Source organism: Mytilus trossulus, chromosome 1 (assembly GCF_036588685.1).
Source record: "Mytilus trossulus isolate FHL-02 chromosome 1, PNRI_Mtr1.1.1.hap1, whole genome shotgun sequence".
In the NCBI taxonomy this organism is placed as follows: Eukaryota; Metazoa; Mollusca; class Bivalvia; order Mytilida; family Mytilidae; genus Mytilus; species Mytilus trossulus.
This window is the reverse complement of record NC_086373.1, coordinates 112990160-113134338: the sequence shown is the minus strand read 5'-3', so window position 1 is coordinate 113134338 and position 144179 is coordinate 112990160. Positions and strand designations below refer to the sequence as shown.

General features: G+C 32.8%; 5 protein-coding genes across 6 annotated transcripts; 4 read left to right on the top strand and 1 right to left on the bottom strand.

The window, feature by feature from the left end:
* The first annotated feature begins 27944 nt into the window (after window positions 1–27944).
* LOC134698389 (E3 ubiquitin-protein ligase MARCHF1-like) lies at window positions 27945–48426 on the top strand. Its single transcript, XM_063560488.1, has 4 exons — window positions 27945–28066; window positions 40208–40475; window positions 43603–43692; window positions 44369–48426. Exons 2-4 carry the CDS (start codon window positions 40218–40220, stop codon window positions 44738–44740), a joined length of 720 nt encoding a protein of 239 aa, XP_063416558.1. The 5' UTR covers window positions 27945–28066; window positions 40208–40217; the 3' UTR covers window positions 44741–48426.
* Window positions 48427–52228: 3802 nt separating this feature from the next.
* On the top strand, window positions 52229–62311 carry LOC134711821 (uncharacterized). 2 transcript variants are annotated; one of them, XM_063572738.1, is made up of 6 exons: window positions 52229–52393; window positions 55975–56209; window positions 56537–56624; window positions 57240–57372; window positions 59560–59639; window positions 60442–62311. In XM_063572738.1, exons 2-6 carry the CDS (start codon window positions 55986–55988, stop codon window positions 60556–60558), a joined length of 642 nt encoding a protein of 213 aa, XP_063428808.1. In that variant the 5' UTR covers window positions 52229–52393; window positions 55975–55985; the 3' UTR covers window positions 60559–62311. The 2 variants fall into 2 exon arrangements, with proteins under 2 accessions (XP_063428808.1, XP_063428798.1); XM_063572728.1 differs by lacking the exon at window positions 52229–52393 and adding an exon at window positions 52487–52594.
* A 4390-nt stretch (window positions 62312–66701) lies between these two features.
* LOC134706101 (uncharacterized) lies at window positions 66702–67781 on the top strand. Its single transcript, XM_063564813.1, has one exon. The coding sequence runs from the start codon at window positions 66702–66704 to the stop codon at window positions 67779–67781; it is 1080 nt and encodes a 359-aa protein (XP_063420883.1).
* Window positions 67782–74418: 6637 nt separating this feature from the next.
* On the bottom strand, window positions 74419–124154 carry LOC134698356 (ATP-binding cassette sub-family D member 3-like). The gene is made up of 27 exons (XM_063560486.1): window positions 124021–124154; window positions 119301–119337; window positions 118808–118854; window positions 117801–117852; window positions 112766–112854; window positions 112083–112152; window positions 110748–110774; window positions 108532–108602; window positions 106946–107069; window positions 106019–106075; window positions 105427–105479; window positions 104637–104726; window positions 104109–104178; window positions 101429–101498; window positions 100516–100613; window positions 99039–99130; window positions 97164–97252; window positions 95831–95900; window positions 93075–93138; window positions 92500–92577; window positions 79874–79939; window positions 79115–79228; window positions 78867–78917; window positions 78401–78445; window positions 77221–77325; window positions 75772–75828; window positions 74419–75168 (listed from the first exon to the last, which is right to left on the bottom strand). The coding sequence occupies exons 1-27, from the start codon at window positions 124125–124127 to the stop codon at window positions 75091–75093; spliced, it is 1971 nt and encodes a 656-aa protein (XP_063416556.1). The 5' UTR covers window positions 124128–124154; the 3' UTR covers window positions 74419–75090.
* Window positions 82612–87847, top strand: LOC134698373 (uncharacterized). The gene is made up of 2 exons (XM_063560487.1): window positions 82612–82766; window positions 85869–87847. Exon 2 carries the CDS (start codon window positions 85873–85875, stop codon window positions 87547–87549), a length of 1677 nt encoding a protein of 558 aa, XP_063416557.1. The 5' UTR covers window positions 82612–82766; window positions 85869–85872; the 3' UTR covers window positions 87550–87847.
* Window positions 124155–144179: the final 20025 nt, after the last annotated feature.

Below are 144179 nucleotides of genomic sequence, written 5' to 3'. Positions count from 1 at the left end.
GGAAGGCGTCCCACTCCAAACGTTACCTTTTTGGGGGGTCTCGTTTACTCCTTTTTTTCTGAAATCTGAGATCTGCATCTATGCTACTGCATTGTAAAAAGTAAGTTCCAAAAATATATATATATATGCTGATGATATTGTTTTATTATCTACATCAGCTGAAGGACTACAAGAAAAGCTGGGGATGCTTGATAAATTTTGCAAAGATTGGTGTCTCAATGTGAATACTAATAAGACAAAGGTGCTGATTTTCAACAAGGCAGGCAGACATGTAAAACAGATATTCACATTTCAGAATATAAATCTGGAATGTGTTTCAAAATACAAATACCTAGGTTTATATTTAAGCTCATCTGGTTCATTCAGTTATGCTCAAAATGAACTATACAAAAAATCCCTGAAAGCTCATTTCAAATTAAGGAAAGATCTTTTATCACTTAATCCTGATATAAAAACAAGTATTCATGTTTTTGACCACACTGTAAAACCTATTTTATTATATGGTAGCGAAATATGGGGGATGTTTAATTCTTTTTCCTCTAAATGTAAGAAGGAAGATATATCTTTTGAAAAATTATATTCAGGTTTACCCTGTGAGAAACTTCATATAAAATTTTGTAAATTTATACTTGGGGTACACAAGAAAACAACAAATGCTGCAGTGTTATCTGAACTTGGAAGATTTCCAATATATTTTAATATTATAAAAGGAATGTTATTGTACTGGTATAGATTAGAGAATTTAGGTAATAATTTTCCTCTATTAAAAGAGGCATATACACAATCAAAGACACTACATCACATGAATATAACATCATGGTATGGTTCAATAAATGTTGTTTTTAAAATACTTGGTATTGACTATACAAATGCCATAAATGCTCCATTTTGTGAATCCTTATACAAATTTAAGAAATATATACAAACCAAGCTATCAATATTGTTTATTAGCTGTTGGAAAAAACAAATAGATAAATTTTCAGACAGTAAACTGAAAACCTACCTTTTATATAAAACAAATTTTGGTTTTGAAAAATATCTAACATTGATCAAGAATTTTGAACTTAGAAGAAGTTTTACTAAATTACGTGTATCTTCTCATAGATTACAAATAGAATTAGGTAGATATCAGGGTATTCCCCGAATTAACAGAATATGTAATAAATGTTCTTCCAATACTGTCGAAGATGAGGCTCATTTTCTATTTGATTGTAACAAATTTGAGGATGATAGAAATTGTATGTTAGCTAGTATTGCACAATATAATTCTTATTTTAATCATATGAACAGTCAAAGCAAAATTATCTGGTTATTTAGTGTAGAAAATGTTGAGTTACTTAAAATAATATGTAATTTTATATACAAACATCTTGTGTATATACATTTGATTGGACATAGAAAATTATATTCATCTGAATATCACAAACATACTAGCCGATTAAAAAAAAAGAAAAAAATTGTTAAGATATATTATTTATTCAAATGTTCTCTTATATCCTTGAGGCATCGTCCCCTGGTATCAACTGCATTCAAGTTACCTATGATGCTTCCTTGTTTGCTTTTGATACAGGTAGGAAAGAGACATTTACACACATTTTACATGCCTATGGCCCATAAGGTATCGCCCCCTGGTGTCAGCTGCCTTTAGGAAACCATAATGCTTTCCTATTTGCTGCTGACACAGGATGAGTCATGGACATGTTTAATTTCTACTTTCTTTTTGGCTAATTATTATATATTTAATTGATCCAACTTTTTGTGTACTATACATATGTGGATATCTATTTTTCTTTTTTTCTTTTTGGGCTGCTTGTTTGTTATCTATATCAACCACACTTGCAATAAAATGCATTAGTATTAAAAAAAAACTACATACTATAGATTCTTTATCTACGTATTCTTTAAGAACTTAAATAGTTCTCGTTTAATTTTTTTTTTTATCTCATTGGTTGTATTGTGCATGCGCATGTGTGAAATAAAATGTCGACTATTTTTTCGCTCCTCAAATTTTGAATTTCAAAATGGATTATGATGTGTTTATATGTGGTTTTGACAAAAACATTTAATTCATTCTGGTGGAAAATAAATAGACAGTCTTTATGAATCCAAAGAAAAGTGATAAACCAAAAAGGAAAAGGAATAAATCAAACGGACAGAACACAAGTGGTGAGAAACCAAATAAAAGGAAATCGAATAGTACTCACACTGATAGTAATAGTGTAACCAAAAGTGTAAACAAAAGTAAGAATCTTAAATCTACTGACAATCCAATTAAACCTGTGTCAAACATGTCGATACAAAGTACTCCTGTTCACGAATCTCCAATGGTCGAACATAATAGAAATTATCAGCAATTCCATAACATTCAGAATCCAAACTTCTTGCAAACCTCGCCAACACCACCAACCCTAGGTTTTTTTCCTGGTACCCCTCAAAATACTTACATGCAGCCAATGATGCACTCGAATATGAACCCAGCTTTCATAGATAACGGAGGGAAAATTGATCTTTTAACCCAAAAAGTAGACATGATATGTGAGAAAATATCAAACATTGACAAACTTACCGAAAAACTTAACAAATTTGATAAAACGGTAAACAGTATGGTTAAAGGTATCGAGAGTATCAATAAACGAGTCGACGAGGTTGAAAAAGGTTTGAACTTTATCAATGCAGAATTCGAAAATAACAAAAAGGATGTCCGAGAAGTAAAAAAAAAACCTGACAGAGATCCGCTCTGAAAACGAAGAAGCAACCAAAACTATTGATAAACTACGAACAGATTTCGAAGATCTCAACGAAAGACAACTAGATCTCCAAACTAGGTCGATGAGGGATAATTTGATTTTTACGGGTATCCCAATGTATGACGAGTCTGAACAGTCGGAGGAAACAGAGAAAATTATCGAAAATTTTATGACAGTGGAATTAAAAATGGAATCATTACCGAAATTTCATCGAGCTCATCGTTTTGGTAAAAAATTCACCGAAAAAAATCCTGACGGTTCTATTAAATTTGTTACTAAACCAATAGTATGTAGATTTGTAAATTTCAAGCAACGAGAACTCGTACGGAAAGCAGCTAGAGAATTAAAAGACACAAATTACGGCATAAACGAACAGTTTCCGAAGGAGATAAACGACCGTAGGAAGGCACTGTGGCCCCACTTTCAAGAGGCACGTCGTCAAAGGAAAAAAGCTTTCTTCAAGAGGGACCGCGCTTATTTATTGAAGGGAACGAATTTACACCAAAAGACACCACTAAAGAAATGGACACTAACGATAGACAGACACGTTCACGCCACCAATACAACGAACAAGGAGCTCGACCGAGAGAATTCAACCAGTCGAAATTTTCACAAGCCCGTAGAGGACCCCGAAAAGGACAGAACTAGGAATACCGTGGAGGATTGAAAAGTACCGTTAGAAATGACCAGTGTAAACAAACTAGCGACCTTCACTCTTCTTGTTCATTACCTGTAAATAAAGATACATGTATTGATGTTCACAACAAAACTATTGAAATCCTTTCATTAAATGTATGTGGTATAAAAACAAAACTTTTGTATCCTGAATTTAAGTCATTATTAGATAACCATGATATTGTATGTTTAACAGAAACAAAACTAGATGATGTAGACGAAATAGATTGTGATAATTTCATTTTTCATTATAAAAACAGAAAGAAGCTAGCAAATCACAAATCTGGTGGTATTGCTTTGGGTTTTAAAAAATACTTAGACAAGTATATTAAATATATTCAGTCAGACTGCCAATTTGTACTTTGGTTTAGTATAGACAAAAAAGTTTTAGATTTACCAAAAGATGCTATTTTTGGAATTATATATATCCCACCGATAAATACTTCATATACATCAGAAGATGCATTTACTGAAATTGAATTTGAATTACAAAATTTTTGTAGTAAAACAAACTATATTACTATGCTTGGTGATTTTAATAGTCGCACGGGAAATTTGTCTGATTTTTATAATATTGATAAAGATAGTTCTTTTGAAAATAATTTCACAGATTATAATGAATTAAGTGATGTTGATGTTTTAGATGAACTTGGTATACCAAGACTGAGAAATAGTATAGATACTGTAGTAAATGGGTATGGAAGAAAATTTATTGATTTTTTGTAAAAATAACAGAATGTTTATTCTTAACGGTAGACTGGAAGAAAACAAAACAGGTAGTCCAACTAGTAGAAATTCTAGCGTTATTGACTATGCGTTGAGTTCTACTCATTTTTTATACAACATTTGTAAACTTGAAGTGTTAAATTTTTGTAAACTATTTTCAGATGTACACTCTCCTTTGTCTCTTCAATTGTATACAAATAATGACATACAAGACAAATTGTTAACAGAAACACTTTGTTGTGGTGACGAAAGAGTAAATAAATGGAAAAATGAAAAATGTAATGATTATAAGAACAATATAGATAGAAATAAGGTTGATGATATATGTAATAGATTGTCTGCATATGTAAATGATGTAAATAATGTTACTAAATATGATATGAATAACATTGTTACTGATATTTGTGATACTTTAACCGAATCTGCCAAGGCAACATTCGGAACTTCGACATTTAATAAAACTATGTTTAAGTGCTCAAAGAACCAGTTTAGTAAAGACTGGTACAATAAAGATTGTAAAAAAGCGCAACAAGAATTTAGAAAATCTCAGAGGTTATACAAACATTATGGGTCGAACATTTTTAAAGAACGACTTAGACAAAGTGAATTGCATTATAAAAAAGTTATGGATGTTAATATCAAGAATCATAATACTGAAATGAGTAAAAAGATGAAGGGATTGAAAACAAAAAATCCCAAAGAATTTTGGAAATTGTTCAATAGAGGTAGAAAAAGAGAGAAAAGCAATATTTCACTGCAAAATTTATTTGATTTTTTCAAGGACTTAAACAAAAATAAGTTCGAAAATGAGTTTTTGATAGAAAACGATGTAAATTCTGATACAGTAAATGAAAATTTGAATTGTCCAATAACCCGGGAAGAAATTTTGAAAGCTGTAAAAAAAGCTAAAAATAATAAATCACCGGGTGAAGACCAAGTAATTAATGAATATATTGCTTCTTCTCTTGATTGTATGGTTGATATTTATGTATATTTATTTAATATTGTATTTGATACGGGAATCTTGCCTGAGGCTTGGCTTATTGGAAATGTAATACCTATTTTCAAAAACAAGGGGAGTAAATTAGACGCCAAAAATTATAGACCGATTACACTTTTGTCTTGTCTTGGGAAAGTTTTCACTTCAATTCTTAACGACAGACTTGGGGATTTTATTGAAAATTATAACATCTTAAACGAAAACCAAGCAGGTTTCCGGCAAGGTTATTCCACAACAGATCATGTTTTTTCATTACATGCTTTATTTGAATTATTGCGGGTGAAAAAGAAGAAATTATTTTGTGTATTTGTCGACTTCGAAAAAGCTTTTGATTTTATCCATCGAAACTCATTATTTTTTAAACTGATATTAAACCATGTGAACGGAAAATTTCTAAGAATTATTAAAAATATGTATGATGATGTCAAATCTAAAATTGTTCATAATTCAGAAGTTTCTGATATTTTTGCTTGTGAAACAGGAGTTAGACAAGGGGAAAACCTTTCTCCTTTGCTTTTCTCCCTGTATCTAAATGATTTACAAGAATTTTTAGAAAACTCTAATATTGAAGGAATACAGTCTGTAACAAAAGATATTGAAAATGAACTTTTTGTATATTTTAAATTTTTTCTGTTATTGTATGCAGATGATACAATACTACTTTCTGAATCTAGCCATGATTTACAATGTATGTTGGACAAATTTTCAGAGTATTGCAAACAATGGAAATTGAAAATTAATATAAATAAAACGAAAGTTATGATATTCTCAAAAGGTAGAATACCTAGAAACTTATTATTTAATATAGATGGAAATGAAATTGAGATAGTCAGTAGTTATAAATATCTTGGTATTGTATTTTCTAGAAGTGGCTCATTTCTTTCCACCAGAAAATATCTTCGTGACCAGGCGATTAAAGCAATGTATGCTGTGATAAAAAAATCCAGATTAAATAACCTGTCGATCGAGTGCCAACTCGATATGTTTGATAAGGCTATTGTTCCTATACTAACTTATGGGTGTGAGATATGGGGATTCGAAAATTTAGATATTCTTGAGAGAGTTCATTTGCGTTTTTGCAAACATATATTGAGGTTAAAAAATTCGACCCCCAATTTTATGGTCTATGGGGAATTGGGAAGATGTCCCATTTCTGTTACCGTCAAGTCACGTATGATTAATTTCTGGTGTCGTTTACAAGAAGGAAAAGAGAGCAAAATATCAAGTTTATTATATAAGCTGTTATATGTAAATTTTAATAACTATGGTTATGATAGAAAATGGATATTATATATAAAGAAAATTTTTGATGACTGTGGAATGTCAAATATATGGCAAAGTCACAACTTATTTGAGAAACGTTGGGTTGTATTGAGTGTTCAGCAAAGATTAAGAGATCAGTTCATTCAAAAATGGTCAACAGAAATGAACACTTCGCCCAAGGGGCTGTGTTATAGATTGTACAAAAAGGTTTTTAAATTTGAACACTATTTATCAGTTCTACCATTTAATTTATTAATAACCTTATGTAAATTTAGATGTGGGAATAACCGTTTGCCCATTGAGACGGGAAGGTGGCGCAACATACCAAGATCTGAAAGATTGTGTCACCTTTGTGGCTCAGCTGACATTGGTGATGAATACCATTATATCATGTCTTGTAATTATTTCAAAGATGAAAGATGCAAATACTTACCTCATTATTGTATTAAAAATATAAATGTTATCAAATTCAAACAAGTATGTTCAACCCAAAATATTGTTGAACTTGAGAAACTTTGTAGATTTATTAAATCTATTTCTGTGAAAGTCTATCCTCCTGGTTAATACAACTATATGTTTATTTATCATTTGTGTAAATATTTATCATATTAATTTTGTATTTCACACATGCTATATCTTATATATGTTATATATATTATTGTAATATCTTCTCTGTAACTATGTATTTGGTTTATGAGAATAAAGATCATTCCTTGTATTATGAAAAAATTATTGATGTTGTAATGTTTATGCCCTTTGGGGCCCATAATTGGAAAATAAAATATCTTATCTCTTATCTTATCTTATACTACTAGAACGCACCCGTGATATCGCGGGTCCGTGACTGAATTAAAGTATATATTACTATACGTATGCCTTAATTTAGTAAAACGGTTTGTCCTATGTTGATCTATCTTTAAATAGGTTTCTGTGTTTCCACACATTCATTTGATTTTAAGAATTTAATGCTTCTTTTTGTAACTTCATTGGGGTGCAAAAGCGTTCACCGAAGTACATTTAATATGAAGCGCGTCCGCTTTTTTCTAAAAATGTGCGCACGGTCCACAGGCACTTGTCTCAGAAAATAAATAAATTCCTATACCTTAAAAGCACTTGTCTCAGAAAAAAAATCCTATACCTTAGTACAACCCCAACGAAGTTATTTTAAATGAAATAGAATGGAGTGAAAGATTTTTATATCTTGAATGGATTTTTCTCCCTTATTTATAAATCAACTCCTAAATTGATCAACAATTCAAAAACGTATGCAGGATAAAAGAGGGACGAAAGATACCAAAGGACAGTCAATCTCATAAATCTAAAACAAACTGACAACGCCATGGCTAAAAATGAAAAAGACAAACAGAAAAACAATAGTACACATGACACAACATAGAAAACTAAAGAATAAACAACACGAACCCCACCATGTTCCTTAGTTATTAGCTACAAATGGTTGCTCCTTTAGAGAGGTAAATATAAAAAAAGAAGATGTGGTATGATTTCCAATGAGACAACTATCCACAAAAGACCAAAATGACACAAACTTTGACAACTATAGGTCACCGTACGGCCTTCAACAATGAGCAAAGCCCATACCGCATAGTCAGCTATAAAAGGCCCCGATAAGACAATGTAAAACAATTCAAACGAGAAAAGTAACGGCCTTATTTATGTAAAAAAAATGAACGAAAAACAAATATGTAACACATAAACAAACGACAACCACTGCATTACAGGCTCCTGACTTGGGACAACATGTTTCAGAGTTTTAGACTTAATGTATAAATTAGATCTTGGTATTAAATATTGATGTTATATCTTCCGTGCATATGTCACACGTGTGTACCCCTGGCTGGCACATGTGACACTCTACTTTGCATCACGAACATGATGCATATGTGTCATATCTATAATGTTATATCAATAATTTCAGAAAAAAAATAAAAGCTAAACTCCGATTCCCCAAAATAAGAATAAAAACTGCCCACAAAGCTGTCATAAATTTATGAGACTTTAATATACGCCATAACTTAGAAAAGGTGAAACTTGTAGTTCATTAATCATCGATCAAGATTTGTAAGGTTTGGTTTAAACACATTTGATAAGATTAGACACAAGTAAATCATACTTATGGGGTCTTCACTATAATATATTATGGATATATATCCAATAACAATACGTTGAGCATGCATGTAAAGCAAACAGTTTATAGAATGTAATACGATATATTGGTCAAAGATAAAAGTAAATAAAGGAAAGATTGAAAAGTCGTATGATTCTTTTGATAGGATGTTGATGCAAAGTTTTAAGAAGGAACAATAAATCTGTTTGACCTAATTTGACCAAGAAGATGTGATTATTTATGAAACTAGGTAATACTATGCACACACTTGTAGCACCCTTGCTACTTATTTCACACTGCTTTAAAGAAATTATATATAAATAAATCGATTGCACGTATGGACAAACGATGAGATTTTAGAATCAATATGGCGGATGGAATACAGTCACAGATTTTGATATCGATTAGTTTTAGTTGACATCATTAACTGATGCCATTCTGGCAACTTCACGCTAACGAAAACAGAAATCTGGAAATGAATAGTTCAACAGATTGTCATGGAAAATAAGGTAAGAAAATCTTATCAAATATCTGGGTTTTCATTATAGATTATTGTATTTCTACCAATACTACCTTTAATTTACGACCCCGAGTGACAGGTTATAACTGTCACTAGATAGCAATCAGTTGTCAAATTCTATATTTAGAACCTAGCTTTTAGCAGTTTGTTTGACAGAGAAACTAAAACGTTCATCATAGATTCCTTCAGAGTAACGTGTTGCTTTCAGGTTGTTTACAAATTCTCTTTTAAAATCAACTGCAATAATAATTATTGGTCCAGAAATAATTTTTAAAACAGTTTATTATATATAATAATATCATCATACACATTTTTTTTTAAAACTATAGCTGAAAGGATTTTTGTATGGTAAAGTTAGTTAAAATTAGTATTATAGCTCCTAAACGATTAATTTATAAAGGAACTGTTGAATTGATTGGTCACGTGTCATTAAACTAGAGATAATAAGGCTGTGGCTTTTTGTACAAATTAGAACAACTGCTGGTAGGGGCTATTAGAACTATAACACTTTACTAAATGTGACAACTTCCCAGCAGAGACCAAGTAAACATTACACTTTAAAAATGCATTATAGTTAAGAACATAATGAGATCAAATATTATGTTTAATCATCAAATCATAGTATTAGTGTCTTTACATATAATGTTCAGTTGTTCCGATTTACAACATTGATAAATTAAACAAATATTAAAAGCATCTTAAATCAAGGGAAATAACTCTTTATCAAAACTATGTGCTTAACATACTCCATGATAGTTAATTCAACCTTTTAAACTAAATACAATATATATGTTCAAACTCTTATAGGTCATTTTTTAGTAGCAATAATAAAAAAAAACTGTGTCAATTGGACATGCTTTGATACTATATATGCCCTTGGAATTTTTACTAGATAACGCTTTTGTTCGCTTTGAAGATTCCGTATATCGTCAGGTTATTGGAATTCCAGTGGGGACTAACTGTGCACCACTTATTGCGGACCTAAAATACTAAAATTTATGATAAAAGAGATGATTTTTCATTTTCTATCGTTAATTATCCATTTTTAGATAGTGACGTTCCCTTGTCACCATCTTACGGTGTTTATATATCACAACTTGTACGATTCGCTCGTGTATGTAACAATGTTTTAGATTTTAACGAGAGAAATTTATGAATTACTGAAAAATTATTACACCAGGGTTTTCGATATCACAAACTAATAAAAAAAATTTACTAAATCTTATCATCGGTATAAGGACATCATTCGTAATTATAGCTCAACATGCAGACTTCTTATACGTTTAGTTATTTCACATCCAATTTTTTATGGAAATATTCTTTATAAAGCACAAAAATGTCAGTATTCACCGCAGAAACTAACAAAACCTTTAAATATACTGATTTAGAACGGACATAGTTACGATACTGTGGTCAGGTCATTAAAGATTGCATATTTTGGCGTAAATATTGATTCACTTATGGGGTCTTTGCATCGGAACTAAACACATTTATTTACAAAACAGTTGTTGGCATGACACGGGTTATGTTCTTCTCATATATATTATGATGGTATGATACTCAACCCCTAACGGGAAGGATTTTGCCTGATATATTCATACGATGAAATCATAATATTTCAATCAGTTTAATTGAAGTCTGGAGCTGGCATGTCAGTTAACTGCTAGTAGTCTGTTGTTATTTATGTATAATTGTCATTTTGTTTATTTTCTTTGGTTACATCTTCTGACATCAGACTCGGACTTCTCTTGAATTGAATTTTAAATGTACGTATTGTTATGCGTTTACTTTTCTGCATTGGCTAGGGGTATAGGGGAGGGTTGAGATCTTATAAACATGTTTAACCCCGACGCATTTTTGCGCCTTTCCCAAGTCAGGAGCCTCTGGTCTTTGTTAGTCTTGTATTATTTTAATTTAAGTTTCTTGTGTACAATTTGGAAATTAGTATGGCTTTCATTATCACTGAACAAGTATATATTTTTTTAGGGGCCAGCTGAAAAGGACGCCTCCGGGTGCGGAAATTTCTCGTTACATTGAAGACCTGTTGGTGACCTTCTGTTGTTATTTTTTCTATGGTCGGGTTGTTGTCTCTTTGATACATTCCCCATTTCCATTCTCAATTTTATTTAATTCTAATAACATATTACTTATCCTTACCAACTTGTGTAGCAAGGTTGTTATTCTCGTGGCACAAACCAATTCAAACATACATACTGGTATATCACACAGTAAACTAAAATTTAACTACTGAACCATGATGAGGTCAAGGTCAGATGACACCTGCCATCTGACACCTTGAAATCATTCCATAGTACACTAAATAAAGAAGAACTGTTGCTCATAGTATCTTACATGTATATATACACTTGACCACGAAGACTTAACCTTGCTCACTGATCAATGGAATGAGGTCGGGAAAACTGTCTGACGGGAATGCGGCCCTTGCAAGCCCATACTAAATATAGTTATCCTATTCCTCATAACAAGAGAGAAATCAAAATAACGAACAAACAAACAAATTTCAATAAGTTATTGAACCATGAAAATGAGGCTAAAGACGATGGATATATGACAGACAGAACATTCATACCATAAGGCATCTATAAACAAAGTATGAATCATCCAAAAAGTAGTAAACTAACGCCGCTGCCGCCGTCGGATCACAATATATATAATATACCTTTATCAAGTTTTCTGCAACAGAAGTCGCAGGCTCGACTAAAACAAAGCAATAACTTTAATGTAGTTCAAGAGAAAGAATGAACAAAAATTAAAGAATAATAAAAGAAAACAATCGAAAATGTCGAACTCGCGCTTTTTTCATTTTTTTTCTTTCAATATACGACTGATTTGTATTTCCTTTCATGTTCATAGTTGAATACTTTTTTTTGTCTTTTCAGCTTCTCAGTGCCATAAAAGGATGCATGTAGATGAACCCTGAATAAAGATGTCAATTCTACGTCAATGTTAATACAACAGTAAAATGCCTATCGTTAAAATTCTACTTAATACTAGTCGTCCAGAGCTGTTTGGTAATAACACTATTTATGAACTTCATCATAATACTAAATATAAAGACAGTGAACTAAATGAGTTGTTGTACGTTGTCATAGTGATAATGTTTTATGCTACAGCATTGATGGTGATGATCGCTACACAAATAAGGAAACAAAGAAGAGAAGGACAGGATGCAGAATATTACGACGAGTACTTAGAACGTAATAGAAACATAAAAGACAGATTTGGGAAACAGCCGTTATTAACACAGCCGCAGAAAACTGACGGTAGGGGTACCAGTACGAATGGGGCAGGGCTAGAGATCATATCAGATGAAAATGAACAGCACCAAGGTCCGTCGAAATGTTAAAATCGTTGGGTTATCGGGAATTGTTAATTGGGGAAATCGTAGTTGTATTATGTTATATTTTTGTATCTCTTCTATTTTTGTGATATATAATTTTAAGATTAAAGTCAATGTTAAATATTTTAAATCAATAATGAAGATATATTTTTCTTGAAAAAAGTTATGATGGTATTTTACACATTTATTTCGTTCACATCTAGATCTGCATTCAGCACACTCAGGAACGAAACTTATTCCTCACTATAAAATACAGTTAAAACACAACAGTCACATAACGGCCAACAAGTGCAAACGCAATCATCTCAGTCTAACTGAAAGAGTAGAGAACTTTTACATATTGAAAACTAATGAAAATTACAGACTTTATAAATAGGCGATTCTAAGACAGAAAATTAACAGAATCTGGCATGATTCTTTTACTTCACGTTCCGCCATAAAGTTGATTTCATATCGCAAATTAATCGAATGACTTAGACGTAGGCAACTATGGCTGACCGTATGGGCTTCAACAATGAGCAATACCCATACCGTATAGCAAGTTATTGAGGCACCGACATGACAAATGTAAAACAATTCAAACGAGAATCTTGACAGACAGAAAAAACGACAACCATTGAATTACACAGACTTTGGGGAAGGCACACGCGTAATGTGACAGTTTAATAGCTTACTGTGCGGTTTAAGTTTTGCCAATTTTGAAGGCCGCACGGTAATATATTGTTGTCAAGTTGTGTGTCTTTTGGTTTCTTGTTAAGAGTTCTCTCATTGGTTATCATACCACATCTTTTTTTGTATAAACATGATTTAAGGAGCACAACCCTTCACTCATTTAGGATGTTGGTGCTACATAACAACAAGTATGACAACACACAACCAGATCTAAATATGACAACACACAACTAAATCTAAACATGACATCACACCACTAAATCTGAATATGACAACACACAACCAGATCTAAATATGACAACAATCAACTAAATCTGAATATGACAACACACAACCAGATCTAAATATGATGAACACACAACCAAATCAGAATATGACAACACACAACCAAATCAGAATATGACAACATACAACCAAATATCAATATGACAATAATCAACTAATTCTGATAATGACAACTCAGAATATGACAACTCACAGCTAAATATTAATATGGCACACAACCAAATCTGAATATGACAACACACAATCAAAAATCTAATAAAGACAACACATAGCCAAAATTCTAATATGACACCAACAATCAAATATTTATGTGACAACGAACTAACAAATTTGAATATAGAAACACGCAGCCAAATCTTATTGTGACAACAAACAACTTAATCTTAATATTACAGCAATTAAAATGAAATTTTGATACATAACAATGTTACAACTGAATTTTAATATGACAACACACAACCGAATCTTAATAAGAACAATTAACACCCATATCTTATTTAATGTAAATTTACTCGATAAGCAACAATACTGTTAACATTAGGATGTGCTATCCCGTTTGTAATAAATTTTCTACACGTACAGCAAAACTTCAAAACCAAATCTGTATACCCGTGGAAGAAGTTAGTGAAGGTTTTTACGAAATCCTGGATTTTATGATATAAAGCCAGTAATACATAGATTCTTCCACTGAAATTCGAAACTTCATTACAGACATGGATCGTACATACATGCTGTCAAGAGAAAGGGTACAGCTTAATTCATCTCTTCTCACTTTTAACAAGTATATAACCTAGCATATGTAACGTTATCATTAAAGAAGAAAGCATTACATAATTTGCGGCCGATTTTGCATTCATATTTTTCAAACAACCATCTCAGTTCAAAAAAGAAAACTTGAGTATGATAAGATTGTATGGAGTCAAAAATGTTCGCCTTATTAGTTAGAGCAGATGGACCTGATTGAAAAATAGTTTTATTCCGTGTACCATTACACACCATCGGTTGCTATGGCGACCGGTGCGAACACAAACCGCTTTCGAGAATGTGAGAGTGTTTCTTATTCTAGAAATAGTCGAAATATGTACCCTTTTATTTATTTCTAAATTATGTTGTAATCATATTTTATGTTCTACTTTATCACGGTGGGTATGGTTGTCCTGCGAGAGAACGTACCGTGCTGGTGATTCGGTCCTGACGGGTGCTGGTGATCAATGAAAAAATGTAAACAAAGACGAAAATGATGATTTTTGACGTTTTCACTCATAAAAAATGGAAGACAACTATTAAGATTTTTCAATTTTGTTTCTTATGGGTTCATATGTAAACCATTGAAAAGTTGACCCTCTAAACTGTTTCAGTAAGCGTAACACAAAAATGCTCATTTTTAGAATTTCTCGAACTGAAAAAATAAAACAAAAATGCTCATAGAGTCCGCTTTCTATACCGCAATCCACACGACAAAACTTTTTTGTAAAAAAAACATTGCAATTTATTAAAAGGAGTAGGTCCGGTAAGGGCCGATTTTGGCCTCAAATTTCAGGTTCATCTGACGAAAGATTTTGACCATTCTTTAAACACTCAAGTGTCTATTTTTTTTTAATCAATTAGTTTATGTGAAAGATTTTAACTGATTTAGTCATAAAAGACGTACCGATTCAAGCTGAAATATGAAAAAACTACCAAATATGCCGAAAAATGTCACTTTTCGGATGGTTTTGGTCAAAAATGAAAGTGGCCGCATCTGTGTTCATCCTCAACCTTTATATATGTTATATATTATCATAAGATACAACTTACGTTTCAATATTAAGGATGAACACGAATGCGGCCACTTTCGTTTTACACAAAAACTGTCTAAAAATTTACTAAAATGCTAGAATTATGAAGATTTCATTAATTTAGCATGACTTAGTGGTGCTAGTACTAAATATATGTGCATTGCATTGTCAAAAATAGTCCATATTTATGTAGCAGAAGTATTTTACTGTCCAATAAATAACTAAAAGTTTACATTTTAACAATTTTGTAAAACTGCTACTGGACCTACTCCTTTAGCATTTTTTCAATTTACTCATGTCCTGATACTGTGCTGGTGGGTCCTGTCATTGTGCTGGTGGGTCCTGATACGGTGCTGGTGATTTTGGATTACAAGTTGGTCATATTTGAAACAAATGTTACAAAATCAATAAACTTGGGCAGATAATTGTTGTCAATAGGATCTATGACTCATATTTAAGCTCTTGTGCATCCATTTGGCTGTTTAATATGTGTTTTCAAATGATCGTAACTTGTATAACATAATTACATAAAAGGGCAACATCTTTCGTCCAATATCATAGAACAATATATAGTATCTAAAATAAGAATAGTTTTATTAAGATATTAAATGCCCCTTACATTGATGCTTCAACAATGATCAAAGCCCATGCCGCATAGACATATTTGTCAGCGCTTCGCATACCCCTCCCCACTTCCACCCAACCAACCCACCTCATTTCCTCCTTCATTTTCACAGTGGTGTACCAACACAACAATTTATCACATTAAATAATAACACAAAGACACACATTATTGAACAACGAATGCTCGCAGGTACTGAAAGCTAGTTCAAATCCGCATATACAAAAATCCCAATCGTGTCGATTAAAAAAGTCTCAAAACTTAAGTTAACATTTTAATGTTTGATGAAGCAGAACTTTAGAAGTGTGCAGTGAATCTTGTGCTCACAACAGTTATTGTCATAATTATGTTTACATAAGACTTATAAAGGAATTAAGAAGGTACCAAGAAATGTTTTACAGTTGAATTTAATGATCATGAATGGAAGGTGAATGGAAACTGTGAGGGTCAAAATCTTAAATTGATTATAAATGTTGCTGGACCCAGTTTCGTTATCTGATCTGAATGTTCTGAAATGTGCAAGGAAGATAGACATTTTGATTTTTTTTACTCGGAAAGTTTTGCCCTAATTGCTTGAACTTTTGCAATATAAAAGCCAATTTCAATGAGTGTGAAACCAAAGGGAATATCTTTGGTTACATTGCTTGATGAACAGAAAAGTCATTGTTAGGTTATATAAACTACCCTACTTTAAGAGAATACTAGTCCGACAAATGACACATCTTTCTGTCTGTAGGACCAGGCTACTTCGAAAGGAGGGTACGGTTTAGCTAACAAGCAAGCTAACCAAAGATATGTTTCCCTACATACTCAATGGAATCGGCTGTAACTAAAAACTCGAATACATTTTAACAGACAGTGGTCATGTTTGTAAATGAATATTGTTTTCCTAGATTCACTCTTGAAAAATCATTTGGTAACATTTGGTCAAGTAATTTCAGAAAAGATCTGTTTGTAATTGCGGACGCCAAGACAATACATGAACCTCACACGACCCCTCGACACAGGTGAGCTTATATATGATCTTATAGCGATTCAGGTTGATAACCATTTGAAATCAAGCTAGTGTTTGTGTGTATGTAGATTTGTATTGTTTTAAACTGTTATGACCTTTTAAAGTTAAATGTAGGTGTTTAATCTAAGAATTTCTTTATTAAACTGATATACTTGTTTTAAACTCAATCGGTAGTATGAAGCTATTGATTGATTGATTGTTGGTTGCTTAACGTCCGGTGGCAAATATTTCATGCATATTCAGGACAAGAACAAGTTCACAATAAATACAATAGGTAGGTCTTGTCATAAAAGAGCCCAATGGTCGTGGAATTTTGGACTGCCACTGGAAAATGAGGATGTATTGAATAGGAACAGAAATTTTGCCTTGCAGCAGGCCACTTACGGACCCCTCAAAGAGTTGCTGCAAGGGTTCTTAACGTGCAAAGAGCGTGGCCCTCTCTTTACACGAGACATCGGATTTAACGTCCCCATTCTGACCGGACGCGACTGCGAACTTGATACATCCCGCACAGCCAAACGGACGCCCCACTTCGGCAAGCGTTTTACTGCCGGTCGGGAGAAGACCAAGTGACTATAGTTCTATTTCCCAGTAATCCTAGGGGAATCTTGAAATGCACAATTAACAAAGCAAACGTTAGTTTCAAATACTTTCAAATAGATTTTTAAGGATAATGAACCCTTGCGTTGATCCCATGCTAAACACAAATCTCTATACAAAGGTCTGTGAATTTTCTACATAAATAGTGATTTTATTTTCCCCAAATTCTCTTTTTCTACTAAATACAATAATGAACTATAAATAATAATGCTTTGCAAGAAGTTTCCCCTTGATATATGTACAAAATTATGTCTCTATTATTCATTGTCTGTGCTGTTTTGATACTTTTGCAGTTTGCACATTTCGTAATTGACAGGCCACAGAAGGGGTCATAAACCATACACGAAAAGATAAAATATTGATCTGAGTACTTAATTTGCATCTCTGAACCCCCACCCCGGTTCGTTTTTTAGGAGGGTGTCTAAAAATGGTCGATTACAGACAGCCGAGTACGCATTTTTCTTTCCTGGCGTGTTTACGTTGATTGTTACTGTCCTGAAAACGGAGAGATTGAAACAAAAATGTTTGATATATCTGGCTTTAGATTCAGTTTTTTTATATATAAATTAAGGCTGCATTTTAATATAATAATACTAAGAATTCACAATATAAAAAAATGCAGAAAAAAAGGATGAAGTGAAATATCTTAGTAAGGAGTCATTACTACAGAGATGGTGTGTTTGACACACAAAACTTAAAAGCTTAGTGATATTACCAATATTAAAATAAAAGTGTATTTTAGTTTGGTATTTTTTCCATTTACTCATTTTCAATTATAATTAAGGCACATTTGATTTTTATTCCTAAAAATATTTAAATATAGTAAAGTAGGACACATTGTTCACTTCCTCCCCCGTAATTCTTTATCAAAAATATTTATTTATTTTGGAATTTTGAAATGAAATAGCTAAGAAATCTTAATTTTGTTAGTGTTCTCTATGTTATCTCGTCTTAATTCTCTGACATATTCTAGTCTGCCCTTTCATAAACTAGTGATTTTTTTAGTGTTCTATCGAACTTTCGAAAAAAAACACCTGATAACCGTTCAGACAAAAAAGTTATGTTGAAAAAATCTTACAGATACAGCAAGTGATTCTTAATCACATACAAACACGTACATTCAGATACATTTTTCTTTTAAAATACAACTTTTTAATCTTACGGGAAACTATTCCAAGCTTAAAACTTTCACTGTAACCTCGCTCTTATTTATCCCCATACCTCCCAAAATTTAAAAAAAAAAACAAACAAACAAACCCGCAATACTATTGTCATTCTTATAGTCAGCACTCAATTGTTTACAAAAAAAATGTGTTTTAATCTGCTAAAGACATATGATTCAAACGCTCAGAAAGTCCTTTGTTCTATATTTTTGCTCTCCATTTTTATGAAAAACCTTTTACATTTTTATTTAATGGGTTATTGTTGAAGGTATTACGATGACGTATGGTAATAAACACATACTTCCTTTGGTTTCTTATGGAAATTTGTCCATTGACAACAAACATACCACATCATCTACTTTATATAAGTATTGTATAAATTACAACGTATTTTGGTGATCTTGCAAAATGATCGTAATCCCGAAAATCGTAAACATATTTTCTTATCTTAAAAGGGGACAAGAAGGGTTCCATTAACATGCCAATAAATAAGATTACAGTTGATTTCAATTTTTTGTTTTTAAATAGGGGTATTTTTCTTGCATAATAACAGTAAACGGATTCACAACAATGTCAATTTCAAGAAAGCAGGCAACAGTTAATTAGTCAATAAGAGTACAGCATCAATGATCTTGAATATATGCCACTTTTAACTAAAATATAAAGGCACAGAACCAGGACAGAGGAGCACAGAACCATGACCGTTTTTCTTATCACCAGCACCGCGTCAGGACAATTCCGTTTAACGAACTTGTACGACTTTTGCAATATAATATTATTGTTGTAATATACTTTGCATGGTACTTACATGTATGACGCATCAGAGAAAAATTAAGCAACAAAACAGTCGTTTTATTGCCGTTCTGATACAATGTAAACAAACCCACCAGCACAGAATCAGGACCCACCAGCACCTGACAGGACCAAATCACCAGCACAGTACGTTCTCTCACAGGACAACCATACCCACCGTGTTTATACATTGTATTGATAAACGGAATGACCATGTGCAATCATCAGAACGTGACGGATCTGTCTGAGACTGTATTATTGATTCATATGTAATGCGGAAATGTTGTGTAGGCCATTGGTATTTGTAGATCTAATCTCGAATGATTTCTACTAAAGTAAGGCATTGGTGACATCAGGTAAGACAATAATATAGTTCAGCGAAAACAACGGATAAGGCGATAGTCACTTGGATGATCGTTAGTTTTCTATAGATTATGTTGTTAGCTCATCTAAAGTACGCATCCATGCTAAATTTTACAAATGATAAATGTGGAGTATCAAAATATATCGAAATGTGTAATTTGTAAACTCAGCAACACTTCAATCATCGAAGGCGTGGCTAAATGGCGATATGTTTAATACCCCAAATCAATTTATCTATTCTTGTAGCTAATCATCCGGCGTATGAAAGATTATCTTATAACTTCAACCAAGGTCCAAATACCCGTATTAACCAAAGAGTTTTGTCCAATTATTTAGCCACCGACTATCATATGAACTAAGTGTCTCTGGTGGAGATGGTATTTTTTCTTCAAAACAATCATTGTTTTTTCACCTCTATCAATCCAAGGCCTAGATGTGTTTGAATCTATATATCTTATATTTTGTTTGATATATTTCAATTAGCAACCAACGTTTGAACAATTCCAATCTTCTACAATTATAAAGCCAATGGCATTGATGCTACATATAAAGTGTCTCATAATAATATATTTATTTTGTCATTTCAGCTTCTAAATGCCAAACAGATAAGTGAATATTAACCAAGCCACTGCACTATCTAGTTTATAGGTGTTAGTCAATATTACGACAGCAGTGCGATGCCTCTAATATCAATCTTTTTTAACACAAGTAGTCCAGAGTTCTATAATAACACTTTTTTCTTACACCGGCCGCGGATTAAAGACAGTGAGACGGATGGTCTCGTGTTGTATAATGGGGAAGAAGAAGAAGCGGATGGTCTCATGTTGTATAATGGGGATAGTTTTATAAAAATCACCGTCTTATTGCTCTTGTTTTATATTACAGCCTTGATAGTGGCGATTGCCTCACAAATATGGATACATAGGAGAGAAAGACAGAATATCGAAAATACGGACGAAAACTTAAAACTAGATAAGGGTATTTTGTAAACAGCGTTCAAAGGGATTACTGATTTATATATGAACGAAAAAAGAAATTGATACCGTTAAAGGAAAATTGAAAATGCGTCATTTGTCGACACGATATACTTGTATTTCTAGTGTAAAATAAGGGCAGCATGTTGTAGTTATTTTTTGTAGCATTCTTTCAAAACTGAGTCTAAAGAATCAAAAATCAGTCAACTTCGATGAAAAAGGAAGAAAAAAAACAACATTGCAAAAGTAAACTAAAGGCTCTAAAGAGCCTTTGTCGCTCACCTTGGTCTATGTGAATATTAATCAAAGGAAGCCGATGGATTCATGACAAAATTGTGTTTTGGTGATGGTGATGGTGATGTGTTTGTTCATCTTACTTTACTGAACATGCTTGCTGCTTACACTTATCTCTATCTATAATGAACTTGTCCCAGTAGTTTCAGTGGAAAATGTTAGTAGAAATTTACAAATTTTATGAAAATTGTTAAAAATTGACTATAAAAGACAATTACTCATTGAGGGGTCAATTGACCATTTTGGTCATATTGACTTATTTTTAGGTCTTACTTTGCTGTACATTATCGCTGTTTACAGTTTATCTCTTTCTATAATAATATTCAAGATAATTACAAAACATAACAAAAATCCATAAAATTACCAATTCAGTGGCAGCAACCCAACAACCGATTGTCCCATCCGTTTGAAAATTTCAGAGCAGATAGATCTTGATCTGATTAACAATTTATTAACATGTCAGATTTGCTGTAAATGCTTTGGTTTTTGAGTTATAAAGCCAAAAACTGCATTTTACCCCTATGTTCTATTTTTAGCCGTGGCGGCCATCTTGGTTGAATGGCCGGCTCACCGGACACATTTTTTAAAATTAAATACCCCAAAGATGATTGTGGCCAAGTTTGGAATATTTTGGCCCAGTAGTTTCAGAGGAGAAGATTTTTGTAAAAGATTTACGAAAAATGGTTAAAATTTGACTATAAAGGGCAATAACTCCTAAAGGGGTCAACTGAACATTTCGGTCATGTTGACTTATTTGTAAATCTTACTTTGTTGAACATTATTGTTGTTAACAGTTTATCTCTATCTATAATAATAATATTCAAGATAATAACCAAAAACAGCAAAATTTCCTAAACATTACCAATGCAGGGGCAGCAACCCAACCACGGATTGTCTGATTGATCTGAAAATTTCAGGGCAGATAGATCTTGACCTAACAATCAATTTCACCCCATGTCAAATTTGCTCTAAATGCTTTGGTTTTTGAGTTATAAGCCAAAAACTGCATTTTATCCCTATGTTCTATTTTAAGCCATAGCGGCCATCTTGGTTAGTTGGCCTGGTCACCGGACACAGTTTTCAAACTAGATACCCCAATGATGATTGTGGCCAAGATTGGTTAAATTTGGACCAGTAGTTTCAGAAGAGAAGAGTTTTGTAAAAGTTAACGCCGACGACGGACGACGGATGAGAAAAGTTCACCCGACCAACAGTCAACAACAAGGCAAAAGAAAAAAAAAGGTAAAAAATCAGTCAACACAATGTCAAAAGTGCAAAATAGAAGAAAAAAAACATCAACACCATGACGAAAGAGAAAAAAACCTGTTAACACCATGACAAAAGAGAAAAAAGGCAATCATCACCATGGCAAAAAAGAAAAAAAAACAGTTAACAACAAGGCAAAAGAAAAATACAGTCAACAACAAGGCAAAAGAGAAGGCTCGAATCAGTCAACACCGATGAAAGAGAAAAAAGTCAACACCATTGCAAAAGTGAAAAAAAAAGCAGACAACGCCGTAGCAAAGGAGAACAAAAGTCAAAATCATTACAAAAGAGAGAGAGAAAAACCTGACAACCAACAGTGGTACCTACTATCTGACTCCTGTCGAGTCAGTAGTTTCTTCGCAACTAGTGGTACCTACTATCTGACTCCTGTCGAGTCAGAAGTTTCTTCGCAACTAGTGGAACCTACTATCTGACTCTTGTCGAGTCAGTAGTTTCTTCGCAACTAGCGGTACCTACTATCTGACTCCTGTCGAGTCAGTAGTTTCTTCGCAACTAGTGGTACCTACTATCTGACTCCTGTCGAGTCAGTAGTTTCTTCGCAACTAGTGGAACCTACTATCTGACTCCTGTCGAGTCAGTAGTTTCTTCGCAACTAGTGGAACCTACTATCTGACTCCTGTCGAGTCAGCAGTTTCTTCGCAACTAGTTGAACCTACTATCTGACTCCTGTCGAGTCAGTAGTTTCTTCACAACTAGTGGTACCTACTATCTGACTCCTGTCGAGTCAGTAGTTTCTTCGCAACTAGTGGAACCTACCTTGTTTCTCTTGGTGCTTCATCAGTTTCTGCCAAACTTGTGGCACACACCAAGCTACTATTGCTGAGTCAGCAGTTTCTGCCAAACTTGTGGCACACACCAAGCTACTATTGCTGAGTCAGCAGTTTCTGCCAAACTTGTGGCACACACCAAGCTACTATTGCTGAGTCAGCAGTTTCTGCCAAACTTGTGGCACACACCAAGGTACTTTTGCTGAATCAGCAGTTTCTGCCAAACTTGTGGCACACACCAAGCTACTATTGCTGAGTCAGCAGTTTCTGCCAAACTTGTGGCACACACCAAGCTACTATTGCTGAGTCAGCAGTTTCTGCCAAACTTGTGGCACACACCAAGCTACTATTGCTGAGTCAGCAGTTTCTGCCAAACTTGTGGCACACACCAAGCTTCTATTGTTGAGTCAGCAGTTTCTGCCAAACTTGTGGCACACACCAAGCTACTATTGCTGAGTCAGCAGTTTCTGCCAAACTTGTGGCACACACCAAGCTACTATTGTTGAGTCAGCAGTTTTTGCTCTGCTAGTTAAGAACCTATACAGATATGAGAGTGGTTTGTTGAATATAAGGTCCAAATGATCGATTGAGATTAGACACAAAAGACAATGTGACGGTTACAGTGTACAAACACAATCAGTCATATATAACGCACGAAATTTCAAAAGTCATGGGGCATCAGGCTACTCTATACCAGGGAACACAAAAGACAATGTAACCGTGAACAAACAAAATCAGTCATACATCACGCACGAAAATCATGGGACATCGAAAAGATGAACTGCTCTATTTTTCTAAACGTTAAAACAGAAATGTTGATTGGTTTTAAACCTTTTCCAGTTTCCAGTCTTTTAGTCTGTTGCTTTTGTTTTATTTCTACCCAGTAACAAATTTAGTTAACCGATGGCTTTAATTAAAAAAATTCGCATACGAATAAATCATAAACTATTTGAATACTTACATATAGCTGGCATACGACTTTATCATAAATCATTTGAATGTTTAAGAACTGATCGAGTTGCCTTGTCGTCAGGTAACGTCTTTTCCTGCAATACAATTGAGAATGGAAATGGGGAATGTGTCGAAGAGACAACAATCCGACCACAGAGCAGAAAACAGCCGAAGGTCACCAACATGTTTTCAATGCAGTGATAAACTCCCGCACCTGACGGAATCCTTCAGCTGGCCCCTAAACAAATTTGTATTCTAGTTCAGTGATAATGGACGTCATACTAAACTCCGAATTATACATAAGAAACTAAAATAAAAAATTCGGACAAGACTAACAAATGCGTCGGGGTTAAACATGTTTTTAGATATCTCCCCCCTCCCCCCTTTTCTACCTCTAGCCAACTTGTAGAAGAAAAAAAACACAACAATACGCATTGTAAAACTCAGCTTAAGAGAAGTTCGCGTCCGATGTCAGAATAGGTAACAAAAGAAACTTAACAAAATTAACATATAATACAAAAATTAACTCCATAGATATAGGAAGATGTGGTGTGAGTGCCAATGAGACAACTCTCCATCCAAATAACAATTTAAAAAGTAAACCATTATAGGTTAAAGTACGGCCTTCAATTCGGAGCCTTGGCTCACACCGAACAACAAGCTATAAAGGGCCCCAAAATTACTAGTGTAAAACCATTCAAACGGGAAAACCAACGGTCTAATCTATATAAACAAAACGAGAAACGAGAAACACGTATATATTACATAAACAAACGACAACTACTGTACATCAGATTCCTGACTTAGGACAGGTGCAAACATTTGCAGCGGGATTAAACGTTTTAATGGATCCAAACCTTCTCCCTTTTTCTGAAACAATAGCATAACATCACAACATAGAAAAACATGCGATAAAATATCAATTGGCAGACTTAACTCAATCAAAAAACATATATGTTATACATGTATTGCCCGTGCCTTGTAGAGATATGAAGATTTGTTCATCTAAGAAACTCTCAAGGAAGATATTTCTTTTTTGAGGTTGAAAATATCTTCATATATATTTCCCAAAGCCTTCAGAAATCATATATACTTATATAAAAAGGGGAGGTTTATTCCTCACTATAAAAAAAGACGTGGTATGATTGCCAATAAGACAATTCTCCACAAGATACAGAACTTGAATTAAGCAGCTATTGGGTACATGCGGCCTTCAACAATAAGAAAAAACCCATACCGCATAGCCAGCCATAAAAGGCCCTTAAGCACATTTAATAGTCAATAGTATCAACGCAGCGTAACTGTGTTTTGTACCATCCAAATTGTTATTAACATATGCTTCGCTGAGAGCAGCTTGATACGCCTGCAGTTGTCGAACCCTGAACAGTTGGGAAAATTTGGACACGATACTCAAGCTTGATACTATCTAAATTTGGATTGTAATCAAATTTTCTACATAAGAAAAATATCTGTCACAAAATATATGTGGTCAAATATCTATTGCGCAATACTGATCAATTGAAGATTTCTTCTTGAAACTTATAAAAAAATTAAACACTTTTAAAAAAGATGGGGGGAAAATGCCCACTCCCCGAATTTTGTTTTACCCGCCCCTCCCCTTTTTTTTGGAGCTATCACCCTAAATCTTAACCTTTCTTTGTAGTATAGAGCCTCGTAGTTCAATTTTTCACGAAAGTTTCTTGCAAATTTGTGAAATTGCTAATTTGAAAGAGTTATTGTCTGAAAACTGGAAATCCCCCGTTTTTGGATGAATAAACCCCAAAAACTCGGAAACGGAAATCTGAGATTTATATAAAAAAAAAACGAAAGGAAGCTCACATAAGACATAGACATAAAGCTTTATTATGAATTGCTATAAGCATAGCAATTACAAACATAAGCTATGAAGATCTTTTAAAACCAACATAACAACAAGTAAATAAAACATACATATTGAGTCATGCACACAATATAAAACATATAAAGTAAGAGTTTATATCAGTATATAAACATGCAGCACAAAAGTTTTGTAAGCACTTTACAAGTTAAACACATATTGATACATGCAGTTATGAAATAAATACACAAAAGCACAAATAAAATGGTTTGCACATAAAAGGCATATTAAAAGCACATAAAGTTCCTAAAATTAGCAGAAAATGTAGCAGAAGTACTATAGTAAAGATAACAAAAAAAATTTGCCATTCTGAAAATAAAGCAACAAACCAAAAAATAATGAACAGAAATTAACTGGTTTTGCATTCAAAGTATTGGCATGAGCTGCCAGACCAAGAATTTATCAAGTTCTTGAAATGATTTAAAGATGATTGCTTACGAAGCTCATCTGGCAGCTCATTCCAAAGCCAAGCACCCGCATAACTGAAAGATTGTAGGCCATATGCAGTTGTTCTTACATGTGGTAGATCATTCCCTTGAAAGCCTAGCACCCGCATACCTGAAAGATTGTAGGCCATATGCAGTTGTTCTTACATTTGGTAGATCATTCAAAAGCCTAGCACCCGCATACCTGAAAGATTGTAGGCCATATGCAGTTGTTCTTACATGTGGTAGATCATTCAAAAGCCTAGCACCCGCATATCTGAATGATTGTAGGCCATATGCAGTTGTTCTTACATGTGGTAGATCATTCCAAAGCCTAGAACCCGCATACCTGAAAGATTGTAGGCCATATGCAGTTGTTCTTTCGTGTGGTAGATCATTCCAAAGCCTAGCAGCCGCATACCTGAAAAAGTATAGGCCATATGCAGTTGTTCTTACATGTGATAGATCATTCCAAAGCCTAGCACCCGCATACCTGAAAGATTGTAGGCCATATGCAATTGGCTTACATGTGGTATGTCTCAGTCTTCTGTATTCTGGTATCTGAAAGAGTAAGTGTTTTCCTTTAAGTGAATCAAATCATGGAGATATACAGGACAATCTTTATTAATAATTTTGAAAGCTTCAATCGCCTGAGATCGCGTTCTTCTTATTTCTTAAGATGATAATTTTGATTTGCAGAGTAGATCTTCATAACTTGCTGAATGGTCTTCATAAATAAACCTTAGTGCTCTCTCTTGAATTTTCTCTATCTTTTTTTGTATTTACCTCCCTACAAAAGTGCCAAACTAGTGCGCAGTAATTTAAAGTTGGACATTATGAAACTTTGAATAATAAATTGTTAAGTTTTCCGAGTTTAGGGAGCTACCATTTGATTTTTAGGGGGGGGGGGGGGGGGCTAGGATGAAATTTGAAAAAAATAGACAGGACAGGAGTTTTGCCGGAGTAAAAAAAAAGGCAGGATGAGACACTAGCAAAAAAAAAAGTCAGGATGACAATTTATGTAAAAAAAAATCAGGATAAACTAAAAAAAAAGCAGGACCGGATAGAGTGAAAAACAAAAAGGCAGGACAGAGATTACAATTAAAAAAAATGCAGGACAAATTTTTTCATCCTAGTCCCCCTCCCCCCATAAAAATCAAATGGTATAGCTCCCTTAGTCCGGTGTTTACCTGTTCTTTTTAATACATCTAATTGTTTGGATGCGTTTTTACATATTATAGAGAAATGTTCATTGAAATTTAGTTTAAAATCTATTGTTACACCTAGAATTGTAACACAATCTTCACATTCTATTTCAATTTTCATTACCTTCTAACTTAAATTTTATGTTTTTTTCTTTAGTTTTTTTTTCTTCACGTCAATAGATAGTCTCGATCATCAAGGATTTGTATATAGTTAGATGTACCATACAAATCCTTGGTCTCTTTCATATTCTTATTATAATGTCCGACAGGTTGACGAAGGACGTATGGACAGACGGACGGATGGACGGTCAGACGGTCAACGGTATACAATAATACGTCACGTAATCGGGCGTGTACCAATCTTACTACTTCTCCTGTTTTCACTAGCTCATGGTAGAATTTTCTGTTTTAAACCAGTCAGATTTTGATCGCCGGTTTTTGACATGCTCAGGATAGTTGTCGATCACGTGATCAAAATAAAATAGAACTTATTCTGAAATTCCGAGTGTCGAATTCAAAAGTTGACAGCTAAATGTCTTGTTATATTGGAAGTTAGCAGGTAAAGGAAAGCTCTTTTATTACTAAATACATTTTACTAAAGTATTTCAAGATTTCACAAAACACTGTACGTGTAAGACACAGAGAAAAACATTGTACACTGACAAAGGGTTGATCATCGATCAGCTGATTGTAAACAAGTATTTTACGTTAGTAAATTACTGCTACATTGTAGATTTACAGATACAGATTTTCTCATAGAATGTTCTGATTTGTTAAACGAAGAAAGATAATGACCCTGTTCAATCAATAGACCCAAAATGTTCATATTGAAAGTGTCACATAGCAGTGCCTTTTCCTCAAGAGAAGTTTCCAGTTTCAGTAGTTTTCCATAGAAATTACTGCATACCCCCTTTGGAAATAGATAATCTTTATGCCATAAACCTAAGGATGTCACTTGTGTCACTCAGTTTGCAATAAGCTGATAAGATTACCATGCATGTCCCATTTACATTGTACGTTGAACTGTCAAACTTTACCATTTACTCAATGCTTTTGGTGGGCGCAAGAAATAGAGTGATTTCATATGATAAAACCAAATTTCTAATATGACATGCTTCTTTCGCTTTTTAAACAACACTGTGATAAAATTCTCAATATATCTATACTTCGCACAGACTCAAAATACCTCCCACGAAAATCCACATGTATCGGAACCTGTTTGCAAACGCTATATGCTGATTTTATTGTTTAAACCAGTTCTAAAAATTGCAATTAAGAGAAGACACTCCATAAATTTCATTCTTATTCAGATGCTTATAAAAAAGAACAAGCATGACAAGAGCTTAATTGAAGAAATCTACAAAATTAAAATTAAAAAAAAATCAGCTAAAGTCCATTACTGCTTTAATTTTGGCACGCACATTTTAGTCATTTTAAAACATGACGTTATACAAAAAAGAACACTAAAGCTGAGTTTTTTTTTTCATTACCTGACCGGTCAAAAATTACTAATTTCAGTAAGTCAACAAGGCGGCTCGATTCAGTAATTATTACCTTATTAATCCTACATTTTGTCCTACATGTATTACAATCAAAATAATTCATAGAAAAGATAGATTTATGGTAAATATACACATGGCCTGGGCTAACACTCTTGATTATCTGGCCTGAACCAATCTGCCTCCATGACAGTACCTGAGTTTTTATGTGAAATGCAACACAATTTCCCCAAAAATGAATACCCTCACCTGATTTTCTGGCTTGACCTAGTTAGTTTATCCAAATGTTATGAGACTTATAGACAATTGTACAATCGTCATGTTATTAACCATGTTAATACAAAACTTAAATCAAGTACAAAGGAGTAGGTTCAGTAAGACCCCTTTTTGGCTCCAAAATATAGCAGTTTTACAAAATTGTGAAAATGTAATCTTTTAGTTATTTATTGGAAAGTAGACTCCTTCTGCTACACAAATATGGGCTGTTTTTGACAATTTAATGCACATATATATCAGGTACTAGCATCATTAAGTCATGCTAAATTACTGTCAAAATCTTCACAATTTTAGCATTTTAGTTAAATTTTAGATGGTTTCCGTCTTAAATGAAAGTGACCGCATTGGTGTTCCTTCATAATATTTAAATGTCAGTTGTATTTGTTGATATAAATACACAACATACATGACATATATATATCATGTATATAAAGGTTGAGGATGAACATGGATGAAGCCACTTTCATTTTTGAAAAAAAACCCATCTGAAAAGTGACCTTTTTTGCATATTTGATGAATTTTCACATAAACCAATTTAATGAATTGAAATAGAAACTTAAGTGTTTAAAAAGTGTCCAAAATATTTCGTTATCTAAAGATGAACCTGAAATTTGTGGCCAAAATCAGCCCTTATCGGACCTACTCCTTTGAATATCTTCACTTTTACTGTTTTTCAGTTACAAGTATGTCCCTTTGAAACTTTATATGATGTGTAAACATCTGTGACCCATGGACACATTCCCCATTTATTTTACGACTGCCAAATTTTTTGGATCCCATGATAGTATGATGTAAGTCAGAAGACACATTTGCTTTCCAGACAATAACTTTAGTTAGAGTAAATGGATCTCTATGACATATACATTGTAATATGAAGGTTCAATATATATCACAAAAGATTAATTTTCGGGATGATGGTTGGAACCGCTTTGGAACAAGGGGCCATAAAGGGGCCCAAAACAAGCATTTTTCTTCTTTCAGAATAATAACTTGTGTATAACATGCATGACATGTATAAGTATTTCAATTGCTCTGAAATTGTACCACAATGTTAAATACATGCATGTACCACAAGAAGAAGGCTTGGATACATTTTGGGGGTTATAATGCCAACAGTTTAGGAATTAAGGGCCAAACTATGTGAAGAGTTGTATCGTCGTCAATCATACCACATCTTCTTTTATATGTATATGTGCATTAATATCGGTTATACTACTTTCTTATGCTGATAGTATTTTATATTGCATTACATACACATGTACAATGTACACCTGTTCATACATCTATTCCAAGCAGTTTGATGTATTTCTTTCATCTGCTGGTAGATCTAAGTGTTGCCCAAAGACAATGAGGGAAAGCTATTAAATCTGAAGAAATGTGACCCAGAGAAAGAATATATATATATATAATTAAATTTCAATCCAGCGTAATCATAGGTCATGTAGGTTTGAATGTTGTTTTCAATTTAGACTTGTATATATTTATAATAAAATATATTTATGATAAAATATGTTTATAATAAAATATATTTATCATAAATTGTAAGTGAATAAGTGTTACTTAAACATGTTAAACATATGATAAACATTTTGTTACATATTGTATATGTTTATATATATGTACCTGTCACAATAAGAAGATGAGGACTGATTGCCTATGATCAGGGTTTGCAAAAAACGGGTTTTATGAGTATTGCCCAGCCCAGTGGGAAATACTGGGAAAACCCGGGTTTTACTGGGTTTTAGTGGATAATACTGGGCAATACTGGGTAATATAAAATACTGGTCTAAATTTTATAGATGATTCAATGATCAGAGAGCAGTGGTTTAGTGGTTAGTGCATCGGACTACTAGCACAAAGGTTCCTGGTTCGATTCCTGTCTGGGATGAAAATTTCAGGAACTCAATTTTCGGCTCTCCCTTGACACCATTTGCGAGTATGGTCTTGAGGAAACAATGATAGTCCGTCGGAAGGGGACGATAAATGGCTGACCCGTGTAAAGAGAGAGCCATATCTCTTGCACGTTAAAGACACCCTTGTAGATTTCGAAAAAGAGTAGGCTAATGCCGCTACAAGGCAGCACTCTCACCCGCAAAGTGGAAAGGGATTAATATAAGTTGCAAAACTTGTTTCCCAATCCACTATAAATAAATATGTTTTAACCAAAATAATGATCAAACACAAATGTTATACATTAAAGATATCTATAACCATGATAACCTTTTTTGATTGTTTGGATTGGTAAAACTGTAAATATAAAGCAAAACAAATTTTCAAATAAATATGCATCCTATTAAGAATGTAAGAATTAAAAATTACATGTAAGAAAATTACAATTAAACAATATATATGTACTGTCACTTATTAATAAGTAATTATTCAGAATAGAATGCAGATTTGTTTATGTAGCAATAATCAGCCCTTTCAATTCTATACATTGTAGGTGTTTATGATGGCATGACCCCTCAGGGTGTTTATTTAGCAATATGAATGTAAAACATTTAAAATTGACAATTCACTTAATCACCGCAATAAACTGTATATTTTCAAAGTTTGAATTGAAATTGAAAAAAATGTTTAGTAATTAACAAGGTATCCTTATTTTAATGTGCAATCTTGTATACTGTCTACATAGAAGAGAATGAAATTGAGTTTTTCATTCTTCTAGAAATGACTGTCAATGGTTATCTGTATAAAAAGTATATATTTAGATGTAATACTATGGCAAATGTATGGAAATACACCAACTCTTTACTATTTTGTGTGAAAAATAAGCTTAAAAAAGTCATATTGCCCAGTATTACCTATTTCTGGGAGTATTGCCCAGCCCGGGAAAACTATTGCCAACCCTGCCTATGATGTAACTCAGTGCTCATGTATCAGTTTGATTAAATATGTTAATAACCTTTTTATTCTTGTGTTAAGTCCAGTACTCTTCACTGTGACTGCCAGTGCCTGACAGGAGATTGACCTATTGATCATAAAGAATTAGAAAGTCAGTGACCTTATATTGCAACACTGCACTGGATTAAACCTGCTTTTATCTATAAATATAAATTCCTATTCACACAAATATATTTAAAACAGGATTTTAATATCTATGACATGTATGATTTAAAATTTATATTCATATGAGCAAGATCATTATTTAATTCAGTTTGTATTTTAATTCTAACTTAGTGTATCTTTTATAAAGGATCTCTGTGTTAATATAATTTGGCCAAAATTTGGGTCACAAATTAAACTGCAGGCCTATACATCTGCATTTAAATATTATCACTATATTTATATACATGTCATTATCAATAAAATTAGTATCTAATGAACTGATTATGAACATGATGAGTGTACACAATATACATGATATATTATATATAGTAAATATTGAAAATGTCCGATTACGGAAGCGACTGAAAGCGAATATCGTCAAGAACAGGGCGACTTGTTTTTGCTTTTGGGGGTCGGGGAAAGCGACTTCTTCGCCCAAGTCGCCTGGTAGCGTGAGCCCTGACATGTGGAGAGGTATCAAATCAAACATTTGAATAGGTATCAGTTCATACATGTGGAGAGGTATCAAATCAAACATTTGAATAGGTATCAGTTCATACATGTGGAGGGGTATCAAATCAAACATTTGAATAGGTACCAGTTCATACATGTGGAGGGGTATCAAATCAAACATTTGAATAGGTACCAGTTCATACTTGTGGAGGGGTATCAAATCAAACATTTGAATAGGTATCAGTTCATACATGTGGAGGGGTATCAAATCAATTATTTGAATAGGTATCAGTTCGTACATGTGGAGGGGTATCAAATCAATTATTTGAATAGGTATCAGTTCGTACATGTGGAGGGGTATCAAATCAAACATTTGAATAGGTATCAGTTCATACTTGTGGAGGGGTATCAAATCAAACATTTGAATAGGTATCAGTTCATACATGTGGAGGGGTATCAAATCAAACATTTGAATAGGTATCAGTTCATACTTGTGGAGAGGTATCAAATCAAACATTTGAATAGGTATCAGTTCATACATGTGGAGGGGTATCAAATCAAACATTTGAATAGGTATCAGTTCATACATGTGGAGAGGTATCAAATCAAACATTGGAAAAGGTATCAGTTCATACATGTGGAGGGGTATCAAATCAAACATTTGAATAGGTATCAGTTCATACATGTGGAGGGGTATCAAATCAATTATTTGAAAAGGTATCAGTTCATACATGTGGAGGGGTATCAAATCAAACATTTGAAAAGGTATCAGTTCATACATGTGGAGGGGTATCAAATCAAACATTTGAATAGGTATCAGTTCGTACATGTGGAGGGGTATCAAATCAATTATTTGAAAAGGTATCAGTTCATACATGTGGAGGGGTATCAAATCAAACATTTGAAAAGGTATCAGTTCATACATGTGGAGGGGTATCAAATCAAACATTTGAATAGGTATCAGTTCATACATGTGGAGGGGTATCAAATCAAACATTTGAATAGGTATCAGTTCATACATGTGGAGAGGTATCAAATCAAACATTTGAATAGGTACCAGTTCATACATGTGGAGAGGTATCAAATCAAACATTTGAAAAGGTATCAGTTCATACATGTGGAGGGGTATCAAATCAAACATTTGAATAGGTATCAGTTCATACATGTGGAGGGGTATCAAATCAAACATTTGAATAGGTATCAGTTCATACATGTGGAGGGGTATCAAATCAAACATTTGAATAGGTACCAGTTCATACATGTGGAGGGGTATCAAATCAAACATTTGAATAGGTATCAGTTCGTACATGTGGAGGGGTATCAAATCAAACATTTGAATAGGTATCAGTTGATACATGTGGAGAGGTATCAAATCAAACATTTGAAAAGGTATCAGTTCATACATGTGGAGGGGTATCAAATCAAACATTTGAATAGGTATCAGTTCATACATGTGGAGGGGTATCAAATCAAACATTTGAATAGGTATCAGTTCATACTTGTGGAGGGGTATCAAATCAAACATTTGAAAAGGTATCAGTTCATACATGTGGAGGGGTATCAAATCAAACATTTGAATAGGTATCAGTTCGTACATGTGGAGAGGTATCAAATCAAACATTTGAAAAGGTATCAGTTCATACTTGTGGAGGGGTATCAAATCAAACATTTGAAAAGGTATCAGTTCATACATGTGGAGGGGTATCAAATCAAACATTTGAATAGGTATCAGTTCATACATGTGGAGGGGTATCAAATCAAACATTTGAAAAGGTATCAGTTCTTACATGTGGAGGGGTATCAAATCAAACATTTGAATAGGTATCAGTTCATACATGTGGAGGGGTATCAAATCAAACATTTGAAAAGGTATCAGTTCATACTTGTGGAGGGGTATCAAATCAAACATTTGAAAAGGTATCAGTTCATACATGTGGAGGGGTATCAAATCAAACATTTGAATAGGTATCAGTTCATACATGTGGAGGGGTATCAAATCAAACATTTGAAAAGGTATCAGTTCTTACATGTGGAGGGGTATCAAATCAAACATTTGAATAGGTACCAGTTCATACATGTGGAGAGGTATCAAATCAATTATTTGAAAAGGTATCAGTTCATATATGTGGAGGGGTATCAAATCAAACATTTGAATAGGTATCAGTTCATACTTGTGGAGGGGTATCAAATCAAACATTTGAATAGGTACCAGTTCATACATGTGGAGGGGTATCAAATCAATTATTTGAATAGGTATCAGTTCATACATGTGGAGGGGTATCAAATCAATTATTTGAATAGGTATCAGTTCATACATGTGGAGGGGTATCAAATCAAACATTTGAATAGGTACCAGTTCATACATGTGGAGGGGTATCAAATCAAACATTTGAATAGGTACCAGTTCATACATGTGGAGGGGTATCAAATCAAACATTTGAATAGGTATCAGTTCATACATGTGGAGGGGTATCAAATCAATTATTTGAATAGGTATCAGTTCATACATGTGGAGGGGTATCAAATCAAACATTTGAATAGGTATCAGTTCATACTTGTGGAGGGGTATCAAATCAAACATTTGAATAGGTATCAGTTCGTACATGTGGAGGGGTATCAAATCAAACATTTGAATAGGTATCAGTTCATACATGTGGAGGGGTATCAAATCAATTATTTGAATAGGTATCAGTTCATACATGTGGAGGGGTATCAAATCAAACATTTGAATAGGTATCAGTTCATACTTGTGGAGGGGTATCAAATCAAACATTTGAATAGGTATCAGTTCATACATGTGGAGGGGTATCAAATCAAACATTTGAATAGGTATCAGTTCATACATGTGGAGGGGTATCAAATCAATTATTTGAATAGGTATCAGTTCATACATGTGGAGGGGTATCAAATCAAACATTTGAATAGGTATCAGTTCATACATGTGGAGGGGTATCAAATCAATTATTTGAATAGGTATCAGTTCATACATGTGGAGGGGTATCAAATCAAACATTTGAATAGGTATCAGTTCATACTTGTGGAGGGGTATCAAATCAAACATTTGAATAGGTATCAGTTCATACATGTGGAGGGGTATCAAATCAAACATTTGAATAGGTATCAGTTCATACATGTGGAGGGGTATCAAATCAAACATTTGAATAGGTATCAGTTCATACATGTGGAGGGGTATCAAATCAAACATTTGAATAGGTATCAGTTCATACATGTGGAGAGGTATCAAATCAAACATTTGAATAGGTACCAGTTCATACATGTGGAGAGGTATCAAATCAAACATTTGAATAGGTATCAGTTCATACATGTGGAGAGGTATCAAATCAAACATTTGAATAGGTACCAGTTCATACATGTGGAGAGGTATCAAATCAAACATTTGAATAGGTACCAGTTCATACATGTGGAGGGGTATCAAATCAAACATTTGAATAGGTACCAGTTCATACTTGTGGAGGGGTATCAAATCAAACATTTGAATAGGTATCAGTTCATACATGTGGAGGGGTATCAAATCAAACATTTGAATAGGTACCAGTTCATACTTGTGGAGGGGTATCAAATCAAACATTTGAATAGGTATCAGTTCATACATGTGGAGGGGTATCAAATCAAACATTTGAATAGGTATCAGTTCATACATGTGGAGGGGTATCAAATCAAACATTTGAATAGGTACCAGTTCATACATGTGGAGGGGTATCAAATCAATTATTTGAATAGGTATCAGTTCATACATGTGGAGGGGTATCAAATCAATTATTTGAATAGGTATCAGTTCATACATGTGGAGGGGTATCAAATCAAACATTTGAATAGGTACCAGTTCATACATGTGGAGGGGTATCAAATCAAACATTTGAATAGGTACCAGTTCATACATGTGGAGGGGTATCAAATCAAACATTTGAAAAGGTATCAGTTCATACATGTGGAGGGGTATCAAATCAAACATTTGAATAGGTATCAGTTCGTACATGTGGAGAGGTATCAAATCAAACATTTGAAAAGGTATCAGTTCATACATGTGGAGGGGTATCAAATCAAACATTTGAATAGGTATCAGTTCATACATGTGGAGAGGTATCAAATCAAACATTTGAAAAGGTATCAGTTCATACATGTGGAGGGGTATCAAATCAAACATTTGAATAGGTACCAGTTCATACATGTGGAGGGGTATCAAATCAAACATTTGAATAGGTATCAGTTCATACATGTGGAGGGGTATCAAATCAAACATTTGAATAGGTATCAGTTCATACTTCTGAAGGGGTATCAAATCAAACATTTGAATAGGTATCAGTTGATACATGTGGAGGGGTATCAAATCAAACATTTGAATAGGTATCAGTTCATACATGTGGAGAGGTATCAAATCAAACATTTGAAAAGGTATCAGTTGATACATGTGGAGGGGTATCAAATCAAACATTTGAATAGGTATCAGTTCATACATGTGGAGGGGTATCAAATCAAACATTTGAATAGGTATCAGTTCGTACATGTGGAGGGGTATCAAATCAAACATTTGAATAGGTATCAGTTCATACATGTGGAGGGGTATCAAATCAAACATTTGAATAGGTACCAGTTCATACATGTGGAGGGGTATCAAATCAAACATTTGAATAGGTATCAGTTGATACATGTGGAGAGGTATCAAATCAAACATTTGAAAAGGTATCAGTTCATACATGTGGAGGGGTATCAAATCAAACATTTGAATAGGTATCAGTTCATACTTGTGGAGGGGTATCAAATCAAACATTGGAATAGGTATCAGTTCATACATGTGGAGGGGTATCAAATCAAACATTTGAATAGGTATCAGTTCGTACATGTGGAGAGGTATCAAATCAAACATTTGAATAGGTATCAGTTCGTACATGTGGAGGGGTATCAAATCAAACATTTGAATAGGTACCAGTTCATACATGTGGAGGGGTATCAAATCAAACATTTGAATAGGTATCAGTTCATACATGTGGAGGGGTATCAAATCAAACATTTGAATAGGTATCAGTTCATACATGTGGAGAGGTATCAAATCAAACATTTGAATAGGTATCAGTTCATACATGTGGAGAGGTATCAAATCAAACATTTGAATAGGTACCAGTTCATACATGTGGAGGGGTATCAAATCAAACATTTGAATAGGTATCAGTTCATACATGTGGAGGGGTATCAAATCAAACATTTGAATAGGTATCAGTTCATACATGTGGAGGGGTATCAAATCAAACATTGGAATAGGTATCAGTTCATACATGTGGAGAGGTATCAAATCAATTATTTGAATAGGTATCAGTTCATACATGTGGAGGGGTATCAAATCAAACATTTGAATAGGTACCAGTTCATACATGTGGAGGGGTATCAAATCAAACATTTGAATAGGTATCAGTTCATACATGTGGAGGGGTATCAAATCAAACATTTGAATAGGTATCAGTTCATACTTGTGGAGGGGTATCAAATCAAACATTTGAATAGGTATCAGTTCATACATGTGGAGGGGTATCAAATCAAACATTGGAATAGGTATCAGTTCATACATGTGGAGGGGTATCAAATCAAACATTGGAATAGGTATCAGTTCATACATGTGGAGAGGTATCAAATCAAACATTTGAATAGGTATCAGTTCATACTTGTGGAGGGGTATCAAATCAAACATTTGAATAGGTATCAGTTCATACATGTGGAGGGGTATCAAATCAAACATTGGAAAAGGTATCAGTTCATACATGTGGAGGGGTATCAAATCAAACATTTGAATAGGTATCAGTTCGTACATGTGGAGGGGTATCAAATCAAACATTTGAATAGGTATCAGTTCATACATGTGGAGAGGTATTAAATCAAACATTTGAAAAGGTATCAGTTCATACATGTGGAGGGGTATCAAATCAATTATTTGAATAGGTATCAGTTCATACATGTGGAGGGGTATCAAATCAAACATTGGAATAGGTATCAGTTCATACATGTGGAGGGGTATCAAATCAAACATTTGAATAGGTATCAGTTCGTACATGTGGAGGGGTATCAAATCAAACATTTGAATAGGTATCAGTTCATACATGTGGAGAGGTATCAAATCAAACATTTGAATAGGTATCAGTTCATACATGTGGAGGGGTATCAAATCAAACATTTGAATAGGTATCAGTTCATACATGTGGAGGGGTATCAAATCAAACATTTGAATAGGTATCAGTTCATACATGTGGAGGGGTATCAAATCAAACATTTGAATAGGTATCAGTTCGTACATGTGGAGAGGTATCAAATCAAACATTTGAATAGGTATCAGTTCATACATGTGGAGGGGTATCAAATCAAACATTTGAATAGGTACCAGTTCATACATGTGGAGGGGTATCAAATCAAACATTGGAATAGGTATCAGTTCATACATGTGGAGGGGTATCAAATCAAACATTTGAATAGGTATCAGTTCGTACTTGTGGAGGGGTATCAAATCAAACATTTGAATAGGTATCAGTTCATACTTGTGGAGAGGTATCAAATCAAACATTTGAATAGGTATCAGTTCATACATGTGGAGGGGTATCAAATCAAACATTTGAATAGGTACCAGTTCATACATGTGGAGGGGTATCAAATCAAACATTTGAATAGGTACCAGTTCATACATGTGGAGAGGTATCAAATCAAACATTTGAATAGGTATCAGTTCGTACATGTGGAGGGGTATCAAATCAAACATTTGAATAGGTATCAGTTCGTACATGTGGAGGGGTATCAAATTAAACATTTGAATAGGTATCAGTTCGTACATGTGGAGGGGTATCAAATCAAACATTTGAATAGGTATCAGTTCGTACATGTGGAGGGGTATCAAATCAAACATTTGAATAGGTATCAGTTCATACTTGTATGTGGAGAGGTATCAAATCAAACATTTGAATAGGTATCAGTTCATACTTGTATGTGGAGAGGTATCAAATCAAACATTTGAATAGGTATCAGTTCATACTTGTATGTGGAGGGGTATCAGTTTATACCTGTATGGGGAGGGGTATGGAGGGTATTAGTCCATACATGTGGAAAGTATATCCATTTATACAATGTACATGTAAATGGGTTTTAGTTCATACATGTAGAGAGTATCATCTCAAACAGGTACAAATGTAGCAGATTTTACATAAAGATGAGTGTCAGTTTATACATTTGAATAGGTAGCAGTTCATATCTGTGAATGGGTATCAACTTAAACATTTGAATAGGTGTCAGTTGATACATATGAGTAGGTAGCAGATTAAATATGTGGATTGGTAGCAGTTAATACATGTAGATGGGTTTCAGTTAATACATGTAGATGGGTTTCAGTTAATATGTGATGTGTATCAGTGAACAATAATTTGTACTTGCAGCTGATGCAGAATGGCTGAAGGTGTAGACCCAAACTTAGCCCAGGCTGTCAGTTCCACCCTGACTGTTGCCAGTATACATACTATTGGTAGTGCCAACCTGACTCCACGGCTACAGAAGAAGTTTACGTCTAGGGAGAGTTCAATGACAGGGACAGATTTACTGCCAATATGTCGTATTTGTCAGATGCCTGGTGATGCTCAGGACCCTTTATTTTCACCTTGTCGTTGTTCAGGGACTCTAGGATTTATACATTTTTCATGTTTAAAAGTAAGTTGTAATTAGCAGCTGCAGTTTGACAAAAATTTTGAGAATTTGGTAAAATTTGAATTCAGGGAGTGCTTGTGGTTTCTAAAATAGGTCTTTATTCATTTGTGTTCTTCTCCAATATGTTGTTATGACATTGGCATGAATTTGTATTGAGCAAAACCTTTAAGAATTTGGGTCTTCAATGCTTGTACTTCGTACTTTATTTGACCTTTTCAACTTTATTAGATATGAGCAACACTGATGAATTTGTATTTAGATGAAACGCAAGTCTGGCTTTAATACAGAATTTGTTTCTGGTATCTATGATGAGTTAATGACGAGGGAATACATGTATTTGGTTTATTTTAAGAACAGTGTGTTTATTTAGAGGATCACTGGAACCACTTAGTTTATTAAGGCATGTAAGGGGAGACTACTGGGTTTAATTAGGGCCAACTCTGGGTTAAGATACGGGAAATACTTGGTTTAGTAGTTTAATGTAGAATGGGAAGATTATTTATATATCTACATGTACATGTAAAATATTAATTTGAATTCCTAATTTGTTGTACATTGATTCTTAGAATAGGTTAAAAACTGCATGTTATAATGAATTTTTTGGGTTTTTTTTCTACATACATTTGTACATAGAGTATTTTTGTTTAACACTGTGTTAGGGCAGATAATAAATAAGAGCCAAATCGAACACGTCTCAACATAGTCATGATGGTCATTATTTAACAAATTTCACTTGTCTTCAATTGATTATGAAATTATTTTGATGATAATAACAAGACTTAATATTGTACATTTTTGTACCATGATCTTAATATAACCAATATGGTCAGAAGATATAACTTTAGGGCAGGATTTATCTATTATAAAAATTACTAACACAAATACATGTAACAGACTCCATAAAAAATACTATTTATTATAATTTTGATTTTGTTTCTGGCAGTGTACATGTACATGCATGTATACAAGTATTTAAATACCTAGCTGATCATTCTATTTTAAGATACAAGAATTAGGTTTTTGAGGTTATGTACTTCTGTATGATTAAATGCATCAACAGATACCATGCACATTTTAATAGGAAAACAAGTGCAGTAATTAATAATTTAACACTACATAGTCTGACTTACACTATAAAAAGTACATGTAGGTGTCCAATGTGAAATGATCTCCTTTAGCATGTTTAAACCCTCCAAAAAGATTGTTTGTAACATTACTATGTTACTACTAATTGCTGCAAATTTTGTTTAATTGACATCGATTTTATATATATATTGTCAAAAAATATCCCAAATTAAGTTAAGAGGGGGATAAGTGGCTCAGTGTAAAAACTATATGAATTAAGTCCTACATTGAACTTTTGATGTTTTATCCATAATATTGACCATTGGTATTAGGTGTAGAATGGTATAAATGAGGCATCTAATTGTACTAATTAGATATAAGAAAATGTTTTAGGAGTGCCAAAGAGACAACTCTCCACATCCAAATAGCAATTTAAAAAGGTAAACCATTATTAGGTATCAGTATGGTTAACATAAGGGTATTGTTATGCGTTTACTTTTCTACATTGGCTAGAGGTACAATGTATAGGGGGAGAGTAGAGATCTCACAAACATGTTTAACCCAACCACATTTTTTCGCCTGTCCAAAGTCAGGAGCTTCTGGCCATTCTTAGCCTTGTATGATTTTAATTTAGTTTCCTGTGTATAATTTGGAGTTAAGTATGATGTCCATTATCACTGAACTAGTATAGATATTTGTTTAGGGTCCAGCTGAAGGACGCCTCCAGCTGCAAAAGTTTCTTGCTGTATTGAAGACCTATTAGTGACCTTCTGCTGTTGTCTGTCCTATGGTCCATTGGTCAGGTTGTTGAAACATTCCCTATTTCCATTTTCAATTTTATGTATAAATTGAATATTCAGTACACATTGTATGGTTGTGTATTATACAGTATATTAATGTATAACGATATTCCTGTGCTTGCATTTCCTATCATGATTTTCTTGATAGAGGGTTACTGCTCACAAGGATGCTATTAAACCAAGAGTTCCAAATGGTGAAGTTGAAATCATACCTTTATAAATTTACAGACGCCATCACGAGTTGGTTGACCGTTATGGAATAACCGTTTCACAAATGATATCGGATATGTTCCTTACGTGGTAACTGCAATCCCCTTCCCTTTCATGAATGTGACCTACCGAATTAGACTATTTACCGGATTTGTAATCACATAAGCAACACGACGGGTGCCACATGTGGAGCAGGATCTGCTTACCCTTCCGGAGCACCTGAGATCATTCCTAGTTTTTGGTGGGGTTCGTGTTGTTTATTCTTTAGATTTCTATGTTGTGTTACGTGTACTATTGCTTTTCTGTTTGTCTTTCTCATTTTTAGCCATGTCATTGTCAGTTTGTTTTAGATTTATAAGTTTGACTGTCCCTTTGGTATCTTTCGTCCCTCTTTTATATTAGCCAATGAAGCAACTATTTACCAGAGTTCAAATAAGTGGATTGAATCAATAATAGGTCACTGTACAGTGTTCAACAGTGAGAAACCCTCATACCCTAAAGTCTGCTATAGGTGGCTCTGACATGAAAACTTGTTCAGCAATTCAAACCAGAAAACTAACACCCAAAGCAAGTTTATAACAAAACAACTTATGAAAAATAAAAGTGGAAAGACATGAATTAACAATAACTACTGAACTGCAGGCACTAGCTAGACTTGACAGGCATGTAAAGAATGTGGCAAGGTGTAACATGTTTGTGAGTGCTCAACCCTCCCCCTTACATTGAAAGATTGAAAAATGGTCTATGAAGTCATGTCAGTGCTTAAATAACTTGAATATGTTGCTACTGATGACAAAATAGAGGTCAAATGTCAAAATCCAGTTTGCTGTTGCTATGGCAGCTTCTTGTTAATTAACTCAATTTGGGAGAATTTGAATTCATGTATAGGAACTTTATAATATAGTCATTTTCTTACTAATATATAACAGCTATGACAGCCTCTTGTTAATAAACTCTATTTGGGAGAATTTGTATTCATGTATAGAAACTTTATTAATATAGTCATTTTCTTATAAATATATAAAGTATATACATGATCCAATAATTTATTACAGAGATGGATAGAAATCTCAACAAGGAAAAAAAAGAAGCAGCCAAGGTGTGAACTGTGTCATTATCAGTTCCATAGACATAAAACATTTAAGGTCAGTAAAATGTACAGTATGATTATATCATTATTAAGGTGAGCTTGAAAGCAGATTGTAAACTACGTCATCATGTCTACCTCAGTCATCTAACCCTTGACCTAATATTTGTCTTGCCTTGGCTTAGTCAAGAAAACAAAATATAGGTATGCTGTTTATAGATGCGGTAGTGGTGTCAACAATGTATTAGTTTTTGATACTGTCTGTATATATGGCCCCACTTGTCATGGATTGCAGGAACGTAAAGTATTCCTCTGTTGTTTTGCCACTAACTATATGACATCACATATTTGTAGAATATTTTAACAATGTTTATTCAACTGAACAGTAGTATTTTCTTGAGATCAACCTAGTCTTATCACAATGTGAAGTATACAAATCAAAACCTAACATTGGTGCCGTGACCAGGATGTCGAGGATTGCAGGAAAGTCTCATTTTGATAAGGAATTTTTGGCCTTGTACCTGTAATCATAAATTACTGACTGAATATTTGTGTAACTTGTGTCATGTTTGTATTAAAGTGTTGCTATTTTAACATGTTTAATTATAAAATTTGCATTTTACTATCAGAATAACAAAAAGGCGAGACATGTATCTGTGTTTCCAAGGATTAAAACCTAAAATAAATGTCTGCACATCATATTTCTATTTATAGAAGTTTATTTTCTATTGCAGTTTAAGAACTGGAGGTTCCCAAGGGTGAACAATAGAGATAAATGTCTACACATCATATTTTTATTCAATCTGGTTGTTATGATTGGATGTGCTGTGGCTACAATTATGTGCTTTCTATCTGATAAAGGACAGATAACCAAGTTCCCTAAAAACAAGGTAGAGTTAACAACAGAAGAGATCATCACATTAGGGTGTGGAGTGGCATTCTTTGTGGCCTTTTTCATTGCAATGACAGTGGAGATAAAAGCTAAACACACTGTGTATAAATTGTGTATGAGATTTATTATGCATAACACAGAATGGGCTGTGGACTCTTACGATCGCAACAAAGACCTAGATATCAATAAACCTCCCAAAGCACAGTATGTTTAATGTAGCTCTACAGATCATTATATATATTGTGTCAGAGTTATGTCCCCTGACTAGTGTATCCTTGATATTATCAACTATGTACAAAGCAATCATCAAAATTATTTAGCTAGCTGTGTGAACCTATAAGATATGCATAGCTTACAAATGAGTTATTATGTTTTGTGCAATAGGAAGCTTCTATAAGTTTTGTATTTCTGATTGTGGTGAAAGAAATGTATAAACTCAACTATGTATTCATAACTTTTATACCCCAACTTCCCTATCTTCAGAAGAAAAAAAATAAAGACGTATATTAAAGTATAATTTGAACTTGAAATATGATGTGCATGTGTTTCAAAAGTCCATAATATATTTCACTATGTTGTTCATCTAGATAATTATCAAATGTAATTGAATTTTAAATTCTCTGTAGGCCTGTTTCATTTGTAATGCTGATCGTTGATACACAACCACATGAATTAGGTCATTAATTTAATTATACATCAAAAAGTGACCCACATTTACTTTGTCAGTGTGTCTAATCTGACTGTATAAGTTTCTATGCTTCACAAAAAGTGATTCAGGATATATCTACTTCATAATTAGATTACAACACGTCTAATTATTATGATTATAAGAAATAATCTTTTGATTGTGTAATGAATACAGAAATGGGAATAGACTAAATATAGTATGTAACTTATCATTCGTTAAACTCCTAAAAAAAAATAATTTTTAAAGTATTTATTTCTATGTTAGCTATGATTCAGGAGAATAAATGTATAATTAGATTTTTGCTCCTAAGAAGAACATTGACATTTTGTTCTGTGACTGGGTGTATGTAAATTTTGACTGTGACTTTTTGTCCTTCAGTCATGCTGAACATGTTAAAAGTTGGTTATGTTTGTGTATATACTGAAAGTGATTGTTAAATAAGAGAAGATTAAAAATGTGTGCAAGATATATATATATGTGTATACTGTATGTGTATGTTACTGAAGTTATGTTTGTAACATGAATGATTTGGTTGAAGATGGCTATTAGTTTGTGTGTGATATTTCTGTTATTATGTGTTTCTAATATCACACTGTACTGCTTTAGTTTGATTAGTTAGTTACATCCACTTTATGTAAACTTTGGTGGATAGTTGTCTATCGCCAATTATCCCAAAAGCTTCATTTCAACTCTCATTTATATAATTTGAATAATTTAAATAATTTGAAGAAGTTGCCAAAGGCTTGTTTATTATTATATTAAAATTGAATAACTTGATATGATATCAATTGATAACCAATTCTCAATCACTATGGAGCCTATAAATAAACATGATATTTATGTGCAGTAAATATTGAATATTATAATTGGTGCTGTTTTGATGTATTACATCATGGTTTGTATGGTCTATTGTTTTAACTGTTGATTGAAAATGTTAAATGGATAACTGTTAGAAGTGTGTTGTATGTTAATATGGTTGAAAAATTTGTTCACATGAAGTAAAATATTAAGAAAATAGATTTTTTAAACTTATAAAACAATTAAGAGCCACATTTATTAATGTTCACAACCAGTAGTGTAATAAAATATTTGAAGTTGGAGAAAAAGAAAAAAAACATTTATCATTAGAGCCACTATTTGACCCATGAAATTGCAAAAAAGTTATGATTTATTTTCTTTTAAATGTATTTTTATTTTGTTCATAATTGAATTAGAAGATATTTTAAATTTTGTCATATATGTATACCTTGTATTATGCTAAAGCAATGTTGTTGCTAATGCAATAAAGATTTATTCATTCAAAATTAATGTGTAAATTTAAACATTTGACTCCCATCAACATCTTTGTGAATATGGTAAAAGACCAAGCCCAGTTTTCATGGTAAGGCTATTGCTCATATCTTACAATATATGATAAACTGTTGCAGTTTTATACATGCTAAAAAGACTTTAAAAAAAAGGCCTAAACAAAATATGTGGATAACATTCAGAAATTGTCATTGAATCTGACAGATATAACTGATTTGAAAGATCTTAGAAAGTTTATAATAAAAAAGGATAGAACATATGTGGCATCATTATGCCTTTTGTGTTAAATAAGTGCTAATTATATATGATTATAATTGTTAGACCCCTTTAACTTAAGAAATGTATTATAATTAAGGGTATTGTATTATAATCTTACTTATTTTAATGGACTATACATGTATTTTGAATAGGCTATTTTGGTGCACTTTATACTAGAGATTTACCTTTACCTATATTGTGATATCTCTGTTAAAGTACAAACACTGTACATATTTAAAATAGGGTTTGTTTTTAAGGAAAAGGCACACATTATATATATGTAAAGAAAATATAGTTTAATTTCTTAAGTTTTTATTTTCCTTTTGTATTTTTTATTGTTTATTTAAAAAAAAAAATTTGGTATTATCAAGCATGGGCGTTGTTTGACATGAGTTATATTAGTTGAAAATGAAACATTAATTTGGTTAATACAAACTATTTGTATCTCTTGATTTATTTATGATTATTGATATTGTTAAGTTGCTGTTCCAGCATGTATGAATGTCAGCTTTGGTTAAATACATATTTGCTACTGGAAATTAAGCAATCAATCAGTGATTTATACAAAAGATTTTTTTTTCATTGGATCTTAATTTCTAGTTTTTACATAATGTATATATATGAAATAACAAGTTATTGAAAATTCAAATAAAAAATTTCTGAGAACATTTATAGAATAAAATATTTGAAATCATCGGTTTAAAAAGTTTAAGCACATAAGTAACCCAGCTTTATAGTGTATTCCTCATTGTTTATAGTAATATATTTAGATGTGATGAGTACTTGTAGATATGTCATGTAATGAGTACTTGTAGATATGTCATGTAATGAGTACTTGTAGATATTTCATGTAATGAGTACTTGTAGATATGTGTGTGTGTGTTATTTGTTGGGGTAGATCAAACTTTAGGTTCCTTTGAATCATTTAGGTTTTTTTTTTTTTTTATTAAAAAAGAGAAACAGTTCAAAAGGATTGATGAATACTGTAAATAAAATTTAAGATTCTCTCCTCTTGAAAAATAAGTAGCTGTAACAGAAATTATGAAACTCTCAAGGGAAATAATTCATGCTGAATATGCATAATGTAACCAGAAACTATTGGATATTATTTGCCATTTTGCATTAGTTTGAAGTAGAACTACTCAATTCTTTAATTTTTGTAACACTTACAATTTAGTAAACAGCTGTGTTTTACCCTTTGACAACAAGTGTATATTATTTATATATCATACAAGTGCTTGTGGATGCATTTAGTTGTATAATATTAATGTTTTATTTTGTTATATAAACTTTTGTTTAGTGCTATTGTGTGGATAAAACCTCAGCAACCAAGTTGGTGAGGAAATGTATTGTTTTAAACCTGTCTTAAAAGACGAACTTTGTTAAAATGTGTCAGGACATAAATAGTTAATTCAAATAAACTAACTACAGGAGTGTATAATTCACTTGGAACTCTCCAAGATCTACACCAAAAAGGAGTAATGAAGTATATATGAAGTATAATTCACTTTGAACTCTCCAAGATTTACACAGTAAAGAGTAATGAAGTATATATGAAGTATAAAAGACGTATAAATGGCAAATTGTAGATAGAATTTCCTCCTGTTTATCTTATTTGTTTGTTTTTCATTAAATATATACCTTGACATATGCCTTGTGTTATTTCATTCAGGTTTCCTACACATCTATATTACCAAAATATTGAGGTCTAATTGTTTTCCAACATGAGCTAAACTAAAGAATTAAATAATTCAACCTTAAATATAACTACTACAGGACAATGTTGATTAAAAATTACAACATTCCAAGCCTTTCTGTTTTACACATAATTAATTTTACCACTATTTGACAAGTTTTGGGTCGTATCTGATACCAATACCATTAGCATATGTCACATGTAGTTTCCAGTTGTAGTAAGAAAACCAGGATGGGTCCAAAGAGTTTTATTTTTCACATAATTATTGTCTCAAACAGAAAGATTTCGAAAGCAGAGAAAACTCCATATTATAATCAGCATGACTCTATCAGATGACAATTCGTAAACTAACTATTCTCAGAATAATGTTCATAATAGTTATCAAAGGGACCAGGCTTATAATTGAATACGCCCGACGCGCATTTTGTCTACACAGACTCATCAGTTGCGCTCAGATCAAAATAGTTATAAAGCCTAAAAAAAGGTGAAGGTTACCAGGCTTAAAATTTTGTTTTGCCATGTGGTTTAGTCTACAATAGACTAAAGTGGCATTCTAATCAAAACAGTAAGAAGACCAAATAAAATGTGAAAGAGGAGGGAGAACCAAGTTTGCCTCAATGAGAGACAAATTTAATCATGGTAAAACAAAAAAATCGTAAGGGTTCTATGAAACCTAGTATCTCGCCAACTTTTGCTGTTTTTCTTCTAGATACTATCTTTTGGTTTAAAGAAGCTTCTGTCTAAATTTGGTAAAAACCCAGGATAGTTTATGAATCTAATAAATGTTATAAAAACTTAAATTGCAGACTATGTAATGTTGACTGGAAGAAAAAAAAATCCATTTGTAAGTATAATACGGATAAACAGGATTTGGTTTACAACATTTACTTTCTGACATTAGACACGCGAAGCAATAAATGTGTTTTTAATTTGATAGATGCTTTTTTTTATTTTTTTTTGTAAAATTGTTTGTTTTAAGATTGTAAATAGTTATTGTCCCTCTTTTATCAAAGGTACCAGGATTATAATTTAGTACGCCAGACGCGCGTTTCGTCTACATAAGACTTATCAGTGACGCTCATATCAAAATATTTATAAAGCCAAACAAATACGAATTTGAAGAGCATTACGGATCCAAAATTCCAAAACAGGTGTGCCAAATACGGCTAAGGTAATCTATTCCTGGGATAAGAAAACCCTTAGTTTTTCCAAAAATTCAAAGATTTGTAATCGGGAAATTTATAAAAATGACTACATATTTGATATTCCTGTCAACACCGAAGTGCTGACACTGATGACTGGTGTACCCATATCTTGACTATTTTATTTATTGTGTCTGTTTTGTTCACGCATCGTTGTAAATATAACGGAATTTGACGAGACTGTCGCACAAGTGAGAGGTTAAGCGCGATAAAACCAGGTTCAATCCACCATTTTCTACATTTGAAAATGCCTGTTCCAAATAGAATTAGCCATGGTCTTGATTTAACCAGGGTCTGTTGTTACTCAAACCATGGTCATTATATAAAAAAACTATCTTATGATCATATTCAAGCTTCTGTCAAAGTTTTGTAGAATTCAAGGATAGTTTTAGAAAGTTATCAGAGTGAATAATGTTAACTGACAGAAAAAATAAGTCCGTTTATAAAAAGAATACGGATAAAATGAATTTTGTTTTACAAAATTTACTTCTGGATACTATCTAAGGATCATAAACAAGCTTCTGTCCACCTTTGGTACAAAATTCCAAAATCATCAAATTGGGATGAATACATCGACTATATGGGGATGGCATGTAAATCTACATCCCATGACAGCACTGGTATTACACCGTGTAGAATGGTGCTTGGTGATGAAATGAAAATGTCGTTAGATTTGATTTCTGGCTCACCATTAGAAAGTGACGAGGATACTTATTGTTCGACTGAGCACAGCTTTGTAGCTAAAATAATAGAGGAGTTGGAAAATGTTCACGAGATAGCACGTGAAAAAGAAAAAAGGACTGCAATCCGCCAGAAGGATTATAATGACAAAAATGTAAAAAGTCAAATCACAAAAATACTGAACTCCGAGGAAAATTCAAAACGGAAAGTCCCTAATCAAATGGCAAAATCAAATGACAAACACATCAACCAAATGGACAGCAACTGTTATATATATATGGCTAAGTACATGCTTTTTAAATGTAGAAAATGGTGGATGGAACCTGGTTATAGAGCGCTAAATCTCTCACTTGTATGACAGTCGCATTACATTTCATTATATTTACAACAATGCGTGAACAAAAGGACATATCAATTATGCTAGTAGTTTTTCTTTTCTCTCTCCCTTTTACCACGTGAGGTTGCCATCTGCTTATCAAATCAGATAGCAACCTCACGTGGTAAAAGGGGGAAAGAAAAAGTTTATAGAGAAACTAGACTTGGCCATTGATTTAATTCTCAGAGTAATTGTCGAAAAATTAACGGATGTTCCGTATAAAATTAGGCAAACAAAGAATCTCTAATATGGTTGTGCATGCAGTCAATATGAAAAAGTATAACGGCGAGAATAAAATTGAGAATCGAAATGGGGAATGTGTCAAAGAGACAACAACCCGACCAAAGAAAAAAAACAACAGCAGCAGGTCACCAACAGGTCTTCAATGTAGCGAGAAATTCCCGCACCCGGAGGGGGCCTTCAGCTGGCCCCTAAACAAATATATACTAGTTCAGTGATAATGAACGCCATACTAATAGTGGTTTAAACCAGAGAAGATAATCTTACACCTCCAACCACTAGTAATAAGTTATTTTGACAGTGAACATGAAGAAGAGAGAAAGGTTGCATAAAAAATAAGCATTATTGAATACCTTATTCTTTAACCAAAGGTAGCATTTGAACTCTTCATTTTGGAGGATTAACACGGTATCGTCTAGCCCTGGAACAAGAAAATTCTTAGTTTTTCGAAAAATTCAAAGTTTTGTTAACAGAAAAATTATAAAAATGATCACATAATTGATATTAATGTCAACACCGAAGTGCTGACTTATCTAATAGTTATAAAGCCAGACAAGTACAAATTTGAAGAGCATTGAGGATCCAAAATTCCAAAAAGTTGTGCCAAATACGGTTAAGGTAATCTATTCCTGGAACAAGAAAATCCTCACTTTATCAGAAAATTCAAAGTTTTGTAAACAGAAAATTTATAAAAATTATCACATAATTGATATTCATGTGAAAAAAAGTTACAGAAGCAGGATTATGTATAAGTGGTATAGTTGCAGCAAATCCTACTAAAGACATATTAAGGAAATACATTCAGTAAATGATGAAAACAGAATGGATTTGATGTTTCATTTGCCATGAAACGTTTAACAGAAAATGCCATATTAGGAGACACTAAAGAACATTCCATAAGGAAACAGAAACAAGAGACATTATCTAAGTAACAATTCAAAATGAAAGCTGTGGTAATCGTGAACAAGTTCTGATAAAAGAATTAAGAATCACTGTTTGATCACCAACATTTGATGAACCGACATTTAATGAAGTGACAATTTTCTCAAGGATATTTCATCGAATGAATTCATTACAGAACTCGAGGCATCTGAACTTGATGGAAATCTGAATTTTGAAAATAAAAAGAATATTCCAGTATAATCCGATGAAAACAATAACAATACTACTGATGTCATTTATATTGACAGTGCAAAGCAAACAACTATCTAAAAACTTTAAACCACAACAGTTGATTTAATAATGGATGTATAATAGTGAATAGAGACACATCTATCGAATATTCTCAGAATTTAATCCCCGGCATATATTAATATTACTGTAACCATGGTTGTGGGTGCTGTGACAAAGGAAAATAATGAACATTTAAAACAATACAATTATCAACATGAAAAGAAATCTAACTGTATAATGAGTATGTACGTAAACATTGACCGGAGTTGGCCTATATTAAGCGTGTGTAGGGGTCAGTTAAATCTATTATTAAACCAATCAATAACTGTGTATTGTAGGATATATTTGTAACTGTGAGTGAGTAGCCTCATTTTGTTTACTACATTGAAATGGGAATTTACTACTAGATGAGGGGAATGTAGCGATTTTAGTTTAGACACCTTCAGGTTCATATTTAACATGCATTAATGACCTTTCCGGTCAAAACTTGATCACTTGTACGGCTTCTTATATAAACTATATTCTAGAATTTTTCATTTTTCAATTCAGGAGAATCTGTTCTACATGCAGAACTATTTGTTGCTGTATTTCATTTTGTACTATGTATACGCCTCACTGTTTGCTTACGTTTTTCTCTACACTCTATTGTTTCTCCTACAGGTAAATTGCTATCACTAGAAATACTAAAATTATGAATGGAAATAACCTGGTTTACGAGTATATCAATAGTAACTTGTTTATTTAATGTTTAGCTTTCTCGTGAACGTGTTCAATAGGAATATTAAGTGTAAATAGATCCTTAAAGAAAATGATTGTATCAATTGTACGTTCATCGAATTCATCCACGTTACACATCACTGTTTATACATGTTATAGTATCAGTTCAATTCCAACGAAAAAGCTAATAGGCTAATTCATGTAAATCCTCATTAAACTTTTATATTTATATGTAGGAAAAATCCTTGAACTCAAGATCTTTAGCATATAGTCCCACGATTCATTAAGCAGTTAAGCTGCTTTATGCGAGCACCCTAGATTTATGTTCTACCCAATACATGCTGAAATATGTGCCACTTTTACACTCTGGCGTATAAAATTATAATCCTGGTACTTTTGATAACTATTATTATCTGGCTGGCTATCATGTTATTTATAACTAATTTGACACTTTTTGTCGAGCCTTCGACTTTAGTCGAAAAAGCGAGACTAAGCGATCCTACTTTCCGTCGTCGTCGTCGTCGGCGGCGTCCACAAATATTCACTCTGTGGTTAAAGTTTTTGAAATTTTAATAACTTTCTTAAACTGTACTGGATTTCTACCAAACTTGGACAGAAGCTTGTTAATGATCATAAGATAGTATCCAGAAGTAAATTTTGTAAAAATAAAATTCCATTTTTTCCGTATTTTACTTAAAAATGGACTTAGTTTTTTTCTGCGGGGAAACATAACATTCACTCTGTAGTTAAAGTTTTTAGAATTTTAATAACTTTCTTAAACTATCCTTGGTTTGTACCAAACTTGGACAGAAGCTTGTTTATGATCATAAGATAGTATCCAGAAGTAAATTTTGTAAAAATAAAATTCAATTATTTCGTATTTTACTTATAAATGGACTTAGTTTTTCTGCGGGGAAACATTACATTCACTCTGTGGTTAAAGTTTTTAAAATTTTAATAACTTTCTTAAACTATCCTGGGTTTGTACCAAACTTGGACAGAAGCTTAGTTATGATCATAAGATAGTATCCAGAAGTAAATTTTGTAAAAAAATAACTCCATTTTTTCTGTATTTCACTTTTAAATGGACTTAGATTTTCTTCCAGTTAACATACTTAGTGACATACAGTCTGCAGTTTAAGTTTTCAAATCATTTTTTAGATTCATTAACTATCCTAGAGTTTTACCAAACTTGGAAAGAAGGTTCTTACAATCAAAAGATAGTATCAAGAGGAATATTTTTATTGATTTTTTTCCTCAAATTTGTTGAGCCTGCGATTTACAGCAATAGTAGGCGAGACACTGGGTTCCGCGGAACCCTTACAAATTTTTTCATACTTTTTATTCTGGAATATAAAAAAAATTACCATAAAAACGTTAACTGGTCGTCGATTTTCCCAAAGGTTTTGAAGTTGCACAAAGGAAGTAGTGCTCGATAGAAATCCTTCTATAGTTTATTATCCCCTGTGCTGTTGGCTAAGATGTCAAAGATCAATTGTATGAAATATTTGATCGCCGAAAATCTATAAAGATGAGTCGTTTACATTTCCCATATGGCAAAAGTCATAGGAATATTGTTGGTCATCGATACGTATTACATACGTCAGTAGTCTATTAATCAGCTGATATAAGTTGGTGGCAATTTCAAATTACATAGAAGACGAAATTTACGTACCTTTAAAATTGGGTACTTTATTATTAATCATTTTATTCGTTTTTTTGTCTGAAATGATTGAGATTATTTAAATCATCTTTATTCAGTAATCTTAAATGTATGCTCATTTGTTTTCTTGTTAATATTATTCCGATTTCTCGCAAATTACCTTCATGCTTGTCAAATTAAATTGTTGTTATTGTAGTTTTCTGAATGGTCGATGTCAAGGTCATTTTAAGATTGTTTCGCTTTTGTGAACAATGTAACATAATGCTACACGTGCTTTATTTAAGCTCAATGTGCTTCAATAAATATTGTGATTAAAACTTTAACAACTGTTTTCTAAAACCTCTTTTAAAACCTAATAAATTATCTTTCCTTTGCTCAAATATTAATGAAATGCAAGTAGTGTCTTTTAGTGTTGTGTCGTTGTTCTCCTCTTATATTTAATGCGTTTCCCTCGGTTTTAGTTTGTTACCCCGATTTTGCTTTTTGTCCATGGATTTATGAGTTTTGAACAGCGGTATACTACTGTTGCCTTTATTTAGCAGCCCGTATGGTTCTATTTTGTAAAAATAAGGTAAAAAACCCATTAATCATGAGTAATTCGCTTGCAATTGAAAAATTCGACCTCAATGATCTGTATTTATGTGAACTTCAATTTAACCCCTTAGCTTGACATGAATAACGCGTGAAATTGTGGTTTAAAGTTATTTAAAGGAGGAAAACGTCAAAATTGAAAGTGAAACAAAGGTAAAACATTTGATTGACGGATTCGATCCACAAAAAAAAAATCTTATAAGGTAAAAACGACGAGTAACACTAATTGGTCATCTATAATATGAAATCAAATAGAGTTCTAGAAAAATCCAACAGCACGATTTTGCTTAATCTTTTTAAATATATATTTATTTTCACATCGCTTATACGGTAATAGATTGACTTTATATGTTAACTCGATGGTTAATTAGATGGTTTTTAGACTGAAGTACACACGAAATGGGCAAATTATCTTTTCATGGTAATGTTGTGATAAAGTGATAGTAGCGATGTGATACATACGACTCGTATGTCTCCAAGTAGTGCCTGGTCACGGCACCAATGATTTTGAATAGTGGTTGTACTTCGTTTGTTGTGTTTATTATATAATGACGTGTATATATATAGTTTGAATGTTTACTATTTTGATTGAAGACGTAATGCATACAAAGGCATACTCATAATATGACGTTAAAACATGATAAGTGTCTCTGTATTGTGGTTAATTCTTAGCACTCATGGTGATGAATTAAAGAGGATCCATCGACCCTGTTATGTAGGGACACACTAAAATTTCATAGCTCTTGAAAACAGGTGTATAATCTCTATGAGTGCAAAATGCAGAGCAGAAAATATGAGAATAGTAAAGTTGTGCTTTCTCTGATGTGTTCTAACACACTTAATCTTCAATTCCAGACATTAGAGACATGACAGACCTCAAGCAATGTTGGATGACACTTAGTCGTGACCGCCTTGGGGTATCTGAGGAGAAAACATTTAATTGGTGGAAACATATTCAGTCTCACTACAGCGAGTGCCACAGATATTATCACACACTGAATCATTTGATAGAAATGTTTGACCATTTCAACGGATATAAAACCACCCTGTCAGAACCTGACTTAGTGTCATTAGCAATATTCTTTCATGAGTAAGAAAAACACACACTATTTAATTTTTCCAGTAAAATAGAAAAATATCTATCATCGTAATTTTCGTTCTGTAAGACAACCAAAGCATTGTATCTTCTTGTCTTATGTTTCATGTCTAATGCGCTTTATCATTTTCTTAAGAATCGATGCATTTGTTTCCTTTTAGGCAACGAACATAAGGCATTATTTTTCATGCATTTGTCAATATAAAACGAGAAATTAGAAGACAGATATCTTTTAAAATTTGATAAACATGACTGTTTTACATATTATCTCCCCTTTGGCTAGCTGACAGCTATATGTATATCGATATTTATGTTTTGCAGTATTATTTATGATCCTAAGAAGAGTGACAACGAAGAGAGAAGTGCTGATTTCTTTGTTCAATATACAACAGAATGCGAGGTTAATCTGGTAAATATCTGTGTTCATAAAAAAAGGATTCACGGTTAACTGGTATAATATTTGTTTTTTCAGAATTGTTAATTATGACCCATATCATATCACCAGTGACGATCCTTACTATTGGGCTGGTTTAATATACAATCGGAGATGAAACCTCCAAAAGCAGTGCCATTTATGTATCAAATATGTTGTAAATAAACTGTGTTTCGCCTACAAGAAATCGTTAAGAGACGTCGAATAAAAAATTTAAAAAGTCTGAATGGAATACTATAATTTAGTATTCACAATGACACATGATGTTCGTTATTCGGTATTCCATTGAATGCTCGAGTTCTCCCAGCGTACTTCAGTATAATGTTAAATAGTTATTTTACACCTAACCGGTAGATGTCTTCGAAGGCAAATAATAACTACAGAGTCTTAAGTGGAAGTGTTTGGGGTGGTTTCTTATGTAACAATTAATTTATTTAGTATTTAAAAAAATGTATCAAATAAATATAAAGCATCATAGACTAAATAAAAATGGAGCACCATCCGCTAAACCTGATGTATTTTTAATTAGGTTAAAGATTAAAAAAGCATTCACTCAGTTTGGAAATAATTACAAATCGACTAAACTTGTAGAAAGAAGAGGAAATAAGCAAGGTCAAGGACTGGATTCTTTTGACGAAAACCCACCAGGTTAAAGATGAAGGATCAGAAGACTATCATTATTTTCTAGATATTGATATGGCCGTACTGGGAAGACAAGACAAAGGTAGCATTTATCATGTTTATCTAGTTATAGCTGAAGAAAGAAAAATAAACTTATAAAGTTTGTTTAAAGTCACATGAAACGAGTGAGTGGTGAAAAATAATGTTTGTCCAATTCTTGAATCAATGCATGTATACATCATAAACTTAGTCCTCTGTGCACGATTTTATCATTATTTTCGCAAGTATATCATATAATCGTCATTTTTTTCTCTCTGTTTGTTATTATTTAACAAATATAGCTGCTCATTTAATGCCGTGTTTTAAGCAGAGTTTTACCGATTGTCACCTTATAGTAAACAATCACAAAAAGCATGGGTATTGAGCACGTATTTAACATGTATAATCAGAAATTTGTTTATTTCAATGACAGATCCATGCGTACAGTGGTCACCGGATGTTACTCGGGTCACTATGCATACGGAAAATATGTCGTCGAATTGCTTCCTGGAAGCAAACAATTAAAAATAAGTAAACTTCTTCTAAATGTGGACAAATTAAAGAATTCTCCTCAGAAAAAGTATATGTACATAAGTTGTATAATGAAAATTATCCATTAAGTTATAAAAAACATAGGTATATTTTTTTAATTTGAGGTTTCTTATGACTTTAAAGACTTATTTTCAAAAGTGTAAGGTTCAGTTAGCTATTAAATCAGATTGTCATAGGAAAATGCCTGTCACAAGTCAGGATCTTTTAAATTTGTTTAAGCTTTGGAATTTGACTTTCTTAGCAACTTTCTGTTTATAATTTCCTTTGGGAGTTCAGTATTAGCGACTTTCTGTTTATAATTTCCTTTCGGAGTGCAGTATTTTGTTATGTTTTATATAGGTATCAAAAGTACCAGGATTATAATTGTATACGCAAGACGCGCGTTTCGTCTACATAAGACTCATCAGTGACGCTCATATCAAAATAGTTTATAAAAGCCAAATAAATACAAAATTGAAGAGCATTGAGGACCCAAAATTCCAAAATGTTGTGCCAAATACGGCTAAGTGCATCGGACTACTAGTACAAAGGTTCCTGGTTCGATTCCCGTTCGGGATGAAAATTTCAGGAACTCAATGTTCGGCTCTCCCTTGACATCATTTGCGAATATGGTCTCGAGGAAACGATGACAGTCCGTTGGAAGGGGACGATAAATGACTGACCCGTGTTTAGAGAGAGTCATATCTCTTGCACATTAAAGACACCCTTGTAGATTTCGAAAAAGAGTAGACTAATGCCGCTACAAGGCAGCACTCGCACCCGCAAAGTGGAAAGCGATTAATATAAGTTGCAAAACTTGTTTCCCAATCTTCTATTAATAAATATGTTTAAACTAAATACGGATAAGGTAATCTACTCCTGGGGTAAGAAAATCCTTAGTTTTTCGAAAAATTCAAAGTTTTGTAAACAGAAAATTTATAAAAATGACTATATAATTGATATTCAGGTCCACACCGAAGTGCTGACTACTGGGCTGGTGATACCCTCGGGGGCGAAACGTCCACCAGCAGTGGCATTGACCCAGTGGTGTAAATAGTTATCAAAAGTACCAGGATTATAATTTTATACGCCAGACGATCGTTTTGTCTATATCAAAATAGTTGAAAAAAAAAGCCAAATAAATACAAAGTTGAAGAGCATTGAGGACCCAAAATTGCAAAATGTTGTGCCAAATACGGCTAAGGTATATAACTTTTTTTTGCGTTTTATTATCATAATGGTATTTATTGATAATTTACAGCTTACCTAAGACTTATTTAAATAGTAAAAATAGACAATTTTTAACATTCGATAATGTTGTTTTCCCTCGGCACCCAAAATCCGTTAATATTACACTTTATCAAATTATGCTGTAACAGTTAGTGACTACAACACGCCTTTGTGAATTAACCTCCATCTATTATGATCGATAGCAAAAGTTTTACATTAAATGTTAAAGAGAACAAAATGATAATTTCTATTCTTTGTAAATATACTGTTAATACAATGTTGAATTATTAAAAAAAAACTAATGTTTATTAATCGTGAGTAGTTTGCCTTAGTCGTATGTGACATGCCATTTGTGAGAAATTCGGTTTTTAATGTGCATTGACTTGATATTAATCCTTTGAACGTGTTTGCATAGAGCGCAACTGACGTCGTCGAAACGCGCGTTTGGCGTAAAAAAATATAAGTTTGGTATACCTAATTATCTTTACAGGTTACAAAGAATACGCAGATCAGATAAGGGAGGAATATAAACACGTACCTGAGAAGGAATATAAAACAAGAAGATCAAAGGTACTAGTAAAGATAAGAGTGGAAAATTAGATAAATATTCACCAATATACTAATTTTACACGTTTACAAATGCAATCTTCTACGACAATTGTTTTGAAAACAAAAACTTTACGACAAAAAAGGTGATTTTAGCTTTTCAATTTATGACCCTTTTTTTATGTAATATCATCCGAGCAGCGCCTATTTACGGAGTATATATCGCCCAGTGGATACGATATTTCCTATCATGATTTACCGGATAGAGCGTTGATGCTAAAAATGAAGCTAGTAAATCAAGAACTCAAATTGGTGAAGGTAAAATCATTCCTTTTGTCAATTTTACAAATGAACTTATTTGTCCTACATGTAAGTAGTTTGCAATTATTTCAGTTTTGGTAAACGTATCTGTTATACGGATTTATTAGTATGCTCAAAGTACAAGTTTATAATTATTAGAATGATGTGAACTGTACATGTATGTGTTGGTGACCTTCTACTGTTGTTTTTTCTATGGTCGGGTTGTCGTCTCGTTGACACATTCCCCATTTCCATTCTTAATTTTATGTATGTGGTATGTTATATACATAAAAAGGTGGAATCAGTCACAATAAATATTCAACAGACCATCGAGGACATAGATTTCTGTCGTAAATTTCACTTAAGTCGTAACTTTTACTTTAGTAGTCCTAAGAGAAATGTAACATCATGTTAATTGATTAAATATCGTTGCAAAAAATGATCCTTCTTTCTTGTACTCTTTTTAATTGTTGTAAGCAGATGCCTGAAATAAATCTTTCTTATTATTATTATGGTTTTTTTTAAGGTTTTGTCCAATTTCTGCAAAAGAGATAGATTATATTCAACAAAGGAATTCTTTGATAGTTATGATAATCAAGCTAAAGAAAACATGGGAAAGGAAATTGCAATCTTAACAGAATAAAATATTTTTTATCTACCTGAACATATCATTATACAGTGAAATTGTATTAAGTATCATGAATACAAATAATAAAGGTTGCCTAATTAACAATTCCATGCAAACACGATGAAGTACAAGTTAATAGTTATCAAAGGTACCAGGATTATAATTTAGTACGCAATCAAATCTGAATAACAAACTAAAACCAAGGGAAACACATCAACTATCAGAGGAAAACACTTGGCGTATTTACAAAATTTAGTCTATCGAGTTTATTTACAACCACTGGGTCGATGCCACTGCTGGTGGAGATTTATTTCCCTAAGGGCATCACCAGCCCAAGAGTCAGCACTTTTTGTGCTGACATGAACTATCAATGATATGGTTATATTTATAAAAGAGGGACGAAAGATACCAAAAAGACAGTCAAACTCATAAATCTAAAACAAACTGACAACGCCATGGTAAAAAATTAAAAAAAACGCTCAGATCAAAATATTTATATAGCCAAACAAGTGCAAAGTTTCAAAGCACCGAGGATCCAAAATTCCAAAAAATTGTGCCAAATACGGCTAAAATTTTGCCGATTCCTGGGATAAGAAAATCTTTAGTTTTTCGAAAATTCAAAGTTTTGTAAACAGGAAATTTATAAAAATGACCACATTATTGATATTCATGTCAACACCGAAATGCTGACTACCGGGCTGCTTATACCCTCGGGGACGACACTCCACCAACAGTGGCATCGACCCAGTTGTGTAAATAGCTATCAAGGTATACCATGATTATGCTTAAACACGCCAGATGCGCGTTTCGTCTACATAAGATTAATCAGTGACGCTCACATTAAAATAGTTATAAAGCCAAACAAGACTGATATACAAAGTTAAAGAGCACCGATGACCCAAAATTCTAAAAAATGGTGCAGAGTACGACTAAGGTTATATATTCCTGATATATATAGAACTGGATCTTAAAAAAAGACTGGATTGGTACAGGACATTTTAAAAATCAAAGTGAGTGAAATCAATTATTGAAAGATTGGGAGAGTAGTTTGAAAAATGCCAAACTGTATTTAAGTATAATGTGGACAAAACCATCATAAGTATAGCACTAGTGCTAACAATTGTATTTAAGCATGGTGTGAACAAAACGAACATGAGTGAATCACTAGTGCTTATACTAGTAATTAAGTATGGTGTGGACAAAGCGAACATTACATCTACCTATATCTATTATCATAGCACTAGTGCGAACATTAGTATAGCACTATTGCAGACATTCGCATTTACTACAGGTCTTTAGAAGGAAAAGCATTTTTCAGTAGATAAAATGAGCTAAATATAAAACAGTGAGATTAGGTGAACAATTTCGTTTAAATTTCAATTATATCCTAACCATATTATGTTCTCTGTTGTAAGTTTCACATTTTTACATTTTTATCTCCAGAAACAAAAGAAATTACAATAGACAGATTCTTCTTATCCTTGTAAAACATGGCATCAACAAATAATCATTAAAGTAAGATCTTTATTGTCTTTAAAAATTATCTCAAAGTTGTATTGGGTTATCCTATATAAATAAAGAATATTATTGCATAGCAATTAACACAATATTTCCCATAGAAAGTAACCAAAAGTTAGCGTGCAATAAATCTCCGAAACTCATGATGTCAACAACGACAAAATCTTAGTTTAAACCAATTTTTACTTTCAAATATTATTTTGCGATACACTTATAGGGTTATTGCATGAAATACTGGAAATATTGTCCCTCGTAGAATATATTATTATTATTATTATTATTATGCAAATACTACTGAAATCAAATAATAAATATTTTCTATTTGTTTTAGATTTATGAGTTTGACTGTCCCTTTGGTATCTTTCGTCCCTCTTCCATGTTACCAGTGATATTGAAAGTGAACTAAGATGAACATCTAGTTTCTATTCCAAATCACATATATCATTATGCAGATATCTTTGATGACCATACATATAAGAGTTTTACAACAAATGGCTTCAAGAATTCTGATTATATTATACTATCCTCCTTAACATTATAAATGATTCTTACATTTTTCAAGAAAAAAAATAACACAATAATACATATACATTGCATGATTTTCATAACAAAAACAGCTGCTAGCTTTCTATGATACCTTTCTCCTTGTTCTTTTACTACATTAAGACATAGATGGCTGTATAAGGTTTTGAAATATTTTAACTTTTTCCCACTCAAATCATATTTTATTCTAATAGTTATCAAAGGTACCAGAATTATAATTTAGTACGCCAGAAACGCGTTTCGTCTACATATGACTCATCAGTGACGCTTATATCAAAATATTTATAAAGCCAAACAAGTACAAAGTTGAAGAGCATTGAGAATCCAAAAATCCAAAAAAGTTGTGCCAAATACATCTACTAACTTATGTGCTGCAGTGACATCACTAGACATCAGTTTTCTAGTAATATCAAGAGTTTGACAAGTTTGTGTTTTATCTTTTAATATTAGGTGTAGATGGAGTAATGCAACCAATTATAATCAGTAATTATTAGATGTACTCTCTTGGCATATAAAGATGATATGTACAATACAAATCGGCAATTTTAGGGAAATTTTTGCTGTTTTTGGTTATTATCTTGAAAATTATTATAGATAGATATAAACTGTAAACAGCAATAATATTCAGCAAAGTAAGATTTAGAAATAAGTCAACATGACAAAAATGGTCAGTTGACCCCTTTAGGAGATAGTGACCTTTACAGTCATTTTTTAACCATTTTTTGTAAATCTTAGTAATCTTTTACAAAAATCTTCTCCTCTGAAACAACTGTGCCAAATTAATCCAAACTTGGCCACAATCATCATTTGGGTATCTAGTATCTAGTTTAAAAAATGTGTGGCGTGACCCGACCAAAACCAAGTAATGAGAAACACAAGTATTATTGGACTTAAAATCAGCATCGAGAAAACAGAGGTTATGTCTCCTAATATCTTAGATCCTCCTGGTATATATTTAAATGGGAAAAATCTGAAAATCACCTCATCGTTAACTAACCTTTGCAGTTACATCTGAAGGAGGAGTAGACAAAGACAATATAAGTCAGAATAACATGAAATATATGTCTAAAGCTACAGCCAAGTCAGATTAGCAAGAATTATATGTGTAAAGCTACATCAAATCTTGTAGTCTTAGAACAAAAGTAAAAACACTAAGCTTATTATAATAGCTGGTTTTTTTTTTGCAGTGCTGCTATACGGGTCAGATTGCTAGAGAAAAGCTGAAAAGGACATCAAAAGCTTTCCATTTCTCACAATGACTGCCTCAGAAAAATCTTTTAATGTCTTTTACTTGCAAATTTGAATGGATGTTTTGTTCTGCCTCTGAACTGTTCCGAGTTCAAATAATTATGACAGGTTTTTCGATTTCATGCTGTGATGTTGTTGGAAGGCGTCACAGCAATAACTTAAAGTATTCCCTTTCACGATCTTTTCTATGTTGTGATGTTATGCTATTGTTTCAGAAAAAGGGAGAAGGTTTGAATCTTTTAAAACGTTTAATCCCGCTGCAAATGTTTGCACCTGTCCTAAGCCAGGAATCTGATGTACAGTAGTTCTCGTTTTTTTTTTTATTATATACGTGTTTCTCGTTTTTCGTTTTTTTATATAGATTAGACCGTTGGTTTTCCCGTTTTAATGGTTTTACACTAGTAATTGTTGGGCCCTTGATAGCTTGTTGTTCGGTGTGAGCCAAGGCTCCGTGTTGAAGGCCGTACATTGACCTATAATGGTTTACTTTTTTTTAATTTTTATTTGGATGTAGAGTTGTCTCATTGGCACTCACACCACATCTTCCTATATCTATTGATGATTATTTGTATTAAGCTGAATCGCGAGTCTTTGGTCTTTCTTCTACATGTCACCTCTGCCTATTGTAGAAGTGGTATTACCAACTTTCTTTTTAATATTGACGTAGGCAGGGATTGCACCCACACACAATGAAGGCAAATAAGTCTATGAAGATGAATAACATGAACGGAAACTACTTTACTTAGCTGTATTTCTGAATTAATGGTTTATATGAATGACTGCAGTCGATGCTGTATACAAAACAACAGGCAGCAATGATATGAAGTACCTATTATTAACCTACTAATAACTTGATGATATAACCATAATAGAAGTGGAGACATGCAACGTTGACAATTGTACCACATTTAATATTTAAGAAATATCATATACAAAATTGACATAGATTTTTCTAAAGTAAAACCTTTAAATGCCTGCATTATAAGATGTCTGGTAATACGATTATTGATCTATGTCATATTTACTGGGTCAGGTATTTAAATATCTACTGGTTACCTTGATGGTTACCAACATGTTCTAAATGATTTCCTGGTCGGCTGATATTTTATGTGAAACATTTTAATCTTCATACATAATGGAAGGTATATTCAAATGAGATAACTTAATACACAAAACAGATTTTTTTAAGACAGGTATGGCAATCTTATGTTTATATATTTCAAATATACATGGCTTAATACTAAACAATTACTTTAGAGATTTGTATCATATCACTTGCCCTTTTAACTATATTGACATATACAGGATGTCACATGAAATTACAAATCCATTTCCAATTTCAAATGAGGATAATAAAGTCTTTTTTTTATAAAATTAAAATGTCCTTATTTCAATTCGGAGTATAAACAAATTGAGAAACATGAAATCATCCAGTTTTAAAAGATTTTGGCAAAAGCGCCAAGAAAATAGTTGAGATAGAATTAAACAATACTTTCTAGACAAATCAGGAACAATCTTATCTTGTATATGTATTTAAATTAGCTAACAGTATACTGCGATTATTCTACTAAGAAACTATTTTTTCAAATAAAAATTCTGAAAGATTTTAAGTTGACAACTAACAGAAGAAAAATAACATGTAAAATTACACTGAGGGCCATCTGTAGTGCATTTCCAATAGATTAATTTGTATTTAAAAAAAACATAAGTCTTATGAAACTCCATTTTTTGGTCCGCTAGGTGTCTAAAAACATGTTATACTGTTAATAGAAACACAGATATTGAGACTTTTTTCCTAATTTCCAATCTAAAATTTCGAATACAAGTAAAATTGTGACATTGCAAAAGCAGCATCCATAGTTCGTTATGATTATTTAATGAGTTTTTTCAAATCATTTGCAATCAAACACCAATACCTTTATGATACTTTTGCAGAATAATTGACAAGACAAGGGTAACAATTTGACTAGGTGACAATTAAACCTGGATCGTTCCAAATCCAATCTTACATTTGACAACTATGAAAATATGATCAAGTCAAACCAAACATTGATCTGTTTATTAGGCAAAACAACTTATATGTGTTTAGGGTAAGAGCATCCAGTAAACCTATACCATGTGGACCTATTCATAAGACTAAATAGCTTACATCTTATATATGTTTAGGGTCATTGCATCCAAAAAAACATATACCATGTGAACCTGCACATAAGACTAAATAACTTATATCTTATTTATGTTTAGGTCATGGCATCCAGTAAACCTATACTATGTGGACCTTGCGAAGAAGGAGAAGTAAAGACTACAGCTGAGTTCTGGAATTACAACTGTGATGAAGAATTATGTTCAAGATGTTCTGGTAACAGTAAAAGATCCAATGGAACACACGATCATAAAACTATTGATATCAAGATTTATACACCATCCATTGAAGCTATCAAAACAGAATGTGACATACATGGTCAACAGCTTAACTTGTATTGCCCCAATCATTTAATGCCTTGCTGTGATGAATGTATTCCTTCTAGCCATTTAAAGTGTACGGGAATACAATTTTTAGCTGGTATTGTGGAGAAAGCAAAAATTGAAGAAACAAAAGAATATGTAGAGAAAGATATCGACTCCATCTTACATATCCTAGATGAAATCGTATATCAGAAATCAACAAACATCAAAACTGGAGAAGAACAATGTGAAGGTATAAAAGAGTCAATTGTTAAAATAAGGAAGAAAATAAATAAACATTTAGACCACCTGCAGAACAGGTTATGCCAAGAAGAAGACATCATCTGGAATCAGGAAAAGTCAAACGCAACAGATTTATAACTGAAATCAAAGAAACAAAGACAATGCTCAAAAAAGCTCATAACAATTTGACAGTATTCACAACACATAGTTCCAAACTCCAATCATTTATTGGTGTACATCAGATAGAACAACAAGTACATACATTTCAAAGGTTTGTCGAAGATCAGGAAAATGACGAAAGAGCTAACAAAATTGACATCAGAATAAGGCAAAATGGTGCGATAGAAAAGATACTAAGTGATGTAGAATCAACAGAATCCCTGGGAGAAGTAATGGTTGTTAAAACAGAAATAGCCTTGAATAGAGAAACAAGTGTGAGTAGGAAAGCACAAGTCCAGTCAAGACTTCAATCCAACATAAACAATATGGAAATGAATATTGAAACCAAAATAGATATAAACATAAAAGCGTACAGCAGTGACATGATTTGTCTGGTGGATGGCAGAGTTATAGTTGTGGAATGGGCAGGAAAAGTAAACCTACTTACTTCTGATGGCGAACTACAGAAACAATTACCTATAGAAGATGGAGCCTACTGTATTACACAGGTCAATCAGAACACTATAGCCATAACTTATCCTAAGACGGGACACATTCGGATCTTCAAACTGGATAATGAAACGGTTACCAAAGTTATCTCATTAGAACTACCATGTTATGGTTTATCATTCTCCAATGATTCTCTGGCTGTAGGTTTGCGTGTTGATGAAATCCGTATTATAGACTTGGAAGGAAATACAGTGAATTCAATACAAGTTGAGAGTAAATCCGGACTGTTTAACCTTGTATACTGTAATGACAGGCTGGTCTATTGTGACGAGGTAGGTAAAGCAGTATACTGTGTGGATGGGTCAGGTAAACAGATCTGGCAATATGCACAGGATTTAACAGGACCAAGAGGACTTTGTACAGATACTTATGGTAACATTATTGTAACAGACGGTAGAGCAGATAGAATAATAGTAATATCAAAGGATGGACAGAATAGTAAAGTACTGATTAGTGATGAGGATGAACTAAAGTGTCCCTGGTGTATTTGTTTTAAGAAGAACGAGAATTTAGGTTATATTTGTAATATCAATGCCACATGCTTGGTAAAATTCATTTTATCTTCAGTATAAGTTTTCGATGATTTTACATGCTTGGTAATATTCATTTTATCCTCAGTATAAGTTTTCCATGATTTTTTAATATTGTACATAATGATCAATTAGTTTTACATTACTGATTAGGAGTTTTCAAGTAGTCCTTCTCGCTCCTCTTACTCTGATTAAGTTTACTGGTTACAATATTGAGTTCTCGGGCCAAATATTCGATAACATAATAGTGATAATACTTCAGATCTGACTATGAACAGTAAAACAAATGTATGCTCTGAACTGGAACCTTGCTAAGTATTCATAGAAACTATAACTATAACGAGGTCAATTCTCCTATTTATTTGTATTGTAATATTATGTTGTCATTTCAATGTTATATTTAACTTTGCCATTAAAGTGCGAGGTTTGGCATGCCATAAAACCAGGTTCAACCCACCACTTTTATTCTCCTTTAAAAGTGTCCTGTACCAAGTCAGGAAGATGGCCATTGTTATAATATTGCTTGTTTCTGTGTGTGTTACATTTTAACGTTGAGTCGTTTGTGTTTTCTCTTCTTTTTGAGACATTGAGATAAGACGTGGCATGGTACTTGTCTATCCCAAATTCATGTATTTGGTTTTGATGTTATATTTGTTATTCTCGTGGTGTTTTGTCTGTTGCTTGGTCCGTTTCTGTGTTGTGTCGTTGTTCTCCTCTTATATTTAAGGAGTTTCCCTCGGTTTTAGTTTGTTACCCCGATTTTGTTTTTTGTCCATGGATTTATGAGTTTTGAACAGCGGTATACTACTGTTGCCTTTATCTAGACAAAAAATAATTGATTGTTGAAAATGTGCTCTGGAAGGGTGAGCAGATCATGCTTCAAATGTGGCATCCGTCGTGTTGCTTGTGTAAGTGCAAACCCAGTAACAAGTCTAAATCAATAGGACACATTCGTAAAAAAAAGGAAAAAGGATTTTAGTTACGACATAAGAAACATATTCACTTTCATCGCTGACACGGATATTTCATAACGCTCCACAAACTCGTGATGGCGTCCGTAAATTTTATGAAGAGATGATTTCAACTTTTGGTTTAATAGCTTCCTTGTCAGCAGCAACTCTGTATCAAGAAAATCATAAAAGGAACAAGAGAACACATATTGAAATGTCTCGCCTTCTTAAATTATCATTGATGTTATGTTGATAGTCCTAAAGATAAAGCTTTATTACAACTGTCACATAAACTTAACATAAACCAAGAAAACTAAACATTAACTTTTGAACAATTAAAATGAGGTCAAAGTCAGATGAACCATGTCAGGCAGGCATGTACAGCTAACAATTCTTCCATACAACACATATAGTTGACCTATTGATTATAGTTTAAGAGAAAAAGACCAAAACACAAAGTCTATCACTGAGCAATGAACCGTGAAAATGAGGTCAAGGTCAAATAAAATCTGCACGACTGATATATAGATCATGACATAGTTCCATACACCATATATAAACCTATTGCATATATTATAAGAAAAAAAGGCCAAGACTCAAAAACAACTTCAAAAACAACTTTGACCACTGAACCATGAAAATGAGGTCAAGGTCAGATTACAACTGCCAGCTAGACATGTGCACATTACAATCATTCCATACATCAAATATAGTAGACCTATTGAATACATTATACGCAAAACAGACCGAATATACTAGAAATATTGCGTAAAGTATCTCAGATATAGACTTGACCACCTTGTACACTGATCCATGAAAGGAGGTCGAGGTTAAGTGAAAACTGTCTGACGTGCATGCGGGCTTTGCAAGGTACGCACATACTAAATATAGTTATCCTTTTACTTAATAATAAGAGAGAATTTAACATTACAAAAAATCTGAACTTTTTTTTTCAAGTAGTCACTGAACTATGAAAATGAGGTCAAGGACATTGATTATGTGACTGACAGAAACTTCGAAAAATATGAAGCTTTTAAGAAGTAAGCTAACGTCGCCGCATCACTATCCCTGTGTTGAGCTTTCTGCGACAGGCTCGACATAAACAAGCCTTAGAATGTTGTATCATTTGGGAGATATATACTGCGTATGCAGGTGCTGCTGGAATAATGCTGTATAGAAATTTAAAGTCCACAATTGGCAAGCTGAAATCATTTTTTTGTCGTAAAGTTTTGTTTTTATTAAACCGACCATCATTGTCAGTTTCAAGGTGTAAGTAAAGATAGGTAGACCTAAATGTATCTCTTGAATCATATATCTCTTGTTTGATTGGGATAGATACATGCGTTTAACATGGTCACCAAATTTTAAATTATTTAGTAAAAGAACATCATCTAACCCACCAAAAATAAAATTTGCTGAGAGGAGTTTTTGAAAAGGGTGTGTGGATTTTACTTCAAATAAGGAAAATATAACACAAAATAGCAAATTATTTGTTTAGGAAAAAATTGGAATAAAGTTAAAACAACAGTGTACAACTGAAGATCAGCATAAACTGTAATGTGATCGTGCAAGCATCTGTTGAGAAACCAGAATTGATTGATCCAGAAATGGTCCAGAATGTCTTATGGAACATATCATGTCCGCTTTATATCTTGAGAACCGGTTGATTTTGAAGTTTATGCTTGACATGCATATTAAACAATACAAAAGGTTGTGTAATAATGTATGTACAACTTCCTATGTCAAATGTCCGTCCTTCTATCTTTCGATCCGTCTTTCCCTAGCAAATTGTATCCTTTCTATATATTGAGAACCATTATGATTTTTAAATTGTACTGTATATTAATCAACACCAGAGTGTGTGTCATAATGTATGTACACATTTCTCTTATCTTTGATAAGGGACTTTCCTTTTTGAATTTCCCCCATTTGATAAGGGACTTTCCTTTTTGAATTTCCCCCATTTGATAAGGGACTTTCCTTTTTGAATTTTAACCCCGCCACATTATTTATGTATGTACCTGTCCCAAGTCAGGAGCCTGTAATTCAGTGGTTGTCGTTTGTTTATGTGTTAGATATTTGTTTTTCGTTATTTCTTACATTAATAAGGTCGTTAGTTTTCTCGTTTGAATTGTTTTACATTGTCTTATCGGGGCCATTTTTAGCTATATATGCAGTATGGGCTTTGCTAATTGTTGAAGACCGTACGGTGACCTATAGTTGTTAATGTTTGTGTCATTTTGGTCTCTTGTGGATGGTTGTCTCATTGGCAATCATACCACTTCTTTTTTATATACTAGTATGCCAAGTATAAACATTTTCAAGATATAGGGAGGACACATCTTTACCATCTGATAATTGGTTAACTTATATTAGACTTTGACCTTTGAAGTTGTACAAACATTATGTTACACCCTTGTGTGTTGGTTAATATACATGTCAAGTATAGAGTATGGAATTATGACGGTTTCCCACCTTTTTCTACATAATAAAATACCTGTATTAAGTCATGAATATGACAGTCGTCCATTCGTTTGATATGTTTGAGCTTTAGATTTTGCCATTTGATAAGGGACTTTTCTTTTTGAATTTTCCTCGGATTTCAGTATTTTTGTTCTACTGTTTTTTTATGCTACTTCAGATGTACTGTAGGAACATCACTAGAAACCAGTAAAACCACAAGCGTTAGACAAGGTTGTGTAATGTGAGTAAACCCATCAATCATAATCAGTAACAACACAGGCATCAAATAGAATATCTTGCCCTATAGAGATGATCTGTACAGGCGAGTAACAACACAGGTATCAAATAGACTATCTTGACCTATAGAGATGATCTGTACAGGCGAGTAACAACACAGGCATGCATCAAATAGACTATCTTGACCTATAGAGCTGATCTGTACAGGCGAGTAACAACACAGGCATCAAATAGACTCTCTTGACCTATAGAGCTGATCTGTACAGGCGAGTAACAACACAGGCATCAAATAGACTCTCTTGACCTATAGAGCTGATCTGTACAGGCGAATAACAACACAGGCATCAAATAGAATATCTTGCCCTATAGAGATGATCTGAACAGGCGAGTAACAACACAGGCATCAAATAGACTCTCTTGACCTATAGAGATGATCTGTACAGGCGAATGACAACACAGGCATCAAATAGACTCTCTTGCCCTATAGAGATGATCTGTACAGGCGAGTAATAACACAGGCATCAAATAGACTCTCTTGCCCTATAGAGATGATCTGTACAGGCGAGTAATAACACAGGCATCAAATAGACTCTCTTGACCTATAGAGATGATCTGTACAGGTGGAGTTTGGCCTTGTTACATCTAGACTCACTTGCAAGCTAGAACCACCACATTAAAAGAGAACTTAAGTATGATTGGACATCAGCATCAAGTCATTAGAGGTAATGTATCTTTACTCATCAGAGCCTCCTTGTATAGATTTAGATGGAACAAATCTGGAAATCTCTTGATGGTTCACTTACCTGAGAAGGAACATCTGAAGGAGAAGTAGACATTGACATCCAAGTCATGATAGAAAAGGCAAGAACAGTAGTTGTTAAGCTACTTCACATCTGTAAGTCTAACATCAATAAGATCACCAAACTGCTTTATGGGTCAAAATGCTGGAGAATCCCCAAAAAGGACACAAATAAGCTTCCCAGTTTTCACAGTACACAATTCTTAATAAAAGAGGGACGAAAGACACAGGGACAGTCAAACTTATAAAACTAAAACAAACTGACAACGCCATGGCTAAAAATGAAAAAGACAAACAAACAACAATAGTACACATGACACAACATAGAAAACTAAAGAACAAACAACACGAACCCCTCCAAAAAATAGGGGTGATCTCAGGCGCTCCAGAAGTGTAAGCAGATCCTGCTCCAATTGTGGCACCTGTCATGATGCTTAAGTGATAACAAAGTCTAATTCAGTAGTTCACATAATAAATGTTTCTCATCAAACTATTCACTCATAACACATTAGGGTCAAATTAGTCATAAAATCAATTGTTCTTCAACATTTCTCAATTTTTTAGAAGATTTTGAGTGTGTATACTTTAATTAAAGATTACTGTTTTGATCTGAAGTATACCTTTTTTACAAGTGATACAACAATATTATATGCACCTAATTCAGTAATGACAAAATGTATGGTATATTGAATATTGACCTTTTTTGCTAAACATCTGGATAATCCCTGTTTTGACATCACTTAAATAATATCAGAGTCATCAGTGCCACTTAAGTAGTTACATTTTCTGAAAGTTTCCCTTCGAAGTATAATAAAAATGTGAATTGCAAGGTTTTTATACGATTCTTTATTTGAATAGTTGATAGGACCAATGTAAATCAATTAAGACCACAAGCTACACTTGTCCTTTACATTATGTAAAAAGATGTATTAAAACGGATATAAAACTATTTTTATTAAAAATCATAAGCTTATTCAACTTGATACATCATTATCAGATGAGAAACAAACAGAATTGAAAAGATTGTTACTATTTGTTAAAATATAAAATCTAGTCAGAAATTCTGTTTTACATCAATTATCTACAACAATTACTTCTGTATAAACAATCTCTGTATATAACAATGTGTCCAATTATAAAATGTTATGATACAAAATCATCTCAAATATGAAAATATGAGAACTTACACATATTTTTGGTGGGCAGATTGTAAATATGAGAAGTTCACAAATATAAAAGGTGAGCAGATTGTGAATAAAAACATAAAGATCTTCCCAAGTAATTAGTTAATTTGTAAATGAAAATCTTACCCAAAAGTATGAAACTGTTAAATTGATGGTTGAGTATAATCCATTTTAGATGAATAAAAGTGTTCCCAATTATATTTTCTTTTATATAAGATTTTGGCTTATAATTTACTTTAAACTAACGTCAGAAACAGTAAGAAAAATACAAAATTAAAAAAATTAAAAAAATTATCATTATCACAAGTTTTATCTATAAATAAATTATATTATCTATTCTATGTCATCATAATTATCTACAAATTGTTTTTTAATCATATGTACATCCTGATAAAATAAAAACTTATCATTGTACAATAATGCAAGGATGTTTACACTATCTACAAATTACAACTTGTAAAAGCTATTGTACAATGTATACACAATTATATTATGACACTAAATATCACATCACTAATTGTACAAGTAATGAAACCTTGTATACATAATATACATCACATGACGATTTGTACAAGTAATGAAACATTGTATACAGAATATACATCACATCACGATTTGTACAAGTAATGAAACATTGTATACAGAATATACATCACATCACTATTTGTACAAGTAATGAAACATTGTATACAGAATATACATCACATCACTATTTGTACAAGTAATGAAACATTGTATACAGAATATACATCACATCACTATTTGTACAAGTAATGAAACATTGTATACAGAATATACATCACATCACTATTTGTACAAGTAATGAAACATTGTATACAGAATATACATCACATCACTATTTGTACAAGTAATGAAACATTGTATACAGAATATACATCACATCACTATTTGTACAAGTAATGAAACATTGTATACAGAATATACATCACATCACTATTTGTACAAGTAATGAAACATTGTATACAGAATATACATCACATCACTATTTGTACAAGTAATGAAACATTGTATACATGATTTGTACAAGTAATGAAACATTGTATACAGAATATACATCACATCACTATTTGTACAAGTAATGAAACATTGTATACAGAATATACATCACATCACTATTTGTACAAGTAATGAAACATTGTATACAGAATATACATCACATCACTATTTGTACAAGTAATGAAACATTGTATACAGAGTAATAGAACAATTTGTACCCTCACATAGAGTCTCTCCCAATATAAAGGGGGTACAGAGTTAATTTTTTTTACATATATTTCAATGGGTTAATATTTCATCAATGAGATGGGTTATACCTATTCACCTTCTGTTGAGTTGTCTTTAAAAACTGTGTTCTGTGCATACATGATTATATGAATAAGCTATAGAGCCAAACTTCTGTACCAAACTTAGTATGTTGATACCCCCTTCTCCCCAATGTGTACACAAACATCACTGTACAATTTGCACAGTTCATGGAACAATGTGTATACTAAATACATCACATTAAAGTTAATTGAACAATCTGAACAGTTCATTGAATAAGATCTATACAAAATACATCCCATCAAATGTTTTACAAGTTATTGAACAATGTGTACATTATATACATCGCAGTACAATTTGTACAAGTTGTTGTATATACATATTAATAAAATAAAATGTTTTCAGTTTTAAAAGTCCTATCATTAAAGCCTTTATCAAGATCCAAACTCTGTGGTATCAGATGTAATTGGTTTGAACTCATACGCTCCTCTACCATCCATCTGTAGGTAAAACTGAAATGGAAGAAAAACAATAACAATTAGGACACAGAAATCTTACAAATATTAAACCAAATGGTTAATTCTGTATTCGGTATTTTTGTGATTTCACTTTTTTTTTATCCAGAAAACTGAATATTTGTACATGAGGTTCACTATATAATTAAAAGGAATTCCAGTTTATGTGTATTGAACTTCATGAAGAAATTTTTAAATTTAATTTTATTGACCAATATCACATTGAATCATAGTTAAATCAATGACAAGAAAACTAATATGTCTTTTTGCTGAAAATGTGCATATTAGCAGTCTTTTCATGATGTCACAAATATCAAACATTTTTAATCTACCACAAATATCCAATGAAAATTTCCATTTACTTTTTGGACTGCCTACACAATGATCAATCTAGTTATCAAACTCTCACAAAGATGAGCAGAACTTTTAGTTCATTTTATTAAATGATTTTACATCCCATATTATTCTTTAACACTATAAAGTATTTAATAGTTAGGGTTATTGTTCATGGTTAAATAGGAATTAGAATAATATTTAAGAAGTGATAGTTACAGTAAAACCATTATCAACAATGTCACAGTTAAAGAGTAATAAACAAACCTCATGATGTTTCCATAATGATTTTCTGTGTGATACTGTAAACAATGTTATTCCAACCTATAAATAGAATACACATATTATTATGATACTGAAAACAATGTTATTCCAACCTATAAATATAATACACATATTATCATGATACTGTAAACAATGTTATTCAAACCTATAAATATAATACACATATTATTATGATACTGTAAACAATGTTATTCAAACCTATAAATATAATACACATATTATTATTATGATACTGAAAACAATGTTATTCCAACCTATAAATATAATACACATATTATTATGATACTGTAAACAATGTTATTCAAACCTATAAATATAATACACATATTATTATTATGATACTGAAAACAATGTTATTCCAACCTATAAATATAATACACATATTATTATGATACTGTAAACAATGTTATTCAAACCTATAAATATAATACACATATTATTATTATGATACTGAAAACAATGTTATTCCAACCTATAAATATAATACACATATTATTATGATACTGTAAACAATGTTATTCAAACCTATAAATATAATACACATATTATTATTATGATACTGAAAACAATGTTATTCCAACCTATAAATATAATACACATATTATTATGATACTGTAAACAATGTTATTCAAACCTATAAATATAATACACATATTATTATTATGATACTGAAAACAATGTTATTCCAACCTATAAATATAATACACATATTATGATAACAGGAATCCCACATGTTAATGTGTTAAATTTCAATACCAAGTAACATCAGAGTACCATGAATTCATCCTTATTCATTGGATACCTATTTGCAGATTAAGGGGGTAATCATTTTAAATGTTTAGCCAATTACAAATTTTCTATCACCATGATAAACTTGCATGTCTAATGAGTCCTCACTCCATGTTAATACTACTGATTATCTCCCTTTGTACAATGAAGTGTATATATATAACAGTCTTCCTCAAGGTTGATGGTTAAAATGTATCTGTTTATAGAGTCTTATACAAAAAGCTAATTCAACCTAAAGGAATTTTCTAAAAAATTTAGTCCTGGTATTTATGATGAGTCTATTTCTAAGAAATAATAAAAAAAAAATTGTAGGAATTTAATTAGAATATATTACAGTCATATGTCATACTTTTTGTAAATGCTATTTTTAATAAAACAAATGATGTTGAAAGTTAAATTATTCTTCTACTTATTGGTTATAATGTCTCCTTATTATCTCCCCTCTCTTTTAGAACATTGATTGTGTTGTAGACTGTGAACATTTTACTGAGATCTTTGACCACGTTTGTGTATTGACAATTATTAAATTAACTGACTTAATAATACCTATTGTAGGTTCAAACTGAAATCTATCAAATATCAATGTAAATTTCTTGCATCAGGTAGAACTAAAGACCTTAATCTCTAAGATAAATAACTTACCTCTCTACAATACTGATAAATAAAACCTTCTACATCCACACTGACCGCACTCGTGCATTCATCTAGGATAGCGAACTGTGGCTTATGGTAAAGTAATCTGGCCATCTACAAGTAAAGATCCATTAACAATGGTGAACAAATACAATACACTATGATTTATATTCTACAATTAGATAATTTACACAAATTTTCTATAACTCTATCTCATGAAAGCCTTTTAAGAATCAATATTTTATAATAACTATGAGTAGGAATGACATAAATGACACTCCTTGCAAAACAAGCTTTAAACAGTTATAAGTGTTGAAATTTTTAAAGTCCAAAGCCTGATTTTTTTTAAAATAAATGAATGGAGCGGAACCAAACAAATGTACAGTCATAGCCTCCGACTCGTAGGACAAAAGTGAGTTCTCACTCAAATAATTCTCCAATCTTTTCAACTAAAAACAATATTTTTTCAAAAGTTATCACCAAGTAAATATATGAGCGATTTTTGTAAAATAGATACCATAAGATGTAGAAATGTCTGAAGTTTTTTGTTTTTTTGTCCATAATTTTGGTTCGGTTTAATTCATTATCTAATGGGTTAAACACAGATGCAAATTTTTATGATTTTAATTTGGTCAGAATACATAGCAAACTTTTCAAGAAACATTTTTTTTTCGTATTCACCTCATCAGAAATTTAATATAAGTATGAATAATAAAATGGCCAAATAAACAATAAAACTTCAGACATTTCTAAATCTTATGGCATCTGTTTTATAAAAGTAGCTCAAAGATTTATTTGATGATAATTTTTTTTTGATTTTAGTTGAAATAATAAAACAGTTTTTAAGTGGTAACTAACTTTTGTCCAACAACTGTAAAATTGATCTGTAACCCATCATAGTAGACTCACATACTACAAATCAGCTAAATAAATGAAGGCATTTAGAAGGAAAGTCTATATAGCTGTTTGTTGTGGGATAAGGGTACCATTAAATAGCTCCAAACTAAGAAAATGGGATGTAAAAAAAAATCTTATTAGCAAAGTTCTATGTCATTCTTCAGTTAACATTCTGCTACTATGGTCTCAAAAATATCATTAATATTGATTTGTTAAAGATCATCATATCGAAAAATAAACACAATGAATAATAAATCACTTTAAAAATTTAACTGAGTACGTCTGTACTTACTGCAACTCTTTGTTTCTCTCCACCACTCAACACATCCATCCAATCCTGTAAACACAACAACTAGTTTATAACCTAATATTGGAAAATAAACTTATCTAAAACCTTAGATGTGGAATAAGTTCTTATTAAAAACTTTATATGTGGAATACGTTCTTATTAAAACCTTATATGTGGAATAAACTTCATATCAAAAACCTTAGATGTGATAAATTATCAAACTCATTTAAAAAAACCTTTAAACTTGGAATGAGTATTCAAACTAGTTAAAAAAAATTCTAAAACATATAGATAGGAAAGCTGTGTTACAGAAGAATAGTTGCTTAAGAATGTTTTATTGGAAAAGCAAAACATTTCACAACATTGTGCATTTTTTTTATAAGAAATTTATGATAAAAAATCCTTTCATGCCCTTGACTCAAGGAAAAGCAAAAGAAGAAAAGTTATAAATAAATCTGTCAACACTTACCTGAACAGAATCCCAGCCCCCTTCTCTTTCCAGGATGTACTCCAGCTGTACCTATAAAGATTTAATTCAATTACAACAAGGGTAAAACAGAATGCCCCCTCTGCTATTGCTGGGGCATAAAAAGCCAATTGAAGGGGGCATAAAAACCTTTTTCATATAAATATAATGAATATTTTTTAGCAAACTAATCCATTAACCTTTTAAAGAGAAGTCTTCCATGTTTCAAAGTAAGAGAAATTAGTGAATACCTTTTTAAGAATATCTTCTAACTGAACATCTCTTATTCCTTTCTTTAATTGGCTGTCTCTGCTATCAGGGTATATAACTTGATCTCTCAATGTCCCCACAGTCATATACGGCCTCTGTAGGAAGAACAAAATGATCCTATTGATAAGTTTGCAATGGTTTTCATACATATGAACCATACATTAACAAGTTTGATATGCAAAACTTTCCAAGTCAATAAACCATGATGGGATGTGCCAATACTAAAATAACTTATGGTTTCTTGTTTTCCTTAACTGTTTTTATCATTGCTAACATACTACTGTTGTATTTTTCAATATTTCTAATTAAAGTATTACATAAGTTTCTGAATGTTCAGTAACCATGACCAAGAAAGCAAGGATATACATGCAAATGTAAAGTGCAAATACTATTACAACTATATACCAGATATCATGGACTTACCATTGTATAGTAGTTCCACTTTAAATCACAAAATTTAACATGATACACCTATGCAAACGTTTTAAAATCTATAAGGCAGGTCCATATATTGTCATTGAAAATAAGATGTGCTGATAATTTAGGAGCAATAACGCATTAATGATTTTTTTGACAATTTTTTTAAAATGGCCATGTTGATCGGCAGACCAGATCGTAGGAAATTCTTTAGTAAAGTTAACCGATGACAAAACAGGCTGCGGATAGAAGATGGAGATTAAAGATGGACAAAGTTGCCAAAGTTTTACTAGTACAAGAACAAAACCGATTAAATGACTTACCTGAGGAACATAGAATAATTTCCCTTTTTCTGGCTTTGTCATTGTGCCACCAAATAATGGCCATAACTACAATAGAAATATTGTGAGAGAGATGATATTAAATTGGTTATTATGTCAATTAAGAAATAATTCATGGGGGCTTGAATATATCTTGATTTTACCACGGGTTGGACCTTTATGACAAATATTTTACCCTGAGCGAAAGCGAGGGGTAAAATATCGGCATAAAGGGACAACCCGTGGTAAAATCTAGATATATTCAATCCCCCATGAATTATTTCGATTCTAATAGGACAAATACGGCAATTCTTTTGGATCGAATTAGCGCTCTAGGTGGAGGCAAATATTTGCCGTTCCCATAAATAAACGCACTATAAGATTGGCGTAAAAGAACGGAGCAAACAGAATTAGTGACATGCTTAAACTATTAACAATAACGTATTTAGATAGTTTTGGATGAATTTAAACATGATTATTTAATCATATGTTTTATATGTTTTAAAAAATTGCTTATATCCCATTTTAGCATCGTTTGTTTACGTTTCTTTGTTGTGATGATTTTCCGTTTCACAAGCATTTATTTTCCCGTAAATTACTTATATTCTGACGTCATTGTTCTATGACGTTGAGTCGCTCATTCATAAAAAAAACATATGACGTTGGGGTACAATGGGAACAGCCTATGAAATATATTCATATTTTACCACGGGTGTGTACTCAAAGCGTTTGAAGGACGTCATGTTAGAATGGCAAATAAAACATATAAATGAATACTAGAAAAATGTTGATAATATGAATATAACCCCTGCCTTGTAATAGACCAACATACAGATTATTAACATGCTACTTGTAATAGACCAACAAACAGAGACAGATTATTAACATGCTACTTGTAATAGACCAACAAACAGAGACAGATTATTAACATGCTACTTGTAATAGACCAACAAACAGAGACAGATTATTAACATGCTACTTGTAATAGATCAACAAACAGAGACAGATTATTAACATGCTACTTGTAATAGACCAACATACAGATTATTAACATGCTACTTGTAATAGACCAACAAACAGAGACATATTATTAACATGCTACTTGTAATAGACCAACAAACAGAGACAGATTATTAACATGCTACTTGTAATAGACCAACAAACAGAGACAGATTATTAACATGCTACCTGTAATAGATCAACAAACAGAGACAGATTATTAACATGCTTCTTGTAATAGACCAACAAACAGAGACAGATTATTAATATGCTACTTGTAATAGACCAACAAACAGAGACAGATTATTAATATGCTACTTGTAATAGACCAACATACAGAGATAGATTATTAACATGCTACTTGTAATAGACCAACAAACAGAGGCAGATTATTAATATGCTACTTGTAATAGACCAACAAACAGAGATAGATTATTAATATGCTACTTGTAATAGACCAACAAACAGAGACAGATTATTAACATGCTACTTGTAATAGACCAACATACAGATTATTAACATGCTACTTGTAATAGACCAACAAACAGAGACAGATTATTAACATGCTACTTGTTATAGACCAACAAACAGAGACAGATTATTAACATGCTAATTGTAATAGACCAACAAACAGAGACAGATTATTAACATGCTACTTGTAATAGACCAACAAACAGAGACAGATTATTAACATGCTAATTGTAATAGACCAACAAACAGAGACAGATTATTAACATGCTACTTGTAATAGACCAACAAACAGAGACAGATTATTAACATGCTACTTGTAATAGACCAACAAACAGAGACAGATTATTAACATGCTAATTGTAATAGACCAACAAACAGAGACAGATTATTAACATGCTACTTGTAATAGACCAACAAACAGAGACAGATTATTAACATGCTACTTGTAATAGACCAACAAACAGAGACAGATTATTAATATGCTACTTGTAATAGACCAACAAACAGAGACAGATTATTAACATGCTACTTGTAATAGACCAACAAACAGAGACAGATTATTAACATGCTACTTGTAATAGACCAACAAACAGAGACAGATTATTAATATGCTACTTGTAATAGACCAACAAACAGAGACAGATTATTAACATGCTAGTTTACAAGGGAATAGCATTAAAAGACATGTTGTTCCAACCCTCAGCTGACCAAAGTCCATACAATTAGGACAGCATATTTAATTTTGTGATGTGTTGTTGTTGGAAGGTGTCACAGCAAAAACTTCAATAATGACTTTCAAGATGTCATAATTATTTAGACTTATCTAGATAAATTGCCTCTGCCTATTTTAGAAGTGAAAGTACCAATTTTCTAACTAGCTACACTGGGATTGCATAAATCGTCACCCACATTGTAGGCAAACACCTGATCAAAAGACAAGTAAGTCAGTTTTATGTATATAATATGAACGTTATACCAACTATACTGAGGTACATTTCTGAATTAATGTTTTATATGGATGACAAAACAAAACAGAAATGATCTGAAGTACCTTTAATATGTTTTATAAACTTGATGATCAATAATTCTAAAATAATGGTAGACATTCAACTGTGACAATTGTACAACATTAATTGTCATATAAATATTATATACAAAATTGACATAGATTTTCTGAGGTAAACAATTTAAATGCCTGCATTATGATATGTCTGATAACACATTAACATGGTTATTGACCTATGTCATATTATCTGGGTCAGGTATTTAAATATCTATTGGTTACTTTGATCAGGATTCAACATGTTCTAATTAACTTCCTGGTCGGCTGATATTTTGTGTCAAACATTTTAACTGCCATACACACAATGGGAGCTATATTCAAATAAGATGATTTAATATAAAGAACAGATTTGTTTGTAAACAGGTATGATGATCTTTTCACATACACATGGACAAATATTAAACAATGTCTTTAGACCTTTCAACTTCATTAACCTCTAAAGGAAATGAAGGATGTAACATTAAAATTACAAATACATTTCTAATTTACGGATAGGGATGATCAAGTTTTGTTTTATGAAGTTCAAATTAAAACTTGTTCCAAAATTGAGTGTAAAATAATGAGAAACACCAAAATTATCTTGTTTTAAAAGATTTGGGCGAAAAAGTCAAGAAAATATTATGAGTTGAAATTAATCAATTGTTTGCCTATCTATGTCCAAATCATGTACAATCTAATTGCGTATTTGTATTTTTGATGAGGTTACCATATAGCAATTATTCTACAATTAAGAATCCATTTCTAACCTAAAAAATCAGGAAAATTTCAAGTTGACATCGATCATATGGTAGAGGAAAAGTTGTGTGAGGTCCCTCTGTTGTGCATTTTCTCTAGATTGAACCTGTAAGACCACTTGTTTTATGACACCACTTTTTGGTCCCCCTTCAGTGGTATCGTAAAAAAGTTTGTGACTTATATCTTGTATTTGTTGATGGTCATGGCATCCAATAAACTTATACCTTGTGGACCTGCCCATAAGGTTAAATAACTTATATTTTATATAAATTTAGGGTCATGGCATCCAATAAACTTATACCTTGTGGACCTGCCCATAAGGTTAAATAACTTATATTTTGTATAAATTTAGGGTCATGGCATCCAATAGACCTATACCTTGTGGACCTGCCCATAAGGTTAAATAACTTATATTTTATATAAATTTAGGGTCATGGCATCCAATAAACTTATACCTTGTGGACCTGCCCATAAGGTTAAATAACTTATATTTTATATAAATTTAGGGTCATGGCATCCAATAGACCTATACCTTGTGGACCTGCCCATAAGGTTAAATAACTTATATTTCATATAAATTTAGGGTCATGGCATCCAATAGACCTATACCTTGTGGACCTGCCCATAAGGTTAAATAACTTATATTTTATATAAATTTAGGGTCATGGCATCCAATAAACTTATACCTTGTGGACCTGCCCATAAGGTTAAATAACTTATATTTTATATAAATTTAGGGTCATGGCATCCAATAAACTTATACCTTGTGGACCTGCCCATAAGGTTAAATAACTTATATTTTGTATAAATTTAGGGTCATGGCATCCAATAGACCTATACCTTGTGGACCTGCCCATAAGGTTAAATAACTTATATTTTATATAAATTTAGGGTCATGGCATCCAATAAACTTATACCTTGTGGACCTGCCCATAAGGTTAAATAACTTATATTTCATATAAATTTAGGGTCATGGCATCCAATAGACCTATACCTTGTGGACCTGCCCATAAGGTTAAATAACTTATATTTTATATAAATTTAGGGTCATGGCATCCAATAGACCTATACCTTGTGGACCTGCCCATAAGGTTAAATAACTTATATTTCATATAAATTTAGGGTCATGGCATCCAATAGACCTATATCTTGTGGACCTGCCCATAAGGTTAAATAACATATATTTTATATAAATTTAGGGTCATGGCATCCAATAAACCTATACCTTGTGAACCTGCCCATAAGGTTAAATAACTTATATTTTGTACAAGTTGAGGGTCATGGCATCCAATAGACCTATACCTTGTGGACCTGCCCATAAGGTTAAATAACTTATATTTTGTACAAGTTGAGGGTCATGGCATCCAATAGACCTATACCTTGTGGACCTGCCCATAAGGTTAAATAACTTATATTTCATAAAAATTTAGGGTCATGGCATCCAATAGACCTATATCTTGTGGACCTGCCCATAAGGTTAAATAACATATATTTTGTACAAGTTGAGGGTCATGGCATCCAATAGACCTATACCTTGTGGACCTGCCCATAAGGTTAAATAACTTATATTTTGTACAAGTTGAGGATCATGGCATCCAATAGACCTATACCTTGTGGACCTGCCCATAAGGTTAAATAACTTATATTTTGTACAAGTTGAGGATCATGGCATCCAATAGACCTATACCTTGTGGACCTGCCCATAAGGTTAAATAACTTATATTTTGTATAAATTTAGGGTCATGGCATCCAATAGACCTATACCTTGTGGACCTGCCCATAAGGTTAAATAACTTATATTTTGTATAAATTTAGGGTCATGGCATCCAATAGACCTATACCTTGTGGACCTGCCCATAAGGTTAAATAACTTATATTTCATATAAATTTAGGGTCATGGCATCCAATAGACCTATACCTTGTGGACCTGCCCATAAGGTTAAATAACTTATATTTTGTATAAATTTAGGGTCATGGCATCCAATAAACTTATACCTTGTGGACCTGCCCATAAGGTTAAATAACTTATATTTTGTACAAGTTGAGGGTCATGGCATCCAATAGACCTATACCTTGTGGACCTGCCCATAAGGTTAAATAACTTATATTTTGTACAAGTTGAGGGTCATGGCATCCAATAAACTTATACCTTGTGGACCTGCCCATAAGGTTAAATAACTTATATTTTGTATAAATTTAGGGTAATGGCATCCAATAAACCATATGTGAGGGTACCCAAATTGCAACTATTTTGACAGTTTTAAACTAGTACATTTATTTATATTAAATATTACATTAAATATTTTGGACAATTGGATATAAGTCCATGCTTAATCATCATTTTCTAAGAAATGGATGCTTGTAACATATTGTATTTGCTAATTTTAAAAAGATGATGTTTTGATGACATTGCATGGTGACATTTCCGTACGTTTTGCTTTTTCTGTTAACACTTCATCTATTGATAAATACTGTGAACATTTTGTGTATATTTAAACTATGCTTACCTATGTTGAAAGATGTCTATAGTATAAATTATAAACATACAAATTGTGTAGTCTCAAGGAAATTTTGTAAGGTTTTAGCTTCTATTTATGCTAAATAGTTGCAATTTGGGTACTCTGTGCAATTTGGATATATCGTTAAGTTGTACTATGTGGACCTGCCCATTAAATTATCCTATACCATGTGTCCACCAGGCTAAATAACTTTTATCTTGTATATTTTAAGGGTCATGGCATCGAATAAGCCTATACCATGTGGACCTTGTCAAGAAGGAAACGTAAACACTAAAGCTGATATCTGGTGTTATAACTGTGATGAAGGATTATGCTCAACATGTTCTAGTCATCATAAAAAATCAAAAGGAACACGTGATCATAAAACTATTGATGTCAAAAGCTATAAACCCTCCATTGGAGCCATCAAAACAGAATGTGACAAACATGGTCAACAGCTTAACTTGTACTGTCCTAGTCATTTAATGCCTTGCTGTGATGAATGTATTTCCACCAATCATTCAAAATGCACAGGAATAAAAAGTTTAGCAGGTGTCGTGGAAAAAACAAGGATTGAAGGAACAAAAGACTCTGTAGAGAAAGACATCAAGTCCATCTTACATCTCTTGGATAAAATGGTAAATAATAAATCAACAAACATTCAAACAGCAGAACAACAATGTGAAGGCATTAAGGAATCAATTGTGAAAATAAGGAATCAAATGAATAAACATTTAGACCACCTAGAAAAGAGGTTATGCCAAGAAGTAGACATCATCTGGAATCAGGAAAAGTCAAACGCAACAGATTTAATAACTGAAATCAAAGAAAAAAAGAAAACGCTAAAAAAAGTTCATAAAAATTTACCAACAGTCACAACACATAGTTCAAAACTCCAATCATTTCTTGGTTTACATCAGATGGAACAACAAGTACATCAATGTCAACGATATGTTGATAATCTGGAAGATGATGAGAGGGCAAAAGAATTTAGCATCAAAATGAGGCAAAATGATGAGATAGAAAACATACTAAGCAAGTTAAAATCACTAAAATCTCTGGGAGAAGTAATGGTTGAAAGGACAGAAACAGGCTTTAGCAGAGAAACAAGTGTGAGGAGGAAAGCACAAGTAGAATCACAATCCAACATAAACAACATGACAATGAATATAGAGACAAAGATAAAGATCAACATGGGGAAGATGATTAGTGACATGATTTGTCTGATGGATGGAAGAGTTTTAGTAGTGAAACAGTGGGGTAAAGTTAACCTATTTACTTCTGATGGCAAACTACAGAAACAGTTACCTATACCTGGTGAACCCTACAGTGTTACACAGATCAATCAGAACACTATAGCCACAACTTATCCTAGTGAGAGAGCCATTAAAATCTTCAATATGGAGAATGAAACAGTGACCAAGGTTATCACATTAGACAAAGAATGCAGAGGTTTATCATTCTCCAATAATTCTCTGGCTGTAGGTTTGAGTGATGATGAAATCCGTATTATAGACTTGGAAGGAAATGCACTAAAGTCAATACAAGTAGAGAGTAAATCATACTTGAAGAACCTTGTTTACTGTAATGACAGAGTAATCTATAGTGACTGTAATGGTGGAGCAGTATACTGTGTAGATGAATCAGGTAAACAGATCTGGCAATATACACAGGATTTATCAGGACCAGAAGGACTTTGTATAGATACTTATGGTAACATTATTGTAACAGACTATTACTCTAAAAGAATAATAGTAATATCAAAAGATGGACAGAATAGTAAAGTACTGATTGGTAAAGAGGGTGGACTGGAGGATCCTCAGTGTATTTGTTTTAAACATAATGAGTCTTCAGGTTTTATTTGTGATTACAGTGGCACATACTTGACAACATTCAATTTATCTTCTGAATAAGGTTTCCATTGCAGAAAACTTTACTGTCTTATTATTCTAAATATTAATTAATCAATGTTATGTGACCTGCAATTTTTGGAAAATTTATTCTTATAGTTAATGCATAAAATAGTAAGAAGGGGATGAAATAACATGTTAAACAAATTTGGGGAATGAATTTTTAAGGAAAGTAGTGATTTGGTCCAGTTTAAAAAATGTCAAATATAAGTACATGAAGTATGACTGAAGCTTTCAAATGAACTACAGACCCCTTGACATTAAATTATCTATTTTTAGAGTTAGAGCCTAGATTTTTTTTTATAAAAACAAATAAATTCTGTGCAAATAATTGCTTTAAACTAAAAAACAAAAAAAAATATTCTAAACTTTTGATGTTTTTTAAGCAAGCCAAAATACTACTTTCACATAGAACATTGCAGAAATAGTTGTGATATTCTATTTATACAATTATAAATTCATTTTGGGACATCTGGTTCAAAATGGCAAAGTTATAATCCCTTATCATTATTTGTGTTATTAAGTCAGTTTTGGTAATTAGTTATCAATGGTACCAGGATTATAATTTAATACCCCAGAGGCTCATTTTGTGTACATAAGACTCATCAGTGACGCTCAGATTAAAATAGTTATAAAGCCAAACAAGTAAGAAGTTGAACATTGAGGACTTAAAATTATTCCATGATTCTTAAATGTGTTAAGTTAGGGGAGGGTTGGGATCCCGCTAACATTTTAACCCGCCACATTATTTATGTATGTGCCTGTCCCAAGTCAGGAGCCTGTAATTCAGTGGTTGTCGTTTGTTTATGTGTTACATATTTGTTTTTCGTTGATTTTTTTACATAAATAAGGCCGTTAGTTTTCTCGTTTGAATTGTTTTACATTGTCTTATCGGGCCTTTTATAGCTGGCTATGCGGTATTGGCTTTGCTCATTGTTGAAGGCCGTACAGTGACCTATAGTTGTTAATGTCTGTGTCATTTTGGTCTTTTGTTGATAGTTGTCTCATTGGCAATCATACCATATCTTCTTTTTTATATAAGCATAATTTATTTTCACAACCACCCCTGATCTATAAAGGTTTTTGCATCTAGGTATTTAAATCATCACTGACAACTTTTGGTAACTGAACATTCTGGATCATAGGTTGAGGTTAAGGGTTTCTCAAGGTTGTTAGGTATGAAAATGTTTTGATAATGCATCTAAAATATGCTGTTTTTGACACATTCCCCATTTTTATTCTCAATTTAAGCTTTGAAGCATAGATTGTACTGCTATAAAGGGATTTGTCTAACCTTTTAGTAAGTGAACCTTGTCCTTTAACCAGCCACTGGAAAAAGAGGGCATGTTGGAAAGAGGAAGAATTTTGCAGACCTATCCATCAAGTGTTTGAAGCGGCACTAGTTGTAAAATTCATGTTCAATTATATTAAAATTCTCATACTAAAAAGTATATCCAAACAAAGTCTAATGTAAAAATTTACGATGCATAAACTTGAAATATTGTATCAGCCTTTCCAGTGTATTTAAGTCTAGACCCCATCTAATTAACCATTGATGTTACCTTCCAAAGACTGCCAATGGTTATATAACCAGATCTAAACATAAACAAATATATAAATAGATAGAGAACTCATGCAACTGTATTTTTCTAGGTCTGTTTGATTTCATATAATAGATTAAAACAATATGTTAATAAAAAAAAATTCCTGTATAAGAACAAGTTTTTGTAGATCAAATCAGCCGACTAAATGGTTTACCCTTGTTTCACTTTCATTGTTGACATTCTTTTACTTACTGAACACAGACCGTTCATGCTAAGAGGTTCAATAGAGTTTCACATGAATATGGATTTAATAATAAGATCAAAATAATTAACTTTACAAGTGAATATTTCATTTAACAGTGTTCCAGCTAGGCCGTTTTCAGAGGGCGCGGCGCCCGCCCTTTCCCGAGTGGCGCCCTGTGCCCTTTTTACAGTTTCCAGGGCGCCCTGCCTTTTTTGAAGATCGATTGTATATTAATTTGTTCGTATTGATATGATACGCTAATTACTTTTTACCTGGGAAAAGTTTATGACTTTGTTTACGACCCCAAGCTAATCAACGGTTACAACTGGTGTCATAATCTGTTGTTATAGGTAATCCGTTAAATCGGATGGGTCATTAATGATCATCAACATTAATTCATTCAAATAGAATCGGTCAGTCGGCAATTATCTTTGAAGAAATCGATTCGTATAAGGTAGGGATTTTTAGCATTAAGTTGAAAGGTAGAAAAAGCGTCCCAAGCGGAGACTGTCGTGACCTAAAAAAAAATTTGTTAGCCACCTTCTTCTATTTATATGGATAGTCGACCTTGCATATGAACAACATGGGCACAATTTGCGATGTTTACCGTAGTTTCATGGAGGAAACGTAATGACAGAAAGTTGAAAACCATAATAAACTCGTTGAAGACATTGTTTTACTTGATTTCCATGAAATAAATAGAAAATTCAGACGTATTTGTCATTGACTGCCTTCATTTTTGATACGAAAATAACAAAATCGGCCGCCATATTGTGATCCTATTTACATCATATTTACGTACTGGTTATAATCCTCCAAAGAAGGAGCACACCCAAATAAAGAAGGATAACTCAATCTGATTTTTTTCCTAGCATTGAGTAACCCATTTACATATTCTAAAATATGTCTACATACTTCTTGCTTAAGAATATATATGTTTAGGTATTTATTTTGAGTTATGGGAAAAGTTAAAGAGGGTCTTAGTGGCAGTGTTGGTAGGGTGCCTTGGTCATCTTTTTCTGTATTCTTTATTTTTGATACAATTTTTCACTGTTGCTATATATATCCTAAAATTGTCCATTTACTGAGCACAGCTGTTTTGTGCTGTATTGCCATTAAGCACAGCAGGGGTAGAAAGGTGAAACTTGTAAAATGTGGCAGACTATAGAAACAGAATGAAACAGGTCACCTTTCAAAACATACTGCTACAACTATGCCAAACAATGATAAAAAAAACTTGTGTGACAAGCTGCTTGACAAGTTTTTCAGCCTAAAAAGTAGAAAGATAGAGTTCTATATGGGCTAATGATGTTGTTCTTGTATAACCTGTGATTCAACGAATAAACACAATGTTTTGATTAATATCTTTTATTAAAATATGCCCTTTTCATATTATCATTTCGCGCGTTAAATGCCCTTTTTCAGGATTGGCACCTCTGCCCTTTTGGAATCCTAGCTGGAACACTGCATTAGCAACATTTCTTTGTTACCTTTGGCATACTGAACCAAACTGGCTTCTTAGAGCAAATTTTTATTTCATCATTTCACTATATCTCGAAGCTAGTGCCCCTTTAAAATGCAGAGCATAGAACTTGTCTAATGAGAGGCATATAATTTAATGTACTGATTTCCACCAGACATGGCTGTGTTTTTTACCACCCAACAGCATTAAAGGGATTCTTTACTGAGTTTACTCTCTCAAGGATCTTGATAAGGGATAAATATATTTCTATATCCTAGTTAATCTCTGATTACAATGATCATCCTTCAGTTTAAATACATATACTGTAGTCCATTATTACAACAGTAACACTGCTTTAATAGAAACTTAGACTCTGTTCAAACTGTAAATAACAGCAGTACTAACATTTAAAGTTGTATTTCAATTGAAACAATCACTTCATCCATTTTTTTTTCAGCGTTTGTATCAACACATAAATTTGATTAAATACTATTAGTTACACAGTGTCCAATTGTCCTAATACGAGAATTTATCAGGTCAATAAAATCCATATAACGTGACGTGAAGCCAAACCCGATATGAATTTTATTGACCCGATAAATTCCGTATTAGGACAATTGAACACTGTGTAACGAATTTATCCTGATTTTGTTATTTACACATCATTATAATCAAATTCAATTTTAAGACAATATCACCAAATATATTATAGTTATTTAATCTGAAACTGTAAAATTTTTTAAATATAAGGACTATAAAGCAACTCATTTTAAAAAAAAATTTAACAGGTCAATGGTTTAAGGGAGATAATTCCAATTGAAGTAATAAATAAGGGAGACAATTCTGATTGACGTTATACAAAATTGTACTGAAATTTATTAGGACAATATCAGCCAATCAAATTGCGAGAAAATACTCTATACTGGGATAATTCTATTTATACACTGTGGTAACATATTCCTTGGTAATAATGTCAGATTGATCTAGCATTTTTACCTGTAGTGTGGATGCAGTTGTTCAGATTAGACTTATAGAGATCATTAAGATTAAAGATAATGTGAACACCAACTTATTTTTTTTAAATCGATTAACAAATTTCTAGCCTGACCAGGGTCCTGCTGTCCACAATATAATATGAAAGTAAAAACATAACTGAAAGAATTTTATACAACTCTTTAAGTTGTGCCATCAACTATTTTACCATTTCCGAGATTACTCTGACATCCGACGGCTGTTTAGCCAGACAAGCTGGGGCCGTGGGACGTCATAGATTGTTCCATATCAAACAAGCTATATGGAACAAGCTCTGACATCCCACAACCCCAGCTTGTCTGGCTAAACAGCCGTCGGACATCAGAGTAATCTCGGACTACTATTTTTACTAGAAACTGTCTCTGAAGCTGTCCCATAAAGCACTTTACATTGACAGAAGCAAAGATTAATTAGAAGTCATATCATGGTTAAGGGTTTCCTCAGGATATTTGTTCCAAAAGTCATCGTTGTTGCTAACCCATATTCCTGGGTGCTGCTACCCATTACCCTGGGCAATTTATACATACCAGGGGGTATCATCCACCTTATCTGTGTTTAGATGTATACTCAATAAAAGTTACATAATTTTGACTCACAATAGTGGAATTATTAAATAATTCGGTGAAGAAGTAATATTAAAGCTTCAGTGAGAATTATATATAAATGTTTACCTCACCAAGTGTCCTAAATAATGAACTTTTACCACATCCATTTGGTCCACATACCAATACATTCATACCAGATTTTACCTAAAAATATAACATTAATCATCTAGAACCTCAGTAGTATAATAATAAATAAATAGTAAAGGTTATATAGTTAGTAAGGTCCTCATATACAATGCCACCAGAAAAACAGAGAGAAGCTGGTAGCCACTGTTTACTATGTTAGAAAATATAACACTTTATAGCACAAAGCCGCCCATTCACCATATTTTCATGAAAAGGTCAATGTATTCCACAGACAGCTATCTAGATATCTTGTATTACTAGTGCAAAACTTAGGTAAAATTAAGGAAAATTCATAATCAATCTGTTTTAACAGAGCAATTTTAATTTCTACCACTTAAGGAGGAACTATAAATTTTGTGGATAGTTTTCTCATTGGCAATCATACCACATCTTCTTTTTTCTAATTGATAAGTTGCAAAGAAATATATTTTCAGTCATTTTGAGATTTGATAAGTTGCAAAGAAATATATTTTCAGTCATTTTGAGATTTTCAATGAAATCAGACTGAGCCTTACCTCAAAATCGAGTTCTTCTATTAAAACATCACCATTCGGAGTGACCAATGGTACTTTCTCAAATCTGAAAAAATAAACATGATAATACGAAAAGAACAGTGTTCAAATATTGGAATGACAACGCTGGTATACCCAAATGAAGGTTTATTTTTTCTTAAAAAACTAGTAATTACTATGTGAAATATGTTCTAGTTACTCCCCTTTGGACAATCGTTTGATATTCTCGCTTAACTGATTTTGATTTGTGTTCACTCCACCTTTAGTTTTAAGTGAATTCTTTTTCCTAGTCATTACATTAGAATTTGTTAGAGTAATCAGATGGAAAAAAATTCCACCCTCCCTCCCTTATTTTATTGTTTGAAAAATATTTTTTTATTTTATTTTATTTATTCTTATTTTTGCATATTTTGCATCAGTAATTTATGCAGTGGATATTTAATTTTTGTGATCCGCCATGTGTGTTATCCAAGAATAAGTATTAGTTTTTGTATATTTATTGGTATTTGTACTTTATATTATAGTAAAGACATGTATGTAAAGATTTATGTTTTCGACCAAATAAATTTATATTATCATTTCAGTCTTTTATGAAGCCAAAAGTAATTACATGGAAAACAGGATTGCAAAATTTTCTAACCTGGAAATACTGCCAATAATATCAGAATACAGAGAGTAATGTTTTCAAAAGCAAATTAACAAATATACCAGATTTTCAAACCTGGACTTTCAAAAAAGTCATTTTTTTAAAATATAGATTTCAGACATTTTCCTCAAATGAAAAAAAATAAAAATAAATTGCTGCTACATATTGTTTTTAATTTTAAAAGTATTCAATAAATTTTCATTAGCACCACCACCAGAATTCAATTGATTTTCCATAATAACATAAACTAGGGCATTAAAATTAATTACTTTTAGGTTTCAGATATTTTTTTTAGGTCAACAAACAAACAAATATATCCATGATAAAACTAATCAGAATGTGTAAAATGACTGCCATTTAATTAAACTATCTTAAAACTGGTCAAAGGGCATTAACTCTATAGGCATTTAGGTTGTGTAAATTTGTAGTAAATTTTTCACTTTTTTAGCTGTCAAATTTCCACAATTTCTGTGGCGTTTTGTAGTGCTGTACTAGATGGTTTCCCTGAATCAGTGGTTTTTACTTTTATTTATTACATAGTTGTGTATATTTTTTCACTGTTAACTTTATTCCATATGTAGATTCTGTTGTTGGGTTCTGTTCCCTATTTAACAGAGGGAAATGCTAACCTGGCTCTAACATAGTTAAATAATTATAAACTGTATCTATTAGTGTTATTTTGAATTTTGTATTTTTTGACAATTACTTGCAAAATTACATGCCAGTGCAAAGTTATTCTTACACATGTATACTAATGCCTTTGGATCAGTCTGAAAGTTTGGTTGGTAATAGCTCCTATTAGTGTTCCTCCTGCAGATCCCAGTGAGCTGTAGATTATTATTTATCATGTGTACTCTGGCTTTTATATTTTGATGCATAACTTTTTATTTGTGTTTGTAAATGCTTGAATTACTTTTAGTGCTTTCTATATAATAGCTATTGCATGAATGATAATTTATCTGCAATTAATGTTTGCTTTATATGATTTAATTTTGCTTATTAATTGCTGTACTTCATTACATTATTTATTTTGTATGATGTGCTTACTGTTATATTTGTTTTATGTATTGTGATTATCATATATGTATGTCAGATAAAAGCTCGTCAGTTAATAAATCTTTTATTTACTTATTTATTTTATTTAATAACTTGTGTTGTACATCACCAGTAAACAACACTTTCTTACAAATAACAGAACACATGCTTAGAATGAGAGAGTCTCTAAAATAGTATACTTGACTTTAGCAGTATATATTAAGCTTTGAGTTGCAACACTTAGTGAAAATGCTTGGTGATAATAATTTATGCACTTGACAATTAAACCAAGTATCCTATCCACAAACTGTTACATTGTTTGCAATGATAAGAAATAAACCATGAATGAATATGGAGTGCAATAGAATGCAGTGCACCACAGTGCTAGAAGCAATATTCTATTCAACTTTGTGGAAGTAATACACCTAGCTTTTGTATATAAAAATATATCATTGCATGTCATATGTTTATGAACAATTAAATATTGTATTTGTTATATTGATATTCAAACAGCCAATAGTACAGTTATCAGCAATTTCTACATTTTCCATTTGATCTTGGTTGATATTGGTGCAGAAAACACTGAACAAGTCAGGAATATAACAGTTGTTTTCCATTTGTTTGCTGCATTTGAGCTTTTGATTTTGCCAATTGTTAGGATACTTTCTGTTTTGAATTTTCCTTTGAATTTCTGTTTTTGTTGTTTTGTTATTTGACTGTTTTCAGTACTTATGACTATGGTAGTCATGGTAGTAGTACTAACTTTATTGGTGATTTAGACAATGGACTATTACTTAAGCTTGTTGTAACACATCCTATATACTGACATGATGAATTGTATAGAACCAGAACATTTATTGTATTGGCCTTTTATAAGTGGAATTCTTTTTTAACATGGCCTTTTATAAGTGGATTTCTTTTTAACATTCTGTAAAATTCAATATTACCATTCATCAAATATATAACCAGCATTATACTTACCTTCACAAGCTAGCATATTTTCTAATGGTTTATAAAGTGACTAAAGCATCCAATGGTTACATTGGCATTTACACAATAACAATAAACATGATCATACCTTATTATGTGATCCTGAGGGATGATTTTACCACTGCCTGCTTTAAATACTTTGTTATTTTTCTTTTGTCCTGAAATAAATTAAAAGCTGACTTATATAAATCAGGAAACAAAATGTCAGTCATCCTTCTGATGTAGTTCCTGAGATAGATGAAAAGAAAAATATTTAAGGGACATATGGAGGGACTGACGGATGAATGGAAGGAAGATCAATGGTATTACAGTATATTCTCCTTTTTTTTAGGGGGGTGTATAAAACAACAGACAACATGGGAAAATATTACTTAGAAAAAAAAATACTGAGCCAAAATAAAACATTATGTGTGTTTCCAGTTATATTCATAAGGTTAGGAAGGCATTTTTGTTTATATTTTTTAAGATACAGAATGGGAGATAACTCTGTATTTTACAGTGAAATGCCATACTAGTTTTTTCCTTGTAGGTACCAGTCTTGTATAACAACTCCAGTTTCCAGTGCATGTCAAAACATTGAGGGAAAATAGTCCACTTTTTTCCGATTTTTTTTCTACTGAATTGAAACATATATATATATATATATATATATTGAAAAACAAATCTTGCATCTTTTTGGGGATATCAATCCAGGAAAGTGGAAGGATATCATATTTACTGGAAGTGGTGTGGCCTAGTAAAAACAGAAAACAGAAGGTAGAAAAAAAATGTTTTGACTTCAGGGTTATGTAGCTTTTTATTCTTTGTGGCATGACCCACTTTTTTCCCCAATTAAATGACAATTTCACATTAGTACATACATGATATGAACATGTAAAAAAATTTCTATGTAGCATTTTTTATTTTTTTATTTTCAAAGATCAGCTGTTTTGTATGTAAGCCTATGGAGCAGTCAATTACAAGACTGCAACATATACCGGTAAGTCTTTGATGCTTTAAAAAATTTAACAGAATTTATCCTTATTTTTTATTTAAATGAAGAAAAACTTGGCATGTGTAAATTTTTGTCCTGTCCAGAACTACAGTTAAAATTTCACAAATCATAAAATTTCATATAAGAAAATAACCCTTACTTAAAGAAAACCAAGCAACTTTTTATCACTCTTTTCCTATTTACAAACTTTAGTAACCATGTATAATCAAGTTTCCAGAAAATTTATTAGAACACCAAATATTAAAAGAATGGTGCCTTGATACACCAAACATTTATGTTTATGACTCAGAAATATGTTCTGCAATAGAATGCAGGGTTAATTAGTTAAGATAGGTAGGAAATATTGGCTTCTCATAAGATAAATCATACAGTGATGAGAGATAACTCTGTTTTCCATGACAGCTTTAATTATATTAATCTGCCTTACCACTCTGATCAGAAACCATGGTTCTTTCATATTGTCCTTTGTTTAAATCATCTAAAACTGTGTTTAATTGTGTAATTCTGGCTGTAAACCTAGAAATACATAAACCAATGTAAAACAATCATATGTGTATTAATATTGGAAATATTCATATAATGCATCCAATGGACAATTCTGATCAACATTATACAAGTTTTTCATTCATTGAAGTTTGCTGAACATGATTTGATTTTGTGTTTTTAACACCACAGCTATTTCATGGCTGCCACTATTTAGTGGTGGAGGCAGCCAGAGTGCCAGGAGAAAACCACTCATCCTCAATGGAAAAACTGTGCAGGTCAGGGTTCAAACTAACAACCTCAGTGTTGACTGGCTAGTGATTACAGAAATCCCCTTGTTGAACATGAAGTAATGCTGATGTCTCCTACACTTCGAGTTTAACAATACACATTAAAAAATTAAATTGACAGTCACATAATTGCCAACCATTTTACTGTCAATACTAATAAAGGGAGATGAAGGATACACATTAAGATATACAGCAACCCTATTCCAATAATAAATCAAAAGATATCTAAAAGTTCAACATCCAGTCATCAGTGATAAACAGAACTTTATCTATGTAATGTGTCGAGCTCTTAATCATCTTGAGTTTATAAAGTTGGAAGGTTTTGTGAGTAAACATAAAAGGAACTATGGGGTATAGTCAGATTAAATGACAAAACAAAAGATTATAGTGTTATTTACTGGCTATTTCTGTATTGGCACTGGTACAGATTCATGGTTTGCTGTATTGGCCTTGAGACCCATAGAGTTAAGGGCCAATACAGCTGACCTCGAATCTATAAAAACCAGAAGTGAACGTCCCGTATTAGACCATGGGCCAATACGACTTTTTTCCGCTTTTTTTCTGTATAAATCCTGTTTTTTTCCGTTTCAAAAATTTAAGAAGTTACAAAACATTGCACATCATTTAACCCTGCTTATTTTATGATTTTAATTTAAAAAATATTATACAAATGTTTTAATGCATTACGATACTTCCATAGTTAAGCAATGGCGTAAGAAAATCGAAAACCAGAAGGGAATATCCTGTGTTACTTTTTCCGCCTTTTTTCTGTATTTGCCCTGTTCGAAGAGCAAAAATAAATCTTGATTTATATGGACAGTGGAATGTTTTCAGTATGGCACATGCTGATTCATCTGTATTAGGGCTTATTTGCTCATATCTTTGAGTAGTTTATAATATCCAACAATAATTTACTTTTGGATATGACATGTCTTCTGATTGTCTGACATTGTTATATTTATCATATCATAGACAAAAAAAATTTCATGTGACCACGACATCATCAACGTTTTTTCATGATTTAAGCCGGTTTAAAAAGGAATTTATAATTAAATCATAAGAAATAACTGTAATATTTTATCAGTCTATGAAGAAATAATATAAAAATTGTGGTGCACACTGTTAAATAACCTGCTACGCTCCTTATTCAGTGTGCACCACATTTTTTATGTTATTTATTCATAGACAGAAAAAATATTACAGTTATTCCTTAAATAGACAAATGACTGTAAGAAATGTCAGCCTATAAATCATATAAATGAGGTCTTTTGTCCTTTTTATGTGGTTAGTACCCATGTGATGAATCAAACCTTTAAATGACTGAAATTCTGTGGTTATAGTTTCCTATATGGTATAGGTTTGGCTCATTGTTGAAGGCTGAACAGTGATCTCTAAATGATCACATCCTTTTCCTTTAGTCTTTTATATGTCTTAATTACAATTATATAAAATTTCAACATTATATATTCCATTGGATGAAACATACCCTTTTTGCACTTATTTGTTTTCATGACTTTTAAAATACTTACCCAGCCAATCTAGTCATATCTCTGCCAGCCAAAACAATTCTACCGATGGCCTCCGCCATTCGTACTAACATTCTACCACTTTTATAATAATCCTGTTACAGATAAAACATAATAACCATGATAACTAATGATGTATTAATTGATTAAAAAATATTTCAAAGGGGAATTTCCCAGCTCCCCATATCTGTTTGAGTAATGAGAGAGAGCAATGGAGAGAAAATGATTGCCAGGTCTCTTACAATGGTTTAATTGGAAAAAGACAATTCAAGTAAACTTCAAAAAATATAAATGAACTAAAACTGGAAAACATAAAAAGTCTGAAATTCAGTGGTTGTAGTTTGTTGATTTGCTAGAGTGGGGTGCTCATTTTCGCCGGGGACACAATTTCGCCGTTTTAGGATTTTGAGGTGTAAAAACTTCAAAGGATGGCTGATTTGGAAGAAATGTACCGGTTAATTATATTTTTATAATAAATATGATAAATTTTTAAACTGAGACAAAATTGCGGCTCCTACCGAAAATGTTCGAAAAACGGACAACGATTTTCGGACAATTTCCTGAATAAAACAAGATTTCAAAGAAGTATTTCTAAGTAAATATTTTACTGAATGCCCTAATTTTGAATTCTTAACACCTTTGAAATGTTTGCCATTCATCTGTAATGCAATTGATTTGATAAAAAAATTTAAAAGCTGCGGTTATTTGGTTTTAAATAGATGTGTAAAAATGGCGAATATGTGTCCCCCATTGACAAAACATCTGGAAATTTCAAACACCCTTTAATCTAACTTTTCAGATGATTTTGTTCAAACAAACCCGTTTTCAAGCTTAAGAATATTTTGCATTTGAAGTTATCTTCATATAGAAATATCAGTATACTTCAACAACATTTAGATCTGAACATAAACTGAAGAAAACATGGAAAGATGTGGCGAAAATGAGCACCCCACTCTGCATTTTTTTTTTTTTTTTTTTTTCATTTATTAGGCTGTTTTTTTGTTTGAATTGTTTTACAGTTGTCATTTTGGAGCCTTTTATAGCTGACCACTGTGGATTCATTATTATTCGTTGTATACCAATTTTCGTGGGTTTCATGGGTAAAGGTGAATGACGAATTCAAATGTTCAACGAATAATATATTTTCTATAGTCTTTATATACAGTGATTGTCAAAACCACGAAATCAAATATCCACGAAAATGCAAGTTTTCAGCAATCCACGAAAATTGATACCCACGAAAATAAATGAATCCACATCATGTGGTATGGGCTTTCCTCTTTTTTGAAATATGTACAGCATTGTACGGTGACCTATAGTTGTTTTTTGTGTCATTTGGTCTTTTGTGAAGAGTTGTTTCATTGGCAATCATACCAAATCTATTTTTTATAAGACTAACAAAGGCTAGAGGCTCATTACTTGGGACAAGCCCAATAAATCTTTATTTCCACTTTAATGTTTGTATGACTGATATATTTACCTCTAATCTCTCACTTGAAGTGCTGTTTAAATGCCGTGGATCTGCTAAATCTAAAAATGGTCGACTGACTACTAAATAACCAAATACAGTTGCTACATCTGAAAATAAACATTTGAAAATGGTAACACAAAAAATATATAACATATAAATACAACATAGTGTAATTGCCTATCAGGGATGTAGAAAATCCTTCAGTCCTAAAACTTGAAGAAGGTTCTACAGACTTCCTCTTCTTATCATGTGTAAGTTCTGCTGTCAAATAAACATGTGTCAATTCTGTTGTCAAATAAACATGTGTCAGTTCTGCTGTCAAATAAACATGTGTCAGTTCTGCTGTAAATAAACATGTGTCAGTTCTGCTGTCAAATAAACATGTGTCAGTTCTGCTGCCAAATAAACATGTGTCAGTTCTGCTGTCAAATAAACATGTGTCAGTTCTGCTGTCAAATAAACATGTGTCAGTTCTACTGTCAAATAAACATGTGTCAGTTCTGCTGTAAAATAAACATGTGTCATTTCTGCTGACAAATAAACATGTGTCAGTTCTGCTGACAAATAAACATGTGTCAGTTCTGCTGTCAAATAAACATGTGTCAGTTCTGCTGTCAAATTAACATGTATCAGCTGTTCTGCTGTCAAATAAACATGTGTCAGTTCTGCTGTCAAATTAACATGTGTCAGTTTTGCTGTCAAATAAACATGTGTCAAAAGGCTGGTTAGATGACAATTCTGCAAGTAAAATTTGACTGATCCTTTTTTCACAATATGATCAATGCAACAATTTTTCCTTTCTCAATCTGATGTCACATAAGTTTTATGAATTTTTGCATTTCTATATAATTTGTACAATCAATTAGATTAATACCATATGTAATAAGAATTGGTTTGTTTAGAAATGTTTAAGATAACTTACATTTTGCTATAATATTATCTACAAATCCCATCTGCATTCTAAATGATATAAAATTCCGTAAATGTCGTACCTATAAAATAATAATAAATTGAATTAATTTAGTAATTTTCAAGAAAATAAAAGAGACTGATAAATGCATTATTTTTTTTAAATTTTTAGTGATAGTTCATTGAGCCATGGTTGTATGAAAACTGTAACATAGCTCATTTACTATAACCTTGACCTTAAACAGTAAATCATGTTAATTAACAATGTCAAATTTTGAATTATTTTGATGGAAAATTTAATTTTTTAAACATCAAATTCTGATGAAAGAAGAATATAAGTGAAAACAGGTAAAATAATTAACTTGATGGTTATTTAATACCATGATGTGTAATAAACAAGTCTCTACGGTTAAATAAATAGATGAACACTACATCATATGGAGTTAATTGACGACAGCTATGCTATATGACTTGTAGATATTAACATGAACACTACATCACATGGGAGTTATTTGATGACAGCTATGCTATATGACTTGTAGATATTAACATGAACACTACATCACATGGGAGTTATTTGATGACAGCTATGCTATATGACTTGTAGATATTAACATGAACACTACATCACATGGAGTTATTTGATGACAGCTATGCTATATGACTTGTAGATATTAACATGAACACTACATCACATGGGAGTTATTTGATGACAGCTATGCTATATGACTTGTAGATATTAACATGAACACTACATCACATGGGAGTTATTTGATGACAGCTATGCTATATGACTTGTAGATATTAACATGAACACTACATCACATGGAGTTATTTGATGACAGCTATGCTATATGACTTGTAGATATTAACATGAACACTACATCACATGGAGTTAATTGACGACAGCTATGCTATATGACTTGTAGATATTAACATGAACACTACATCACATGGAGTTATTTGATGACAGCTATGCTATATGACTTGTAGATATTAACATGAACACTACATCACATGGAGTTATTTGATGACAGCTATGCTATATGACTTGTAGATATTAACATGAACACTACATCACATGGAGTTATTTGATGACAGCTATGCTATATGACTTGTAGATATTAACATGAACACTACATCACATGGAGTTATTTGATGACAGCTATGCTATATGACTTGTAGATATTAACATGAACACTACATCACATGGAGTTATTTGATGACAGCTATGCTATATGACTTGTAGATATTAACATGAACACTACATCACATGGGAGTTATTTGATGACAGCTATGCTATATGACTTGTAGATATTAACATGAACACTACATCACATGGAGTTATTTGATGACAGCTATGCTATATGACTTGTAGATATTAACATGAACACTACATCACATGGGAGTTATTTGATGACAGCTATGCTATATGACTTGTAGATATTAACATGAACACTACATCACATGGGAGTTATTTGATGACAGCTATGCTATATGACTTGTAGATATTAACATGAACACTACATCACATGGGAGTTATTTGATGACAGCTATGCTATATGACTTGTAGATATTAACATGAACACTACATCACATGGGAGTTATTTGATGACAGCTATGCTATATGACTTGTAGATATTAACATGAACACTACATCACATGGAGTTAATTGATGACAGCTATGCTATATGACTTGTAGATATTAACATGAACACTACATCACATGGAGTTATTTGATGACAGCTATGCTATATGACTTGTAGATATTAACATGAACACTACATCACATGGGAGTTATTTGATGACAGCTATGCTATATGACTTGTAGATATTAACATGAACACTACATCACATGGAGTTATTTGATGACAGCTATGCTATATGACTTGTAGATATTAACATGAACACTACATCACATGGGAGTTATTTGATGACAGCTATGCTATATGACTTGTAGATATTAACATGAACACTACATCACATGGAGTTATTTGATGACAGCTATGCTATATGACTTGTAGATATTAACATGAACACTACATCACATGGGAGTTATTTGATGACAGCTATGCTATATGACTTGTAGATATTAACATGAACACTACATCACATGGAGTTATTTGATGACAGCTATGCTATATGACTTGTAGATATTAACATGAACACTACATCACATGGGAGTTATTTGATGACAGCTATGCTATATGACTTGTAGATATTAACATGAACACTACATCACATGGAGTTATTTGATGACAGCTATGCTATATGACTTGTAGATATTAACATGAACACTACATCACATGGAGTTATTTGATGACAGCTATGCTATATGACTTGTAGATATTAACATGAACACTACATCACATGGAGTTATTTGATGACAGCTATGCTATATGACTTGTAGATATTAACATGAACACTACATCACATGGGAGTTATTTGATGACAGCTATGCTATATGACTTGTAGATATTAACATGAACACTACATCACATGGAGTTATTTGATGACAGCTATGCTATATGACTTCAATTCAATTCAAAGCTTTATTTATAGTCAGCATGTTACATAACAAATAAACATAAGCTCTCTGAGCTTTTATAACCGACTTGTAGAGATTAACACAGATCAAATTCTTAATTCATTGACAATATAATAATAATTATTTAATTTGTATCCTGACTTACCAATTTACTAAATGTAGCTAATATAATGGTTTGTTCTCTTTTGTTCCCTTGGTAGAATGCTATTTCTTCACTGAAATAAAACAAAGTTCAATGGTTACTACTTCCTTACCAAGATATTGTTGTGTTCTATTTCTTGTTCTTCATCATAGTGACTATCATGACTATACAGATTAACATATTTGGTGACAGATGTAATTTATACAGATTTCAAGAATTATTATACTGAAAGTGGTTTCATACAGCTGCTTATGAATATCATTTAAACTGATTTCTTTTGAAGGTTCATGTAGTAATGGTTGGTATTCAGGCTAGCCTGATAAGCTCACACACCAAACATTTCAGACATATTGAATTTTCTATGATCTTGAATAGTTGATTTTGTAGCACTTAGCCTCATCTTTCTACTATATAGTTACAATGATAAGTGGTAAAAAAACAATCATTATTCAAGGGCAATGACTACTATAATAAATTATTTAAAGGGTTCTGTTTTAATTATGGCTTCATAATGATATTAAAACTGGTTACCTGTTAGTTATCAATCTGGTATTAACATATCTGTATTCTCCCTCTAACTTTTGTTCTTGCATGGTAAACTTTCCAATAGGTCGCCGTAATCTGGTGAAAAGGAAGAGGAACTATTATTGTCACTAGTATACACATATGAAACACGAAATCAATTTAAAAAAAATATGTATATAAAATAGGAAAATAATATAAACTTAATCTTAGAGATTTAAGCTGGAGCCATAAGCTTATAAGTAAATAAATAGGAAATGGAACACAGATCATTATAAAGAGATATAGTATAACTAACAACGTTAAAGTGATGCTACCCAAATTAAAACTGGATCTGTTTTTAGTAAGCATTTGTGTATAAGATTCAAAACAGGCAAACTCAAATTAGAGAACAACAAGAATGTGTCCCTAGTACACAGATGCCCATACGCATTATCATTTTCTATGTTTAGTGGACTGTGAAAAGGGTGTAAAAACTCGAATTTAGCATTAAAATTAGAAAGATCATATCATTAAGACATGTGTACGAAGTTTCAAGTTGATTGGACTTCAACTTTATTAAAAACTACCTCATTACAAAACTTTAACCTGAAGCAGGACAGACAAACGAACAGAAGAACAGAAGCACAGATCAGAAAAAATAATGCCCATATTTAGGACATAAAAACGAAAATTTCAGCAATTTTTCCATTTGTAAAGGGGCATAACTCTACAACAGTAAATGTGACACCACCCAAATTCAATATTGATTTGTGTTTTTGTGATAATTACATAGCATCTGGAACTTAAAATAAATTACCTTGTTAAGATAAGTCCTGAAACTGCTAAATATCCTAACATAGTTGCTGGACCCTTAAATAAAATAAAATAAAAACTATAGATTTAAACTATGTAATCCATTTAAGGATTTAAATCAAATCAAAAGTAAATAACACTTCCTAAATGTACATATTTCTTCAAAGTAAAATGAAATTTTAAGCAAAGTAAATAATCCTAAGAATAAAAATACTGATTAGAGCTTGAAAGTAACCAAAACAATATTTTAGACTAAATGGACAATTATATTAATACCCAATTATTAATTTTTTTCTGTTATCTTGTTTACACATTAATATTTTTCCTGTTCTGTAAAAAGTGATTTATCCATTTCCTTTCTTAATTTTATTTATCTAAGTAACTTAATTTTCTATTTTAAAACATTTTATGCTATTCAAAAATTGCGCACCAAATAAAACTATGCTTACAAAAAACTAATTTTAAATTTCAGACAGTTCTGAATTATAGTTCCTGAGAAAAGTGCAAACAAAATTTGAACAAAATAACAGAAGAAGATGGAGTGATAAAAATCAGTAAACTTTCTCCTTTCAGAGAAGGGGCTTAATATATATTACCTGTGCTCCAATACTGCCAGTCAACTTAATTGTGTATAAACCTACATCCAGTAACGGCTGAAAATATAAAATATCTTTTTAGAATTATCATAAGCAGTTAAAGGGGCATTAACTATCAAATTCATGTTCACCCAACTTAATGTTAATACAATTCTTATATTTGACTAATAACACACTAAAACTTAAATCAAATTACAAAAATTATTAAAAGAACAATTAACAATGCATGGAGATGATAAAGTGCATCAGCATTTAATTGATGTATTTTCATCTAGACAGTAATTTACAACATCTGAACCTTTACCTTTTTCAGATTGAAGAATACTCACCCTCACTATAATAGGTGTAATTCCACCAAATCATGGTACGTCACATCCGGTTGCATACGAAAGTAGGTCTAAAAAAATATTCCCTTGAATTTGACCGTTGTAGGTAATTTATCCTACATTTTATTGCAGTAAAACTATTTCTGTGTCATAAACATATGTCTTGGGTATTTCAAAACACCATTATTTTTTATTTGTGATTTCTATAGAAAATTTTGTAATCTTGAGGTTACATGGTGACTAAACCTTGTACACAGATAGAATAAGGGGAGAAATTTGATTGGTTAACCTCCAATGATGGTTATTTTCTTATATGCAATGAAATGTTATGTGAAACTTTTTCTATAGAACTGGACAGGATAAAACTTTACTCATGCCAAGTATTTCTTTATTTGAAACAAAGATAAATTCTGAACAATTTTTTGAAAAGTGCAAATTTAACAAAGACTAATAGGCGAAAATCAATGGTGGTATTACACCTAATAGAACTGGTGTACAGCCAGAACGAGTAACTGATCTTTAACTTACTCAGATTAGAGTTTTACACTCCAAAAATATTAAAGGAACTTCTATTCATCCTAAGTGAGTAACTGGTTCTTACCTTACTCAGATTAGAGTATAACTCTCCAACAGCATCACAGAACTTTTCTACATCTTGTGTGAGTAACTGATCAGCATTAGATATTCTGTTATCTAAATTACTCATTTTATAGTAGGTAAACCCCCTGAAATTAAATTACTTTATTATTATTATCTGATATTTGGTTCAATTAAAATCTTAACATATATATCAATATACTTCATCTCATATTTACAATTTTAAGTCTTTTAATGTATAGATAAATAGATTGGTGGTTAATGCTACTTTCAGCATTATTGTCTATTTCATAGCGGTCAGCTTGTATTGGTGGAGGAAGCCAGAATGCCCAGAGATTCACATTAACGGTCAGCTTGTATTGTTGGAGGAAGCCTGATTGTCCAGAGAATCACAGTAACGGTCAGCTTGTATTGGTGGAGGAAGCCTGATTGTCCAGAGAATCCCAGTAACGGTCAGCTTGTATTGTTGGATGTAGCCAGATTGTCCAGAGAATCACAGACTTTTGTAAGAAAACTGACAAGCCTAGTCAATTAAGATTGGAATCGAATGCAGAGTTTTAAATTAACAACCTGAAGTGTTGACAGTTTACTGAGTTTAGACTCTGTTGGTAGTTTAAGATAACCTAAAATCTTAATTCTAACATGACGTCCTTCAAACGCTTTGAGTACACACCCGTGGTAAAATATGAATATATTTCATGGGCTGTTCCCATTGTACCCCCACGTCATATGTTTTTTAATGAATGAGCGACTAGACGTCATAGAACAATGACGTCAGAATATAAGCAATTTACGGGAAAATACACGCTTGTGAAACGGAAAATCATCACAACAAGGAAACGTTAACAAATGATGCTAAAATGAGTTATATTAGCCGTTTTTGTATACATATGAGACATATAAGTACAATAATAATTAGATTAATCTAAAATTATCTTAATATGTTATCATAAATAGTTAAAGCATCATCATTTATTCAGTTTGCTCCGTTATTTTACGTCAATTTAATAGTGCGTTTATATATTGGAACGGCAAATAATGCCATCACCTAGAGCGCTTCGATCCAAAATAATTGCCGTATTTGTCCTATTAGAATCGAAATAATTCATGGGGGCTTGAATATATCTAGATTTTACCACGGGTTGTCCCTTTATGCCGATATTTTACCCCTCGCTATCGCTCAGGGTAAAATATTTGTCATAAAGGGCCAACCCGTGGTAAAATCACGATATATTCAAGCCCCCATGAATTATTTCTTAATTAACCTTTGCTGGGGTCTAAACATAGTTGTAAATAATTCTCAAAAACAATCAAAGTTCTAGCATGTAGGGACAGTTGTGTACAGCATAACATAAGGACACACAATTAAAAAGTATTATCAAGGCTCACAAAAGCATTTCAAGGTGTTGTCATGGCAACTTTAATATCTATGGTAAATGAATATATCTTAATGGTTTTTAATATATCTAACATCTTCTAGTATCATCCCTTAAAACTATATGAATTGCTTTCTCAGTGCATCATAAATTGGTGTCTGTGGATTGATTCTTGGATTCAGCCTTAACCTTTTAAGGTCATAGTTTAATTTACCTTAAGTATTTATCATATAAGTGTTGAGACAGGTTTGTTCTAAATCTCAGCTTCAACTCATTTAAACCATACTGAAATAGAAATATAACAGTGACATGTCTAACACGTATATGTTCATCCTGGGAAAATAACCCTGTCACAGTTGTTCTTGTGACACAATATAAAGAATATCATTTCTTGTAATATATTCAATATTTTCAATTAAAATCTATTTATAATCCAACATACTTACCTCCATCCTATTTATACAATATCTTAAACATTCAGTGTTTAACCTATATATTTTAAAAGAAACATTTCATTTTTGGTTAAATTTATCAAGAAAACTGGCACATGACGTATACTAGAACAAATAACTGGAATATATTATACAATTCATATTTAATATAACTCCATACCAGATAATTGTATGAAACTAGATATCATTGAGATGGAAGCCATCTCTGTGGGCCCCACTGTCAATAACGTGGGGTAAATAAGTTGTATGGATAATCTGATATGAAGCATTATTTGAAGTTATTACATAGTCTCATGTGTGATTTCAATCTAAGATTTTAAGTTAAAACTGATAAATATTCTCATCTTACTTTCATAGTATAATAGTGATATGACTGCATGATGTGAACTAATTGTTGACTACTCTAAGGTGACTTCTGGATATATGGATTGATGTTTGAACAATATGTTTAAAGGTGCTGCCCAATTGATATTTGTCACATATTTTTAGAATTATGCCTTCAATATATTATGACCCAACAAGTATAAAGTATGAAATATAAACGGTTCTCGAGAGGTAGAGCAGACACAATTTGTTAAGAACAACAAACGGATGGACAGACCGACAGACTGACCTTAGACCTAGGATGCATACATTATGACACATTCTCTGGTGTTGGTTTATATATATGTTAAGTTGAAAATGTTTGTCAGGTATAAAGTATGAAATAATAACAGCTGTCCTCTCAAAATATAGTGTGGATCAAATTTGTTAGCGATGGACAGACCAACAGACAGACAGACCTTTGACCTAGGAAGTGGTACATACATCATGACACACCCTCTGTTGTTGGTTAAAATGGATGTCAAGTAAAATATTTTGAAATCATAATGGTTCTCAAGATATAATGCGGACACAATCTTCAGCACAGGACACAGGATTGTCAACTGAAACCAAAGTTTTTTTGACGTTGACCTTTGACCTAGGAAGTTGTAAATACATCATGACACGCCCTCTGGTGGTGGTTAAAATGGATGTCAAGTATAAACTTTGAAATCATAACGGTTATCTAGATATGGAGCGGACACAATCCCACAGAACACGGGGTTGTCAACTCTAAACCAAAGTTTTTGACCTTGACCTTTGACCTAGGAAGTTGTACATACATCATGACACGCTCTCTGGTGGTTGTTAAAATGGATGTCAAGTATGACCTTTGAAATCATAATGGTTATCTAGATATGGAGCGGACACGATCTTCACCACAGGACACGGGGTTGTCAACTAAAGCCAAAGTTTTTGACGTTGACCTTTGACCTAGGAAGTTTTAAATACATCATGACACGCCCTCTGGTGGTGGTTAAAATGGATGTCAAGTATAAACTTTGAAATCATAATGGTTATCTAGATATGGAGCGGACACAATCCCACAGGACACGGGGTTGTCAACTCTAAACCAAAGTTTTTGACCTTGACCTTTGACCTAGGAAGTTGTACATACATCATGACACGCCCTCTGGTGGTTGTTAAAATGGATGTCAAGTATAAACTTTGAAATCATAATGGTTATCTAGATATGGAGCGGACACGATCTTCACCACAGGACATGGGGTTGTCAACTAAAACCAAAGTTTTTGACCTTGACCTTTGACCTAGAAAGTTGTACATACAACATGACACACCCTCTGGTGTTGGTTGATAATCATCTTAAGTATTAAGTATGAAATCATAATGGTTCTCTAGATATGGAGCGGACACGAAAGTGTTACGGACGGACAGACAGACGGACAGACGGACGGATAGACGGACAGACGGACGGACGGACAGACTGATCACTATAGGGCGACCCGACTTTTAGTCGGGCCCTAATAATCTGTAAACATAGGTTTCAAAAGAAAAAAAGATGGAAGAAAAAAGGAATAAATTTGGTACCAGAGAAGACAACCTTATTGTCAGACTGAAAAATATTTTAATATTAACTAATTAAATATAAACCTACCTTCAGCATGTTGTTTACAACTGATATCTACAACACAAAAAAAAATAGTCATATCAATATATCTTACATATTATTACAGGCTTCCTATCTACCAAATATCAATATTTTAATAGGTTTATGTTTCTTTGTTCCAATTCCCAAACACCTTCAATCAAGTAAAAAGGTCAATGTTTACCTGACCCTGGATAATTTGTATATCTAACTTCAGAGAATAATGGCCTATAATATCCATTTTAAAAACAAAATATGTTTCAAGAGATTTCATATGTAATATATCTGATTAACTTTTCAATGGTACATCAAGTAAAAATATTACAAACCAGGAACTATTTCCCCCCTTTCCTTTATCTTCCATTAGTACAAGTTTCATTCCAATCCAGTTATAACCTGTGTGATCTTTGTTTTGCTTATATTATGCTTTAGTTGCATTGGAGAAATTAATCATTTATAGAGAACTTGAGTTGACCATAGGCTTTTGTTGAGGTTAATCTTTCTCAATTATAAGTTTTCTGTAAAGTCATTCTTAGACTGTTGTTTGCTATTTTATCAGGATCTTTATTGAGCTCTGTTTATCTCCACATATAGTTTTTGATATCTTTTTTTCTTTGTAATCATCAAAAGCATGGCACAGATGAAATTTGTATGACTACTTTCCAATGTTATAGCATGATAGTGTAGAATCTTTATTCATGGCAAGGACAAAGGAGTAAGTTCGGTAAGGGCCATATTTGGCCCCAATTATAAAGTTCATAGTTACAAGACAATACATGTTTTATGTTGCCTTAGAGACATGTTAGAAAGTAAAACAGAACAGATTTTGTCAAAGTTTAATTCTAGCACGTTGATTTTTACATCCATAAAAGGTCAAAATAAGGGATTTTGGTGAAATTTGACAAAATCAGCCAGATTTCAACCAAATACAGGACCAGTAAACATAGAGCGCAGGCGTCGACAAGCTTAAGATTCAAATAAGACATGTGAAATGTCTTCACAAACATTATATCAAAAGATCTTTGTTGTCGACGAATGCGATCTATGTTTCCTCTCCAGTAATCTATGGAAATTTACCCATTTTCATTGCTTTTTTCGTGTAAAATCAACATGAGTACAACTTGTGACGTCATAATGAAACGCAGAAACGTAAAATTTTCAACAAAATGGTTTGTATCCTAGCTAGTCAATGTATTAGCTATAATTTATCGTGAAATTAGTCAATAAATCCGAGTTTGAAATTAACGCTAAAAAAGGGGGCCATTTAATGACCTTATCGAACATACTCCTTTGTACAATTATTTTTATGGCATTACATCTAGATAATTTTGTAAACTCACTCACCAATGGCATTGCGTAGATAAATTTGTATAGATGAACTTTGAATAAGGACATATCTCTTCCAATAATAGCACTGTAAATCATAAAAGAATAAAATAAATGAACTACATAATAGAGTACAAGTATCACCTCCTGAATATTTATTTATACTCAACTCAACATAGTCAAAGTTGTATGATAAACTTAATATGTTGTACAATGTCTCTTGAACATAGACCATTTTCTATATCATTCTAATATATAATTCAAATAAATGTCACATTTGTGTTTGAAGAGTCTGTGCACATTCAGTTTAAACAAGAATGTGAACATGAATGTCCCACTCGCACAATCATTTTCTATGTGTAGTCGACCATGAAATTAGAATCAAAACTCTAATTTGGCATTAAAATTAGAAAGATCATAACAGATGGAATAGGTGTAATAAGTTTCAAGTTGACTGGACAGTAAATCAGCAAAACTATCTTGACCAAAAACTTTAATGAGAAGTGGAACAGATGAATAAAAGAAAGAACAGAGGCACTAATAAAAAAACATAATGCACCTAGGTGGGGCATAATAAAACACTCATCTCCCAAATCAATAATGTTATCTGATTTCCACTCCAATGTCATCACATATAGCTGTAGAGATGTTGTGTAATATATACATGTACCAATGATCTGTAAGATGTTATTCACACCTACCTTTCTATAGATGTACCGTTCTGTATCATCCAAACATCTGCATACGTTCTGGCTATCAGGGACGCTGCTACTAAAGTCATGTAAAACGCCTGAAAGTATGAAACATAACAAAGTGAAATTTAACCTTTTTAAACCTTTTCAAATGATTTTGTAGTTTGTTCTTATGTTGTTCTGTAACCCCACTGCCCCAAATTGGGGGAAGCATTTAGCCTCAGCACACTAGTTTAACCCTGTATGTGCCTTTCCTAAGTTAAGAGTGTAATATTATGGTTGTCGGTTGTCACAGTATATCTGTTTTACATCCATTGTTTTTCTGACTATGCAATATGGGATTTAATCATTGTTGAAGGTAGTACAATGACCTATAGTTTAGGTCTATGTTATTTGGTTTCTGGTTGAGAGTTGTCTTATTAGCCATGTTAGCAATCATACCACCTCCTTTTATTTTTATATTTCCAATATGTTGCAAGATGGTTTTCAGAATGAGGCCATTTGAGCATGTTGAGTTATTTAACATTTTGTCATGCTAGGAACCTTTATAGCTAAAAATATAGTATATACCAATACACATAATTAACAGCGCCTGGTGATGTTTGATAGCCTGACCAGTTTCGGTCCATAAACATGATAAAGGACCTTCATCAGAGGCAGAATGGTGGATTAATGTTTGCACCCTATTTATATAGATATGGTAACCGGCGATTGGGTTAACCGGCGGTTGCGTTAACCAGCGGTTGCGTTAACCGGCGGTTGCGTTAACCAGCGGTTGCGTTAACCGGCGGTTGCGTTAACCGGCGGTTGAGTTAACCGGCGGTTGATTTAACATGCGGTTGAGTTAACCAGTGGTTGAGTTTACCGGCGGTTGATTTAACCGGTGAAAAATCCCAGTGGGATTTTCCATGGTTACAATTATCTATATTTAGCTAATGTTCATGATTCAGTAAACTTTTTGACATGTTACGGTAAACATTTTTACACTATACGCTAAACATGTGACCTGATGATATAACCATATTTGGGCTTTAGCATTGGATAAAGGGTGTTTTAATAATTTAAGAAGTACATAGTAATCATTTAGTCTTGATCTTTGGCTTATGATCCACCTAAATATCAAGTCTTGGAATAGTATTTCATGGTAGTTATGTGATCTTAATAAATTTGGCTTATGATACACCTAAATATCAAGTCTTGAAATAGTACTTCCTAGTAGTCATGCAGTCTTGACCTCAGGCTTATGATACACCTGTATATCAAGTTTTGAAATAGTAATTCATGGTAGTCATGCAGTCTTGATCTTTGGCTTATGATACACCTAAATATCAAGTCTAATAATAGTATTTCATGGTAGTCATGCAGTCTTGACGTTTTAGCTTGTGATACACCAAAACATCAAGTCAAAACTATTACCCCCCCTAACCAAACAAAATTTGGTTTAGGGGGGGGGGGGGGGGGGGTTCTTATTGAGAATGCTTCATTTAAGCCTTTAGTACTCCTTTCAAGATCAAAGGTAGATGAATATTAATCCTCAGTGTTAGAAAGTTTTCAACACCTTAAGTTTGTAATGTACATATGTAGGTATTACATATATACATCAATTTCAGGTAATCGCTAGGCTTACGCTTAGAGAACCTTTATAGCTACTTTACCATAACAGTACTGTTCATTGTTGAACGTTATACACTGACCTATAATTGCTTACATCCACTCATCATTGAAGGTTATACACTGACCAATAGTTGCTTACATCCACTCATTATTGAAGGTTATACACTGACCTATAGTTGCTTACATCCACTCATTATTGAAGGTTATACACTGACCTATATTTGCTTACATCCACTCATTGTTGAAGGTTATACACTGACCTATAGTTGCTTACATCCACTCATTGTTGAAGGTTATACACTGACCTATAGTTGCTTACATCCACTCATTGTTGAAGGTTATACACTGACCTATAACAGTGCTGTTTATTGTTGAAGGTTATACACTGACCTATAACAGTGCTGTTTATTATTGAAGGTTATACACTGACCTATAACATTGATGTTTATTGTTGAAGGTTATACACTGACCTATAGTTGCTTTCATCCACTCATTATTGAAGGTTATACACTGACCTATAGTTGCTTACATCCACTCATTGTTGAAGGTTATACACTGACCTATAGTTGCTTACATCCACTCATTGTTGAAGGTTATACACTGACCTATAGTTGCTTACATCCACTCATTATTGAAGGTTATACACTGACCTATAACATTGATGTTTATTGTTGAAGGTTATACACTGACCTATAACATTGATGTTCATTGTTGAAGGTTATACACTGACCTATAACAGTGCTGTTTATTGTTGAAGGTTATACACTGACCTATAACATTGATGTTCATTGTTGAAGGTTATACACTGACCTATAACAGTGCTGTTTGTTGAAGGTTATACACTGACCTATAACATTGATGTTTATAGTTGAAGGTTATACACTGACCTATAGTTGCTTACATCCACTCATTGTTGAAGGTTATACACTGACCTATAGTTGCTTACATCCACTCATTATTGAAGGTTATACACTGACCTATAGTTGCTTACATCCACTCATTATTGAAGGTTATACACTGACCTATAACATTGATGTTCATTGTTGAAGGTTATACACTGACCTATAACAGTGCTGTTTATTGTTGAAGGTTATACACTGACCTATAACATTGATGTTTATTGTTGAAGGTTATACACTGACCTATAGTTGCTTACATCCACTCATTGTTGAAGGTTATACACTGACCTATAACAGTGCTGTTTATTGTTGAAGGTTATACACTGACCTATAACAGTGCTGTTTATTGTTGAAGGTTATACACTGACCTATAGTTGCTTACATCCACTCATTGTTGAAGGTTATACACTGACCTATAACAGTGCTGTTTATTGTTGAAGGTTATACACTGACCTATAACATTGATGTTCATTGTTGAAGGTTATACACTGACCTATAACATTGATGTTTATAGTTGAAGGTTATACACTGACCTATAGTTGCTTACATCCACTCATTGTTGAAGGTTATACACTGACCTATAGTTGCTTACATCCACTCATTGTTGAAGGTTATACACTGACCTATAACAGCGCTGTTTATTGTTGAAGGTTATACACTGACCTATAACATTGATGTTCATTGTTGAAGGTTATACACTGACCTATAGTTGCTTACATCCACTCATTGTTGAAGGTTATACACTGACCTATAGTTGCTTACATCCACTCATTGTTGAAGGTTATACACTGACCTATAGTTGCTTACATCCACTCATTATTGAAGGTTATACACTGACCTATAGTTGCTTACATCCACTCATTATTGAAGGTTATACACTGACCTATAACATTGATGTTCATTGTTGAAGGTTATACACTGACCTATAACAGTGCTGTTTATTGTTGAAGGTTATACACTTACCTATAACATTGATGTTTATTGTTGAAGGTTATACACTGACCTATAGTTGCTTACATCCACTCATTGTTGAAGGTTATACACTGACCTATAACAGTGCTGTTTATTGTTGAAGGTTATACACTGACCTATAACAGTGCTGTTTATTGTTGAAGGTTATACACTGACCTATAGTTGCTTACATCCACTCATTGTTGAAGGTTATACACTGACCTATAACAGTGCTGTTTATTGTTCAAGGTTATACACTGACCTATAGTTGCTTACATCCACTCATTGTTGAAGGTTATACACTGACCTATAACATTGATGTTCATTGTTGAAGGTTATACACTGACCTATAGTTGCTTACATCCACTCATTATTGAAGGTTATACACTGACCTATAGTTGCTTACATCCACTAATTGTTGAAGGTTATACACTGACCTATAACAGTGCTGTTTATTGTTGAAGGTTATACACTGACCTATAACAGTGCTGTTTATTGTTGAAGGTTATACACTGACCTATAACATTGATATTCATTGTTGAAGGTTATACACTGACCTATAGTTGCTTACATCCACTCATTGTTGAAGGTTATACACTGACCTATAACAGTGCTGTTTATTGTTGAAGGTTATACACTGACCTATAACATTGATGTTCATTGTTGAAGGTTATACACTGACCTATAGTTGCTTACATCCACTCATTGTTGAAGGTTATACACTGACCTATAACAGTGCTGTTTATTGTTGAAGGTTATACACTGACCTATAACATTGATGTTCATTGTTGAAGGTTATACACTGACCTATAGTTGCTTACATCCACTCATTGTTGAAGGTTATACACTGACCTATAGTTGCTTACATCCACTTATTGTTGAAGGTTATACACTGACCTATAGTTGCTTACATCCACTCATTGTTGAAGGTTGTACACTGACCTATAGTTGCTTACATCCACTCATTATTGAAGGTTATACACTGACCTATAGTTGCTTACATCCACTCATTGTTGAAGGTTATACACTGACCTATAACATTGATGTTTATTGTTGAAGGTTATACACTGACCTATAGTTGCTTACATCCACTCATTGTTGAAGGTTATACACTGACCTATAACATTGATGTTTATTGTTGAAGGTTATACACTGACCTATAACAGTGCTGTTTATTATTGAAGGTTATACACTGACCTATAACATTGATGTTCATTGTTGAAGGTTATACACTGACCTATAGTTGCTTACATCCACTCATTGTTGAAGGTTATACACTGACCTATAACAGTCCTGTTTATTGTTGAAGGTTATACACTGACCTATAACATTGATGTTTATTGTTGAAGGTTATACACTGACCTATAACAGTGCTGTTTATTGTTGAAGGTTACACACTGACCTATAACATTGATGTTCATTGTTGAAGGTTATACACTGACCTGTAGTTGCTTACATCCACTTATTGTCTCCAGTAATAGTTGTCTCAATGGGAATCATACCTCATTCCTTTATTTTCATAATACTTACTGATATATAATTGTACCAGTTATCTTTGAGAGTTTTTAATAAGGACTCACCTCTTTTGTTACCCATCCTGGTATAAGAATTTTTAGTAAGGACCATAGCCTCCTGGAAAAATAAACAAAGTTGTAATTATTGATAACTTAAACTTGACCATCGACAGAGTTTTTTAAATAGCATTTCATACATGAATATGATACACTGTATCAAATACTACTGTAGATTTTGTTCTTTAACATGTATCAAATACTACTATAGATTTTGTTTTTTAACATGTTATAACAGTAATTATTATAATAGACTATTTTCATACTGCAGAATTTATATTTTTTCGATAGGTTACCTATTGTGTGGTAGGATATTCTGCAACTACATGTACATGTATGTCAAGAAACAGAAACAAGTATAAAGCTTTCCCGTAACTGTTTTCTGATGACAAAATCATCAGAAAACTGCAGTCTTTTTTGCAGTCCAAATTGCACTGATTGTGTATTGATTTGACTTCTTTTGTTTGTTTTTACCTGACCATTTATATTGTACCAGGATGTCTTAACACAAATAAAACAACCAGACAAAAAATAATAAAATCTAGGGTCAAAAGTGGGTAATAAATTATGTTTTTTTTCTGACAGTTGTTGCAGCTGTAGGAAAAAGACAGGCAAGGTTTTTTTTATACTTTTTGCAATTGTTGGAAAAGAGCAGGCAAGGTAAATGTATTTTATGTTTTGTTTAGGACACTTGTTGTGATTTTAGGAAAAGTGCAGACACTGTGATGTTTTTTTCTGACATTTGATGCGATTGGAAGCAAATAGCTGACAAGGTACATGTACTTTTTTCAGCCACTTAAATTGTGATTTTAAAGCGCATGTATTTTATGTTTTCTTCAGGCACTTAGTTTGTATATCTCATATGTCGAGCTCTAAAGCATAAAAATATACAATGATATTCAATAACCTTTATTGCCTGGGGTGCAATACTTTCATATGATATATATAACCAATGTATACAAACATTGTACATATAATACAACTACATTTACAAAACCTTACAACACAAAACTCACTTGAAGAAATCAACATCTACTGCAGCTCTTTCTTTTTTACCTCCAGTCTGAAAAAATGTAAAGTTTCTTGTATTATCTGCCAATAATCACTGAATACAAGCAATCAGACAGACAGACAGACAGACAGACAGACAGACAGACAGACAGACAGACAGAATATTTCATTATAGTGTCACATACCAATACAGTACAATATTGTACATCATAATATTAGTATAAAAATACAAATACAAATTTAAATTGAAGTTAAAATATCGGTATCCAGCCATGACTGACTTATGAGACACTTTTGTTTTACATGTCAATGCATGTAATAATATGGAAAGCTGTTAATTCAATAACAACAGATAACATACCCTGTGTGTATAATAATTATGGATAAAAGATCTTATTCTCATGCAATTACACCAAACAACACATACATTTGACATATAACTACATGTATTAATGGTAAAAAACCCACATGGAGACTTCTTATTCAAAGACAACATACCTCATGTATAACAACTTTAATTTCTGGTTCTTCAGCTCTGTCAAATATAAATAGAATACAAAGTAAATAAATATTAACTAACAAGACTATTAATCCAGTGTTCCAGCTAGGATTTGAAAATAGAGGGGCGCGTTTTTAAAAAGGGCACTTTAGCGCGTTCTCACTGAAAAAAAATCAAATACTTAATATTACCACATAAAGACATATTTCTTGATGCATGGTGGGTCTAAGATGAATTTGCAACGCATTGCGCTGCGTTGTTTTGTAGAATTATTTTTATTACACTTGTGAAATGAATTGTGCATGTCAGTTTAAAAACTTCACATAAATCTGCAATACAGTCAGGAACAATACTTAACATTTTCTCTGAAGGCCAGCCTGGATTCAAAAGTTTTTTCAAGGGCCCTGTAGAATTTTTTAGGCTCTAACAGGTTTGTTTTTACTGCAGGCACATACATACTAATAGTCTTGAATGTTCTTATATAAAAGCCAAAAATATATGTTTGAAATACCTTATACATGTAGCTTGTTTCTTATTATGATGAAAATAATAAAGGAATTAAATAAACATGAGTTTTTCAGAATTAAAATCCATTTAACCATGTATTTTCAGACTGGTGAACTTTATATATATTTGTAATATTATTGAAAAAAAAACAAAAAAAAACAGCCCCCCTTTCCATACCCCTAGATGTAAATTATTTTAATAAATAAAAAAAAGTATTATTAGTTTCACCCCAAGAAATTATTATAATTTTTCATGAATAAATCTTAGAATGATTTCCAAAATGAAATTCCTACTGTCTATAAATAACAATGAAATGTAACTGTTTCCTGTTAATAAGGGGTTTCCCGAATTTTCCCGCCAAAAAGCACATGGCTTTGAACAATTGTAAACAAAGCATTCAATTTGTGATCATGGATTACAGTTTTAATTAATTTAATTTGGACATAGATATTCAACTTAAGGTACAGTCAAGCAATGTTTTTACTTTCTTCTGGATTAAAACTAGTTTGAAAGATCAGTTTCAAAAATAAAAACATCAAAACAAAAACGATCTGAATTGTGAATATTCAGTGACCCATAAATTTTTTGAACTCTGCTACGGAGGTCAAAGTTACATCATGTTTCATGCATTTTGCGTGTTGACCTATTGGAATGATTCTTCTTAAATGACATAATAAATAACAAATACAATAGAAATGAACACCGTTCACATTTATTTTATAAATTATATTTTGCATCGTCAGGTGTTAAAATAATCAATTTATTTAACTTCGATGTTTGGTGCTTCAGGGTAAAGGGATTAGACAGGGTCGTAAATTTCACCTGATTAAGTAATTGACTCTAATCAAATAGGTGATTATAATCAGGTAACAAGTGTCAACAATTTTAATCTGTTGTCTTAATGAAGTGTGTGTATAAAGAACTCAACAAAATGGCGACGATGTGAGAAAAAAAGATCGTTTTTTAAACTATTTTTCAAAAGGGCACAGAGGGGCGCAGGGGCGCTTAAAAAAGGCAGAGGGGCGCAAAATTTCGGGGGCGGGGCGCGGCGCCCCTCCATTTCATGCTAGCTGGAACACTGATATTAATATGATTGAGTACTCTACAAAATGTATTTATATATATAACTACAATTAAGATTAACTTAACTACTTTATAAAGAAAACTTATGTACATGTATAAAGCAGTGAGTCTTCACTCAATCAGTCTTAATGGCAGTTGGAAAATTGGTAAAATATAACATGATTTAGCATGTTTAAAATGCATTTTGTCTAAATTGCAAATCCCTGGGACTGTTTATCTTCGCAAGCCAAGGGTTAAAATCCAGTCCCCTTCTCACCATTCATGGTGGATTAAGATAGAATTTCAGAAACACGATGTACATGATGTATTGATTTCTATCATTGTTGTCTACATGTATTGGTCACAGTTCAGTCAGTTGTTACTGTCTGTATCATGCTTATCAAGAGTCATCTTTAAGATGACCATGTGAAAATGAGAAAATATAAATAAGTAATTCATTGTAATTGCCACATGTAAAGAATAATGATATTTGGTGACCATTGTAATGTTCTTGCTGCCATTGGTGAAGAATGATGATGTTGAAATGTTCATTTTTTTTACATAAATAAGGCTGTTAGTTTTCTCGTTTGAATTGTTTTACATTGTCTTATCGGGGCCTTTTATAGCTGACCATGCGGTATGGGCTTTGCTCATTGTTGAAGGCCGTACACATGGTATAGTTACCTTTAGTTGTTAATGTTTGTGTCATTTTGGTCTTTTGTGGATAGGTGTCTCATTGGCAATAATACCACATCTTCCTTTTTTATGACTTTTATCTTCTGATACATTGTTTTTGTACATGTATATGGCACAGCATATATTAAAAAATGTTGGCTTAATCTGCCATAAGTATAGAGAAGGGGACTGATAATACATGTAACCCTTGGCTAGCAAAGATGTGGACTTTAAGTTTGAATGTAGAAGGTATTGTAAGTCCCTTGAGGGCAAATCATTTGTAATCAGTGTTCTAGCTACAAAGCTTGAACAGGGTGCAGTGCCTGCTCTTTTTTATTGACGCCCTTGCCTTTTTTCCGTTGTTTCTCTTGCACCCTGCTGTTTTTATGGCAAAAGTGCTGAGCCTTTGAAATACCAGCAAATTTGTAATTCTTTCATGAACAGGAAGTTCAGCTAGCTGTGCAAACTGTTCAATTAAGTGACCCATTAAGTCGTCATTTATATAGTTTGGGGTTAAGCATGTTATAATGTGTAATTTTGATTTTCATTGAACTAGAGGTACAAATGTAGTTGTTTACATACATCTTTGCTATTTGTCCACCATTACTGGATATCACACAGGTTTCCGTAAAATTTTGACATCCTAATACAAAATGTTTGACGCCAAAATGAAAAGTGATTGTTATATGACATCAGTAGCTCAAGCGGTATGACATCAATAGTTCTAGTCCAAATAATTGTGACGTCTGGCAAGGCTATTTTAATTTGATTCTGAGACGCCTTCCTACAAGCGTCCCAGAAAATAATTAAAATAGCCTTGCCAGACATCATAAGTTTTAATCTGACTACAATAGTTCAAGCAGACACATTATTGTAATATGATAAGGTCAAGACAACAAATTCTAGTCAAATCGGCACCCGGTTAAATCGGCACCTGGTCAAATCGGCACCTGGGAAAGTCAAATTGGCACCTAGTCAAATCGGCACCTGGTTAAATCGCAACTTATGTAGTCAATTTGGCACCCATTTTAAAATATGTGGAATAAGCCTATTCTTTTCATTAATATGAAGGTTTTATCTACAAATATTGACTTTAAAACATCTTTGTGAATTTTAATATGTTTTTGTTGTTGTTGTTCAACTTATTTTATCATCAAGGTATTGGATATTTGTTATGCATGTTTGGAACAGTTGAGATCTTGCATGACTGTTGGTGCTGTTTAATCCTCACAGGGAAATGTATAAAGTATAAGAATTATTCATTGTTTCTGTTTTATTTAGAGATGAATATTTTGCATGCTCCTTGGTTCATGGTTAATTGGACTTTATTGAATATATATTTTGTTGAATATTTGTGTATTTTTTATGTAACCAAACTGTGTAAATAAGAAGTAAATATGAGTATCAGATATTTTTATTATTTATATATATACACATATATAACAGCTGATCCCACAAGTACAGTAAAACATAAGTAAAAGTAACAGTATGCACTAATCAATCTATTGTCATGTTGAAGCAAAGCACTACACACACTTTATTAACATCATTAAACTAAGATTACATGTAATCAATAATAAGAAGCACTAAATCATTTGAAGCAATGATTTAATAACAGCTTCTGTAAGGGCTTCATTATTTTTTTTATTTAAGTTTTTTAAGAAAAAAACATCAATAACTACCTGTTTAGGATTAAAACATCAAACATGTTAATTATTTGATTGATAAAAGTGATTACTTAATTAATGAATGGAATAGTCTAATCAAAACATCAGTCAAAGAATGTTGAGAAAACTTCAAACAAATTAACTTATAAATGTATTCTACAACTGCTTAATGATTTTAAAATATGTGATGAATTACTTTTATTGATTAAATCATAATTATTAATATTATATCAATTATTTTCAGATGCCGATTTTACTTTGAATGGGTGCCAATTTGACTATAATTAGGTGCCGATTTGACCAGGTGCTGATTTAACCGGATGCTGATTTGACTTTTTCTTTAGGTGCCGATTTAACTTGTATACCCAAGACAACAGGCACAGATTTTTGAAATACAGAAAAGGTGTAAATAATCATGAAGCATCTCATTTTTTTCTTTAATTCGAGTCTCTACGCAGATTTCATGATGAACTATTAAATCTACAGGCCCAGAGCTCAATTTTTGAAAATATTTAGTTTTAATAGCCCTATCAGAATAACCTGAAATGGACTGTAAATTCTGTTGGCCTTTAGATATGATTTTTACAGGCCCGACAGCAATTTTACAAGCCTGGGCTGCCACTCAGCGTGAAGACTGACTAAGCATTCGTGGTGATGGTTGTGGATTCTATGGATATTTTATCTAAAATACAAACGTTCTACATTCTGACCTTTCAAAACATTGGACTTTGACACTGCTTTTTTTCGTGATTATTAAACATAACAGACTTAGATTTTTTAAAACGTTTGAAGGACATATATTTTATACCTGTTCTTTCGTTTCAAACCAATTTTTTTATACAAAAAGTAAGAAGCTACTGCAGCTACGGTTAAGATCGCAGACCTCTGCGGCGTGAGCTTGCTGAGCGCTGCCATATTTCACAGGAGATAAACTTCCGGTAATAAAATTAACGATAGATGTCAACTCGGACCAAAGATAACTGGGACCAATACCTCTCGGACCCAGTACCATGTGTCTCACTAATTAAAAAAAGAAGCGTCAAGACGAGACGAGAAGAATAACTTAGCTACAAGATGTGTCAAGAAAACTATTTATAGCGGCAAGAAATTTAAATGTTGTTTTTATAGATAGGGGCAAACTAAAGGCTCTAAAGAGCCTGTGTCGCTCACCTTGGTCTTTGTGAATATTAAACAAAGGAAGAGGTGGATTCATGACAAAATTGTGTTTTGGTGATGGTGATGTGTTTGTACATCTTACTTTACTGAACATTCTTGTTGATTGAAATTATCTCTATTTATAATGAACTTAGCCCAGTAGTTTCAGTGGAAAATGTTAGTAGATCTAAAAAGTTACAAATTTTATGAAAATTAAAAAAAATTAACTATAACTGAGGACAATAACTCCTTAGGGGTCAATTGACCATTTCAGTCATGTTGACTTATTTGCAAATCTTACTTAACTGAACATTATTGCTGTTTTCAGTTTATCTCTATCTATAATAATATTCAAGATGATAACCAAAAACAGCAAAATTTCCTTAAAACTAACAATTCAGGGTTAGCAACCCAACAACGGATTGTCCGATTCATCTGAAAATTTCAGAGCAGATAAATCTTGACCTGATAAACAATTTTACTCCCATGACAGATTTGCTTTAAATGCTTTGGTTTTTGAGTTGTAAGCCAAAAACTGCATTTTACCCCTATGTTCTATTTTTAGCCATGGTGGCCATCTTGGTTGGAAAGCCGGGTCACCGGACACATTTTTCAAACCACATACCCCAAGGATGATTGTGGCCAAGTTTGTTTTGATTTGGCCCAGTAGTTTCAGAGGAGAAGATTTTTGTAAAGATTACTAATATTTACGAAAAATGTTTAAAAATTGACTATAAAGTGCAAAAACTCCTAAAGGGTTTAACTGACCATTTCGGTCATGCTGACTTATTTGTAAATCTTACTTTGCTGAACATTATTGCTGTTTACAGTTCATCTCTATATATAATAATATTCAAGATAATTACCAAAAACAGCAAAATTTCCTTAAAATTACTAATTCAGGGGCAGCAACCCAACAACGGGTTGTCCGATTCATCTAAAAATTTCAGGGCAGATAAATCTTGACCTGATAAACAATTTTACCCCCATGACAGATTTGCTCTAAATGCTTTGATTTTTGAGTTATAAGCCAAAAACTGCATTTTACCCCTATGTTCTATTTTTAGCCATGGTGGCCATCTTGGTTGGAAAGCCGGGCCACCGGACACATTTTTCAAACCACATACCCCAAGGATGATTGTGGCCAAGTTTGTTTTGATTTTGCCCTGTAGTTTCAGAGGAGAAGATTTTTGTAAAGATTACTAATATTTACGAAAAATGTTTAAAAATTGACTATAAAGTGCAAAAACTCCTAAAGGGTTTAACTGACCATTTCGGTCATGCTGACTTATTTGTAAATCTTACTTTGCTGAACATTATTGCTGTTTACAGTTCATCTCTATATATAATAATATTCAATATAATTACCAAAAACAGCAAAATTTCCTTAAAATTACTAATTCAGGGGCAGCAACCCAACAACGGGTTGTCCGATTCATCTGAAAATTTCAGGGCAGATAAATCTTGACCTGATAAACAATTTTACCCCCCCCCCCCCCCCCCATGACAGATTTGCTCTAAACGCTTTGATTTTTGAGTTATAAGCCCAGAACTGCATTTTACCCCTATGTTCTATTTTTAGCCATGGTGGCCATCTTGGTTGGAAAGCCGGGCCACCGGACACATTTTTCAAACCACATACCCCAAGGATGATTGTGGCCAAGTTTGTTTTGATTTGGCCCTGTAGTTTCAGAGGAGAAGATTTTTGTAAAGATTACTAATATTTACGAAAAATGTTTAAAAATTGACTATAAAGTGCAAAAACTCCTAAAGGGTTTAACTGACCATTTCGGTCATGCTGACTTATTTGTAAATCTTACTTTGCTGAACATTATTGCTGTTTACAGTTCATCTCTATATATAATCATATTCAATGTAATTACCAAAAGCAGCAAAATTTCCTTAAAATTACTAATTCAGGGGCAGCAACCCAACAACGGGTTGTCCGATTCATCTGAAAATTTCAGGGCAGATAAATCTTGACCTGATAAACAATTTTACCCCATGACAGATTTGCTCTAAATGCTTTGGTTTTTGAGTTATAAGCCAAAAACTGCATTTTACCCCTATGTTCTATTTTTAGCCATGGTGGCCATCTTGGTTGGAAAGCCGGGCCACCGGACACATTTTTCAAACCACATACCCCAAGGATGATTGTGGCCAAGTTTGTTTTGATTTGGTCCTGTAGTTTCAGAGGAGAAGATTTTTGTAAAGATTACTAATATTTACGAAAAATGTTTAAAAATTGACTATAAAGTGCAAAAACTCCTAAAGGGTTTAACTGACCATTTCGGTCATGCTGACTTATTTGTAAATCTTACTTTGCTGAACATTATTGCTGTTTACAGTTCATCTCTATATATAATAATATTCAATGTAATTACCAAAAGCAGCAAAATTTCCTTAAAATTACTAATTCAGGGGCAGCAACCCAACAACGGGTTGTCCGATTCATCTGAAAATTTCAGGGCAGATAAATCTTGACCTGATAAACAATTTTACCCCTCATGACAGATTTGCTCTAAATGCTTTGGTTTTTGAGTTATAAGCCAAAAACTGCATTTTACCCCTATGTTCTATTTTAGCCATGGTGTTTAAAAATTTACTATAAAGGGCAATAACTCCTAAAGGGTTTAACTCAACATTTCGGTCTATTTTTAACCAAGGCGGCCGTCTTGGATGGTTGACCGGGTCACCAGACACAAGTAAACAAATTTCAAATCTTTGATTACACTCAGACACAACATACCGGGTATGTGTTACATTAGGACATACCACATCTTCTTTTTTATAAATTATAAGTCAAATACAATAAATGTCAGAATAGATAGGTAACTAATAATAAAAGTGTACTTTCTAAAGATCATAAAAGTTGTAAGATACTTATACAGTTAACTGCTAGTAGCCTTTGTTATTTATGTATAATTGTCATTTTGTTTATTTACTTTGGTTACATCTTCTTACATCAGACTCGGACTTCTCTTGAATTGAGTTTTAAATGTAAGTTTTGTTATGCGTATACTTTTCTACATTGGCTAGAGGTATAAGGAGGGGGGTTGGGATCTCATAAACATGTTTAACCCCGCCGCATTTTTGCGCCTGTCCCAAGTCAGGAGCCTCTGGGTGCTTGAAGTTCTCGTTACATTGAAGACCTGTTGGTGACATTCTGCTGGTGTTTTTTTCTATGGTCGGGTTGTTGTCTCTTTGATACATTCCCCATTTCCATTCTCAATTTTATGCATCTTTCTAAATGAAGGTAGATATTTTTTTGGTAAGTATAGATAGATTATACAATAACTGAAAGTGACACAATGACAACATATTTTGCATTTTCAGTGCAGATGGGTATGTTGTACCATATTTCGATACAGACAGACAGACAGACAGACAGACAGTCAGTCAGTCAGTCAGTCAGTCAGTCAGTCAGTCAGTCAGTCAGTCAGTCAGTCAGTCAGTCAGTCAGTCAGTCAGTCAGTCAGTCAGTCAGTCAGTCAGTCAGTCAGTCAGTCAGTCAGTCAGTCAGTCAGTCAGTCAGTCAGTCAGTCAGTCAGTCAGTCAGTCAGTCAGTCAGTCAGTCAGTCAGTCAGTCAGTCAGTCAGTCAGTCAGTCAGTCAGTCAGTCAGTCAGTCAGTCAGTCAGTCAGTCAGTCAGTCAGTCAGTCAGTCAGTCAGTCAGTCAGTCAGTCAGTCAGTCAGTCAGTCAGTCAGTCAGTCAGTCAGTCAGTCAGTCAGTCAGTCAGTCAGTCAGTCAGTCAGTCAGTCAGTCAGTCAGTCAGTCAGTCAGTCAGTCAGTCAGTCAGTCAGTCAGTCAGTCAGTCAGTCAGTCAGTCAGTCAGTCAGTCAGTCAGTCAGTCAGTCAGTCAGTCAGTCAGTCAGTCAGTCAGTCAGTCAGTCAGTCAGTCAGTCAGTCAGTCAGTCAGTCAGTCAGTCAGTCAGTCAGTCAGTCAGTCAGTCAGTCAGTCAGTCAGTCAGTCAGTCAGTCAGTCAGTCAGTCAGTCAGTCAGTCAGTCAGTCAGTCAGTCAGTCAGTCAGTCAGTCAGTCAGTCAGTCAGTCAGTCAGTCAGTCAGTCAGTCAGTCAGTCAGTCAGTCAGTCAGTCAGTCAGTCAGTCAGTCAGTCAGTCAGTCAGTCAGTCAGTCAGTCAGTCAGTCAGTCAGTCAGTCAGTCAGTCAGTCAGTCAGTCAGTCAGTCAGTCAGTCAGTCAGTCAGTCAGTCAGTCAGTCAGTCAGTCAGTCAGTCAGTCAGTCAGTCAGTCAGTCAGTCAGTCAGTCAGTCAGTCAGTCAGTCAGTCAGTCAGTCAGTCAGTCAGTCAGTCAGTCAGTCAGTCAGTCAGTCAGTCAGTCAGTCAGTCAGTCAGTCAGTCAGTCAGTCAGTCAGTCAGTCAGTCAGTCAGTCAGTCAGTCAGTCAGTCAGTCAGTCAGTCAGTCAGTCAGTCAGTCAGTCAGTCAGTCAGTCAGTCAGTCAGTCAGTCAGTCAGTCAGTCAGTCAGTCAGTCAGTCAGTCAGTCAGTCAGTCAGTCAGTCAGTCAGTCAGTCAGTCAGTCAGTCAGTCAGTCAGTCAGTCAGTCAGTCAGTCAGTCAGTCAGTCAGTCAGTCAGTCAGTCAGTCAGTCAGTCAGTCAGTCAGTCAGTCAGTCAGTCAGTCAGTCAGTCAGTCAGTCAGTCAGTCAGTCAGTCAGTCAGTCAGTCAGTCAGTCAGTCAGTCAGTCAGTCAGTCAGTCAGTCAGTCAGTCAGTCAGTCAGTCAGTCAGTCAGTCAGTCAGTCAGTCAGTCAGTCAGTCAGTCAGTCAGTCAGTCAGTCAGTCAGTCAGTCAGTCAGTCAGTCAGTCAGTCAGTCAGTCAGTCAGTCAGTCAGTCAGTCAGTCAGTCAGTCAGTCAGTCAGTCAGTCAGTCAGTCAGTCAGTCAGTCAGTCAGTCAGTCAGTCAGTCAGTCAGTCAGTCAGTCAGTCAGTCAGTCAGTCAGTCAGTCAGTATCAGTTCAACAATGTTAGATCTGTAAATTTGCTTTCGCAAATTTCTTGTTCTTCTTCCCTCGAATTCGAACTCATGCTACTGCGATATCGGTACACCAAATCACCTGCCCTGTACCAGACGCGCTAGACCACTGGGACACCAATCTTCAATATGAAATCAAACAGACATAGAAAAAAATATTCATTGACAAGGTGTTCAATATATATTTACATCTAAATTGTTTTTTATACCAATGGATTTGAATGGTTTTACACTAGTAATTTTGGGGCCCTTTATAGCTTGTCGTTCGGTGTGAGCCAAGGCTCCGTGTTGAAGGCCGTACTTTAACCTATAATGGTTTACTTTTTAAATTGTTATTTGGATGGAGAGTTGTCTCATTGGCACTCACACCACATCTTCCTATATCTCTTTAGTCGATTATTTATTAGTGAATCTCTTTCTTAAGATTTTTTTTTAAAGTTAAGGAATTATATAAATTATAAGCCAAATTAATTGGTTTTCATCAAAAAGTTTCAATTTTCTAATTAAAATTACTATTATTATTATTTGAATGATCAACATATGGTTTGCGTACAGTTGTGAAGCATGTCATTGAATTAAGAATTGGATTTCATCTTCAACAGACAATTTACATAAATGACATTTACGATATCTTCACTTCTCAATGTTGAGGTTGTGTGAGCTTACTTCAAATTAAGTAAACAGTCTTCTTCCATTTTCATTACCACAACTTAAATATTTTTCCAATTAGATTTTTTAAAACTTACAATATCTTAATAACTGGTTCCCAACTTTTAAATGTTTAAAACAAATGTTAAATTCCTCATGGTGACGAAATTTAGACTGTATGACCCATTTTTTGGCTGGTTGTAGTACCCTCTCGCTTTCTGAAGTCAATTAAGGTCATGTGTGTCATACGCATGTTTCTTATTATGGCTATATCTTCTGCCCAAGTTGGAGCAACACATGAAATTTATCTAATTTACCCCTTCATATATCAGTTAATGTCTAAAAGTGTATGTATATAAAATTGACGCAGTGTCCACCTCGTCTTACACCTTGCTCTATTCTAAAAGTGTCTGATATTTGAATATTTCATTGTACACAAGAAACAGCATTATTATATAAAATATTAATAATCAAAACAGATTGTTCTAAAATTTTCAATTGATATTAATATCTTCTTATTAGCTTTGCATGTTTTGCTACATCAAATGCCGACTTGCTTCAACCATCAGAGTACATATTTATCAATATTATTTATGAAATTCTTCTGTGCAATTAAAGAAGTTTAATTGTGCTGTTCTTCTAGTAAACCAAGTTGTCATGGATTTTGATATTTTATAATGTCAGATTTAATCCGATCTTTAAAACTGCTTCAATGAGTTTAGATAATGTTGGAGTAATTGTAATTCCAGAGTAATTTCTACGATCTTTATAGCTTCCCTTTTTTTATAAAGAGGAGTAACTTTCCCTGACTTATGTCAATCTGGTATATAGTAAAGTATAAAAGTAATATTCCAAAGTTGAACCTAAAATCGTAAACATCATTGACAGACATTATGGAACTACCTAATGAACTGAGAGCCTTATTGGTAACAATGAAGTTGGATGGAAAAGAGACGGAATGGAAATGTATTGCCAGTTCTGATCTAGTATCGGTTCAGCTCACTTGCATCAAGGTCAAAGAACCAGATACTACATCTAGGGAACCCGAGCCGGCTCTGTAAAGCAAGAACAAGCCACCATCTAACAGCAGACACAACGCTAACCGTTACGCCCAGTGGTTGGACAACAAAACTGCCGTTGTACCTGCTACTCAAAATCAAAAAAAAACACCAGCGTAGACAACATCACGTAAACCGAGGCAAGAGACACCATAGTCGGTCAAGTACTTACACCAACAATTAAAGTACAGAGGGGAACCAGTTGGGGCTGTAGCTATATAGTCAATAAGGATATTGTCACCAGTCCTTACAACCCCAAAAAGGCCTGCCATCGCCTGGTATTCTACACCTCCACAAATGACAGAGGCAAGCGCAGTTGGATCGGCTTGGATGAAGGGTTTGATATCAACGACCCAGACCTACTGCGCACACCACCACACACATCGCCCGTCAACATTGAATCGAAAGAGGCAATACAAACAGCCATGCTAGCAGAACGACCTGATACTCCGTACCAGTCATGCTAGCAGGACGACCTGATACTCCGTACCAGCCACGCTAGCAAGACGACCTGATACTTCGTACCAGCCATGCTAGCAGGACGACCTGATACTCCGTACCAGCCACACCAACGCAGGCGGAGTACAATGAAGGCCAAACGACAAACAGACACCGGTCTGGGTTTTTCCAGTCCGAAATATCCAGACAGGATAGCCGGACGTAAAACATTCACATATCATCATATTCCAAAGTTCTATAAGATAGCCAAGAAGACTTGGTACACTAAATTATAAATTTCCAGTTGAAAAATCTGGTACAAAAATAACGTCAAAGCTTCTTATACTTCATTTTGAGTGATACGTGAGCGTTGAAGCATAACTGTGCAAATATCATGTATATCAATATAAATAAGTTTGGTATATAAACTGTCTTCTGATTGGTTTAAGTATTACTTTTATTTGAAATGTTGTCAATGTTTATGGTGATCGACACACCCACTCTGACGTTGTGCCAACATATGTGTACGAATCTGATGTACAGTAGTTGTCGTTTGTTTATGTAATATATACGTGTTTCTCGTTTCTCGTTTTGTTTATATAGATTAGACCGTTGGTTTTCCCGTTTGAATGGTTTAACACTAGTAATTTTGGGGCCATTTATAGCTTGTTGTTCGGTGTGAGCCAAGGCTCAGTGTTGAAGGCCGTACTTTAACCTATAATGGTTTACTTTTTGAATTGTTATTTGGATGGAGAGTTGTCTCATTGGCACTCACACCACATCTTCCTATATCTTCGTATATTGTTATTGTTTTTTTAAATGGTTTCCTTCGTTTGTCTTTAATTAAAACATATCATAAACATAGAAATTTAAAAAAAACAATGTTCATTGTTGAAATTGAAATCCTTAGATATAATTAAATTTCAAAAAATGAACATGCAACAATGAAGATGAGAAACATGTGTATATTAACTGCCCAGTTCCTACGAGCAGGTAACACCTCCCGAAACGAAGCTTATTTTTATAAGCTAGAGTTAGAGGAGGGGATCAGGTCTCTGCACAATGCTAGGCGGTGTTGTCGTAGAAGTTAGAAATAAAGTACAGGTTCCAGCCCCGGCGCCGGGGAGGAAGTTACGAATCAAATCTACTCTAACATCGTTAGGTTGATTTTCTAGGCACTTTATTAACTGCCCAGTATATGCAGATTTACGAGCTATTTTATTTAGACATGCTAGCTCTTTTAATTGTGATTTTGTAAATTTGTCTGATGATGATAAATTCAATCTTTTATTCCCTGATGAAAATGTGTGTTACTTTTTAGCCAAAATCTGCTTTGATGTATTATTAAAAAGAAAAGGTATTTAATATAATTGTAGATAATAATGTGTTTTGTAGAAATTTTATAGTCTCTCATAACTCTTTTTAGAGCGGCTCATGTTGTTTTAAATATTATTGTTATTTTAGTAATGTATAAATGTATGTCAATTTTGAGGTGAGACTCTAATAAAGTATTTGTCTTGTCTTGGGTTGTCTTGTCTTGCAACAAAGAAATGCAAATTATTTTCTTCTGTTTTACAAAAATATATTTATCATCCTCATAAATCTGTTCAAATGTTGTTGTTTTTTTTTTTTAACAAAAAAAGTGCGAAGGAACCCAGAGCGAACATGCTAAAGCATATGTTCCAATTCAACATGCACCGAAATGATGACTACTGGGCTGGAGATACCCTCGGGGACGAAGCGTCCTCCAGGAGAGGCATCGACCCAGTGGTGTAAATAATTATCAAAGGTATACCAGGATTATAATTTAATACGCCAGACGCGCGTTTCGTCTACATAAGACTCAGTGACGCTCATATCGAAATAGTTATAAAGCCAAACAAGTACAAAGTTGAAGAGCATTGAGGATTCAAAATTCAAAAAACGTTGTGCCAAATACGGCTAAGGTAATCTATGCCTGGGATAAGAAAATTCTTAGTTTTTTTAAAACAAATTTTATTTTTAATTTAAAGACCACCAAGCAGTCTCAATTTTCAAAAGAGCAGGGCCATATGTAATTTTAGATTTTCGAGGAATTTTTTCATGAATATTATTCTTCATTTTTGAACAACCTGTATAATGTACGTAGTTTACTACGCTCGGTTGACATTAAATCATTTGTGCGTCTGATTTCCCTTTTAATTTATTTTCATGAAAGTGAAAAATGTCACCACTGCGTGACCGTGATTCTGTCAATTTCTTATTATATAGGAAAAGAAATATTTGACCCCGATCGTACCAAAAACTAAAACACCAAAATTACCGAACTCCAATGAAAATTCAAATCTGAAAGTCCGTTTTCAAATGGCAAGATTTTAAAAAGCACAAATACAACAAACTAATAAAAACAACTGTCATATTCCTTATTTGGAACAGGCATTTCCTTATGTAGAAAATGGCGGATTAAACCTGGTTTTAAAGCTTGCTAAATTCATCTCTCACTTGCATGACAGTCACTGACTCACATAAAATCCAATTATATTGACAAAAATGTGGGAACAAAACAAACAGACACATAGGTAAAAATGTCAAAAATTTCTGATAAATATGAGTTATTCACTAATTCTCACATAAGCGTGCTATTTCAAGGATTAAGGTCGGCATTTTTTTTTTGTTAAATTTACTTTGGTTTGTGTTCCAATAGTAACATACATATCTATAGGATGTTTTCCCAAATTTTCTGCAGCATCGCATACAATTTAATATTTTTTTTCGATATTAGCAGGAAGGGGGGTAAAAAGAGCTTTGTAATTTACGAGTCTATGATCGCTTATGATATTAACAATTAAAAATGAAGCTAAACACTTTGTGTGACAATTACAGCCACTTTAATGAATAACAAAAATCCTTTAAAAACATAAAAAACTAAAAAAAAGATGGCTGCCGATGTGAATGGCTGTGTTGTTTCGGTAGGCGACTTCAATCCAAATTTGTGCGATTTAAGTCAAAATTCTATCAGTGAAAGTGGATTTAACGGAATTGATGTTGTAAATCAAAGCAGTGATGAGACTTTCAGGGAGTATTCCCCCCATAATAGCCAAATGGTTCGAATTCTTACTGAAATGAGTACCCCATGTCGTTCGAGTGTAAACAACACCGTTGATGATAACATTGAGTCCCAAAACTCTAAACCAAATGATTTTGTCCCTAACCAAGAATTTATAGCAAGATTAGATGACAACCTTTTCAATCTCCCAAGAGATTTGTATATTCCAAAACTTTTAGAAATGACTAACGACATAGAAAATACAATAACATGGTATCGGAGTATCCTTACCAGCAGAGCAAAATCTGTACAGGGGTGCCCAACAGGGAAACTATATACACGTAAAAGTACAAGTAGGAGCTCGTCAACTCTTAAATATGCAAAAGATTGTTATATTCTGTACATGTTTATCAATGGTGACAGTTCTGGGATCGATGAAGTATTTAGAAAAGACGATAACAAATCAGTCAGCGATCAAAGTACGGTACCGAACTGTAACGTTATTGAATTAAGAGCAACCCTACAATCGGCCTTAGAACGTATTTCAGAATTAGAACGTTTAGAAACGGAAAACCAAAAAACAATCAAACACATGAAAACCGAAAACAATAAGTTACAAACTGATCTTGAAAATGTGAATGACATATTAAGTCGACACTGTGTTGCGAACGAACGAAAATTTATACAATACGATGCTAACCACAAACTATTTAATCAACAAACCAAAGCAATTGGAGAATTCAATTTTGATTCTTACACGACCAGCGTTCAAAGAATAGGTGCTGAGATAGAAAGGTTCAACAAATTACAAGCTTCTCTACAAAAACAAGTTAACGAGTTAAAATTATCAACTCAAAAATCATATGCCGAAAAAGTATCAACAGAAACCCCGGTCCGAACCTCTAATCAACCGTTTCCAAAACAGATGAACTCTATTCCGAATAGAAGTAATCAGCAGACAAAAATAAACATTCCTTATGTGCAGCATATTTACCCCCTGCTAATTCATCTTATACTAAGAAGTTAGATTTTGATATAATTGATCAAATAGAAAAGGACATTGTTTCCTACAAAAGTAAAGGGGATATTTTGTTTTGTGGCGATTTAAACGCCCGCACCTCCACTGAAGAAGATTACATTGCACAAGATAGCTCCAGATATCTTCCATTGTTTGAATCTTATAAACCTGATAATCAAATTAGATTTAGAAAGAATTGTGATGAAACACTTGATAGTAGAGGGAAAGAGATTATTGATTTATGCATAAGCAATCAAATGCGAATTGTAAATGGTAGATGCATGGGTGATTTACTTGGTCATTTTACTTGTTTTAATACACATGGTCAAAGCACTGTTGATTACCTTATAGCAAATGAAAGATTATTTAATCAGATACTTTATTTCAGAGTGTCAGAGTTTGTCTCAACATTCTCAGACTGTCATTGTAAAATATCATGGGAAATTTTGGCTAAATATCAATTAACAGAAACTCAGTCAAATAATCTTCATGCTTCCCCCGTTAATTTCAGATGGACTGAGGACTCCCCACTTAAATTTCAGCAAGCACTTTTGTCACCAGATAACCAGCAGAAAATTTCATCTTTCCTTAATAATGATAGTGATTGCTCTTCTGAAGACATTAACAAAAAGGCACAGGATTTATGTGATATCTTTCTTTCTGCAGCCAAAATTTCCCTGGTAACCCTAAAAAAGAATAAAAAGGGTTCCAGACCCCAGAAAAAATGGTTTGATAGTGATCTTTTTAAAATGCGCAAAAATGTTATATCCTTAGGTAAAATTTATTCAAGATATCCTAAGGATCCTGTTATTAAAGGCAGATACTATAAACATTTTAGAATCTATAATAAATGTAGAAAAGTTAAATATAAGCAATTTATCAATTCCATGCTACAAAAACTTGATACTCTTAGAGTTGAAAACCCTAAGCAGTATTGGAAATTAATAAATGACATTCAGGATAGCAAAAAAGAAAACTGCTCTTCACAAATTGATTCTGATACATGGGCCAATCACTTCCGTAATCTTCACTCTGCAATTGATAACACATTTTATTCACGACTTAACCAGTTGGAAATGATCCTGAATGACAAAGAAAAAAATTTAGTTTTTAATGATTTAGATAATGATATTAGTAAAAAAGAAATTTCTGATGCTATTGCAAGCTTAAAATCAGGCAAGGCCTGTGGACCTGATTTGATTTCAAATGAAATGTTAAAATATAGTCAGTCATATTTGATAGGTTGCTTATATAAATTATTTAATTTGTGCCTCAAGAATAGTGTGTACCCAAAGATTTGGGCTGATGGTTTTATTTCGCCAATTTTTAAATCAGATGATCCTTGTGATCCATCTAACTATAGAGGTATAACAATTACTAGTACCATTGGTAAACTTTTTAACAATATTTTGAATACAAGACTTGACAAATTTTTGTACCAAAACAACTTAATTCATAATTCTCAGATTGGTTTTACAAAAAATGCCAGAACTTCAGATCATATATTTATTTTAAAAACACTTATAGACAAATACTGTCACAATAAAGAGGGCAGATTATATACTTGTTTTGTAGACTTTCGCAAAGCATTTGACAGTGTAATTCATATAGGTCTTAAACTGAAGCTTATTAATATGAAAGTTGGTACTTTATTTTATAATATTATATCAGATATGTATAACAATAGTCAAGCATGTGTAAGAGTTGGAGCTTCTCTCACTGACCCTTTTAGCATTAAATTAGGTGTTAGACAAGGAGACAACTTGAGTCCTTCATTATTTAAAATTTTTATAAATGACTTCCCATCTTATCTTGACTCCTGCCTGGATGCAGTTTCCCTGCACTCCGAGAAATTAAATTGTTTGATGTATGCAGATGATATTGTGATTATGTCAACATCAGCCACAGGGCTTCAAAGTAGACTTGATCAGCTAGAAAAATATTGTGCTGACTGGTGCCTTAAAGTTAATATTAAAAAGACTAAAGTCATAATTTTTAATAAGGCTGGAAGGAAAATTCAAGCGAATTTTCGACTGCAGAATAACTTGATTGACTGTGTCGCTCATTACAAATATTTGGGTGTTCACTTTACTGCATCTGGAAGTTTTCATCTAGCTAAAACTGAACTTTATAATAAGGCTCTTAAGGCCTACTATAAACTTAGAAAGGATTTTATCAATTTGTCTCCTGGAATAAAATCTTGTGTTCATATTTTTGATCATACCCTTAAACCCATTCTGTTATATAATTCAGAGGTATGGGGAGGTTATAATGCTTCTTGTAATAAATTACAGTCTTCCTTATTTAATCTTGAAAATATTTTTAAAAATCTTAAGTGTGAGAATCTCCATCTTAAATTTTCTAAGTTTATACTTGGTGTACACAAAAGGAGTGTCAATTTTGCTGTATTATCAGAACTGGGGCGTTTCCCCTTACATTATGATATTGTAAAGTCAATTGTAAAATACTGGTATAGATTTGAAAATCTTACAACTGAATTCAGTCTATTGAAAGATGCTTATAAATGCAGCCAAGAGCTTCACAAATCTAACATAACTTCTTGGTACTCATTTGCTAAGAAAGTATTAGAAGTTTTTGAAATTAAACCAGAAGTAAAACATTTCGGACAATATAAATTTTTGAACATATCTAGCAAATTAATTCACACTAAATATATTAGCAATTGGTATGCTAGCCAAAATAAAGCTTCTGATGGAAAACTGTTTAATTATGTGAAATTTAAGCAGAATTTTGGTTATGAAAATTATCTTTCTTTAATAAAGGACTTTGATTTAAGAAGATCTATATGCAAATTACGTATTTCTGCTCATAAGCTTCAAATTGAAGTTGGACGTTTTTCAAATATTCCACGAAATGAAAGAATTTGCAAAAAATGCTCCTCTGGCTGTGTTGAAGATGAAATCCATTTTTTAACTAACTGTGAAAATTCTAAATCAGATAGAGATGCTCTCTTTGACTTTGTTTGCCAAAGAATTCCAAATTTTTCTTTACTGGATAATCAGCATAAATTTATTTATTTATTAAACTGTGAAGACAATCAGGTCCTTAATGCTGTTGGTAAATTTATTAAAGTGAATATGAGTTAGTAATTGTATTGTTACTGTATGTAAAATAATGTTTGTATCCACATTATATGTATCTATCAAATTAATATTCTTTTTCCTTATTCATGTATGCTCTGTATGCCCCTTGTGGGCCCTTAATTGGAAATAAAATATGTTCTGTTCTGTTCTGTTCATTCCAGTGTGCTCACCCGTAACGGACTTACCAAGCGAAGTAAACAAATCGACTAACGGTAATATTTCACCACTGTCAACTCCGAAGTCTTACACGAATACACACTCGGACTCACATAAAGATAACGGTTTGCGTGAAATTGATAAACAATCGAACACGTCTTATAAAATACCTGTACGATTGGATGGAGTAACCGAGAATATAGATACCTCCCCCGCAGAATCAGATGAAAACTTTTTTACTGGTGTTAAAAGAAAGAGAACGGCGAGATATTATCTATCGGGCATTAATCCTAAATCCACGAGATCAGGGATTCTAGCTTATCTCGAGAAAGAAAACGTACATGTGACTTACTTAAGATTGTTTAACCCAAAACATAGTGCACAGCGAGTATCTGCCATACTCAATGTTGTTGAAAATTGCGCAGATTATGTTGAATCGTATAACTTTTGGCCGGATGGCGTACAGTGTAGAAAGTGGTTAAGTAATTATGAGTGGAACCATCGCTTTTCAAATGAAACTGAACACGAACCGCACCATGAATAAACTCTTTTTCAAAATGTGTAAAACAAAACTTAACTATTGTATTTTGCGTATATTTATTTTGTTTTTGATTATGTCTAGTCTCAAATTATTAGCTTGGAATGTTAGAGGCATAATGTCCTCTACTGTCTGTTTAAGTAGTCTTTTGAAAAATACAGATTGTGATATTTGTGTTGTTTCTGAACACAAACTTAAAAAGAGTTCTCTACATTACCTTTCCACTATTGAACAGGGCTACACTTGTATAGGTAAAGCTGAAGACTTACCAAATAAATATCACGCTTATCATGGGAAAGGCGGTGTTGCTATATTGTATAAAAATACACTACAGTTCTCTGTTAGTGAGATACATGATATCAACTCTGAAAGAGTTGTAGGTTTACAGATAAAAACCAAATCAAATGGGTCAATTTTTATTTTTGGAGCATACTTACCTTCTGACGATAGCTTAGATAATTATAGAAATGAATTGAACATGTTAGATAATTTAGTTTCTTATTATTGTAATTATGGCAGTGTTATTGTAGCAGGTGACCTTAATGCTAGTTGTCGTACTAAAGACAGATTGCATTCAAACCATTGTAAATCTGATGAATTGCAAAAATTTGTTAAAAGACACGATTTGTTATTTTCAGGTGGTCAAATTAAGCATACAGGGCCTGATTACACGTTCATTACTAAAAAAACTATGATCGATTACTTTCTTGTAAATAAGAGTGTCCTTAGGCAACTGAGGTCTTGTGAAATTCTTGACGAAGGTTCGATTAGCAGTACTTCTGATCATTTACCGATAGTAGTAGAACTTTCGATAGATAATAATCCACACCGAATAATGAATTCGTATAGCAAATTTCCGGCTTGGCATAAAATTAATGACGATCATATAAGAAAATATCAAGAATATATGGACGTACCAATAGAATTGTTAACCGACCGAATTAATTCAGACAATTGCGATGTAGATACTGTTAACACGGAAATCGAAAGTATTTTACATGAAGCGGCAGATTCCGTTATTCCTAAGTGCGTGTTTAACCCATATACAAAACCATACTGGACACCCGATGTTAAGAAAGCTCATCAAATGGAACGGTCAATGCGTAAACGATGGCTGGCAAATGGACGACCCAGAGGAATGAGTCATGAATCGTATAAACATTACAAAAAAGCCAAATACGAATTTCGGAATGTGCAAAACGCAGCTTACGAACAATATATTCAAAAATGTTACGATGACATAAACGAAGCAGCTGAGTGCGATATCCGGTTATTCTGGAAACTAGTAAAAAGATGTAAACCATCAACATCAAGAATTTATCCGGAAATTATCCATAATGGTGATACATGTAATGATCCAGAAAGCATTGCGAATGCCTTTATGGACTATTTTTCAAACATTTGTACAACAAACAATACTGATACTTTTGATGCGTCAAAGAAACAATTTATTGACAGTGCGTATTCAGAGATTTTAAACACCTGCTGTAACTCCAACGAGAACCTACCTGGTGGAGTCATCAAAGAATGTGAAGTGCGCAATATTGTCAAATCATTGATGCGTAAAAAAGCCAGCGGCCACGATAAAATTCAAAACGAACATTTGATATACGGCGGAGAAGTTCTTATCCGTTGCCTTACTTCATTTTTTAACCTAATAGTGAAGAAAGGTCGTGTTCCTTATGACTGGAAGTTTGGTTTACTGGTACCACTTTTAAAGGAAACAATAAACCTAAAACATCTCCTGACAGCTACCGTCCGATTACACTTTTGCCGTGTGTTTCAAAGGTCTTTGAGCATGTAATAAAAAACCGTTTGCTAATCATATTGGAAAACATAAACTTCCCTAACTGTCAACAACAAGGATTTCAGAAGAACCTCGGTTGCCTAACAGCTTCCTTTAATCTACATGAGACCATTTTTCATAATCTTGAATTTTGTAGTAAGATTTTTGTAGCTTTTCTTGATAGTAGGAAGGCATTTGACACAGTCTGGAGACTTGGTCTTATGTACAAATTGTTTCAACTAGGTGTTAACAATAAATTATGGGTAATAGTAAATGACTTTCATACAAATACAAAGAGTGCTATAGTTGTTAACCAGCACCAGTCAATTTTTTTCCCAGTGTTAGAAGGTGTAAGACAAGGAAGTGTGCTGTCTGGTTTACTGTATTTAATTTTTATTAATGATTTAATATGTGAAATTGAGAAATGCAATCAAAACACAGGTATATACAGTATCAATTGTGGTGCACCTGCTCTTGCCGATGACATATCATGTATTGCCACGACCCCACTGTCTCTCCAACGCATGCTTGATGTGTGTTTCGAGTACTCTAGAAACTGGCGGTTCTGTTTTAACGCAAGCAAATCAAGTATTATACAATTCTCCATAAATACAAGAGAAAACAATGTTAACTTCCACTGGTGTATTGGAAATAAGAATATTCCATTATCGAACAACTATACACATTTAGGTATTGAACTTAATTCTCGATTCAAAACAAAGAACAGAACTATAAATGCTTGTAGAAAAGGTAAAAACGCATTCTTCGCATTGAAAGGAGTAATGTCAAGAGCAACTAATCCGTCTGTATTAGTTAAATTGTACAAAACTGTTGTCTTACCAAGCGTTCTCTATGGCTGTGAAACATGGAGTAACCTCAAATCCTTTGATATAACGACGCTTAATTGTTTTCAGCACTTCATTGTCAAACACATTTTAGCTTTAAAAACTTCTACCAGATCTGATATGTGCGAGAGCATTATTGGAATTCATCCGATTATGAGTTTTATTCACAAAAGAAAACTGTTCTTTTTTCAAAAACTGTGTACGTTAGATAACAATTATCTTTCAAAAAGAATATTTTTAGTTCGTCTATTTTCATTCCTCATAGACCCTCACTACCGTCACTATGGATACATTCCGGATATCATTGACATTCTAAGAACATATGGACTTATTCAGTATCTTACTGAATATATTGATACTGGTAGTTTCCCATCAAAAAGTCAATGGAAATCGATTGTTCACAAAACAGTTAACGAACAACAGTCAGTCAACTGGTTAAACCGTATTGCGTTAGATGACAATTTTATGCGTTTTAGAAATATTCATAAAACAGTTTCTATGACAAATTTCTGGAAAAAAGCACAATCGTTTGCAGAAATACGAAATTCATATTTTATTACAAAACTGTTAGCTGATATACCAAATTCATCAGGAGATAAGTGCGTCGAATGCGAAAATGACTTTAGTGATGTATATGTACATGCATGCTGTTCCTGCATTTGCACTTTAGAGCTGCGCGAATTGTGGTGGGATATTATCATCGAGAATTTTCCGCTACAACTTTATTCTGAGCTAAGTGAATATGACGATGAGGATATATATCAAATTTTGCTCGGAAGAATTCCATTAAATTTAAGTGTTGAACATTCTGAGTTTGAGAGACTATGTCACGCCCATGTGGTTCAGTGCTTAGCATTATATGGCCGTTGTGTCAGGCTAGGCAATACATGATATGTCATCAATCGAGATTATAGAAGGCCTTAACACTGAGAGACCAAAGTGTATATATTTGTATGTATATGAGAAAAACTGTTGTGTACCTATTTCGTTTATTTATTTTTTTGTGTTGTCTGATATTTAGTTAATTGTATGTATTCATTGTACCTCAATTATGAGGAAATAAAGACATGAATGAAAAGAAATACAACAGCTTTTCAGACATCTACTAAGGGTCATAATTTGATAATTTATTGTTTAAATCCAATATGAATGTACTGAACTGTTTGCTGTGCATATAAAATAATGTCTCGTAAATTACATAGTTTTGGCTTGTAGATTACAATTATTAAATTGACCCTGCAGAGATCTTACTTTACTTTTAAAGTAGTCAAATTCACTTATTTAAAGTACTTGTTAAATTGTATTGGTGAAAAACATCGCTATAAGGTCATTTTTTTCAGATTTTTCACATTGGCTCGTAAATTACATTTTTTGATAAAAGTCAAAATATTTTACTTTTTATATCCACCAAAGACGTCGTATCAAAAGTCCTGAATTTTAAGTATACAAAAGGCATTATGAGTGTAAATATTTACTGAAACGTCTCTCAGATTCAGCAATATCTTGAATTTTTTAATAATTTGGAAGACAAAAACTCTCCTAGATCTCCCTGTCATAGTACAAAGGGTCATTAACTCCGCAAAGTATCTTTGTGGAATCTATCCAGACGTCAATATCCTCTGTGCTAGGCCATCTATAATTAATGTACTTCCAGTTTCCATCGATGCATGACATATATATTCATTTCAGGTGCAATTATTGCTAACACTTTACCCATTCAAAACGATGTTGTCATATTTTGCAACTACATAAGACCCTATCCTTATTTGATGCCCTAAAGATATTTCCCTTTCTGTTGATACATTTTTTTGTACTTCATTGTTAGGTATTTCAACTGCATCAATCTCAGTTTGATGGACATCTGGTGTCAACTTATTCCCTTTACTGTTAAGTTGACTTGTTGGTTTATAATATTCTCTGGTTCTATTACTTTCTTGTATCAACCGGTGCTCTCCTAGATATGCCTTTTCCTTTCTCTGTATTCTTTCATCCTTTGTGACTTAAACTTCGCCTTTTGACCTCAAAAATAATTTAAAAAAATAGCCAAACAAATGAATTTAATAATTTTGACTGATGTTTTTGATGAAAGAACAAAAAATCGTTTACAGATGAGATTTGTGCACATCAAATTACAATGTAGTTTACGAGACTACAAACAGGAACAATTGTCATTGTATTTTTGTCATTGATAATCACAAACAAACA

Bases quoted from the DNA above. Each gene is read 5' to 3' on its own strand.
- LOC134698356 (XM_063560486.1), bottom strand. From the start codon at position 124,127: ATGGCAGCGCTCAGCAAGCTCACGCCGCAGAGGTCTGCGATCTTAACC. The intron at 99,131-100,515 runs GTAAATATATCA...TATCTGTAACAG, and splicing joins CTTCAAGTGAGAGATTAGAG to GATTATTATAAAAGTGGTAG. The intron at 79,229-79,873 runs GTAAGTCATTTA...TTCTTCCTACAG, and splicing joins AATTATTCTATGTTCCTCAG to AGGCCGTATATGACTGTGGG.
- LOC134698389 (XM_063560488.1), top strand. From the start codon at position 40,218: ATGGCTGAAGGTGTAGACCCAAACTTAGCCCAGGCTGTCAGTTCCACC. The intron at 40,476-43,602 runs GTAAGTTGTAAT...AATTTATTACAG, and splicing joins TACATTTTTCATGTTTAAAA to AGATGGATAGAAATCTCAAC. The intron at 43,693-44,368 runs GTCAGTAAAATG...TTTCTATTGCAG, and splicing joins ATAGACATAAAACATTTAAG to TTTAAGAACTGGAGGTTCCC.
- LOC134711821 (XM_063572738.1), top strand. From the start codon at position 55,986: ATGACAGACCTCAAGCAATGTTGGATGACACTTAGTCGTGACCGCCTT. The intron at 56,625-57,239 runs GTAAATATCTGT...CTAAACTTGTAG, and splicing joins CAGAATGCGAGGTTAATCTG to AAAGAAGAGGAAATAAGCAA. The intron at 59,640-60,441 runs GTACTAGTAAAG...GTTTTTTTTAAG, and splicing joins ATAAAACAAGAAGATCAAAG to GTTTTGTCCAATTTCTGCAA.
- LOC134706101 (XM_063564813.1), top strand. From the start codon at position 66,702: ATGCTCAAAAAAGCTCATAACAATTTGACAGTATTCACAACACATAGT.
- LOC134698373 (XM_063560487.1), top strand. From the start codon at position 85,873: ATGGCATCGAATAAGCCTATACCATGTGGACCTTGTCAAGAAGGAAAC.